Source organism: Amphiura filiformis, chromosome 4, assembly GCF_039555335.1.
Source record: "Amphiura filiformis chromosome 4, Afil_fr2py, whole genome shotgun sequence".
Classification (NCBI taxonomy): Eukaryota; Metazoa; Echinodermata; class Ophiuroidea; order Amphilepidida; family Amphiuridae; genus Amphiura; species Amphiura filiformis.
The window spans coordinates 18,980,797-19,124,975 of NC_092631.1; the positions used below are offsets into that span (position 1 = coordinate 18,980,797).

The 144,179-nt window shown below is 36.2% G+C and overlaps 4 protein-coding genes and 1 long non-coding RNA gene across 9 annotated transcripts; 1 reads left to right on the top strand and 4 right to left on the bottom strand.

Annotated features, from left to right (window-relative positions):
• The first annotated feature begins 11,777 nt into the window (after positions 1–11,777).
• On the top strand, positions 11,778–25,534 carry LOC140150645 (retinol dehydrogenase 8-like). 3 transcript variants are annotated; one of them, XM_072172708.1, is made up of 5 exons: positions 11,779–12,000; positions 17,700–17,973; positions 21,617–21,778; positions 22,982–23,075; positions 24,848–25,534. In XM_072172708.1, exons 2-5 carry the CDS (start codon positions 17,706–17,708, stop codon positions 25,182–25,184), a joined length of 861 nt encoding a protein of 286 aa, XP_072028809.1. In that variant the 5' UTR covers positions 11,779–12,000; positions 17,700–17,705; the 3' UTR covers positions 25,185–25,534. The 3 variants fall into 3 exon arrangements, with proteins under 3 accessions (XP_072028810.1, XP_072028809.1, XP_072028808.1); XM_072172707.1 differs by having other exon boundaries at positions 11,804–12,000; positions 21,617–21,796; XM_072172709.1 differs by lacking the exon at positions 21,617–21,778 and having other exon boundaries at positions 11,778–12,000.
• Positions 25,535–31,290: 5,756 nt separating this feature from the next.
• LOC140150026 (cytochrome P450 2J4-like) lies at positions 31,291–38,056 on the bottom strand. The gene is made up of 3 exons (XM_072172031.1): positions 37,701–38,056; positions 32,699–33,642; positions 31,291–31,407 (listed from the first exon to the last, which is right to left on the bottom strand). The coding sequence occupies exons 1-3, from the start codon at positions 38,050–38,052 to the stop codon at positions 31,291–31,293; spliced, it is 1,413 nt and encodes a 470-aa protein (XP_072028132.1). The 5' UTR covers positions 38,053–38,056.
• A 12,448-nt stretch (positions 38,057–50,504) lies between these two features.
• Positions 50,505–101,433, bottom strand: LOC140150646 (medium-chain acyl-CoA ligase ACSF2, mitochondrial-like). 3 transcript variants are annotated; one of them, XM_072172711.1, is made up of 19 exons: positions 101,350–101,433; positions 79,533–79,730; positions 78,744–78,872; positions 76,495–76,536; positions 75,659–75,771; positions 75,287–75,340; positions 74,348–74,471; positions 74,147–74,254; positions 72,756–72,901; positions 69,133–69,224; positions 68,615–68,688; positions 68,364–68,468; positions 67,090–67,238; positions 65,145–65,199; positions 64,386–64,472; positions 62,176–62,228; positions 61,760–61,817; positions 52,483–52,551; positions 50,507–51,793 (listed from the first exon to the last, which is right to left on the bottom strand). In XM_072172711.1, exons 2-19 carry the CDS (start codon positions 79,704–79,706, stop codon positions 51,737–51,739), a joined length of 1,689 nt encoding a protein of 562 aa, XP_072028812.1. In that variant the 5' UTR covers positions 79,707–79,730; positions 101,350–101,433; the 3' UTR covers positions 50,507–51,736. The 3 variants fall into 3 exon arrangements, with proteins under 3 accessions (XP_072028813.1, XP_072028812.1, XP_072028811.1); XM_072172710.1 differs by having other exon boundaries at positions 50,508–51,793; positions 101,342–101,417; XM_072172712.1 differs by lacking the exon at positions 75,287–75,340 and having other exon boundaries at positions 50,505–51,793; positions 101,342–101,417.
• A 4,322-nt stretch (positions 101,434–105,755) lies between these two features.
• LOC140149709 (uncharacterized) lies at positions 105,756–109,310 on the bottom strand. The gene is made up of 4 exons (XR_011858710.1): positions 109,246–109,310; positions 108,820–108,872; positions 108,002–108,059; positions 105,756–105,820 (listed from the first exon to the last, which is right to left on the bottom strand). It is a non-coding gene; the product is annotated as an uncharacterized lncRNA (long non-coding RNA).
• Positions 109,311–125,503: 16,193 nt separating this feature from the next.
• Positions 125,504–134,451, bottom strand: LOC140150027 (medium-chain acyl-CoA ligase ACSF2, mitochondrial-like). The gene is made up of 9 exons (XM_072172032.1): positions 134,278–134,451; positions 133,808–133,936; positions 130,556–130,609; positions 129,681–129,793; positions 129,026–129,079; positions 127,100–127,223; positions 126,549–126,656; positions 126,224–126,369; positions 125,504–125,618 (listed from the first exon to the last, which is right to left on the bottom strand). Exons 1-9 carry the CDS (start codon positions 134,449–134,451, stop codon positions 125,504–125,506), a joined length of 1,017 nt encoding a protein of 338 aa, XP_072028133.1.
• Between the last annotated feature and the right edge of the window lie 9,728 nt (positions 134,452–144,179).

Sequence of the window (144,179 nt, forward strand, 5' to 3'; positions counted from 1 at the left end):
TCTGGTTTGTGTGCATGCGACAACTCAATCACACCCTTGGGTTGGATTAGAACAAATGGTACCTCTCGCTTGTTTAGGCGCTTTCACGCGACTTTCGTTTCATCGCTTATTGACAGTAGCCTGCCTATTATAGCGTTAATACGCTGTCAGGTCAGTTACCGATTTAATGGCGGAAGCCCTTTGTCGCGAAAAAAAGGTGTCTCTCGATGAATAGCGTTTCGGAAACTCAAATAGGCACAAAGGAACAATAGGCATTACGTAATCTATTTCCTCTCCGTTCTATATTAGCTCCATGGTAGTGCCCATGGCAATATTGCATTACATTTCAAACCCAGAACTGAAGCTGGTAGACGCTCATTCTTATTCAGAGGGGCTAAGTCCTGGATTTCACTTAATCCTAAACTGAAATCACCTCTCCCGATTAGCACAGCAACTTTCAAAACAATATACAACTCATAATTTTACGATTCTTAAATTGTAAATCTTCAACTTGTTTTCATTTTTTTTATAAATCAAGATTTTTTTCTGTGCTATCATGCTTTATCATGCTATAATGCTTTATACTGTTTGTGCAATCAGTTTTGATATTGAATTTATTTGTTTTTGATATTAAATTAATTTTTAGTTTTATATTTGTTGTGCATTTTTTAAATATTATTTATTAGCTATGCTGGTACATAGGTTGATTTTTTAGTGTATTGAACTTTTCGGTAAATCCCATAAGCCTGTGCGAGTACACCTGAGAACTCGTCATTTTACGTCACGCCGACTTGCAATGCGCAGTAACGATGTTCGATAAACGCATCGCCGCAGATCGGCGTGACGTCAAATGACGAGGTCTCAGGTGTACTCGCAAAGGCTTATGGGATTTACCGAAAAAGTCAATTATCGTTTAATGCTTGTTGGGTCTCACACATGGACTTTTTATTGTTTATGTTTTATGTAGGCCTATGCAATATTAATGGTATTTTATACATGTTGTTAAAGTTATATTGTAATTTTGAATTATTTTGTTAAACATTGTGTATATGAATGTATGTATTATTTTATAAACCTTTTTGAATAATAATGTTGTGTTGATCCCTAGCCTCAAGGGGGAACACTAGAGATGCTTAATTGTGTTTCAACTGATTGATTGTCCCAGGTTAAAGAGGAAATAAAACAAACAAACAAACAAACAAACAAAATAGTAAGATATCTCCTCTGACGTCCACCTGATCTTGGAGGGAGATGCTTTTTCCTTCTAATCAAACCATGTCATTTTCTGATAGTAGGCAATTGTTTAGATAATCATACCGCAGGTTCAAGTGGATACCAGTAAATGCCCATTATATCCACTCTATACTTTTACAGGGTGCCCCAAAACACAGAACCATCATTGCGCCCCTTTTTCTCCTATTTCAATTTTCCAAACTGTAGTTACAAAATTCAAGACTTTACAAAAGTCTAAGCATTAAAAATTTGGAGTAGGTTATGAGTTCGCTCATAAATTTAATATGATATGTTTTTTTGATATTGGTTTATAAAAGTTTTAAGAGAAGGGGAGTTTTCCAAAAGTAACAATGCGTAACCGAGAATTAGTCTTAGTAAAAGTCTTAGGGTTTGATTGTCACAGCATACGAAAAACACCCCACAAACGCTTGTTTTGGCCCTAATTTCCAACATTTTTGCTAAATATAAAATTTGACTTTATTGCCATTTATAACTACAATGCTAGACAAAATAGGTTGGAATGAAAAATAAAATGTGCACCTTGTAATGGCCATATTTTCGATATTTCTAGAGTGATGAAATGGCACTTTCTTGAGTGTCAAGTCTAAACATTACCCTCACCCCCCAATATCTCCCCCTGCCCCACCAATCAATGTTGGGTACTACTAAGCGCACATGAACAAAATGTCAGGATTCAACATTGATCGGGGGGAACGGGGGCTCATTTGCAATACCGTACTAATTTCATTCCAACCCTTTTGTCCAGGGTTGTCTCTAAGGCTACCCGAAATTACATAATGACACATGTTTTATAGCTATAGTTTTTTTATTCTTTGTCCGATTTACATGAAAATGTACATCAAAATAAAAAAATAATTGTCTTTTCCTCAATGACAAAACCAAAATTGTTTTAGTGTCACTACTGTAAGGGAGCGGTCAATTTATGTACATGCAGTCTTTAATTTGAAGTTCATGCAATTCAACTAAAGTAGCTCATATAACGTCATATATTGCATTATAAGTGTTGTACGTCCAAGAAATGTTCATTTTACCCTTTACATGTAAAGGAAATATTATAAATGCAATTCATGAAAGTATAATCTTAGAAACAGAACATAAAAAACTGAAATAAATGTTTTTGAAGTTAAAAATATACAAAATACATAGAAAATTATTATTTCGTCTTCAGTAGATAGTTAACATGTGTAGTATATTTTACAGGTTTTATAGCTATATTGTTCTTATTGTAAGTCTGTAGAAAGGAAAATTAAAATCAAATGTTCAGTACAAAAACGAAGCATTTAATTTAATTTTTATTCATAGGCAAAAGCAAATTAAAACAAAACACATTAAAAAAATGCCGGGAATCGAACCCAAGCCCTTCCGTTAACTGCCAGTCGCCTTATCCACTGAGCTATTGAGGCGTTGTAATTCTACGTGCACTTTTGTAGTATATATTCTTTATAAATGAATAAAAAGTGTTTTAAACTAATCCACTTGTTTTATGCAATAATAATTGGCTTATTGAATAGAGAACCACGGTATTCAGACCATTTCTTCACAAATTAGATTCCAAAACTTGACATAAATAGAAAAATGCACGGTATGCAAGCCTGTAAACAGTATAGAGACATAGTATTAAAATCTTTATTGTGTCTGCATACCGTAAAACTCATACATTGATATGGTATAAATTATCGCAAACAAATCGAGTATCATTAAATAGCTCAATTGGTAGAGCGCGTACCAGTTAAACGAGCAGATTTGTCCGCGCGGGTTCGAATCCTGCATGGTCGCTTTTTTTAAATTTTGATCCCGATATTTTATTTTTCCTTAGTATTTATTTCTACAGAATAGATTTCAGATTTTTGTTGATCTAAATAATGTTTTACAAGTTTGTAGACTTATTTTTTGGCATTTAATGTGATCAATTGTGTTTCTAAAAAGAGAAAAAAAAAGGATATTAGGAATTTTAGTGACCAGTCCCTAAATATGACAGATCAGCTATTGTTACTTTTTGTGGTAAAGGATAATGAAAAGAGCTGCTTAGCCTCCAAATTGCAGGTCCATATCTTATTTACTTTTCATTTTATGGCCAAAAACCAAAATTAGATGATTTTTTTTCAACTTTTCAAATACAATGCTAGACAAAATAGGTTGGAATGAAAAATAAAATGTGCACCTTGTAATGGCCATATTTTCGATATTTCTAGAGTGATGAAATGGCACTTTCTTGAGTGTCAAGTCTAAACATTACCCTCACCCCCCAATACCTCCCCCTGCCCCACCAATCAATGTTGGGTACTACTAAGCGCACATGAACAAAATGTCAGGATTCAACATTGATCGGGGGAACGGGAAACTCATTTGCAATACCGTACTAATTTCATTCCATCCCTTTTGTCCAGGGTTGTCTCTATGGCTACCCGAAATTACATAATGACACATGTTTTATAGCTATAGTTTTTTTATTCTTTGTCCGATTTACATGAAAATGTACATCAAAATAAAAAAAATAATTGTCTTTTCCTCAATGACAAAACCAAAATTGTTTTAGTGTCACTACTGTAAGGGAGCGGTCAATTTATGTACATGCAGTCTTTAATTTGAAGTTCATGCAATTCAACTAAAGTAGCTCATATAACGTCATATATTGCATTATAAGTGTTGTACGTCCAAGAAATGTTCATTTTACCCTTTACATGTAAAGGAAATATTATAAATGCAATTCATGAAAGTATAATCTTAGAAACAGAACATAAAAAACTGAAATAAATGTTTTTTGAAGTTAAAAATATACAAAATACATAGAAAATTATTATTTCGTCTTCAGTAGATAGTTAACATGTGTAGTATATTTTACAGGTTTTATAGCTATATTGTTCTTATTGTAAGTCTGTAGAAAGGAAAATTAAAATCAAATGTTCAGTACAAAAACGAAGCATTTAATTTAATTTTTATTCATAGGCAAAAGCAAATTAAAACAAAACACATTAAAAAAATGCCGGGAATCGAACCCAAGCCCTTCCGTTAACTGCCAGTCGCCTTATCCACTGAGCTATTGAGGCGTTGTAATTCTACGTGCACTTTTGTAGTATATATTCTTTATAAATGAATAAAAAGTGTTTTAAACTAATCCACTTGTTTTATGCAATAATAATTGGCTTATTGAATAGAGAACCACGGTATTCAGACCATTTCTTCACAAATTAGATTCCAAAACTTGACATAAATAGAAAAATGCACGGTATGCAAGCCTGTAAACAGTATAGAGACATAGTATTAAAATCTTTATTGTGTCTGCATACCGTAAAACTCATACATTGATATGGTATAAATTATCGCAAACAAATCGAGTATCATTAAATAGCTCAATTGGTAGAGCGCGTACCAGTTAAACGAGCAGATTTGTCCGCGCGGGTTCGAATCCTGCATGGTCGCTTTTTTTAGATTTTGATCCCGATATTTTATTTTTCCTTAGTATTTATTTCTACAGAATAGATTTCAGATTTTTGTTGATCTAAATAATGTTTTACAAGTTTGTAGACTTATTTTTTTGGCATTTAATGTGATCAATTGTGTTTCTAAACAGGGCCAAAAAAAGGATATTAGGAATTTTAGTGACCAGTCCCTAAATATGACAGATCAGCTATTGTTACTTTTTGTGGTAAAGGATAATGAAAAGAGCTGCTTAGCCTCCAAATTGCAGGTCCATATCTTATTTACTTTTCATTTTATGGCCAAAAAACCAAAATTAGATGATTTTTTTTCAACTTTTCAAATACAATGCTAGACAAAATAGGTTGGAATGAAAAATAAAATGTGCACCTTGTAATGGCCATATTTTCGATATTTCTAGAGTGATGAAATGGCACTTTCTTGAGTGTCAAGTCTAAACATTACCCTCACCCACAATCCCTCCCCTGCCCCACCAATCAATGTTGGGTACTACTGAGCGCACATGAACAAAATGTCAGGATTCAACATTGATCGGGGGGAACTGGGGCTCATTTGCAATACCGTACCATTTTATTTCCAACCCTTTTGTCCAGGGTTGTCTCTTTGGCTACCCGAAATTACATAATGACACATGTTTTATAGCTATAGTTTTTTATTCTTTGTCCGATTTACATGAAAATGTACATCAAAATAAAAAAATAATTGTCTTTTCCTCAATGACAAAACCAAAATTGTTTTAGTGTCACTACTGTAAGGGAGCGGTCAATTTATGTACATGCAGTCTTTAATTTGAAGTTCATGCAATTCAACTAAAGTAGCTCATATAACGTCATATATTGCATTATAAGTGTTGTACGTCCAAGAAATGTTCATTTTACCCTTTACATGTAAAGGAAATATTATAAATGCAATTCATGAAAGTATAATCTTAGAAACAGAACATAAAAAACTGAAATAAATGTTTTTTGAAGTTAAAAATATACAAAATACATAGAAAATTATTATTTCGTCTTCAGTAGATAGTTAACATGTGTAGTATATTTTACAGGTTTTATAGCTATATTGTTCTTATTGTAAGTCTGTAGAAAGGAAAATTAAAATCAAATGTTCAGTACAAAAACGAAGCATTTAATTTAATTTTTATTCATAGGCAAAAGCAAATTAAAACAAAACACATTAAAAAAATGCCGGGAATCGAACCCAAGCCCTTCCGTTAACTGCCAGTCGCCTTATCCACTGAGCTATTGAGGCGTTGTAATTCTACGTGCACTTTTGTAGTATATATTCTTTATAAATGAATAAAAAGTGTTTTAAACTAATCCACTTGTTTTATGCAATAATAATTGGCTTATTGAATAGAGAACCACGGTATTCAGACCATTTCTTCACAAATTAGATTCCAAAACTTGACATAAATAGAAAAATGCACGGTATGCAAGCCTGTAAACAGTATAGAGACATAGTATTAAAATCTTTATTGTGTCTGCATACCGTAAAACTCATACATTGATATGGTATAAATTATCGCAAACAAATCGAGTATCATTAAATAGCTCAATTGGTAGAGCGCGTACCAGTTAAACGAGCAGATTTGTCCGCGCGGGTTCGAATCCTGCATGGTCGCTTTTTTTAAATTTTGATCCCGATATTTTATTTTTCCTTAGTATTTATTTCTACAGAATAGATTTCAGATTTTTGTTGATCTAAATAATGTTTTACAAGTTTGTAGACTTATTTTTTGGCATTTAATGTGATCAATTGTGTTTCTAAAAAAAAAAAAAAAAAGGATATTAGGAATTTTAGTGACCAGTCCCTAAATATGACAGATCAGCTATTGTTACTTTTTGTGGTAAAGGATAATGAAAAGAGCTGCTTAGCCTCCAAATTGCAGGTCCATATCTTATTTACTTTTCATTTTATGGCCAAAAACCAAAATTAGATGATTTTTTTTTCAACTTTTCAAATACAATGCTAGACAAAATAGGTTGGAATGAAAAATAAAATGTGCACCTTGTAATGGCCATATTTTCGATATTTCTAGAGTGATGAAATGGCACTTTCTTGAGTGTCAAGTCTAAACATTACCCTCACCCCCCCAATACCTCCCCCTGCCCCACCAATCAATGTTGGGTACTACTAAGCGCACATGAACAAAATGTCAGGATTCAACATTGATCGGGGGGAACGGGGGCTCATTTGCAATACCGTACTAATTTCATTCCAACCCTTTTGTCCAGGGTTGTCTCTAAGGCTACCCGAAATTACATAATGACACATGTTTTATAGCTATAGTTTTTTTATTCTTTGTCCGATTTACATGAAAATGTACATAAAAATAAAAAAAATAATTGTCTTTTCCTCAATGACAAAACCAAAATTGTTTTAGTGTCACTACTGTAAGGGAGCGGTCAATTTATGTACATGCAGTCTTTAATTTGAAGTTCATGCAATTCAACTAAAGTAGCTCATATAACGTCATATATTGCATTATAAGTGTTGTACGTCCAAGAAATGTTCATTTTACCCTTTACATGTAAAGGAAATATTATAAATGCAATTCATGAAAGTATAATCTTAGAAACAGAACATAAAAAACTGAAATAAATGTTTTTTGAAGTTAAAAAATATACAAAATACATAGAAAATTATTATTTCGTCTTCAGTAGATAGTTAACATGTGTAGTATATTTTACAGGTTTTATAGCTATATTGTTCTTATTGTAAGTCTGTAGAAAGGAAAATTAAAATCAAATGTTCAGTACAAAAACGAAGCATTTAATTTAATTTTTATTCATAGGCAAAAGCAAATTAAAACAAAACACATTAAAAAATGCCGGAATCGAACCCAAGCCCTTCCGTTAACTGCCAGTCGCCTTATCCACTGAGCTATTGAGGCGTTGTAATTCTACGTGCACTTTTGTAGTATATATTCTTTATAAATGAATAAAAAGTGTTTTAAACTAATCCACTTGTTTTATGCAATAATAATTGGCTTATTGAATAGAGAACCACGGTATTCAGACCATTTCTTCACAAATTAGATTCCAAAACTTGACATAAATAGAAAAATGCACGGTATGCAAGCCTGTAAACAGTATAGAGACATAGTATTAAAATCTTTATTGTGTCTGCATACCGTAAAACTCATACATTGATATGGTATAAATTATCGCAAACAAATCGAGTATCATTAAATAGCTCAATTGGTAGAGCGCGTACCAGTTAAACGAGCAGATTTGTCCGCGCGGGTTCGAATCCTGCATGGTCGCTTTTTTAAATTTTGATCCCGATATTTTATTTTTCCTTAGTATTTATTTCTACAGAATAGATTTCAGATTTTGTTGATCTAAATAATGTTTTACAAGTTTGTAGACTTATTTTTTGGCATTTAATGTGATCAATTGTGTTTCTAAACAGGGCCAAAAAAGGATATTAGGAATTTTAGTGACCAGTCCCTAAATATGACAGATCAGCTATTGTTACTTTTTGTGGTAAAGGATAATGAAAAGAGCTGCTTAGCCTCCAAATTGCAGGTCCATATCTTATTTACTTTTCATTTTAAAAAAAAAAAACCAAAATTAGATGATTTTTTTTCAACTTTTCAAATACAATGCTAGACAAAATAGGTTGGAATGAAAAATAAAATGTGCACCTTGTAATGGCCATATTTTCGATATTTCTAGAGTGATGAAATGGCACTTTCTTGAGTGTCAAGTCTAAACATTACCCTCACCCCCCCAATACCTCCCCTGCCCCACCAATCAATGTTGGGTACTACTAAGCGCACATGAACAAAATGTCAGGATTCAACATTGATCGGGGGAACGGGGCTCATTTGCAATACCGTACTAATTTCATTCCAACCCTTTTGTCCAGGGTTGTCTCTAAGGCTACCCGAAATTACATAATGACACATGTTTTATAGCTATAGTTTTTTTATTCTTTGTCCGATTTACATGAAAATGTACATAAAAATAAAAAAAATAATTGTCTTTTCCTCAATGACAAAACCAAAATTGTTTTAGTGTCACTACTGTAAGGGAGCGGTCAATTTATGTACATGCAGTCTTTAATTTGAAGTTCATGCAATTCAACTAAAGTAGCTCATATAACGTCATATATTGCATTATAAGTGTTGTACGTCCAAGAAATGTTCATTTTACCCTTTACATGTAAAGGAAATATTATAAATGCAATTCATGAAAGTATAATCTTAGAAACAGAACATAAAAAACTGAAATAAATGTTTTTTGAAGTTAAAAATATACAAAATACATAGAAAATTATTATTTCGTCTTCAGTAGATAGTTAACATGTGTAGTATATTTTACAGGTTTTATAGCTATATTGTTCTTATTGTAAGTCTGTAGAAAGGAAAATTAAAATCAAATGTTCAGTACAAAAACGAAGCATTTAATTTAATTTTTATTCATAGGCAAAAGCAAATTAAAACAAAACACATTAAAAAAATGCCGGGAATCGAACCCAAGCCCTTCCGTTAACTGCCAGTCGCCTTATCCACTGAGCTATTGAGGCGTTGTAATTCTACGTGCACTTTTGTAGTATATATTCTTTATAAATGAATAAAAAGTGTTTTAAACTAATCCACTTGTTTTATGCAATAATAATTGGCTTATTGAATAGAGAACCACGGTATTCAGACCATTTCTTCACAAATTAGATTCCAAAACTTGACATAAATAGAAAAATGCACGGTATGCAAGCCTGTAAACAGTATAGAGACATAGTATTAAAATCTTTATTGTGTCTGCATACCGTAAAACTCATACATTGATATGGTATAAATTATCGCAAACAAATCGAGTATCATTAAATAGCTCAATTGGTAGAGCGCGTACCAGTTAAACGAGCAGATTTGTCCGCGCGGGTTCGAATCCTGCATGGTCGCTTTTTTTAAATTTTGATCCCGATATTTTATTTTTCCTTAGTATTTATTTCTACAGAATAGATTTCAGATTTTTGTTGATCTAAATAATGTTTTACAAGTTTGTAGACTTATTTTTTTGGCATTTAATGTGATCAATTGTGTTTCTAAACAGGGCCAAAAAAGGATATTAGGAATTTTAGTGACCAGTCCCTAAATATGACAGATCAGCTATTGTTACTTTTTGTGGTAAAGGATAATGAAAAGAGCTGCTTAGCCTCCAAATTGCAGGTCCATATCTTATTTACTTTTCATTTTAAGGCCAAAAAACCAAAATTAGATGATTTTTTTTCAACTTTTCAAATACATGTCTCTAAGGCTACCCGAAATTACATAATGACACATGTTTTATAGCTATAGTTTTTTTATTCTTTGTCCGATTTACATGAAAATGTACATAAAAATAAAAAAAATAATTGTCTTTTCCTCAATGACAAAACCAAAATTGTTTTAGTGTCACTACTGTAAGGGAGCGGTCAATTTATGTACATGCAGTCTTTAATTTGAAGTTCATGCAATTCAACTAAAGTAGCTCATATAACGTCATATATTGCATTATAAGTGTTGTACGTCCAAGAAATGTTCATTTTACCCTTTACATGTAAAGGAAATATTATAAATGCAATTCATGAAAGTATAATCTTAGAAACAGAACATAAAAAACTGAAATAAATGTTTTTTGAAGTTAAAAAATATACAAAATACATAGAAAATTATTATTTCGTCTTCAGTAGATAGTTAACATGTGTAGTATATTTTACAGGTTTTATAGCTATATTGTTCTTATTGTAAGTCTGTAGAAAGGAAAATTAAAATCAAATGTTCAGTACAAAAACGAAGCATTTAATTTAATTTTTATTCATAGGCAAAAGCAAATTAAAACAAAACAAAATTTAAAAAATGCCGGGAATCGAACCCAAGCCCTTCCGTTAACTGCCAGTCGCCTTATCCACTAAGCTATTGAGGCGTTATAATTCTACGTGCACTTTTGTAGTATATAATCTTTATAAAAGAATAAAAAGTGTTTTAAACTAATCCACTTGTTTTATGCAATAATAATTGGCTTATTGAATAGAGAACCACGGTATTCAGACCATTTCTTCACAAATTAGATTCCAAAACTTGACATAAATAGAAAAATGCACGGTATGCAAGCCTGTAAACAGTATAGAGACATAGTATTAAAATCTTTATTGTGTCTGCATACCGTAAAACTCATACATTGATATGGTATAAATTATCGCAAACAAATCGAGTATCATTAAATAGCTCAATTGGTAGAGCGCGTACCAGTTAAACGAGCAGATTTGTCCGCGCGGGTTCGAATCCTGCATGGTCGCTTTTTTAAATTTTGATCCCGATATTTTATTTTTCCTTAGTATTTATTTCTACAGAATAGATTTCAGATTTTGTTGATCTAAATAATGTTTTACAAGTTTGTAGACTTATTTTTTTGGCATTTAATGTGATCAATTGTGTTTCTAAACAGGGCCAAAAAAAGGATATTAGGAATTTTAGTGACCAGTCCCTAAATATGACAGATCAGCTATTGTTACTTTTTGTGGTAAAGGATAATGAAAAGAGCTGCTTAGCCTCCAAATTGCAGGTCCATATCTTATTTACTTTTCATTTTATGGCCAAAAAACCAAAATTAGATGATTTTTTTTCAACTTTTCAAATACAATGCTAGACAAAATAGGTTGGAATGAAAAATAAAATGTGCACCTTGTAATGGCCATATTTTCGATATTTCTAGAGTGATGAAATGGCACTTTCTTGAGTGTCAAGTCTAAACATTACCCTCACCCCCCAATACCTCCCCCTGCCCCACCAATCAATGTTGGGTACTACTAAGCGCACATGAACAAAATGTCAGGATTCAACATTGATCGGGGGGAACGGGAGCTCATTTGCAATACCGTACTAATTTCATTCCAACCCTTTTGTCCAGGGTTGTAGGTAAAGCATAAGATTTAGCTATGTTTAATCATTTGGCAAAGTAGGATAATATTTTAAATGCCCCCCAAAAAAGTGCTGTATTTTCTACATCGGGAATACTCATAGTGCTGTATTTTTCTGCAATGGGAATAATCAGTGCTTATTATTGTTTTTACTTGACGTAATCCATGTTCATTAAAAAATCATATAGAGAAATGGTACAGATCACCAGTTTTACTTTGAACTTTGCCCTGAACTTGAAATATGGCAAAATCTTTTGTACTTGGTTTTATGAGTGTGATGTGGTATTCTTTGGAGCGCAAAATCCAATAAATAACACTGTGCTATACGTACGTATTCTGTATAGTGTGTGTGTGTGACATTGGCAGCCCAACGAAATAAGAAGGAACATTAATTGCTACAAGTTTTTGTGTGACGTAAATAAGGTAAAATATTCATTAAGTTATATTTGATCTCCAAAATGAGTAATATTTTAGTCATTATACGAGGTCATTTATGCATGAGGTCATTTACATAAAGGCATAAATTACTTAGACTTGTTCCCCGAAACTGTAATTTATAACACCTACAACATGGCCGTCAGATGTATCGGTGCCGATACACCTTAGCATAAAAGTTATATTGTGTTGGCATAGCAGTGAAATAAAATTATGTTGCAATTAGTGGCGAGTTAAAACACACTTTGACTGTACACGTTATTTAAGATGGCGCACTCGCGCTGCACAGGCTCGTTTTCTTAATAGTTAAGTTGTCAGACATGTTCATGAGAAATATTCAGAACACGGGTTTACCTGTGACTTGCTTTAGAGCAGGACAACCTGCGGCCCCCGAGCAGGGCCGGATTTACCATTCGGCCAGATGGGCCCGGACCGAGGGCCCCAAATTTTGGGTCCCCCGAAATTGCCCTGCGCATCCGAAAAACACCCATGTTTTGGGCCAAAATATGGTAAAATTACAACATTTTGTGCGCTTCGCGCGCACTAGCCTTTTATATTGTAAATGTTAATTTATTTATGTTCATTTTTGATTAAAATAGTCTCAAATTGAATTTTTTTCGCGCGCTTCGCTTAACAACGTTGACTTTGGAGGCCTCCAAATTTTGGCCTGACCCAGGGCCCCCAAAAGGTAAATCCGGCCCTGCCCTCGAGCCACGTCCCCCCCCGCTTGCGAATTTTGGAGATATTTGATTAGGAAAACTACTATTATTAAAAATTTGTAAAACGTGAAAGTAAAAAGAATAAGAAACTCTGTACATATAAACATGTACGTACGTTCTTATAATCAATGTCATCAATTTTCTATAGAACTGTGGCCCAGAACAGGCACATACCTGAATTTCACTGTAATCCATCGACATATTGACAAATAATAAGTCAATATTGTTGACGGGAATATGGTTATCCCCGGGATTTATATGTATACATTTTTTTCAAAGGTTCCATGGGTACTTGGTTCATGCGAAGAAATGTGAATAATTTCCTTTGTATTTTTGCAATGACCCGTCACTTCTGTATAGCTAAGAATTTAGCAAATATTACAGGTAGACAGGTAGATCTATTAAACTTACTAGCGGGATACCCGCTAGTGAGTAAATGGGAGCGTTCACTATGACAGAAAGAATTACTGAACAGGTAGAATAATTGAAAAGGTACATTTTATTTATATAAATCTGTCTCTTCTTACATTTCCTTTTTTTTTTTGCTGCTTAGCTTGTGATTTTCCGTTTCCATGTTATTTATTTATTTAACCCCATTCCCATTATTTTATAAATGTGTCATTTCTAACATTTCCCTTTTAGCTTCTCTTTTTTTATTTGCTGCTTGCGATTTCCCGTTTCCTTGTTTTTTATTTAATTCTGTTCTCATTATTTTAGCGTCTTTTTTTTCTTACATTTCCTGAATGGTTTCTTTCCTTCTTTGTTTTGTTCCCGTTTCATTTAGTTACTTTAAGGGCTGGGGTATGAACGTTTGGACAGTATTTATTTTGGGACATCAGAGCACATCAGACATATCGAATTGCATTCTGAATACGAAGAATGTCATTCTGATATCAAATAATTTTGATTTTTTGAAATTCGCAATTTAATACACATTTAATGGCAAATCATTAAAATTGATATTTTGATATTTAACAGTACTTGAAGTAAACTTTATAAATCTGATGATTTATACTTAAAGTGTATGTAGGTGGGATGAAAAGCCGACGATCAATTGAAAATTTTGACCTTTCGTATTGAAGATATGGATTTTTTCCCCAAAACACCAAAAAAAAAATTAGGTCTTTTTGGGAAAAAATCCATATCTTCAATATGAAAGGTCAAAATTTTCAATTGACCGTCGGCCTTTTCTCCCTGCTACATACACTTTAAGAATATATCATTAGATTTATATAATTTACTTCGAGGACTGTTAAATATCAAAATTTGAAAAATATCAAATTTTATAATTTGTCATAAAATTTGTATTATATTGTGATTTTCAAAAATGAAAATTATTTGATATCAGAAAGACATGTTTCGTATTCAGAATGCAATTCGATAGGTCTGAGGTGCTCTCATGTCCCACAAAAAATACTGTCGAAACACAATAAACGCTCATTTTAGATCCCTTAACCCGTTGGCCTATTACTCGTACCTCTTTTGTCATTTTATAATTTCCATTTTTCTTTTAGTACCGCTTCATGTTGTTTATACAACACACATTTTCCCCCGTATTTATTACGTCCTCTCATCATAGCGTGTATGCGGACGTGTTCATCCGTTATCATAATCCCGTGACCCGTCCATTTACCTTTTTGTCTTTTATTTTCTATTTATTTTTCCTTCTTTCTATATTATCATGTCCACTGGTCTCTGGCTCGCAAGTCGCGTGGCTCTGCGCCGTTTACGCACGCATTGGCGTATTGCGCATTACGCACGCGGCGCTGACGCGCTGCCTGCCAGCTGCAGTTTTTCATAACAAAAACCCCGTTTTTACCCACATTTTCACTGTTTTTGCAGCCAATTCTTGACCGATTTCAACCAAATAAAGTCCAGGCAATTTCCCGTATATTCCTCGATCTCCCGTATGAATTTGGCGACATTTGGCTCGAAACTGACGGAGCCTTTTACATAAACCACATACATACACCCCCCCCCCCCCCCATACAACAGTAGCCTATTTATAGTAAGATTTACAATAATACAAATAAGTAGTGTCTGATTCTTCATATTGTTGTTACCAACAAAAGTTTCACAATTATTAACCATTAAAATCCAAAATTATGTATTAGTTTATTAAGAGAAATAGTTTGCAAATGCATTTACGTTTAGTCAATGGAGGTTTCAGCTACTTGATTACAAGTTGATAATAAATCTTTAGTGAAATATATCAATGGTGATAGGTCCTATTGCCCTGATTACAAAATCATACAACAAAAACAATAACAGCAAGAACATACATTTTGTAAATCGAATTTGGGAGAAAGGAAGAAAGAAAAAAGAAAGAACGAAAGAAAGAAAGAAAGAAAGAAAGAAAGAAAGAAAGAAAGAAAGAAAGAAAGAAAGAAAGAAAGAAAGAAAGAAAGAAAGAAAGAAAGAAAGAAAGAAAGAAAGAAAGAAAGAAAGAAAGAAAGAAAGAAAGAAAGAAAGAAAGAAAGAAAGAAAGAAAGAAAAAGAAAAAAAAGAAATACAAGAAAGTAATAAATTGTAAGCGTACAATGACTCGAACCAAGGTTTTAAATCTCAAAAAGGTTTCATAGTCAATTAAGTCACGGAAGTACTTGCAAAATATGTTGATCTCAAAGCGATTATATGTAATTTTTAGTACTCCAAAACGTCTTTGATTCCTTAAAATACTCGGTTGCTTGGAAAAGACTTTGATTTGGTGACTGATAGAGGGCGGCATGCTTTCAACCATTTTAGGGATGGCACACAACTGGGCGCAGCACGTATACCAACTGCGCTTTGCGTATTGCGTGACTGACGTGCGCTTTTGTGAACATGACGCAGCCCCGATTTTGGACTTATTGACTCGCGCACTATCAAAAAAAGTAAACCACTGACCCGAAATTATTCGGATTAATTAGCCATAAAATGGCGATTTGCGACTCACTTTTCTATATTTTATTAGTAATATGCATGACTTTTACAACTGCGGTTGAGTAGATTAACATTTTACAGCCTGTCATACCATAACATCGAGGGTTGAGAGCCAGAAAGTCTCAACTCACAATCACCTGCTCCCACAAAATGAGCATAAAACAAAAGACATTATGGAAGTAATATTGATTTTTGAAAACCAAAGCAAGAAGCAAATATTATGCTCATTTTGTGAGAGCTTGTCATAGTGAGTTACGGCTTGCTGGTTCTGAACCCTCGACATAACTAATTAGCACACAGGAAACAAGAAGTAAACATTTGGAATCCTTGGTGTGGTAAAGAATATCGGACCACTTCTGCGTAATTATAGAGGGCCAGGGGATTCACCATATCATTGCATTCCGAAATGAGTCACGTGTCGGTAAATCATCGGTACCTTTAAGGGTAGACGAGGTGTTGTTGGTCGAAGCAACCAAAAAAAAATCAATTTTCATTATCTAGATCAATATTATTGACAAATAACACCTTGATGTTTTGCAAAATGTCATTCAACAAATACTATACTCTGTAAACTTGCTCAATTTATTGTTGTTATTGAGTTATGTACGTTTTACAAAAGTGTTGTTGTTTCAGCCCTCTTTACAACATAACGCAAGAACCACAGGACCTACAAAAGTATATCTGTGATATTTGAATTCTTCTACACGCTTGCTATGAAATGAGCAATGCAGTTTTTGCCAAAGTTCACTATCATTCGCAAGATGCTGTGAACTACTAAATCGCAACAGAAATAGTTAATAACCTTAAGGGCAGAGTAATGGGAGAGAACATGGACCTTTTCGAGCTTCATTATTTCTTAAGTGTATGTCCAAAGTATATAAATCTATACATTTTGGAAAGGAAATGAGTCAAGGAATCCCATGGTGACGTCAGATTTGTTCAAAAATCTCAAGTTTTTGAAAAAATCACAAAAATTCACTTTTTTACCCCAATTTTTTTGTGACAACTTAGAAAAAAATCCGTTCGGAGTAAAAAAAATTCAGTTAGCTTTTCATGAAGAAGAGACATGAACTTAGGGAAGGTTTTTTTATTTTTTTGAAATTCGTCTCTTTTTTCGAAATATTGAAAAAAAAAACATGTGAAAAAAAGCCATTTTGTCACTCTATTAAGCTAAAAATTGCACATAATGGTGTATATTTTTGTTTAAAACAAATATTTTGAAAAATGAAAAACTTCCCTAGACTTTGATGTACTCTAAAGGATAGTGTAAAAAGTTTACCCTTTGCTTGCATATTTTTCGAGTTATCTTGTCACAAAAATCGCGCAATATTGTAAAAAGTGAACTCTGAGAAATCGACGTTTTAGTAAAAAAATGTCAAAATAATGCACAAAACGTCCGTATATTTTAAAACGGTAAGACTTTCACGCTTGTAAAAGCTGTATCTGGTGCATGGTCTAAATATGCATCTTTTTGCACCAATGAATCTATAATGTCTGGTTTTAGTGCGCCAAAATCCAAAATAATTAAAAAATCTAAGTGGTATTTTGACTGCAAATTTTTGTTTTGTTTACACCACATTTTGCTGGCGTTAACAACATACCGAATGCGCCTTGACTGCGTTGGACATACGCGCAGAGTTGCGCCGCGTCACGCGACGCGAATCGCGCGCGTAATCACAATATTTCGCATTCGCGCATTTCTGACTCATTATTTCCCGCCAATTTACTAAGCTGTCTTGAGCCATGTGACTTTTTAGAGATGAAAAGAGTGAAATAAATCAAGCAAAAATACGAGTAAATATTAGCAAGTTGCATTTTATCAGTTTCAAGTGAACGAATACATCTTAGTGTTGATAAATATCAAAAAATCTCAAATTCGCTCGTGGACGAATGTGTCTTCCATTACTCTGGCCTTAAAGCTCCAATAGAGCTGTCCTTTGAAGGGATTATGTTTATGACTGCTCCCATTTGGAAGGTGGATGGAATGTAACGCACCTGCCGTAACTTCATTAAATACAATGTTCTTTTTTGTCCAATTCGCTATAGATCACGATGTCCGCCCAAATAGTGGTCATTACTGGATGCTCAAAAGGGATTGGTCAAGGTATTGCTTTGACCCTTGCTAAAGACCCACAGAGGCGATTTAAGGTGTATGCTACGATGAGAAACATCGCCACTAATCAGGAAGATACCAAAACAAAAGCGGGAAGTTATTATAATGATACGCTTTTCATACGGGAAATTGATGTGACCAAACAAGACACCATCGACAAGACAATAAAGGAAATTATTGAGGGAGAAGGTAGTATTGATGTACTGGGTAAGTTTTAGGAGAGCTCAACCATCACTCTACCATTAGGTGTGTGATTTTTTTGTGCCGGCCAGCCTATGGCCAAGCGGCATTCTATATTACTATACCTCATAAATATTTATTAGATATTCCAGACATCTTATTGGTTAATAACGCCAGCGTACGAGTACGGTATTTTGACTACTTCCCCGCGCATGTGCAACTACCACACGGTGTATCAACCCCACGCGTGACCGTTCCTTCAGACGTAGCATTATACTACACAACGGCGATTCTGCAGATGTATTTATCGTGAAAATGGCGTCTGCAGCAGTTATTTTGCCGAGATTACTGATGGATAATATCACTGTTTAAAACGCGAACGGTCTCTTTTTTTACATAATGAACCATTGTGACTGAACGCAATGACGTGTGACGCTGAAATTTGGTCCACATGTGTAAAACAAATAAGGCTACCCATATCTTTTTACAGGTTTGCATTTCGTCAAATATTTTTTGATTTATTAAAAAAAGTATTTAGGGGGGAACTTATAAGTTGTGGACCCTATATTTAAATCATATAATTATTTCTGAATTGCAAATGTTGCAGTTTTGCAGTTCTCTTACCACAAACACATCGACATGTTAGGGCATGAAGAATAATATGCAGTACATAATACAGTATGATCTAGATTGCATACCTGTGTTTGGGCAAACACGAATATCTATGCCCGTGTTTTCCACCCTAACAAACCTTAACCCACCATGACACTCATTAGGCAACCCTAGCTCCCCTTCACCACCTAAACCTACCCTGATACTATATACCTCTTAAACCACAATGACACCCCCGATCCACCATGACATCGCAGCGTAACACCTCTACTCAATGTCGATACACTTTGGGCAAGATTTTGACAATTTTTATGCTAATTAGCTAATTTGCATATAACTCAAAACAGAAGCGTCCAATGAAAAAATAAATATTTTTATGCTAATTAGCTAAATTTTACACATATTGCTCCCAGTAGCCCATGCCCTTTGACATCTGGAGTCGAGGCTATTACAGGAATATCTAAGGTTCATGGGTCATCATTGTACCAAGTATGAATCCTATGGGTGATGTAGCTGGGTTTTTTTTTACCGAGTAACGTCCGGCCCTATGTTTTACCGTTTGGGGCCTGGGGCCCATATTATGTGACATATGAGGCGCATATGATTATTAATATAACAATATGATGCTGAAGACCTATAAGTGTACCAAATCTGAGCCCTGTAGCTACTTTATTTGCTGAGAAACGGCCGGCCCTTTGATTTAACATTTAGGCCTATGGGGCCCCTAGCCTTGAACATCGGGGGCCAAAATAAATTAAAAGGCACATCTACATGTTAGGGTCCATACGTGTGCCACATATGATCCCAAGTGGATTTGTATATCCTTGTCAATCTGTTGCCCCTTATTTTAACATTTGGGCCCCTGGGGCCCATAATATATGACATATGTGGTTCATATCGTCGGACGCATCACATACTGGTCTATCTCGAAAAACACGCATTTCGAGAAAATCGCAATTGAAAATCTTCGTATTAAGTTAACCTTTCTATAATTTAATTATACTATGGATTTTAATGAAAGTGGTTTTAAATTAAAGCATATACTTAACACATTTATTTAAGTGGAATTTTGAATTATATTTATGTATGCAGTATTGCTTAAAACTACACTAAAGTTGTAGTTCTGTATGTGAAATAGTTAATTTCCCGATATCGTATTTAAAATTCGTTTCATACTGGTCTATCTTGGGGGCTATCTCGATTTCGCGAACAATGATGTGCCTTTAGACGCATCACATACTGGTCTATCTCGAGATAGACCAGTATGTAATGCACTTTCAATACGATATCGGGAAATTAACGATTTCACATACAGAACTACAACTTCAGTGTTGTTTTAAGCAATATTACATACGTAAATATAATTAAAGATTCCACTTAAATAAATCTGCTAAGTGTATGCTTTAATTTAAAACCACTTTCATGAAAATCCGTAGTCTAATTAAATTATAGAAAGGTAAACTTAATACGAAGATTTTCAATTGCGATTTTCTAGAAATGCGTGTTTTTTTTGAGATAGATCAGTATGTGAAAATACGTATTTTGAAAAAATCATAGATAGTTTAAATTAAACATTTTATAACTAATTATCTAGGAAAAATTGAGGTCTGTAATTTGTTGTATTTGAAGAGCTCCGTAAAAAAGAACTATATACCAATTTTCTCAAAAAAGTCAAAAATTCAAGATAGACCAGTATGTGATGCACCCGACGATATATACCTGTAAATATAGAGTACCCATGGAGCTATCAGTGTACCAACTTAGGGCCCTGTGGCTACTTTATTTGATGAGAAACTGCATGCTTTGTATTTTTACATTTGGGCTCTTGGGGCCCGTGAACTTTGACCTCTGGGGTCATGACTACCCCCATGAAGTATCTAGGGGCCATGGGCTATCCTTGTACTAAGTTTGTACTTAGTTCTCTTGAGAAGAAGGAAATGGAGAAGACTGAAGAGCATAAGCAGAATATCTATGCCCCGTTACACGGGCATAGATATGGAGAAGACTAAACACAACAAATACAATATCTATGCCCCGTTGAACGAGCATAGATAAATATGATTTACACACACTACACAAAAGTATCCTAATATCGTTGATCCCTATGTCCTATATAGATTACAAAGTGTTCTTTGCTGAAGTAACTAAAGGCTAAAAAATCGGATGGACGGTGTTATATGTGGTGACATCATGCGCCTACTCTAGAGCTTACAACGGTGGAAGATACGGAAATCCGTTTGAATATAATAATAATAATAATAATAATAATAATAATAATAATAATAATAATAATAATAATAATAATAATAATAATAATAATAATAATAATAATTAATGAAGGTGGAACCTGGAATCGCACCAAAGCATTGTCTTTTGTTTTCATTAAGTGGTAAATGCCGTTATGTCATGTATCATGGAGTAACCATGCACGTGACTTTATTATTGTAATTAAAATTCCCGAGTCCTCCACCCCTTGCCAGACGTCAGTCATCTTGGTCTTTATTTTCGCCCAATTACCACTTCGGTGCATTCTTCTTCCTTAACAATTTTCCTGATTCTTTCCAATAATAAAAATGAGTATTACAAACCCTAATCATTACCCTATAACTCTCAGATTCACCCTTTAAGAGCTGTGCAATAATTACGAGCCCTGGAGCGAGGGTAAAATAGGAGGGGCAAGACTTTTTTGGCTAGCCAAAGCCGAGAGGGGGGCAAGCAATTTTTGGTACACATTCATGGGGCGCCTTTTAAATATTACGCTCTAAAAGGCTTAAGAATACAGAACGGAAACGCTAAAATATAGAACGTTTCCTGCTCGCCGCGCTCGCAATATATCCCAAGGCAGGCTTACCAATCGGAAACACAAAAATTTGGCATGTGCAAAAGTGAGAGGGGCAAAGATTTTGTAGCATGCCGAGAGGGGGTAGCAATTTTTGGCTGACCGTGAGGGGGGAAAGCAATTTTTGGCAGGCCGTTTGAAATTTGTACCCGGGGCTCATAGTTATTGCACAACCCCTAAGCAAAGCCCTAATCCCAACCCGCATAACTATTTCTTTAGTTAACAATGCCGGAACAGTGATACCAGCTTGGTGGCAAACTGCACCTATGAAAACTTTCTATGATGTCATGGATGTCAACTACTTTGGATGCGTCAGAATGACTAAAGCTGTAGCACCAATCATGAAAACTCAACGGCTTGGCAAGATTATTCAGATATCAAGTATGTTGGGATTTAAAGGTATGAAAATAACCAAGAGCAAGGAAAGGAGCGCAACGGTACATGCTAAGCCATGCAGGCAAACCAGAATCCTGTCCATATCATGGGCGAGCTATTGGAATAGGAAGCAGTGCGTAGCTGGGATTTATTTAGTAAGAAGGTCATGTTGAGGCCGGGGGTGCACCCCCTAAAAATATGTGTCGGGGATGTGCGGCCACATTGACCCCATTTTCAAACCGCCTGTCACTGAATGACCCCCTTTTTATTTTGCTCATTTTGCTCTCATCCAATGACCCCCATTTTTAAAATGCTTTCTCACTGAATGACCCCCATTTTTAGAAATAGACGCTGTCACTTAATGACAACCAGGTTCCCAAATAAATGCTAGAGCACTAAATAAACGTAGAAGAAACAGCACTGCAACTGTTAAAGGGCGGGCACAAATAACCCATTTTCGTCAAGGGAGGTGCCCTTGCCTACCTCCTGGCCGCCATTTAACTGTTACGAACACTAACCAGTGTCCGTGTTGTTGGTAATGCACAATCACATGTAAAACATCATTTAAAATTACGGCTTTTCCTCACGGTACAATTTGAGTGAAATTAGTGACGGCATACATCGTTTGCCAAGTATTGCAGCCATATTCCAGTTGCATGGATGGCAGAGTTATAGGTATATGTACAATTGCATCTCATTGCATAGGTAACATAATGGAGCTATAATGATAATTCTGAAAACAAAAGTCCCTACAGATAGGGCCGGACTTGTCATTGGGCTAGATGGGCCTGGGCCCTGGACCCCAAATTTATTGATGCTTGGTAATAAACAAATCATATTTACCAAAAACATCTTAGATTTATTTATAATTCCTATGACAGTGAGGGTCAAATTTGGCACCATTTATGCATCACAGCTCTGTTTAAAGTCAACAGCTTCCGTTTTTTGCCCCATGGACCCCGCGCCAAAAGCCTTGCGCTGCATGCTTCACATCTCGCCTTCACTGGTGGTCTCAACATTTCCTCACGGTGAGCTTGTGCCTCACAATTTTGGCTTGGCCCATGGCCCCGAAATAGGTAAAGCCGGCCCTGTATCCGGTATGAAGAAGACAGTTATAGCCATATTGTTATTAATGCCTTAGGATGGTAACAGACAGTACATGTATTATGTTCGTGGTTATGATATTTCTGCTTTCTCACTTTCTTTCAGGTATACCGATTAATTCACAATACATTTCCTCCAAGTTTGCTTTAGAGGGATTCAGTGAATCAATTGCTCCACCACTGCGAAAATTCAACGTATGGTAAATCATTGTTTAAATTTACATTCCGTTATTCACGTAAGCGAATAAATGTTGTCGGAAAGTAGGACTACTATAAAAGATATTGGTATATAATATTCAAAGTACTTGTGTAAGCGGCTACTTATAGCCTGGCTAATCAATGTAGCTCTCAGCAAGCAAAGCAATTACTCCTCTTTTCGCCAAACGGTAAGAGTTCTAGAATGCTGTTAAAATTGGCCAAAATATGGTAACATTACAAAGTTTTGTAAAGTTTTTTACAAAGTTTTTAAATTCAATTTAATGCTTCCGACCCCAATGTGGACAGTGTACGTAAACCAAAACCTGTCCACTTGACATGCTTGAGTGCACAATCTGCACATGCCTTTCTCACGCGATCACGGTGACTTTCGGGGCCTCCAAATATTGGCCTGGCCCAGGGCCCCCAAAAGGTGCATCCGGCCCTGGAATACCTGATTCTTGACACTCAACATGTTTCTTCTTCTACATATAACATACCACAATGACGCCAATGGCAGACATGCATTGACATTAGCCAGTGTTTAAGGGAGGACAGTTTTTATGGTCTACTGAGCTCAGCAATGCTTTGCTGTCTTCGATAGCGCATTGTATCGGAGAGGTACCTGTCTTTTATCAAAGCCCAAACCCATTAAAGCCTGTAGCAAACTCTTTTAGGCTCCGCTCAATTGACAACCCTGCTCCGATACAACGCATTGACCAAAATATCGATCGAATCAATTTTACGACCATGCTTGAATTAACAACCCCTTGAAACCTAAAATAAACACTTTATGTAAACATAAACTTACACACATTATTTACCTTCTATTGAGCGTAGACACGACCAGAGACATGCTTATTTAATGACCACTTGAGTAGTTGATAAGTGGGTCGTTATGTACTTACTGAACACAAAGGAAATTGATTTTGGTTTTACCATCGACCGTGTTTATAATCCTGCTGCTCTGCTGAACGCTCCGATAGATATCAGCAAACTCGTATACTGTTCGCTTGTTCCTATCGAACGCTCTAGCGTACATGAACCATTATCGAAGACAGCAAAGCATTGCTGAGCTATATAAGTAGACCATAAAACTGTCCTCCCTAAAGGGTGTTCACGGATTTGGGTCTCAAAGGTCTTTAAGAGGGTCATTTCCGGTCTGAAATAGAAAAACATTCAAAACTACAATTCTGTGGTAAGTTACATACTACAGTACCGTCACTTACACATGAGTCAATTTCTCAATATTAGTCAATTTCTATATGATTTGGAGTCATTTGGGGTCAAAAGTCATTAAGGGGTCACTTCCGGTCCGAGAAAATTATTTCTAAATGCTTTTTCTGCCATAAGCAACATAGCAGAGTGTTTATATATTTAGGGCCAAAGGTCATTAAGAGGTCACTTACCGTACGTTCATATGTGAATAGTTGTTACCGAGTGTGTAGATGTTTTGAGGTCAAAGGTCATTAAACAGTAACCTACGGTCTAAAACCAAATACCGTCAACAATTTTTATTAGCCAGGAAAAGGCGTCACTTCCAGTCCGAAACGAAATACCATCAAAATGCATCTTCTGCCACAAACAACATAGCTGGGTGACGTAATATCCACTTTGACAGTGCCCTCTTCCTACCAAGAACAATAAAACAATTCACTTACATTATCATGTTAAAAAGAGATTCCACGAGGCCGATATTAGGCAAGAGTCGGTATTTTGTATAGAGCGAGCAATTTACTAATATCAGTCTTCAACCGGATCATTGCTTCTTACACAGGGTCTCCGTTATCGAATCAGGAGTAGTAGCGACACCCATGGCGGAGCAATTTGGCAGTGATGTTAATGCCTTATTTCATGCAATGGTTGACAGCTGGACAAATTGTCCCGAGGAGGATGCTACCATTACCAGGAAGATGCTGACAGAAAATCCAGATATCGTAGTTGGTACAGAGATGCAAAGTATTGACGACATCGCGAAGGTAGTAGAGGAAGTTATATTGTCACCCAAACCAGATTTTCGTTATCAAACATCCGAAAACGCGAAAGAGTTTGCACGACAAAAATTCGTTGATCCGTCGGGGAATGAGATAATGAACAGTTGGTTGGAGCAGTAACGTTGATCAGCTCATCAATAATACTAGAATGGTAGTTTCAATAATTTCTCAGATTAACCGGACACAAAGTGTTGAAAGTAGTCAAAATGAAAAACCGCTTTTTCTTATAGGGCATATAGTAGATGTGTATAGTATATTCCGGTGTATAGTAGATAATTGACAAACAAATATCTTTTTGAAGTGTTAAAGATTTATTAATAGGCCCACTACACGATAATAAGCTCTCTTCTGACGATATATCTCAATTTTCATGACATAAAGTGAGACTGTCGACAAAATCAAATCATGTGTCTTTAATACAATAATATGTATGTCATTTGCGTGAAGAATAGATTCTTATTTAAATTTTAGTTTTCACTGATCACATTGTCCCTTTTTAATTTCGAGGTAAAATGAGGTAAAACGAAGAAATTGCTTTTTTATTCCAGCGCCTACAATGCATGTATTAGCTCGCCAATCGTATTATTATTGAGCGCCGCTTCACGCAACTGAGACGTGTCAATAAGACGAATAGCGATATGCACACAGTTTATACGTCACTAATTCAATGATACACATCAGTTCTCATGCAAGAGACGTGTTTGTTTTAATATGAATTACTTTATCACCATCACATGAAAGGTTTCATTATAAGAAGCAAAGCAAAATGGACAAAAAGAAGTTGAAAGGTATACACAATACTTCGCGAATCTCGAAATGAGAAAGGTAAGTAATAGAACTATCGCTAACCTGATTGATACAGGTGGAAAAAATGTTAGTAATCAACGTATTTATGGGCTTTATATTTGGAGAAAAGATGATATCAATCTAGCTTGGGGACAATGGAGGCACAAATGGTGACGCACCAATCGACTGCTGGTTGTCAGTTAAAATATAGCATTGCAGCCAATTTGCTTTGTAATCCGAGGTTTAGGTACATCGTGTACTTCAATCGTAAATATCAGTACAAAATGATGTCCACTATATTTAGCACATTTTAAGATGTTCACTATATTTAGAACATTTTAAGATAACACAAAGGACCCAGCAAACACAAAACCATTTACAGAAAATGTTTAGATATCGGGTTATATAATAGGTATAAAAAAACTTTTAATAACATTAAAAAAAACATATTTGAACACTTAATGCAAAACACTGGAAACAGAAGTGTTGACAAAATATTTTGCAAAAAAGTTTGCTCAAAATATATAACCCGATATTTAGATGTTATTTTGAACGTTTAAAAACATTTTTGTGTTTGCCGTGAGGTTTAATTTTTGTCATATACACTAAGCCAAAAAAGAAAATTTTCACAAGGTCATATCTTACAAACATCACCATAAAATGAACAAAAATTGCACACAGGATTACTTCAATACTCTACTCTAAACACATGTCAGTAACCAAGCAGTTGTCCAACTGACACAACAGTAAAATGCACTGACACGGAACAGCGTCCGGGATCACATTCACAGGCGAATAATTGGATCCCAGCCAAAGAAATCTGTTGCGCTGTGAATGTGGTCCAGGAAGGTGTTGCATGTCAGTGCATTTTGCTGTTGTGTCAGTTGCACAACTGCATTGTTAGTGACATGTGTTTAGAGTAGAGTATTGAGGCAATCCTGTGTGTAATTTTGGTTAATTTTGATAGACAGGATTTTAAGATATGACCTTGTGAAAAATTATAAGTTTCTTTTTTGGCTTAGTGTACATATCAATACTTTCGTTCCCTTTTACACAAGGCTGTGTTTCCACTAGATTTATTCATAGAAAATAGTGTAAGAAACGGAGTCTTTTTATATTTTTATCTCCTGACATACAGGGAAAATTAAGAATAAATTGGGTGTCGAAACGAAAAGCATTAAACTGTGCCAAATATCTTCTGTTTGAATGAAAGTGTGTAAAATCAGTAAAACAGTACGGGAACGTTCAAGGGTATAGTAGGCATTGTTGGTCGAAGCAGCCAAAACTTGATTTCTATCTAATCAATATAATTTTGAAAAATAACTCTTTGATGTTTTGCAAAAGTTCATTCTACAAATCATATACTTTGAAAACTTGCTTGTTTTATTGTTGTTAATGGAGTTATGTACGTTTTACAAAAGTGTTTTTGTTCCAGCCCTCCTTACAACATAACCGAAACACCTACAAAGGTATATCTGTGATATTTGAATTCTTCTATACACTCGCTATGAATTGATCAATGCAATTTTTTTTTCCAAAGCTCACTACCATTTGCAAGATGCTGTGAACTAACAAATCGCAACAGTTTTAAAAAGTTGCTAACCTTATATGGTCAATTCCAGCGAAAGCGGACAAAATTCTCTCTATGTTAACTTTCCACTTAATAATAAAGGAAATCACGTTATTGATGGAGCATATCATGTCACGTCCAATGTGCTCTCTTTGTGCATATAGGCCTTTACTAGCAAGTCATACCAGGGGACAAGTTATGATGGCTTAAATGAATTGGCGTTACCCACGAATTCAAAGATAAAGCACCATATATGTCATTGAATGTCCTTCAATCAACATGAAATTATTACCGTTAGAAAGACGTTTGCATGATCTCTCATCATATGTAAAACGATTGAATTCCACCAAAGTTTGTGGACTCTAGAGGCCATTAAGTCAATTTGGCTAATAATTTTGTTACCCGCGTGTCAAAAATAAAATGATCGTTCTGAAAAATGTTAAGTGAATATGCCATAAATGACTATATCATGAAACGAAGTTTCGTTCTATAATTCTGAGGTCCAAGTGATTATGTTATGCAAATACGTTTTACCCATAAAATTCCATAAAATCAAATTTGACGTTACCCACGTATCAACTGTTACCCACGAGTCCAGCAAATATAATTGCCATAACTTAAATTAACATTTAATGACTTTGGACACTGAATTTAGTTTGACAAGCGCTTAAAATTGTAAATCGTAAAAATACGTTCACCGTTTTAAAAAAGAATCTACGACGGTTTAAACTTTTGTTACCCACGAATCCCGAATAGATGCTAACCTTGAAAAACAAGGAGATTGTTTATTTTAAGTTTAAATCAGCACATATTCAAGCTATGGGTATGCTATAATTTTTACAGTACTTACAGTTTATGCACCTAAGAAACGCAAACCCCAAACGGCACTATAGTACTTATAGCTTTACCCACGAATTCGGCGTTACCCACGAATCCAAGGATTTACTCGTAAATTATATGTTTCTTATGCATCTTAACATTTTGAAAACATGCGAAATAGGTTCCAAAACAGTCCTGTTTAATAGCGTCCTCTTGAAGGTATACTGTAGCTGTATCATGAAGTTTTGATTGATTATCCTAAATTACCATTTTTGGGTAAAAATGCAATTGGTTAGAGAAACGGAATCATTGAAACACAATGGAGGAATAACCGCATGATGGTTTCCAACCTTCTGTAATATTTTCTATTTTGCCGCTTATCAATACATACCTTCAAGTATGTGTTACCCACGAACATTTTGGTTACCCACGAATCCCTACTTAAATTATAGTTAACAATGTATTGATAGTGTTTTTAGTTCATAGGAACTGTCAAACACGAGTTAATAGAATATTGCTGCATGAAAATATGGAATGATTTTACTAAAATAATAATATAAAACTGTTTGCTCTGTCTATTTGAATTTGGCAACTTCATTATTTATTATTTTATACCCAAAATGCCATAATGATCCATTCTAAATATTCCATGTAGTCTGTATTTTGATTAAAAATCATTTTAGTGCAATTGCAGCCTGAATTATTCACATACGGAAAAGTATTTTTTATTTTTATTAAAAAAATTTATTAGGAATTGCTATTTTCCAGACGCTGTTACCCACGAATCCATTCGAGATCCTCATCCTGCGACTAGATACAAAATCTAACTTTATATTTAAATGAAGCATTTATTCTAATCTTTCGAAATAATACAGTAATGTTAAATGACAGCCACTTTTGAAAGAGTTCGAAGAATTGACACAATCTTAACTGTACACCTGGTTCTTTCTTAAAATTTGTAATAACCAAAATATTTCTTTGTAGATATATGTAATAAAATTCTATTTTACGTTCAAAGTCTTCACCGATTTCTAGTGTATATGAGTAACACATAAAATATTGAAAGATATTAAAGAAAGTGAAATTTTATGGCGTACAACAGGTGAAAAAGGCTTGAATTCGTGGGTAACATGCATATGCGCATTTAACACTTTATTTGGTCTAGCAAGAAAAGTTATTTTTCAATCCGATGGCACTTCCACCTGATGATTCACTAGATATGATCGTCTCGTCTAGAATTGAAAAGGAAAACATTTTCAAAATGGCCCCCAGAGAGAATTTTGGCCCGCTTTGGCTGGAATTGACCATATATGTAAATCATTTTTCAAGTTCCAAATTAAAATGTTCAAAGGGGTGTGGGAGCAAAGACTATTTAGCAGCCGAGGGGCGGGGAGGGCACGCATTTTTTGGCACGACGTTTGGAAATTTTACCCCGAGGGCTCACTCATAATTATTGCACAGCCCCTGTATAGGACATAATCATATCAAATGCTTCGTACTAAACAATAATAATTATTTATTTGTATTGAATTAAACAAAGTGACCTGTAAACCCCACAGAAACAAAATGAGATACGTTCAGATAAGCTCTGTCTCACTATCTATCTAATCAACCGGCGGTGATTTACAAACGTTTTGGCTATATGCAATGCTGTATAGACTTGTCAATGTACGTTTGGCCTAAAAATATAGAACATTAATGTCTTTTATTCTAAGAATCTCTTTAAAACCTCCCACACAAAATGAGATAAGTTCAGATAGATAAGCTCTGTTTTACTATCTAATCATATGTATTATATCAGCCTGTGGTGATTACAAACGTTTTGGCTATATTCAATTTTGTACAGACTTGTCAATGTACGTTTGGCCAAAAAATATAGAACAATAATGTCTTTTATTGTAAGAATCTCTTAAAAAACCTCCCACACAATATTTCAAAAAAGCGGAAAAGGGAAATGCTGATTTGCATAAAACATGCATGCCATTTTGGTTTTTATGCAAATGAGCAGTTTCTCCCTACTTCCTTCTACTCCTATCTTTATGTTGTTGAGGAGGTGTTAGATTGACGTTCCAATTTTGTCCAAGTTTGACATACCTGCGACATACCGTTTTTGATCAAATGTTGTTGGTGGTCAGTTCTTTGGCCACAGCGAAGAGGACAAAAGTTAAACTCCGATTTAAACACAAATGTCTCGCATTGCTCGTCATGTAAAACAAGTCAAAGACGCAATCGCTTGTACTGTCAAATATGCTCCGTTATTGATGAAATTGGGCAATAAAGATCAATTACCGTACAGGCTATACATATATGGACCATTACCTATTTTTGATGTTTCCTAGGTAACGAGACATCCTACATGGTTACAACTATTCCTTTTTTGACTTGTTTTTACAGGACGAGCAATTTGAGACAATTTGTTTTCATTGAAATAGGATTTTGCCGCTGTGTAGCCAAAACAAATGACCAACCCTCAAGATATGACCCTTTTGTTTTAATATCTTGAACGATATGTCGCAGGTAGGTCAAACTATACTTAACTGAATCCGTGACATGAGAGGAATAATCCGATTTGAGCAACTTTGAAATTTTACCACTGTATTGACCTTTGACCGGAGTATAAGTTGGTTTGGTAGAGTTCAACATTTTGAAATTTGACTGAGTAAAAATGGGGAAATGTTCCATAATGCTACCCCTACTTCTCAAGTTAGCAACTCCACTACCATCAATATTTAACTACATCAAATAACCAATTAGAGTACTTTGCTTTCTGGTGATGCTCTAGACTCTAGATGGTCCAAACAAGATACCCGAGTGTGTTTATGCCCCTGGTGTATGCCGACTTTTCACATGTTGTTCCTACTGATTTCTCTCAATATAGGGAGTTTATACAGAAAGAAATGTCAAAAAGTAAGGATTAGGTATAGTCGAAGCATGCTGATAATTATGTGAAAAACACCAATATTCAAGAGGTTATTAGTTGGTTAAATTAATCACGTTTAATAAATTCTGCTACAAAGGGCCCTGGACGATGTGCGATATAATTAAGGCCTTTCAGTGAAAGAGGTGGCGAATCAGTTGGTTTCTTGATTGTAAACTGGTGAAGCAGGTGAGTGAAGAAGATGTGAAGCTCCATCTTGGCAAGATGTTCTCCGGGACACATGCGAAGACCTGCGTAATCAATCAAAGTTACAAATCGTTATACTCATTTTTTTCCGTGACACATTAAAAAATGATTATCTATGAGGCAGACGTGTACATACCGACCGGGCGGCTCTAAATACCGGGACAAAAAGGCTCTAAATACCGGGACAAGATTATACCGGGACAACATTACCCGGACAATATAAGTGTGCTCTTTCATTTAATGGCATACAATTTGAAAAAAAAAAATATTGTAAGGATCACTTGAAGTTTTGACTTTTAAAACCTATATTTTGGTCCAAAATTGTGCGTGAATGGGATGTTTCAACAGATTGCCACATACGCTTTGCTATAAACATTGAATTGCGTCATCTGTTGACGTAATGAAAAAAAAGTATTTTTAGCGGGAAGTGTTAGCTTTAGTTCTGATTGGATGAAGGGAACACTTGAGGTTTTGACAAAAAACAATCCCAGATGCCCTATTTTCCACTGCACTATTCACCAGCCATATAGAAACTCACGCAGTTCTTATGATACTATGCACTCAACCGTGTAGCGTAAACACAGACAGTGTTCTCCATAAGGTACTGCTGCTTGAACGAAATTGTGTCGAGGTAGAAACTGTACATAGATGCGTTTATAACAGAATCGTTTTGTATTCAAACCTTTCCGTATGTATGTGAATATGATGTATGGTTAGCTGTATGTGCATGGGTTCGGTTCAGGTTTAGGGTTTGCTTCGATCGATACAGCGGATCTTATTTCATATTCGACCTAAAAATCATATTTTTGACATAGCGAAACTTCGACACAGCAAATTTTCGACATAGAGAGTCAGTGGCGTACCGTGGCCGCCCCAACCCCGGGGGGCTAAAGGAAATTAAATTTTGCCGCCCCTTCCTCAACAGCCCGAAAAGGTTGACCCAATTTTTGTCTCGGTCGTTTGAAAAGTGAAGAGCAAAAAAAAAAAAAAAGGGTTACAGGCGCAAGCGCCCTAAAAGCAGCACATTTTCATGTAGGGGCCTATAGTACCATTTTTTCAAAAAATTTCATGCTTTTTCAAATTTTTCCGCCCTTTTTCATTTACTAATTCTTTTTGCCGCCCCTTCGTTTTTGCCGCCCCTGTTTTTGCCGCCTCTTCTTCTTCCCCCGCCCCTTCATTTTGGCCGCCCCCTGCTTTTACCCCGGGAGGCTGGCGCCCCCAAAGCCCCCCCTCCCCAAATACGCGCATGAGAGTTATATCCGTAAAGCAATGTGAGGATTTACGCAATATACGAAAGACACCGCGCCCATATATTTATTTATTTTGATTATTTACCTGTCGAAAAGGAATCAATTCTTCCTTTGTTTGCAATACTCCGTCTTCATCCAAGAATCGTTCCGGGTTGAATTCATCCGGATTTGGCCACAATTCTGGATTGTAATGAATGGCCATTAAATTGGTCACGACTACGGTTCCTTTAGGAATCGCATATGGCCCTAGGGTGGTGTCTTCCCCACACACGTGTTGGACTCCAAATGAGACAACGGATCCCATTCTATGAGCTTCAAGAAGAGTTGCACATGTATAGGGCAAGTCCTTCTCATCTGCTAGTCTTGGTAAGCGATTTCTACCCACTACTGAATCTAGTTCTTGGTGAATGCGATCTTGAATCTTTGGAAAAGCCATCATATACAATATCGCCCAACGTAACGTAGACGCTACGGTGTCAGTACCAGCCGAAAAGAAGGCTCTTACAGTCGCTATGAGATTGCTGTCATTGAGGAAAGAATCGTGGTTTAATTTTTTATTCTTTTTCATCTCGTCAAGATACACATCGATGAAGTCATTCGGCTCATTTTCGACATGGACATTTTTATGATCGTTCACAATATCCTTTATGAATTGCAATGAGCTATTCAGGGTTCCTTTTACAGCGCTGTAAGCAGAAGGTTGTAGGTACTTTCCAAATGAAAAGGCCTGATACAGACCAAAGTTTTTGGTATTCCCACGTAGCAAAACCATCAGGCGCTTAAAGCTAGGGTCAGAATACTCAAATCGCTTTCCGAAGACGACTGAACAAATGACGTTGGCTGCTGCATTGTTAGTAAAATGGCCGGGATCAAAGGCTTTGCCTTCAAGGCTGCTGATCTCGTTTGCTAAACATTTGACTTCTTCAGAGATGTTTGCTTCAAAACTTCTCTTACCTACTCCAAAGCTGCGCAAAGTTTTCAGGGCAAATCGTCTCTGCTCTTTCCACGAATTTCCCGAAGACATAAAGCCTGTAAAATAATAAAAGAAAATGCAAACTATTGTCAGACTTTGTGAATACAGATTTGGTACGTCGGAAACGGTTAAAAACTGAAGCCAAAAGTTTAGTAAGCATCATATTGTAGGTTTGTATTACCCCATAAAATGTTTTAAGATGCAGTTGTGCAACTGCTTACTCAGGATAAATATTTTTTTCCTTTCCTATTTTAGCTCCCTGATATGCCTTGGGACTTCAAACAATAAAACATGTTTTGTTTTACATGAAAATAGAAAGGGAAAGTGTTGCTATACATAGGCCTGTCATATGTATGAAAGAACAACTCAAATTCATCCTCTGTGTCTATTGAGCATGTGAAAAATAGCATGTATGAGAGAATCAACCCAAGTCCATGATTTGAGTCTTGTAACACATTGATTGAAATCCAGTATGTATAAAAGTCCACTTGTAACACATTCATTGCTGGAGAGTGACTTTTGAAAAAAAATGGGTTTAATCAAGGAAAGTGTGTGGTTTATATTACATGGCAGAATGCTTATCAACATTATACATAACTGTGTGCTTTATTTTGTATTATCTTACTAGTGGTAATCTCATTGCAACATTATTGTCTTAGTATATGATTCAAAAAACATCCCAAGTCCAGAATTTAAAATGAACCCCACGAAGTCCCTGAAATGCTAATCGTCATACCTAATACAGTTTAACCCACCCATTTGCACGTACAACTTACCATATTGACCAGGTAAATCTAACTGAAGGAATTAAAGTGATACACAGGTTTTTCTCTCAAAATCACTTCCCATGGACTTGGGTGGGTTTTGGATTCATGTATTCAAATGTTTAAGGGTAACCGTAGTTACGTCCTTATTTTAAGGAATGGATGCATCTTGACATGGAAACAATATAAAGAGTTTGTTAATAATCTTGTATATACTGTGCATATGACTGATTTGATTTTAACTTATGAACCAATTAATACGAATTAAACCAACAAATGCTCACCCGATCGAAGTCAATAACCTATGGAAAAGGGTCAATGTGAAGGCTATTCTCAACATGTGTCGGTCTTATTGTGAAAATTCACGATACCCAGTAAAACTGTACTATAGCTGCAAGCATAAGATATTGATTAAATTATTTAAACAAAAGTAAAGCAATTTAATTATTTTCAGAAATAAATCTGTAATGATTTCAACATTAGATGTGGACAACCTTTTTAATCAAAATTAAGCTTTCTTTTCAGACCGTTTCCGACGCACCAAATCTGCATTCACTTTAACTAACACATATCGTAACAACCAAAAATCTCATTCTAACCAAATAATGTTATTTTATAGCCAAGATCTATGAGAATAATCATGGGTAATTTCACTATCCTGGCAAGTAAGATAACAGAGATGTGATGGTGGAGAGAGAACCTTTTGAACGTCCCAGCTCCTACATCAGTTTGTCGTTGTTATGTTCCAGGACTACATCTTGTACATCATCTATGTTGTGCCTCAGGGCCGCATCTTATACATCATTTATCTTCGTTGTGTTTCAGGACCATATATTATGACATCGACTGATCTAAGTTGTGTCCTGGGACCACATCTTATAGGTACCCTATCTATATTGTATCCCAGTGACATATCTCATACATCATTTAGGCACAACATTTTTTTTGGTCCTATAGCGCTATCGGTGCCCGAAGAGGTGCCGATGACACTTTTGTCGTACCCTGAATATTTGTACAGTGCATTTAAATGTTTAAATTTAAATGAAAAACAATAACTCCATGCAACTCTTAATTATTATGATTGATACAATGTATTATCTCCAGGGAGCGATGTTAAGATAGTTCCGATAGTTCTATAGGACCAAATTGAACGTGGTGCCTTAGCATTGCTGTGTCCCAGGAATAAATCTTATACATACTGTGTATACTGTACCACATCTTATGCATCATTTATCATTGTTGTGTCCCTGGACCACATCTGATAGATCATCCATCTTTGTGTGTCATGGGACCATATTTTAAGGGGGCAGGGGATAGATTGACAGCAAGAAACGTTTTTTGTTTTTGTCATAATTAAGATTTTTACACATTGCCACTCATTAGTATGTTCTCCTTTTATTACCAGCATAAACAACAACAACAACAACAACAAACAGGTATTTAGGACGCTATTCACAAGGTACCATAGCGTTTACAACAAATAAATGAATTACAAAGTTCTTAAAATACAAAAGTCTTAAGATTTCCCTTGAAAATGTCTGTAGATCCAGCAGTTCGCAGTTGTCTCGGCAAAGAGTTCCAGGCATTTGCGGCGACAACTTTGAAACTTCGATCACCCACAGTGACCAATTCAGACATCGGTATAACAAGCCGATTTGTGTCCATGGCTGATCAAAGGGGCCGGGATGGAACATACACAGTGAATTGTTCAGCGATGTACTTAGGAGCTAAGTTGTTAAATGCCTTGTATGCATACAAAAGGACTTTGAACAGAATTCTCTGCTCAACAGAGCAGTGCAGTTTATGAAGAAGGGGTTTAGCTTCGACTCGACGTCCAACCGCAAACACAAGACGTGCAGCATTATTTGGCAGTAAACGATCCTTATCCCTGGCAGATAGTAAAGTGAAGACAGCATTACAATAGTCCAGCCTTGAAATAACTAGAGCACGAACTGCATGGTGACATGTTTCTTTGTCAATGAATCTACGTATGTGCCAGAGATTTTTGATGTGGAACAGGATTGTCTTGCGAAGATTGTTGACGTGAGCTGTGAGGGATAAGTTTACGTCAAGAAAACAGCCAACTTTGGTGTTTTTAGTATCAACGAGTTTTAAGTTGTAGTTAGATCCAGTAATGAAAAACTCGGATTTTGAGTCATTGAGTTTAAGGTAATTTGCTGAAAGCCATCTCCTGATTTCAGCGATGCAGTTTGTTATATTAATGAGAGTGTTTTCCATATCTTTAGGAATGCGAGGATCAAAATATGCGTAAATCTGGCAATCATCAGCATAGATGTAATATCTTAATTCGTACGAGCGCACAATTTCCCCAACAGGGTTTGAATAACAAGTAAACAAAAGAGGGCCAAGCACTGACCCTTGTGGCACACCATAACTGAGAGTGACAGGTTCTGATAACGTGCCAGATATACACACCTTCGAAGCCCAACCTTTAAGATAAGACTCAAACCATGCTTTGGCAGTACCAGTGATTGCATAGCTCTTTTCAAGACGGTCCAGTAGTATTTTGTGGTCAACAGTATCAAAAGCTGCACTCATGTCGAGAAGTACAACAAAAACAACCCGTCTTGAGTCAATATCAGATGTAATGTCAGACAGTACTTTGATCATAGCAGTCTCCGTACTGTGTAGAGCGCGGTACGCTGACTGCAGTGGATCATGGATCAGTTAGATTGTTTGAGTTGAGATGCTCAACAAGTTGGGTAGCAACACACTTCTCTATAACTTTAGCAACATAACATAAACCATAACATCCACTAGCTTTGAAAATGTAATAGTAAGTAAAAATGTTGCATGTTGAATTCCCCAAGTCCGAAGCTCCCTCGATACGCTCCATTGTTTAGCTCCCCTCCAAAGCGTACTGGTATGGTCTTGTACTTCTACAGAATTGACCAAGGTATAAATTTAAATTGTGGTCATGGGACTCCTTGACCACAAGCTGCGGACGGAATTAGATATTTCCGATATATCACTTCTTCCAGGATAGATAGACCTGGTCGACCCTGGAGGTCACAAATGGACTGGCAAGAGCAACTGCTGGTGGCGAATGGTGTTGTGAATCGCAGGAAGCGATATCGCCGTTTGGACATCTCCATTGGATCAATACGTATCAGAAATTTTTCATATGTATTTCTAAATGTGTTATGTGTTGTCAAATAAATTATGTTATTCAAAAAGCGTTGGAGTTCGACAACGAACTCTAAGTATGTTGTTTTTCAATTTGCATTTTGAACGCGTTTTCAGCCTTATAGTTTCGTTGGCCTTATACGTTACGTGACGTGTGTCCTGTACCGCCTGGGCGTTTTGCATACCAATCATTTGTAACTTACCGCCATCGATACCGAGTTCTTTCCTTATGTGAGGCACTAGTTTGTCATTTAAACGGGGATTATTGAAACCCTCCTTCACATATTTGAAGGTGTTTAAAAAAACAACCAACTTCCATCCAATCTTAATGCTGAATACCGGCCCATACCTTTTGGCTAGTATACTGAGTAGTTGAGCTGGTCCTAGCCCGGTACGATATACCGATATGACAAGATTTGGTAAATATCCAAGAAGTGGCCAACCCCATGGTCCTGGTGGTAGATCCTTAAGGCTATATAACCACCAAAATAGGAGCAGAAATGCAGTTACACAGATAAGGACAGCTGAAGTATCAATGTTGGCTAGAAATGCCATGATCGAAAACAAATACAATAGAATTGTATTTGTCAGTAGTGCTATTCAAGCGAACGTACGGTATATGACCCCGTTGTATGCAATGGTAGATTTGGTACGATAAATAGGAAGGAAAAATAACCTGTGTACACAGTTAAACTTTGTACTCAATGATTATGTTTCAAATTAAAGGTAGGTGGTCAGATTTATACGGATTGTGTTTTGTACCTCATATTAATTACACCTGTACCAAAATAATCCAATTCCCAAGTTTTGAGGTAAATAGCATTAGCCATTTTGATATTAGAATTAAAATGTGTTTCACGATGGCCCATAGAACGGTATGTGTGGTATAATAATAATATAATGGCATCAATGCGCTTTACATTGAAAACATCTTAAAATGACAAAATTTATACATTACAAACCATACAGCAAGCCTGCAAAAAGCAAAATATCAAATAAACACAATTTTAAAAAGACCCTATTATACAACTACATATTATACAAGGTAAAAATTGACAAAATAGTATAAACAATCAATGTCTGATAAAAACAGTATACCACAATTGGGGATGAGGCTATCATTTTTTCATTCATAACATCTTATACGGAATATAATTTTGGCATAAAATTTCACTGCGGTTATGAGAAAAATATTGATGCCAAAATTTCAATTTTGATAGAAAAAGTGGGGGGATGAGGCTGTTGATCGGGTCACCCATATTTAAATGAAAAAAATTGAAGACTAACACAGATTTTACTGAAGCGTCTAAGTGCTATCCAATTTGAAGACATGTCGATATAAATAAATCAACTTATTATCAATATTAGGTCGACATGTTCAGAAAAATTACCACGCCAAGTTGACAAACCAAAAATTGCATGTCGACATGGCAAGATAAATTATCACACCAAATCGAGTCAGTAAAAGATAAATGTCAACATGACAACTTAAGGGCTGGGGTATGAACGTTTGGACAGTATTTATTTTGGGACATCAGAGCACATCAGACATATCGAATTGCATTCTGAATACGAAGAATGTCATTTTGAAATTCGCAATTTAATACACATTTTATGGCAAATCATTAAAAATTGATATTTTTGATATTTCACAGTACTTGAAGTAAACTTTATCAATCTGATAATTTATACTTAAAGTGTATGTAGGTGGGATGAAAAGCCGACGATCAATTGAAAATTTTGACCTTTCGTATTGAAGATATGGATTTTTCCCAAAACACCAAAAAAATTAGGTATTTTTGGGAAAAAATCCATATCTTCAATATGAAAGGTCAAAATTTTCAATTGACCGTCGGCTTTTCCTCCCTGCTACATACACTTTAAGAATATATCATTAGATTTATATAATTTACTTCGAGGACTGTTATATATCAAAATTTGAAAAATATCAAATTTTTATAATTTGTCATAAAATTTGTATTATATTGTGATTTTCAAAAATGTAAATTATTTGATATCAGAAAGACATGCATCGTATTCAGAATGCAATTCGATAGGTCTGAGGTGCTCTCGTGTCCCACAAAAAATACTGTCGAAACGCAATAAATGCTCATTTTAGATCCCTTAAGATAAATTATCATGCCAAGTTTACATGAAATTTGGCAATTGTCATACATTTCCAGCATGTTGTATGGGTCATACTCAGATTATTGTTCGATTTGCATCAGTAATCATCGTACTGAGTATTAGCTCTCATATGACACCAGTCATTATATTTTAATCTGTTTCATAATCATTTCATAATTAATGTCATTTGTAATAACTGCATTTTCATTTTCGCCAGTTTTGCAGAATAATATGTGACCATACACGGCGAATGAGCCGTAAATTCATCCCCGGTCAATTTTGTTTTATTTCGTGTTTAGAAAAGATATATCATAAGCTTTAAAATGGTATATTATTTGACTTCAAACGATATCCAGAAGCGGGGTTATGGTTTGTTGAACTTTGCTTCTTCAACAAAATTGTAGCTTTTTTTCGTTTCTACATGTGTCTCTTTTTTCCACATTGCTGGCAATAAATATCAAACGTTCATATTTGGCGGTCATTTCAAATCATCCCCAAGTCAACGAGATTCAAGAAAGTTCTCTCATTGTTAATTGTTGGTTATACATACAATGCCGGGCAACCCACCACTTGAACAGGATTTAGCCAAAGCAACCAAAGACCAGAGCTATTAAAAATTCTATAACCATCTAATGTAGAATAGGATTATTGATTAGTGTTTGACTATCAAAATGAGATAGATGTCGCGTCAGTACAGAAGTACCAATGAATACGACCTTCATGCACATTTTACACTGTAACCCAGTATACAATTTAGGAAATTTACGGCTCATTCGTGCTGTACGGTCACATATTGCTTAATTCCCTTCAAGTCCTAAAAATGTTGATGTTCAAAGACGTCCCATTTCCACCGAAGTTTATTGGCAAGTCTCAGACCCATGATCTAGTGTATATTCTTGCCCAAAACTAGCCATATGCATCATGTACTTTCGCTGTTCTCGGACGTTATTAACATAATGTCTTTACTGTAATTTAACAGGCCCACCTTGGACAGTGATTTGGCAGGGTCCCTAGTCTATTGTTTTTATGATAATGTTGTTAAATAAACCAAGTATATGTTATCATTTTCACACATGTATTTGAATGGGGCTTCAACTTCGTCAATACTGCTATTTTCTTCGGGGGGTTTGCCAAATTTTTTCAATCCTAAATACCAAATGCCAATTTGAATGACTTATCCTTCACTTTTAAGCAATTATAAACAATTTTGTTTTTTACAATCGCGCTGGGATCACTGAATGAGACTTTAAGGGTTAGGGTTAGGGCTAGATTCAGCTTAAAGAACATAATTTCATATTCGACATAACAATATTCAGCTGAATATTATTTTTGACATAGCAAACCTTCGACATAGAGGGTTATACACGTAAAACAATGTGAGGTTTTACGCTATAGGCCTATATGAAAGACAGCGCGCCGTTACACTAGACTTTTTTTTATTTATTTCGATCAAAATAGACTATTTACCTGTTGAAAAGGACTCAATTTATTTGCAATACTCCGTCTTAGCAACTCAAATACCATCAATAAACAGTAATACCCGTATTTAGAAACTAATAATGGTAACCTATTTGAGACTACTTGCTATCTGGTGATATTCTAGAGGGTCCAAATAAAGTACCCAATTTGTTTTTGAATACCTTCTTTTCACTATACTGATATCTCTATAAGTTATACAGTAAGAACTACGATCGTCCTACGAGGGTAACCAGTTTACAAGAAATATGGTGTCGCGTGGACGATCAAACTATATACGAGCGTAATCAGTTTACCCGGAGTAGGGCCGAGTGAACAACGAAAATACGAGGGTAACCAGTTTATTCAGAATTATGGTACCGAGTGGACGATCACACTGGAATAAGTAGCTGCATATGCGAACCAGTTTACCCGGGGTAGAATGTCGACTGAGCAATCAAACTACGAGCCCAGCAAACACAAAAACGTTTTTGAAACGTTTTAAATGGGTTTTGGTTTAGGTAAAAACGTGTTAATAACATTAAAATGTCGGGTTATATAAAGGTCACGAAATCGTTTTAAAACGTTTTGTATGAAAACACACTACAACAATATTTTTAAAATGTTTTCGAAATGTCATTGTAAACTATTTTTGCAAACATTTTTGGCCAAATATTGTGTCAACACTTAAATAACATTTTGTTAAAATATTTGCACCCAGCAAACACAGAAATGTTCTTAAAATGTTTTTACAAAACGTTTTAATAACATTTAAATGTCGGGTTATATAAAGGTCGTGAAAACATTTTTAAAACGTTATTGTAAATATTTTGGGCAAACATTTTTTTGCAAAATATTTTTTCAACCCCAAAATAACATTCTGTTTAGAATGATTTGTAATACCCTTTATATAACCCGACATTTAAATGTTTTCTGTAAAACATTTGTGTTTGCTGTGCAGTAAATTACCAACAAATGTTATTTAATGTTATGAAAACGTTTTATACCATTAATGTACCCTTTATATAACCCGACATTTTCTGACACCCATTTATAACCTTTTGCGAATCATGTCGAAAACGTTTTGTGTTTGCTGGGAGGGTATGGATGGCGGATACCCCCTAAAGACGCCTATAATATGCCTTATCTTAGACATGTCAAAGATGCAATCTTAAACGTCCAAGATGTAATCTTAAACGTCCAAGATGCAATCTTAGACATCCAAGATGTAATCTTGGCAGTCTTGTCCATAATTAGGCCTACTGAAAACTAATGGGTACCAATCATTTTGATAAGGAAAAATAACAACAGCCTTGGTCGATTTGCCTGTACATTTATATATAAATATAAGCTTTTTGATCACAATTTCTGAGATCATAATCTCAAATCAAACATAAGGCTTAGACCTCAGCTGAGTATACAATCTGAACTTTGAGATTTTATTTGATATCGACTTCTAAAGACGTCTACACTCGGTTTCAGAGTGGAACGGCAGTCCCTTGCTCAGATTGACGCGAGCGCCCTGTTAATGAGCGACATACGCGGAACTTTGTTTGCGCCGACCAACGTTTTGACGCGTAATCGGCCAATCAGATTACCGCGTCTGTTGTTATGATTGTCAGACGATTGAATCAGCCAATCAGAACCCCACTTCCGTGTATACGCTGTGCACGCTCTCAAATTTTATTTCTGTGACAAAAACTGTAGTCTGTAGTCAGTTCAGTTTATTGTCAACTATGTCGAAAGCAGAAATAATAGCATTCACTATGAAGAGCAATTCTTAATTTGATTGCATCTGTTTCGAGTTAGGAATTCTGTTGTGAACCGGACATCTATGAAGTAATGCTTGGTGATTAAAATTTAATGAATTTTAAAGAAAATAGCTTCGAATAGTACCACGTTCTTTGTGCATGTTTTTTTAACGATAAAAATTTCATATAATGGTTCGGTTCAAATCTTTAGTATTGTATAACAATGGGCTATTCCACTTGAAAACTATACACCCCTTCTCAATTGACTAGGCTCCGGGATTAGGATTTCTTTTCATAAATCATAGGACCTAGAGGCCATGATATAGGCCTATTAAACCTACACCCATATTCGGTATGCGGAAACCTTCACAGTCCGGGCGGCGCTTGCACTCGCATCGCAATAAAACAAGCAAAGTTCGCTAAACTGGCGCCTGCTTCAATTGCCAACCTTTATCGAGGGGCGAGTTTGAGGTTTCATGATCATTTATTACCTATACCATTTTCACCCCGATATGGCAGTGACGTCAACGCGTTGAAGCAGCTGTTTCGCTCGCGCATCTATGCGGCGTCTTTAAGCGCGTGCGTATGTACACCAGCGCTTTGATCGAACTCTATAGCGAGAGAGGCTGCGCCTAATAAAATTCGTACAGTACTGACGTGACGTCACTGCCACATCAGGGTGAAAATGGTATTGAACATCGCAAACCAACCAAATTTGTCATAGGTTTGAATAGCTAGTAGAAAAATCGTGAATATAGTGTCAGAAAGTCTCACACACATCTTAGTATAGCCTTGCCGTTAATGTGATACCGAATGCAGCGCAAGTTTTGGAATATATTCGAACATTGTGTGAGCAAATATTAGGCCTAAATCATGAAAATCACTTAATCGGAATAATACCAACCAACAACGGACATTGAGACAACACTACGTGAGAAGTTTTGGGTAAGTAGAGCTTTTCCTTGTTTTAAAAAACAAGGAAAAATCAATCCTTTTTATCACAACGCGATATATTAAAAAAGTACATTTTGAGAGGTCCTACGCTGGTTATTTTAATTCTAGTTTAAAATCTGTCTGCAGTCTGATTTGGTATCTATGGTTTCATCAAAGTCTTGGGAAATAATGTGGATGGTATTTTGGTTAAAAAAACGATACTGTTAAAAATATCGGTATTTATGCAAGCGACATTTCTAGTGTGTAAAATGCATTGAAAATTGTCGGCTAAAGAGTGCATAAATTAAAGTCGCGAAGAGTAATAGCAACAATAACTATCTACATTCCAAGCGGAAACGCTTTTCAAAAACATGCCACCTTTTTTCGGGCAATCGCTGAAACCAAAATATGAAATTCCAGGCCATCTGTAAAAAAGTGCGTGTGCGTGAACTTGGGTCACCGAAACAAATGTTTATATTGGTGTCAGGCCTTTCATAGTGATACAACAATTAGCCCCCAATAATAGCTCTCATTTTAACCGTTATTTGTTAAACTGCGATTTTTACTTTTTGAGGAATTAATGAAGCAAGTCGAAGCAAACTGATAGTTATGAGAAAAAGACCAATATTCAAGAGATCATTAGTTGTAGCTTACAAAAGTCGGTAAAATCAATCACGTGTAATAAATTCCGCCACAAACGGCCGTGGACGATGTGCGATATATTAAGGCCTTTCAGTGAAAGAGGGGCTGAATCGGCTGGTTTCTTGATTGTAAACTGGTGAGGCAGGTGAGTGAAGAAGATGTGAAGCTCCATCTTGGCAAGATGTTCTCCGGGACACATGCGAAGACCTGCGTAATCAATCAAAGGTACAAATCGTTATACTCATTCTTTTTCCGTGACACATAAATGATTATCTATGAGGCAGATGTGTATCATCAAAATTGTTATGACCCCCACCCTATTTTCTTTCCAAGTAATTTATGACCCCCCGCCCCCCCACCGTATATTTGGGAACCCCTCCCCCTGTTCTCTACAACTGCTGCTTGAACGAAATTTTGTGCTAGGGTGAATCGATGTATATAGAAACTGTGCATAGATGCGTTTAAACTGAATCGTTTAAACCTTTCCATATGTATGTGAATATGAAATAAGGTTAGCTGTAGGGTATGGGTTCGGTTCATGTTTAGGGTTACCTTCGATATAAATCTTATTTCATATTCGACATGAAAAAAATCTTTTGACATAGCGAACCTTCGACACAGCAAAATGTCGACATAGAGAGCTATACCCGTAAAGCAATGTGAGCATTTACGCTATATACGAATGACACGGCGCCTATATTTATTTCGATAGACTATTTACCTGTCGAAAAAGGAATCAATTCTTCATTTGTTTGCAATACTCCCTCTTCATCCAAGAATCGCTCCGGGTTGAATTCATCCGGATTTGGCCACAATTCTGGATTGTAATGAATGGCCATTAAATTGGCCACGACTACGGTTCCTTTAGGAATGGCATACGGCCCAAGGATAGTGTCTTCCCCACACACGTGTGGGACTCCAAATGAGACAACGGATCCCATTCTTTGAGCTTCAAGAAGAGTTGCACATGTATAGGGCAAGTCCTTCTCATCTGCTAGTCCTTCTCATCTGCTGCGTTGTGAGTCAAATGGCCGGGATCAAAGGCTTTGCCTTCGAGGTTGCTGATCTCATTTGCTAAACATCTGACTTCTTCAGAGATGTTTGCTTCAAAATGTCTTTTACCTACTCCAAAGCTGCGCAAAGTTGTCAGGGCAAATCGTCTCTGCTCTTTCCACGAATTTCCCGAAGACATAAAGCCTGTGAAAAAAATAAAAGAAAATGCAAAACTATTGTCAGCCTTTGTCTTTGTGATGCCACGGCTCGGCCTGGGACAACGCAGACTAGCAATAAAGGCACAAGGATCCAGCAAACACAAAACGTTTTACAGAAAAAGTTTAAATGTCAGTTATATAAAGGGTATAATACGTTTTAATAACATTCAAAAAACATCGCTTTATCTTTGTTACCTCCTATGACCACTTCTGATATATTTGTCCAACATACAAAACGTTGGGATCCCTATTTTCGGGGTCCCCGTTTTTGAGATTGACCTAGGGTAATAGGTAATCTCGAAAACGGGGAACCCCTCAAAGTTCGTTTGTAGCATTTTGAAGGGGTCCACGTTTTCGAGATTACCCTAGTTCAATCGAACTGATACTACACTGTATGTTGTTTTTCAATTTGCATTTTGAACGGGTTTTCAGCCTTATAGTTTCGTTGGCATTATACGTCACGTGACGCATGTCCTGTACCGCCTGGGCATTTCGCATACTAATCATTAGTAACTTACCTCCATCAAAACCGAGTTATTTCCTTATGTGAGGAACTAGTTTGTCATTTAAACGGGGATTATTGAAACCCTGCTTCACACATTTGAAGGTGTTTAAAAAAAAACCAACTTCCATCCAATCCTAATACTGAATACCGGCCCGTACCTGTTGGCCAATATACCGAGTAGTTGAGCTGATCCTAGCCCGGTACGATATCCCGATATGACAAGATTTGGTAAATATCCAAGAAGTGGCCAACCCCATGGCAAGGGGTGACACTAACTTCACGGTTGTTCTATTATCAACGCAAACCTATGACAAATCCCGCTGGTTTGCTAGTTAGAAAATGAGGCCAGTTATCGATCGGATATGAATAATTAATTTCGATCCCTTTTAGGGTTGGAAAATAACGACGCCGTTAGTTTTGCGAACTCTGCCTGTTCAATGCGAGTAGCAAGCTTGAAAGCGCGCCAGCTAGCAGAGCTGGGAGTAATCCGGTGATGGCGCACTAGTATTTCCCATCAGGCACCAGTGACTTGTTTTTTACAGAAAGTCTACTAATTTGATATTGGAATAACCTCTCGCAATAGTAATGTCGAAATTAGGTATTGGTGTCAATAATACGACGGTAGTGAATCACTTGAATTTGATACGATATTCAGCCAGCGATTTAGCGATGAAAAAACCTTTGACCACTGACCTGACCTGAAGCACGTGAGGCGCCATATTCGTTTGTTTTTATTTCCTCGTGTGATAATAAATATAATTCAAATTTATAGTTGTCGGCCGTGAACGTAGTTTATTACTGGCCTAAGAAGTTTGTTTTTAAAAACAAGTAAATAATCATCACTCACCGTTCTATTTGATCTTGTGGATTTCCCAACACGTAATAAATTGAAACGCCACTACCGGATTGCTCTCAGGTAGTAAAGCGGGCGCACTTTCAACCTTCGAAGCTTGCCATTCACTACCGCTGGTAATATTAATTAAGTGATGTCACTGATGTGCAGCGTTTCTGGAATAGCACTTGTATCGTGCATGTATAATTTGAATGTAGCTTGCTGTATTTAATATGTGCATGCATATTACAGGAGTTTAGGCCCATTGAAAAAACAGGGTCACGATTTTACCGAAAATAGGTACCCATATCTAAGGATTGTCAGGAAAGTAAGAACCCATATCTAAGGATTTGTACTTGAAAATAGTAAAAGCAACATGTTTTTCCCCCGGGGGAAAAATAGCACGGAAAATCTTAAAGAGAGACCTATGTCTAAGGATTTGTCGTGGAAAACCTTGTACGTGAGTACCCCCGAGATAACAGTTAAGGTCCGGAAACGCTTATGATATGGAAATTTTATTCTGAACAAAAATTCTTTAATCACTAATGACGGTTTCGCCTACCATGGTCAATAATGAGTAAAATATCGGTTTAGTTTAAAAAAAAGTTTTCTTACTGTAGGCCTACATCTACAAATCTGATATATTTAATCATTATTTGGGATCCAAATAATTTGAATGTCCAACAGGGGGTGGTCACAATATTTTTGGCAGGCTGAGAGTGGAAAGCGATTTATTTACTTACTTATTTATTTATTTATTTATTTATTTATTTATTTATTTATTTATTTATTTATTTATTATAATTATTGAGGCTTGTTCAAGTAACTCACCTCTAACATTTCACGCACTCACTTGCACCGGCTCAACAAATCAATCAATCAGTTAATTAACCAATCAATCAATTCACAAACAATAAATATGAATAAATTATATGATCTTCAATTTCAATCAATAGACATATCAAACCATCAAACAGTGAATTTTGAAACAGTGAAGAGCCCTTTTTTCTAAAGAGTGTGAGTGAGTGATTAAACAAAATAAATACATGCATAATTATTTACATAAATAAACAAATAAAGAAAGAAAGAAATAAAAAAATAAATAAATAAGAAAAATGTGAACAAATGGTATCGTTGAATTGCATTCACAAAAATAAACATTGCTGACAGGAGGACTCGAACCAACGATCTTTGTATCGCCAGTCTGATGCTCTACCACTGAGCTACGACGTCGTCCAGTGGTGAGGATCTAGTTTTTAGCTTATACAGTTTTCGTCTGTGACAATGCCGCCTCGTGAAATAAATATAAGTTGTTTTTTTTTCAATTATCTTTTTTTTTTTTCAATAGAGCCGTAACATTTTGTTTAAACATTTCAATTTTTATTTTCTTTAGAGCAGAGACAAATATTTCCCCTTTTCTACAATTTGAGCCCAAAATAAGAATCTACTTCTTTTATTACTGATTTAATGTTACACGTCTCACAACAGATATTTAGCTGGTTTAGTGGTCTTGCACTGTGCTTTTTAACCGGGAGGTACCGAGATCGATTCCCACCTCTGCCTGTAATTTTTTTCAAGCCTGGGAAATAATAAGTTTATTTGGCTTCACAACGCTAAATTATTCATGACTTGCCCAACCTGGTGGTGTAAAGTGCTCCCCATAACATATGAATATTAAGCAATAGCACAATGGCTAATTTAAATAAGAATGCGTCACATGCAAATGAGGGATTGCCCTCTCCAGGAATTCTCGCTATTCGCAATAAGGGCGCCGCCAGCGGTTTGCGATGTAATCGTGATGTATCATGGGAAAAGGTCGACATCAAGTCCGCGCAATACGAATATTACCATGCTATTACATAGGAACACGTGACAATATTTTTTTAGTTTGTCAAAATAAAAGTGTTACACACAAATCGAGATTTTACATAATAATGAGATTAGAAATTTGCACATTTAATTTTTTCTCTATCGATTTGCGTGTAATACCGTTATATTGACAAACTAAAAATGTCGACCTTTATCCCATGACTTGGATACATGATACACGATTTTCCCATGATACATCACGATTACATCGCAAACCGCTGGCGGCGCCCTTATTGCGAATAGCGAGAATTGCTTCATGCCCATGGTCCTGGTGGTAGATCCTTAAGGCTACGTAGCCACCAAAATAGGAGCAAAAATGCAGTTGCACAGATAAGGACAGCTGAAGTATCAATGATGGCTAGATATGCCATGATCGAAAACAAATACAATAGAAGCCAATTTCCAGTAGTGATATTCAAGCGAACGTACGGTATATGACCCCGTTTCAATACAATGGTAGATTAGTACGATGAATAGGAAGACCTATGTACCCAAAGAGCTTTCAATAGTCATAGAGTAGCAATAGATTATGTAATGCTTTGTTCGTTTGATGCCGATTAGAGATTGCGACATGCTATTCATAAAAGTGGTACCATTGTTTCGAACAAAGGGGTTCCGCCATTAAATTGCCGATCCGGCATCATATTAACGCTCTACACAACAGGCGAGTATCACAAGTGACCACAATACAGTCATGTGTAAGGCCAGTCATGTGTAAAGTGCTACCATTGTTCTCACGTATCACAAATGTGTGCTTGTGTGGGTCTGAAATCTATAAAGGAGGGTTTAGCTGTCGATGCAATCAACTTTACCACCAAACCTGACTTTAGGCGCTTCATTAAATAATTTAAATAACGAAACAATTTCCAACGGTTTTTGACAATTTAAAAATGCAAATTACCTTTATTTTAATTAAAATTGATGAAAATTACCCGGTTTACCCGGAGTAGAATGCCGACTGAGCGATGCCGGCTGAGGATGGCGGATGCCTTCTAAAGACGCCAATAATACGCCTTATCTTGGACATCCAAGGTGCAATCTTAAACGTCCAAGATACAGTCTTAGACGTCCAAGATGCAATCTTAGACGCCCAAGATGTAATATTGGACATGGGTCTCATGTTGGGTTTTGAGGCAGTCTTGTCCATAATTAGGCCTACTGAAAACTGATGAATACCAATCATTTTGATAAGAAAAATATATACGAAATTTTGATCTGGGTCTTACTACAGCTTTGGCCGGTTTGTCTGTACATTTAGATAATAATGTTAGCTTTTGATCACAATTTCTGATAATACAGTTTTAAAGGGTTCTCTGCAGAACCTAAAAGGGTGGTTCTTTACAGAACCAAAAAGCTGTTAGAAACTTTTTGGTTCCTATTAGAACCATATATAAAGGGTTCTTTCGAGAGGGTTCCGTATACAGGACAAAAAGGTTCTAAGCCGAACTTTTTTCTAAGAGTAATACCAGTTTTATTACTATAGAATTGATTCTACCCAGAACCTTTAAAATGATTTTTTGTCAAGAAATCATATTAAAGGGTTCTCTATATAAGCTAAAAAGGTTCTCAAACCCTTCAAATTGTTCAGCTTTGTTGGTTCTACAAACCTTTTTGGTTCTATTCTGAAAGAAAAAAAATTTAAAGGGTTCTCTACAGAACCTAAAAAGGGTGGTTCCTTACAGAACCAAAAAAAAGCTGTTAGAACCTTTTTGGTTCCTATTAGGACCATGTGTCGGGAAAGGGTTCTTTCGAGAACCATTTTGGGAGATCGAGAGGGTTTGAATTTTTTTCTAAGAGTGTATTACCAATTTCCTATTAATAGTTATAATACCAGGTTACTGTATTAAAATTTTATCATATTAATAGTACGGACATGCCTACATGCCGCGAAGGATACTGACAAATTTAAATTCAGATCATAGATATTATATACCACTATGCAATAGTTTCCTTTTATTTACCGAATTGTAATAGTTATTTTCCTGCTATTATTCTGTAAATGAGCTTCACTTAAAATATTTTCATACGCGCTGCCGCTGTTTCCCTAAAAATCATAGTTCACTCAAAAACAACATTCATAAAGGAAATGACGCCTTGCCGCAGCAGCTAAGGGCTACTAATTTTTAATACAAAAGCATAAATGCTTGCACCTAAAAAATTGATTTTAATTCAAACAATTGTATATCTTACAGTGTACACAAGCATTAAACTTTAAAATATTTTTATCTCCTTTAGCTCTCATATGATAATCTATTATGTTGTATAATAAAGATCATTTTTTGCTTGCATCTATCACTGAACAATGAACAACCAGTTACACAGACGCGTTTTGTCCAAAGTTTGTTACGAACCTGTGACGAAACCTTACACCATATAATCAACTAAGAATCTGGTGCGATTTTGTCATGAAATGGTCAAATTTAACATGGACAAATCTCAAATAACAAATGGTTTTAATAAAAAGTCCACTTGAACTTCAGCTGTTGTCAAAAGGTTTAAATGACATTTAAATATCATGTTATAAAATATAAGATCATAAAAACGATAAGGGTAATATATAAAATGGTTATAAAAGTTTTTATATGAAAAATACTACAACATTTTTACAATCAAAATGTTATTGTAAAATATTTTTGTCAACAGTTTTGTAAAATATTTTATTTTGTCAACCCTATTAGAATGTTTTGCAGTAAGGTTTCAAATGTTTTTGAAAGTTATAAAAAAACGTTTTATACCCTTTCTATAACCCGACAAACGTGTTGTGTTTGTAGATGCTGTAGATTTAATCATACAAAATAAATGGTGACAAATGACTTTAGCAAGTAAAAGCCTCAATAAAAGTGCATCATTCCGGGGAACTACTCCAATGAAATTCCATAACGATGATAAGTGAATATTACGGAGTCACGTCACTTCAGGATTCACGTTTGAGCTGCTCAATGGCCCAGTCTCGAAGTTTTTTGCGATGAAACTAGAAAGTATAAATTTGAGAGAAGTTTATTAAATACATGATACTCCTCCACGTTATCATCGACTCATCATCATTATTATCATCAATAGCACTAGCCACATACATTATTCATCCTCAAAATAACCATCAGTGGAAGCGGAGGCAACAGCAGCACTATGGCACCAGCACCACCAACATTCCAGATTTAAGTCTCAATTTTCAAAAACTTTCTTTCATTTAAAACGAGCGTATTGATGTTAAAAGAAATTACTTTATTTAAAGGGAGTCTCCGGCAATCATAACATTATGCCTTATATGTTAGGAAAATATTTATCAAGCACGAATCACGTGGTTTTATTTAAAACAAACTCATACTGACCATAAAAACGAATAAAAACAGTCGGCTCACAACACGCGATATTCAAAATTCCCGCGCCGAAATTGTCTAAGTACAAATGGTTATGTGTGCTCAATTGTCATCAGCCTTCATTGTATACTGGGACGCCATTGCACTCGACAATTTCGGCGCACGGAAATTTTGAATATCGCGTGTCGAGAGACGAATGTTTATAATCATTTTTATGGTAACTATGTTTTAGATAAAACCACGTGATTAGTGCTTGATAATAATGTTTTTCTTACATATAAGGCATAATGTTGTGATTGCCGGAGATTTCCTTTAAAGAGTGTAACTAACTGGTAATGCTTACCTTCCCCGTTAGTGTCGTAGGAATTTCTGAGATGATAAAAACATACCGAGGTACCAATTCTTCAAATACCTTAATAGAATTAAAAGAAGAAATTTGCATGATCTTATAACATTGTAAATATTCCTAGCGCGTTGTGGTAAGGGCCACATGTGCCAGTGGTGGGCAAAGCATTACAATAATAAACAGTCTCTGTAGTAAATTCTATTTTGTGCGTGTGTTATGATTAAATGACCCTCCGAGGGCAGAAGTAGTACAAGTTTCACACTCTACAATCAACGAAATATGTCTTGGAACGCTTGCGTGTAAATAACCGAAAACTCTCACCCCCTCTCCCCCCGTTCAATGTTGAGAAATGCCAATGTCTTCAGCGGTTTCCCAATGTGTTCCAACATTGATTGATGGGGAGAGGGGAAGGGTAAATCATTGCTGTAGATGTCATGCTTGTTTCCAGGCAAAATATACGTCATTTCCATGATCATATAAAATTCTGCACGGGATTTCGACAGAGTGTACCAAGCGTTCCAAGGACTTTTTTCGTAGATTGTCTCTGCCGAATGCAAAATATTTCATCTAAATTTCGTTTTTGTCTCATAACTCAAAAACGGAATGTCGTATGAGCTTTACATTACACACGATTTGAGAGTGGATTATATGCTTTGGAATCATAACAAAATTGTTGATAAAGAAATTGGTTTATTTAGAAAGTGGTCACTTTAATCACCCCCTATGCTAAAATACACACATTTCGCAATTATAGCTCTAAAATGCTCTAAAATGTCGTCTTTGTCCCATAACTCAAAAACAGAATGTTGTATGAGCTTCATATTGCACAGGATTTGGAAGCAGACCATGTACTTAGGAATCATAATACAATTGTTGATAAAGAAATTGGTTGGTTCAGGGAGTGGACACTGAAACACCCCATACCCTAGCATACACGCATTTAATGAAATTTTTATACTATATCTCAAAACCGAGAAATCGTATCACGGCTCTAAGCTGCATGATTCCGAGTTGTTTAATTTATTTTTAAAATTAATATTTAAAGTTCACCTTCATAGCACTTGTCAGATAGGTGAACGAGCGTTAGAAAACAGAAAAATGAGTTTTAATTAAAAACTAAAACCGCATGTACGTTAAGATTGTAAGGAAGTAAATAATAAACTACGACTATCTTCAGTAGATAGCATTAACTTGTTTTTGACATGATGTAACAACTATCTTCAGCAGATTTGTGCTTCATATTTTTGTGTTTTTTTTGTGTGTATAATGTGGGGGTGTGTGCGTGCGAGGTGTTGGGCGTGGGATGTATGTGGGGTAGGGTGGAGGAGGTTTGTAGGACTATTATAAGATCACATTTAAATCGGAAAGTATTTCATTTGGGGGCTTTTGGGAAAGAAAGAAAGAAAGAATTAAATTAATTAATCAAACATAGAGAAAGAAAGGAAGGAAGAAAGACAGAAAAAATAAATCAAAATGTATACTTCATGTATTTATGATAAACAAATATTTTTACCGGGTTCACTGTCGCAAATAATAAATGAAACAGAAAAGTAATACCGCCTGGGAATCGAACCCAGGACCTCATGTTTACAAGACCTATGCCTTAACCACTTGGCTACGTGAGCTTCGTGATTAAGCTGCTTGCAATTTGAACCTATAAGCGGTCACTTCAACCCTTTTCCACGTTCATGTTTTATTTATTTCAAATGTCTTTCGTTCGTTCATTCATTCATTCATTCATTCATTCATTCATTCATTTTTATTTCCTTCTTTCTTTCTTTTTTCTTTTTTCTTTCTTTTTTCTTTCTTTCTTTCTTTCTTTCTTTCTTTCTTTCTTTCTTTCTTTCTTTCGTTATTTTTAATACAAAGAAAGAAAAAAAGAAGCATAGAAAATAATGAATGCATAATTTAGCAATGATTCACGCAATTAAAACACGAATAGGGGGTGTAAAGTGTAAACCCATAATGGTAATCTGTAATGGTAAACTGCTACATTGAATAACGTGCATACTGAGCAGTTTTCCCTACATTGATATTAATATATACGTATAGATATTTATTTCAATTCAAAATGGCAAACTGTTAACAAATGTCATAAATGCGATCAATTTGTCATTCCTTTTGTATTCAAACATTCTCAATTGGTATAGCCAAGGTAAACGAACGTCAGGCTTCATGAGATGCGGCCTAAAAACCATAAAATGTCGATTTTGGACCATTTTGTCATTATGGTAAACTGATGCACTTTGCCATTTCCACTATACAGGTTTACACTTTCCCCGATACTTGACTACTACAAAAGACCAAAACTGGTTACTTCGATTGCGAAATGACAGCGTGGTGCAACGGCTTAGACCTTCGACTCATAATCTTTTGACTAATGATTGATGTGAATGGTTCGAGTCCCCGTGGTGGTCGATTTTTTCTTTAAGTGTATTTAATTGTTGTTTTTTTTTTTTTTTCTCACCGCAAAAGCGTATTTTATTATAAATAATATTCAAAAATGAGTTGTTTCAAATTGTTACATCATAATCATTCTGATTCGTTCGGATAGGCCTATACTCAGCAAACGCAAGTTTTACAGAAAACATTTACATGTTAGGTTATATTATAAAGGGTACAGAACGTTTTAATAAAATTCAAAAACATTTTAGAAAACATGCTGCAAACATTGTAATATTTCTTTAAAAATTATATTTGTAGTGTTTTTGAATTAGGAGACAAAAACGAGATTTGACTCAGTATCATACAGTAGAGAGTCATAATTACAAAATGTGTGTAATTTAGCAAAGGAGGTGTTTTCAGTGACCATTCCTAAATATTCCAACTTCTTTATCAACAATTTTATTATGATTCAAAGGAATATTATATACTTCCAAATCGTGTGCAATATGAAGCTCATACAACATTTTGTTTTCAAGTTATGGGACAAAAATGACATTTTAGAGCAGTTTAGAGCCATAATTACGAAACGTGTGTAGTTTAGCATAGGGGATGGTTTCAGTGACCACTCCCTAAATAAACCAATTTCTTATTCAACAATTTTGTTATGATTCCAAAGCCAAATATCCACTCTCAAATCGTGTGCAATATGAAGCTCATACGACATTCCGTTTTTGAGTTATGACACAAAAACGAAATTTATATGAAATAGTTTGCATTCGGTAGAGACAATCAACGAAATATGTCTTGGAACGCTTGCGTGTAAATAACCGAAAACTCTCACCCCCTCTCCCCCGTTCAATGTTGAGAAATGCCAATGTCTTCAGCGGTTTCCCAATGTGTTCCAACATTGATTGATGGGGAGAGGGGAAGGGTAAATCATTGCTGTAGATGTCATGCTTGTTTCCAGGCAAAATATACGTCATTTCCATGATCATATAAAATTCTGCACGGGATTTCGACAGAGTGTACCAAGCGTTCCAAGGACTTTTTTCGTAGATTGTCTCTGCCGAATGCAAAATATTTCATCTAAATTTCGTTTTTGTCTCATAACCAAAAAACGGAATGTCGTATGAGCTTTACATTACACACGATTTGAGAGTGGATTATATGCTTTGGAATCATAACAAAATTGTTGATAAAGAAATTGGTTTATTTAGAAAGTGGTCACTTTAATCACCCCTATGCTAAAATACACACATTTCGCAATTATAGCTCTAAAATGCTCTAAAATGTCGTCTTTGTCCCATAACTCAAAAACAGAATGTTGTATGAGCTTCATATTGCACAGGATTTGGAAGCAGACCATGTACTTAGGAATCATAATACAATTGTTGATAAAGAAATTGGTTGGTTCAGGGAGTGGACACTGAAACACCCCATACCCTAGCATACACGCATTTAATGAAATTTTATACTATATCTCAAAACCGAGAAATCGTATCACGGCTCTAAGCTGCATGATTCCGAGTTGTTTAATTTATTTTTAAAATTAATATTTAAAGTTCACCTTCATAGCACTTGTCAGATAGGTGAACGAGCGTTAGAAAACAGAAAAATGAGTTTTAATTAAAAACTAAAACCGCATGTACGTTAAGATTGTAAGGAAGTAAATAATAAACTACGACTATCTTCAGTAGATAGCATTAACTTGTTTTTGACATGATGTAACAACTATCTTCAGCAGATTTGTGCTTCATATTTTTTGTGTGTGGGGTGTGTGTATAATGTGGGGGTGTGTGCGTGCGAGGTGTTGGGCGTGGGATGTATGTGGGGTAGGGTGGAGGAGGTTTGTAGGACTATTATAAGATCACATTTAAATCGGAAAGTATTTCATTTGGGGGCTTTTGGGAAAGAAAGAAAGAAAGAATTAAATTAATTAATCAAACATAGAGAAAGAAAGGAAGGAAGAAAGACAGAAAAAATAAATCAAAAATGTATACTTCATGTATTTATGATAAACAAATATTTTTACCGGGTTCACTGTCGCAAATAATAAATGAAACAGAAAAAGTCATACCGCCTGGGAATCGAACCCAGGACCTCATGTTTACAAGACCTATGCCTTAACCACTTGGCTACGTGAGCTTCGTGATTAAGCTGCTTGCAATTTGAACCTATAAGCGGTCACTTCAACCCTTTTCCACGTTCATGTTTTTATTTATTTCAAATGTCTTTCGTTCGTTCATTCATTCATTCATTCATTCATTCATTCATTCATTTTTTCTTTCTTTCTTTTTTTTTTTTTTTCTTTTTTTTTCTTTCTTTCTTTCTTTCTTTCTTTCTTTCTTTCTTTCTTTCTTTCTTTCTTTCTTTCTTTCGTTATTTTTAATACAAAGAAAGAAAAAAGAAGCATAGAAAATAATGAATGCATAATTTAGCAATGATTCACGCAATTAAAACACGAATAGGGGTGTAAAGTGTAAACCCATAATGGTAATCTGTAATGGTAAACTGCTACATTGAATAACGTGCATACTGAGCAGTTTTCCCTACATTGATATTAATATATACGTATAGATATTTATTTCAATTCAAAATGGCAAACTGTTAACAAATGTCATAAATGCGATCAATTTGTCATTCCTTTTGTATTCAAACATTCTCAATTGGTATAGCCAAGGTAAACGAACGTCAGGCTTCATGCGATGCGGCCTAAAAACCATAAAATGTCGATTTTGGTCCATTTTGTCATTATGGTAAACTGATGCACTTTGCCATTTCCACTATACAGGTTTACACTTTCCCCGATACTTGACTACTACAAAAGACCAAAACTGGTTACTTCGATTGCGAAATGACAGCGTGGTGCAACGGCTTAGACCTTCGACTCATAATCTTTTGACTAATGATTGATGTGAATGGTTCGAGTCCCCGTGGTGGTCGATTTTTTCTTTAAGTGTATTTAATTGTTGTTTTTTTTTTTTCTCTCACCGCAAAAGCGTATTTTATGATAAATAATATTCAAAAATGAGTTGTTTCAAATTGTTACATCATAATCATTCTGATTCGTTCGGATAGGCCTATACTCAGCAAACGCAAGTTTTACAGAAAACATTTACATGTTAGGTTATATTATAAAGGGTACAGAACGTTTTAATAAAATTCAAAAACATTTTAGAAAACATGCTGCAAACATTGTAATATTTCTTTAACAATTATATTTGTAGTGTTTTTGAATTAGGAGACAAAAACGAGATTTGACTCAGTATCATACAGTAGAGAGTCATAATTACGAAATGTGTGTAATTTAGCAAAGGAGGTGTTTTCAGTGACCATTCCTAAATATTCCAACTTCTTTATCAACAATTTTATTATGATTCAAAGGAATATTATATACTTCCAAATCGTGTGCAATATGAAGCTCATACAACATTTTGTTTTCAAGTTATGGGACAAAAATGACATTTTAGAGCAGTTTAGAGCCATAATTACGAAACGTGTGTAGTTTAGCATAGGGGATGGTTTCAGTGACCACTCCCTAAATAAACCAATTTCTTATTCAACAATTTTGTTATGATTCCAAAGCCAAATATCCACTCTCAAATCGTGTGCAATATGAAGCTCATACGACATTCCGTTTTGAGTTATGACACAAAAACGAAATTTATATGAAATATTTTGCATTTGGTAGAGACATGTCTCTGCCGAATGCAAAATATTTCATCTAAATTTCGTTTTTGTCTCATAACCAAAAAACGGAATGTCGTATGAGCTTTACATTACACACGATTTGAGAGTGATTATATGCTTTTGGAATCATAACAAAATTGTTGATAAAGAAATTGGTTTATTTAGAAAGTGGTCACTTTAATCACCCCTATGCTAAAATACACACATTTCGCAATTATAGCTCTAAAATGCTCTAAAATGTCGTCTTTGTCCCATAACTCAAAAACAGAATGTTGTATGAGCTTCATATTGCACAGGATTTGGAAGCAGACCATGTACTTAGGAATCATAATACAATTGTTGATAAAGAAATTGGTTGGTTCAGGGAGTGGACACTGAAACACCCCATACCCTAGCATACACGCATTTAATGAAATTTTTATACTATATCTCAAAACCGAGAAATCGTATCACGGCTCTAAGCTGCATGATTCCGAGTTGTTTAATTTATTTTTAAAATTAATATTTAAAGTTCACCTTCATAGCACTTGTCAGATAGGTGAACGAGCGTTAGAAAACAGAAAAATGAGTTTTAATTAAATCTCAAACCGCATGTACGTTAAGATTGTAAGGAAGTAAATAATAAACTACGACTATCTTCAGTAGATAGCATTAACTTGTTTTTGACATGATGTAACAACTATCTTCAGCAGATTTGTGCTTCATATTTTTTTTTGTGTGTGGGGTGTGTGTATAATGTGGGGGTGTGTGCGTGCGAGGTGTTGGGCGTGGGATGTATGTGGGGTAGGGTGGAGGAGGTTTGTAGGACTATTATAAGATCACATTTAAATCGGAAAGTATTTCATTTGGGGGCTTTTGGGAAAGAAAGAAAGAAAGAATTAAATTAATTAATCAAACATAGAGAAAGAAAGGAAGGAAGAAAGACAGAAAAAATAAATCAAAAATGTATACTTCATGTATTTATGATAAACAAATATTTTTACCGGGTTCACTGTCGCAAATAATAAATGAAACAGAAAAAGTAATACCGCCTGGGAATCGAACCCAGGACCTCATGTTTACAAGACCTATGCCTTAACCACTTGGCTACGTGAGCTTCGTGATTAAGCTGCTTGCAATTTGAACCTATAAGCGGTCACTTCAACCCTTTTCCACGTTCATGTTTTTATTTATTTCAAATGTCTTTCGTTCGTTCATTCATTCATTCATTCATTCATTCATTCATTCATTTTTATTTCCTTCTTTCTTTCTTTTTTTCTTTTTTTCCTTTTTCTTTCTTTCTTTCTTTCTTTCTTTCTTTCTTTCTTTCTTTCTTTCTTTCTTTCGTTATTTTTAATACAAAGAAAGAAAAAAAAGCATAGAAAATAATGAATGCATAATTTAGCAATGATTCACGCAATTAAAACACGAATAGGGGTGTAAAGTGTAAACCCATAATGGTAATCTGTAATGGTAAACTGCTACATTGAATAACGTGCATACTGAGCAGTTTTCCCTACATTGATATTAATATATACGTATAGATATTTATTTCAATTCAAAATGGCAAACTGTTAACAAATGTCATAAATGCGATCAATTTGTCATTCCTTTTGTATTCAAACATTCTCAATTGGTATAGCCAAGGTAAACGAACGTCAGGCTTCATGCGATGCGGCCTAAAAACCATAAAATGTCGATTTTGGTCCATTTTGTCATTATGGTAAACTGATGCACTTTGCCATTTCCACTATACAGGTTTACACTTTCCCCGATACTTGACTACTACAAAAGACCAAAACTGGTTACTTCGATTGCGAAATGACAGCGTGGTGCAACGGCTTAGACCTTCGACTCATAATCTTTTGACTAATGATTGATGTGAATGGTTCGAGTCCCCGTGGTGGTCGATTTTTCTTTAAGTGTATTTAATTGTTGTTTTTTTTTTTTTCTCACCGCAAAAGCGTATTTTATGATAAATAATATTCAAAAATGAGTTGTTTCAAATTGTTACATCATAATCATTCTGATTCGTTCGGATAGGCCTATACTCAGCAAACGCAAGTTTTACAGAAAACATTTACATGTTAGGTTATATTATAAAGGGTACAGAACGTTTTAATAAAATTCAAAAACATTTTAGAAAACATGCTGCAAACATTGTAATATTTCTTTAAAAATTATATTTGTAGTGTTTTTTGAATTAGGAGACAAAAACGAGATTTGACTCAGTATCATACAGTAGAGAGTCATAATTACGAAATGTGTGTAATTTAGCAAAGGAGGTGTTTTCAGTGACCATTCCCTAAATATTCCAACTTCTTTATCAACAATTTTATTATGATTCAAAGGAATATTATATACTTCCAAATCGTGTGCAATATGAAGCTCATACAACATTTTGTTTTCAAGTTATGGGACAAAAATGACATTTTAGAGCAGTTTAGAGCCATAATTACGAAACGTGTGTAGTTTAGCATAGGGGATGGTTTCAGTGACCACTCCCTAAATAAACCAATTTCTTATTCAACAATTTTGTTATGATTCCAAAGCCAAATATCCACTCTCAAATCGTGTGCAATATGAAGCCATACGACATTCCGTTTTTGAGTTATGACACAAAAACGAAATTTATATGAAATATTTTGCATTCGGTAGAGACAATCAACGAAATATGTCTTGGAACGCTTGCGTGTAAATAACCGAAAACTCTCACCCCCTCTCCCCCGTTCAATGTTGAGAAATGCCAATGTCTTCAGCGGTTTCCCAATGTGTTCCAACATTGATTGATGGGGAGAGGGAAGGTAAATCATTGCTGTAGATGTCATGCTTGTTTCCAGGCAAAATATACGTCATTTCCATGATCATATAAAATTCTGCACGGGATTTCGACAGAGTGTACCAAGCGTTCCAAGGACTTTTTTCGTAGATTGTAGGAGGCCGGGGTAGGAGGTAACACCACAAATACATGAAACCATGTAACTATTGTGGCCAAAAAACCCAATTTGAACAAGAACTACTCCCAATTTCATTTTTGCTTTCCCACTATAATAGGGAAAGCGTTTTGTATAACCATGATAAAGAAGGAGACATTACGGGCCCAGTAAAAGAAAGAAAAATTACACCGATCAGAAGGATTTTCATAACTATACGGAAAAAATATGAAAGTTCAAGCAAAATGAATAAATAAATAAATAGATAAATAAATATATACAGTTACCTTTCCTTGGCAATAGTCAATCAAATCTTGAGAACTCGTATCAGTCGATGACGTCATCCTATACAGACAACCAGGAAGGTATTAGTAACAATTCTACTTCGTGAAAATGATTCGTATAATGCTAGTAGAAATTAAGACAAACTGGATTTATCCTGATGAATTATATATATAATATTTGCTAAAATTCGTCGCAACTATAAACTTTTGTAATATAATATTGCAATTTAGCCTACCGTAGGAAACCCAAGCCTACCGTACTGTACCTAAAGCCTACCGAATTGTACCTAACTATAATGTTGACTAAATGAACAGATAAGCATTATCTTGAAGACCCTGCTACTTCATTGCAAAGAGGTAATGAAATCTGCCCATCCAATTATGAATTGGCCTATTTCTAATCGCAGAATTTTACTCACTTGACACAGGCACAAACTTCATCCAATGTCCGTTTGTCTGGCACACCAAAAACCTATTACAAAATAGCAACAATTATAAGTTTATCTAATACTGTTAGAAAATTAATTTGGATTGGAAGCTGGAATCAGTTTCTAACGCTACCAGAAACAGTCTCTGTGAAATTTGATGTCTGTATTACATTCTCTTTTGATCTTAAACCCAAAACAAATGAGTTTCATTTTGAAGAATTAAGTGGATTAACCCACTTTAAACACATTAAGATTGCAAAATAAGAACGTCTTTCAGCAGAATATATTTTCACAGGGACAATGAGAAAATACGGGCTTTTGTGATGGAATCACTGCAAGAGTCCTGAAGGAGTGCAGTGCAGAACTTGTAAGACCATTCAGCCTGCCTGCTGCAGTTTGAGGTTTGCTTCTCATCCCTATTCGCAAGAGAGTTTCGAAGTCTAATCCATCTATGTACAGCCCCATCTCTCTGCTCTGCATCATCAGCAAGGTCATGGAGTTATTGTACCTCCTTGGAAACCAACTGATATCAGATAGACAGCACAGCTGACATCCTCACCATTCTGACTCCAGGTTGATCCAACTCCCTGGAGAGAACCAACGAAGTGCGTCTGATTACCATGGGCATCAAAGGAGCATTTGACAAGGTCTTTCATAATGGCCTTAATTGCTCGAAACTCATGGCAAACGGCAAGTTGCTCACCTGGATTATGAGCTACCTGACAGATCGTTCAATCAAAGTTGTCTTATCTGACCAGTTATCAAGTACTCCCTCCTTCAATACATTAGTTCCTCAGGGGTCAATGTTGTGCCCACGTTTGTTCTTCATTGATGACCTGGTTGATAAGTGTGCAAACCAGCTATACCTATACGCAGATGATTCCACCTTGTTTTGAGAGATTACATCTAGAGACAACCCTGAAGCCGTTACGGCTAGCCTAAACAGACACCTGGAGAAAATGAGGATCTGGGCAGACAGATGGAAGGTGACCTTCGAGCCATCGAAATGTAAGGCAATGACAGTTAGATCTTCTGTTTTATACCACCAAACTGGCTGAGAAGGAGGAGTTGGAGATCACCGTTGATAGCAAGCTGACCTGGACAGGGCACATTTCTTACATCTCATCCAGAGCAGAACAGAAGCTGGGTGCTCTGTGGATAGTTGCAAATAAACTTGATGTGAGAGGCAGAGCAACGGTGTACAAGGCTCAATTTCGCAGTGTGATGGACTACGCCTCATTGTCTTGCATGAGTGCCAGCGCCACCACTCTAGGATTACTAGACTCTATCCAGATGAAGTCCCTTCGAATCATAGGTGTGAGCGAAGAGAAAGCAAGTACAGAGCTGAACGTCACAACTATCCATCAAAGACGTCAAGTTATTGCAACAACAGTCATCTACAAAATGCACACCAGCTCGTGCCCACCAGATATGAAGGCACTGCTACCAAAGCCATTTGTAGTCAGAAGCAGCGTTCGAAATAGGGCCGTTCAGCCGGCTATTGGCCTGTAACTTTTTGGCCTGGCCGGTAACTTTTCTGACTAGCATCTTGTTGCCTGCCCGGCTGGCCGGTAACATTTTAAGGTCAAGCCCGGCTGGCCTGTAACTTTTTGAGGCATATTTCGAACACTGGTCAGAAGAGCTACCCACCTACTGCCTAGCCTTGCCATGCTTTCACAGTACCAGTTTCTAGAACCATATCCACTGGCAGGACCTTCATCCACACTGCAGTTCACGTTTGGAATAGCCTACCAGGTGGAGTAGTCGGATATGTATCTGACAACGGCGCACCATACTTCAAGAGCAGAGTGCATAAGCATCTTATTTCACATGTATGATGCTTTACTGTACCCCTTCACTATTGTTGTTGATGTGAACCACTGCTGTGAAGCTACCGTGAACCACTGATCGGACCATGTGGTTGTCATTTATAGTGCCTAGGTATATGTGCTCTTGCTTTGTATCACTCCTCATTAGGCTATTGTTCACTCTAGCATTTTATAAAAAAAAAACTTACCAATATCATATGCACTTACCACTGCTCTAGAAACAAACCGTGCTGATCTAATGTGCACTTACTACTGACTAGACACGCCACGATGTTGCTCTAAAATACACCTATCACTCTCATAGAGAAGCCTCTCTAAAATACACTTACCACTGTCTTAAACAAGTCATCGTGGTGCTCTAAAAACACTTACCACTGCCTTAGACACATCGCTGTGCTGATCTAATACATCCTCCAATTCTTTGGGGAATAAGGTACATCCTTCCTTAGAGATAACGTCCTGCAGAAGAGTCCAAGATGAAAGAACGAAAAGAAAGGAAGATAGAGAGAAAAAAGAAAGAAAGAAAGAAAGAAAGAAAGAAAGAAAGAAAAAGAAAGAAAGAAAGAAAGAAAGAAAGAAAGAAAGAAAGAAAGAAAGAAAGAAAGAAAGAAAGAAAAAGAAAGAAAGAAAGAAAAAGAAAGAAAGAAAGAAAGAAAGAAAGAAAGAAAGAAAGGAAGAAAGAAAGAAAGAAAGAGGATAAATAAATAAATAAATATATAAATAAATAAATAAATAAATAAATAAATAAATAAATAAATAAATAAATAAATAAATAAATAAATAAATAAAATGCGCTTCTACAAAAACTTATTTTTAAAACAATATATGAGTAACAGATATTTGAATACCGTAAAAACTCGATAGTTAGCATATGTGCTTACTATCGCGCGCTTATAAAACATGCAAACATAAAGAGCCCGTTCTACACTAGTGTAAAGGGTTTTGAGCAAATCATCGATACACATAGTTATAAAAACAAGTAAACCTGCAAATGTGTGTCTCAACCCCATTAGCTCAGTTGGTAAAGCGCCGGACTTTGGTTCTATTACATGTTTTCTCGATAGTAAGCGCATATGCTAACTATCGAGTTTTTATGGTATTAATTTATGTTAAAGAAGTCAGCCTTGGTACCTGCTTTCTTCCAAAACAACGTAAAAATCCATCATTATCCATTATTCCGAGGTCTCTGTATATTAAAATACAATATAGAAAACGTACATTAAAATGAATCCGATTTCTTACCATTTGTACCTGTCAGCAAATTCAGTAATCACCAGTGGGAATTTATAATAAGAATTCTTTCAAATGCGATGACAATTGAACAAAGCAATGAAAATTGAAAAAGTTCTCATTTATATGAAACTTTCTTATCCAAATAAATGTTGTTGACACATTAATTAGTATTTCCCATTCTTTTGGATGAGAAAGTTTCATAGAAAAGTTTCATCACCCATACCCATTCTCCAGGCTTTTTGCTTTATACGGACATCAGTCTTGGAATTCTCCAACCAATGTCCGTATTTAAAAGATGAGAACGGGTATGGATTCACATGTATGTACGCTCTACACGATTAACGCTATGTTGCGCGAGATACGCACCTAACGACCATCACCAAACTTATAAGGCGAACCAATATAAAATATACATTTTTGGATTCCTTTATGGCCAAATGAATAATAATTAACATACTTTTCAACATGATTGGGACATTTTTTTCAATTTTTACCCTGTTTAACCTTAATTGACCCCTACCAAAATTGCCAGAACTTTGAACATGTTGAAGAGGGCAGTCCAAGCCAAATTTTTCAGCATCCTTCAGGCAAGTTAAGAACACTTTCAAACCTTATTGATTTGGTCACGGAACATTATCGCTGCTCCTCTGCTAAATTATATAACATTATGCAAATGAACCTCAATGCACACCCAGTGTGTAAGCACCACCACCATGATATCATAATATACCACGACTCTATCACGGTCAAAGCGTGAAGAACTACTCTCCGGGAGAAATCAATCTGAATATCGCATAAACGATGAAGCAAAATGAGTCGGAAGTCGGGAATATTGATTTTGAGATATAATCCATGATGCAGTCATGTCTACAGTAGAATTCACCACGACCTTTGCACCCCCATTAAAAGCTATAATTAAACCAAGATAACACTCATTGAAAACAGCTCAACTGATTAAATCCAATCTTCTCTGGTTAAATCCACACTACACATGTTTCTGTTTTACCTGTGCGATTAATGTTAATGAGCAATGAGCTGGTATTATAGTTTCAGTTGGGTAAACGATTATAAAGCAAACGCAATGTAACAATACTGTGTGGGCCTTTGTTTACGAAATGAGACAATAGTCTGCTTATTGTTAACCAGCATTCTTGAAAATGAGAAGCACAATGGTTGCAGACTTAACACGGTTTGGAAATAATTTCTTCATAATTTTTGGTGTTATCTGTTGTTTACATATTCTTCCTAAAACACAAAAGTGCGAATATTTCCAAACACATAAATTAGCTAAAAATGTAGGACATGTTACAACACTATATTTTCAAGAATTTCAGAGAATACTTTAAATATTGGCCGGTTATTTTTCACACAGTGACGTTAACTAGGCAATTGCCTATACTTCTAACATACATTATTTTTTAGAGGTCACGCGTCAATGGTGAGAGCACTGTGTATTGTGTATAAGAAAACGGACAGTAACTGCAGTATGCAATAATAATATTCAACTTTTTTTGTAAATTGTTCTGAGCAACACTAAAACAGCCATATCTCTGGAACCATATGTCTAATTATGATGGGGTTTTCAGCAAAATAAAGCTATGTAAATGGCTCATATAATAAGATTGAAAACTGAATTTTGAATTTGATCGACATCAGACTTTTTTTGCTTGATCGCATTTATTTTTTATTTTCTCAATAATGATCATACCTCATCCAACATGCTCTCTCTCCCTCTCTCATTCTCTCACTACCCCTTAACCATGTTAACCATGTAAACCTTCCCTCCCACTCACACACACTCGCTACATATCTCTTAATACCACTGAGACCAAACTTGATTTACCCGGTTCTATACCAGCCGTTTCGATCCCTACTCTTTCGCGTAGCTTCTTCATCAGACCAGTAATATTTAAAGACATATGGACTTCTCACGTAGATCTCTCCAATTGTGTTAGTTGGCACGGTCTGTTCATTTTCATCCACTATCTGGATCTGTTGTGCGTTAATGAAAATTAAAACATTCAGCATTTTGAGTTAATTTTAAGTAAATCAATTACATGTCAAAAATATTTGGCAGTCCAGTCAGTCGTCAGCACGGTCGTTAATGAGCTCAATCGGCTAGTTGGGAAATGAGGATCTCGAATAATATCATGATTTCTCGCTCGTAATCCGTGTACAATAATTTTTCAAAATGATGGCAAAATGCGAATTTTACCGAATTGCAGACCTTTCTCGTGGCATTTTGTGCGTCACCTATCAATCAACATTCGGGTTGCCCGCGCCCTAACGCAAATACCGCACCGGCGCGCGGTTAACTTTGCGTGACGCTCGCGCTATGCAAGTGGTGTGCAGTGTGATACGCGTTTCAGTTCGTCACGGCATAAAAAGTAAACAAAAAGTTTTAAAAACCTGAATATTTTCAAAGTTCATTTCATCTTCGCCGATAACTATCTACTTCCCGGTTGATTTACGTTAATTTGTACAACAATTTCGTGGCATTTGTGTACAAAACCGTTTTATCTTTCATATTTGTGATATTTTAGATTGTGCTATTTAAATAGCTTGTGCCTGATAATAAGGAAATCAAGGAAATGTAATTATTCTGTACGTAGAACGCAGTTCCGATACGGTGAAAATGGCTTATACTGATCTCTTTATTTGCATAATTATTCGACTCCGAATGGTCAATAAATTCGCATGTTGTCACCGTCGTCAAATTTGGGCAAGCGATACGAGCCGGAACATTTTTCATCAGCGGTCCATATCCCTTCAAGAAAGCTAGATCCGCCCGTGCGCTGTTTGTCTTTACTCAAAGCGTTATTTAAATCCAACAATGTTTAACTAGCTCCACCGGGAGATCCACATGGTAATCATAAGCATTGAATGCTTGCTATTGTGTCCTCTAGAATGCAGCATCCAATATTACAGTTTTGTTTTCTCTGTATTGATGCAGTTCAAAATCGCAAAATCCTTGGGGATCCTACCCCTTGCCACTCGTCAAGAAACAAAAACATCTTTGAAATATTTTCAGCAGAGTTTCCGATTCTTTCCCCAGCCCCAACCATGAATGCCCCCACATTAACATATATAGAAATAATGTAAGTAAAATATACACACCTCGGTGTGAGGGACTGCATAGATGGCGCCAGATGAAAGATTCTTCGGATTGTCTAGCGGGCATTGTATAGCTATCATATTCATTTCTGTGCATGCGTACACGAGCTTGATTTTGTTGAATGAATAAAAAGCAAAATTCATTTTATAATAATTCATATGAATCATATCGGATTACAAGTAGCATGAGTTTACTATGTCAAAAATACCAAAATATTTGCCGTAACATGATATGATAATAGTTTATAACTTACCATGATGTGTTTGGACAGTTTTTCCTTGGCTGGTATCATGATACTGTCTGGTATAACACTGCCTCCAGTCATGACTGGAAATTAAGTCCAATAAGACATAAGAACTAGATTGTTATTGTTTTGTTTGTTTTTGGTTCCAGAAGAAGAAGAAGAAGAAGAAGAAAACACCCTTTTCCTCACGCTTTACAGAATAACTCAAAGAATCAATATTTCCATTATTAGACCTAAAGATAATTATTAGAACAAAAACGACTATTATTTATAATTGCATCCAATATGAATCAACCTGAAATCAAATGAAGCCATTATTATTCTTAGCTATGGATTGGTCATAATACTGTGTTGAACCTGAAGTTTCATATACCATGTGTACTAGCGACTCCAGATGATAATAAACTTTGCCAAAATTACTAATGACACCTCTATGCATGTATAGGTCCAATTATAATTGATGGTATATGCACTGTGTAATTTCCATGTAAATATATATTATTATCAATGATCACTCGGCAACTTACTGCACTTCATGGAAGACCAGTCATATTTATCCAAGTCAGGGTGATTGAGTAAGTCGTAAATATGATGTATCAACATGACAGCTTCTGTGCATCTGACAAAACGTTAAGTATAAATAACACACTATCATGTGACTATGGACCACATAGGCATCACCCCAGTGGCATAATTCAATAACCTCAATTAAACAATCATAGTGCAAAATTTGAACTCAAGTTGCAGAGTATGAGTTGTTGTACTTGAAATTTCAAAGATCATGCAATGAATGTACCAATGTATTGGGGTTAAAGAACTGTGCCCTGATAGATGAGCATGTGTGGATCCTAGTGATAAGAGCATATAGAACAGGACCAGCCTGTATAATCCGTGACCAAATCATAGAACAAAAGTTTGAGAGTCATTTTGGGATCTTTGATTGATTCTGAATAAATTTAGCTTGGGCTCACCTCCTGAAACTTCCGGGCATTCCGGGGAGAGGTCAATCAAGGTCACATGGGGGTCAGATTTTCAGAATGCTCCAATTATGTCAAGTAATATATCAAATTAGTTTGTTATGTGTCAGACCTTTCAGGAGGGCGCTATGACGAAAAATGTTCATAGGTCAACAACCTTTTTGAATTCTGACCATAGTTAACAACGTCCGATTTGGGTAATTTTGGTGTCTAATTATATGTTTTCTTGCATGAGAAATACAACTACGCAACTTAAAAAACTGTACAAGGAACCGATGACCTCCTTATTACAATATGGATGCTTTTGGCAGCCATGTTGCAAAAGAGGGTCATCGGTTCCTTGTATAGTTATAGGCTGGTCCTGTACTAAGTACAGGCTGTAACGTTAACCATCACATGTTAAAGTATAAGGCCTATAATTCAAGACCGTATTAAAAAGACTAGTTTGCGTATGACGTCCTGTCAACCAGACCAAAAATGTCGTTCTGCGCAGGTCAGCAACCAACCACGCCGCGCCGTTGCTCTGACGTAAGACACAAAGTATTCTTTTTAATTCGTTCTTCAATTATATTCAGTGATCCCAGTGAAGGTATTTTTGCTATGAAAATTTTGGCAAAAATGAGAAAAACAGCAGTATTGACAAAGTTGAAGCCCTATTCAAATATATGTCGTTAATTTCTCTACTTAATTATAAAAATTACAGATTCACGTCTCATTTTGTCTTTACCGGCTTTCGGTTTAACCACTATGTTAATCACTGTGTTTATGTTAGCACATCTATGACACTAACAAAGGTACCAAATCTGAATTTTGATGATTTTTACGATCCTCCAGATGAGCAAATAGCTGAATCGGTATTTAAGGAAAAAATTAATTCTACAACTTAAATCTGAATCCAGATTAGCGGGTTAAGCAAAATCAGGCCATTTTTGTCCAACTATACACCCCCTTTTGATATCCTTGACACGCCCTTGCGTTGTTGTTTTGAAGTAAAAATTAAAAGCAAAGGCAAAATGTTTCCTGTATTAAACTAGAATATCTAGGCAAACAGAGGCTCTTGGTTTCTTTTAATAATATACAGTAAGCCAAAAAATTAAGGTACCAGTTGTCTTCACCCCTATATATCCTAAATAAAGACACGTATGTCGCAACTAAAACAAGCTGCCAATACCTGTATTCTTTAGCTCTGATTTAAGACTTTACTTGTTGAATTTGGTTGAGAATAAAACAAACAGTGATCTAAAACCTAATGAAGAAACGAAATCAAAAGTTGCAGTTTTGTGTTCTAATCAATGAAAGCACGACGCTAGTTTAACGTGCAAATCAATGGAAGCACGGCGCCAGTTCTCTTGTTCACGAACGCGTTGTGTACAAATCACTCGGGCATTCGATGGAGCAAACTGTAACTTTTAAATTGGCATCTTTCTTGGGTTTTTGGATAGTCATGTCTTTATTTCTTGAACAATTGCAACGAATGAGGTCTTCAATTCGAACTAAAAGATGCAGCTATTGGCTGTCGGTTCCAATAATGACACATCTGTCTTTGTTTCAGATATACAGGGGATGAACATAACTTGTACCTTAATTTTTTGGCTTACTGTAGGTTCAAAATTTATTGTCCGATTACCTAAAGGCACATTCTCCGATAAACTGTTCAAAATGCCAAATATGTGTCGCCCATAGTTTCAAGTCGTATTCAGACTTGTTTTTTCAGAAAGAAATAACTTAATATAACTTATACTTAGGAGTTGCTTTTTAAAACGTGTGAGGCTAGAGGTTGTAACATGCCTAGAAAGTATAAAACAATAAAGCTGATTATGCATGTCCATTGTTTTCCTTCATGTCGCCAGCCAAGGTGTGTTCAGTATAACGTGTCCCTGCTCTCTAAACATGCGCGCACATAATGGATTATAGGTACTTTTCATTAGCTGGTATCATGCCCTAATTATAAAGTATAAATCATCACAACACGGATTATTAAATTTTTCCAACAGGTCTTTCAGACTATGTCGCCAATATTGTTCACAGATACGTTACCATATTTCTAATGGATAACAATCTGTGAAAATAATTGGCTAGATGAATGTTCTCATATGTGATGGATCAAGCAGGCTCCATAGTTATATTATATATATGGAACAAAAAATCAGGTATATTAATGGCAAAAAGTCCTGACGTTACGTTCATGCCTTCACAGATACGTTACCTAAATTCTACTCCCCTCGGAAAAAACGATGTGATAAATTAAGCCAAATACCATACCAGACTTTAGTACATTGGGTGATGACTGATCAAGTATGGGTATTAAGTCGGTCAGTTTTACACTTGCACGATTAAGACAAAGATGGGAAAGGGTTTCACAGATACGTTACCACTGATACGTTACCCCCAATACGTACAAGTAATATTGCTCAAAAATGAAATATTGTTGAAAAATCACCCATGCATTGTTTTGTGTTCTTAAACTATTAGAGTTTACGATTCTGAATGAATTTTATGAATTCTTTGTGGTTGGCATTTTGTCATTCCTGAGACCAAACTTGGACGCTTTAACGGAGAATGGGCCTAAAGGGTCTGGAAAACAAGACACAAGATTCGCGTAATTTTGAACTTAAACCATCAGCATGATCATGAAAGCTTAACATATAGACCAGGCCGAGACGGTAGGCAACTTTTTTTTTTTTTAAGTCTGTGGGCCAGAAAAAATTAAAGACTTGATTAACACACACTAAACAAAGGCGAGGTGCAGGATTCGGAGCCCGTCTAAAAGAGCCCAGAAAATGTGGCATTTTTGAAGCGAACTTAAAGTTATTAACGGGTAAAAATAACTTTCCATCCGATTGTCAGTATTATTGTTTCATGCAAAGTTTGTAACTTAACTGCTGGTTTTTCGTAGGTCAAAATTCCTGTTCCAAATTGTTGACAAGATCATTTACAGTAAGAAACAAATCGAACATATTTGCGATTATGCAAATATTATGTAACATTTCCAGTTTCAGGCTAAGTCATGCCAATTTTGCAGGTATATTTTGTCCAGTAAATCTAGGCTAAAATTATGCTAAAGCCATCCTAAATTCATGCTAAGCATTTTGGTAAGGGTTAATATAAAGCTAAGAGTTTGTTTTTTGTGCCCGTGAAAGATAAGAAATTAAAAGAAATTTTCTTGTACTCACTTCTCTTCGTGAACTGCTTTCAGCGTCAGCTCTGCATTGAACATTGGACACGTAAACACTGTAGTTTGCCCAGTCAGTACCGGGTGCAGCAGTCCATACTCTTGACTAATACAAGCGGCAGTCATGATTACGGCAACTTTTGGTATCTGAAACATCACAAGACCAAACAAATGGTACTGGAAACCAGTAGCGTAGCCAGCGGGGTGGCAGGGGGGGCAGAATGCCCCCCCCCCCTGACAATAAAATGAAAGAAAAAGTGCCCCTCTGACAAAAAATGAAAGAGGAAATCAGGAGGGCAAAGGAAAAGAAAAAGGGCAAGGTGCCCCTTTTCTAGCAAAATTCGGGGCCAAAATAGTGTAAAATACAAAAATTTTCCGCGCTACGTGCGCACATTGTAACAATAAAGCCCTTTTTAGCCGGATAATGGGCAAAATAGTGTAAAATACCATTTTTTCGCGAAAACCATCATCACCATAAAGGCCCTTTTCGGGAAGCTCGAAGACATACAGTCTCTATGTATTGTATGATGCAACTGCAATTTTTTCATCTGTGCCCCAAAAATTTTATTTTGCCCCCCCCCCCCCTGACCAAGAAAGCTGGCTACGCCCCTGCTGGAAACCTAGCCTGAGTATTTCCAATAGCCCGCAAAACTCAAATAACGCTAATCTGAACTGAATGCTTAGAGCATTATAGATACAGCCAGTCGTATTTGCATATCAATACCGAGGAAAGTAATTCGATGAAAGAAGATAATCTTCTCTGGTTCGATGCACCCAATGTGAATCAATGGGTGCTTCATATTACCTTTAGATTATTTGTCTCAGCATAGCGCCATCATGATTGCAATTGCGTTCACACGTAGTCTTGGTTCAGACTCTATACGGCTATCACGAACATACTAGGAACGACGAGCGTTAGGACCAACACAAACTGGCTGTGCAGGAGGCTAATTTGGATGTGAACGGGACTATGACGTTCTACCGCAAAATGCAGAAATCCGTAACCCGTATGGCGTTTGCCGTGAACACCTCTTCGCAATCTCTCTAATATCATCAAATTTACGTATTAATTGAATTGCAAATTTATTATACAATTTGCAATTCCGAATTTGTAATATGTTATCAAAAACAACATTGTGAAAGGATTTCACGACGGAAAAAATATTCAACGACGGAAACGTTTACAATGTAATCACATAGTTGAACAAAATAGACCATTTTGCTGCACAGCAGTCTCATGTTGTTCCGCCTTTGCATTCAAGGGTATAGGAAGACCAATCGCTATGTAGAAGGTCACTTCGAGTCTATAAGTTGTTATGGCAGCCCGGAGGTGGTCACGTGCGAATTTATAAAAGCGCATTTGTAGTCACAGTACACTGATAAATAACTTACCCAATCAGCTTCAAAACCTGTTTCTCTCCTAATGATACCACTTGCTCGATTCCAGTTGAGCAAAGCACCCTGAGAATGCATAGTAGCCTTTGGGGATCCTGTACTGCCCTGTATGAATACAAAAGGAGTTTTATGCCATTAACATAATGATAATGAAATATAAAAAATACAGACTAAAGCAGGTAATAATTATTGTCTTACCGATGTAAAAATGACGCAAAAATCATCTTCGTTGTCAATATCCCATGCCATAGCAGTAATATGTTCGACAGCCTCCGTAGATGACCCTCCTAATTCAATCACATTGCCTACGGTCAGAATACCCCTAAATAAGAACAAATAGTCAGCAAAATACAAGACTATATATAAAAGCATACATTTTAAATCGTGTTTTGGGTTGATTAATTATGTTTAAGCAATAAAATAAGACATCATAAGTACAGTTTAAGCAGTTCATTTTCATTTTTTATTTTATTTTTATTTTTGGTTGGGTGTTTTTTGACTATACTATACGTAAGTGGCATTTACGGTAGTTTTGGATTCTACGCTCGCACACTCTTTAAAGGGCATATCTATCGCAAAAACAAGTTAAACTCCATTCGAAGAGGATAATTATTACATTACAAATTAACACTCGTTGCAATTTTGTATGCGTATTTCTCCTGAAAAAAGAGAAATTGTGCTGGTAAAGTTCGGGCTCGTACGGGTCTTTCCCCTAAACGTCACTTATGATATGGTTATTTAATTATTACATTTTGAAAAGCGCTAATAAAAGCACTTTCAGTCAATATAATATACTGATCTAGAAGGTTTCCGTTTTGTAAAACACACAACTGCTTATCCTAAAAACAGATAAAAAAAACTGCCCGTATAATATTTTTAAACACAGACAAAATATAACATGAACGTGAATTAAGAAGTAAAAATGTGCTTAGTAAATATTGGATTATGATATCTCACTAACAGCATGTGTGCTGTTTTTGGTTGGCAAAATAAAGTGCACGTTTCACTAGATTAATAAATGTATTATTATAATAACGGGCTTGGTCCAAACAGCCATTTTTTAGCATTTAGAAAATTGGTGCAAAGAGGTGCATTTATACAATTCATTTTGATTATTTAACATTTTAAAATACATACTTGTAGTTTGCGAACGTTTCTTCTGCTGCGATTACAATCTTTAAATCTGGAAGACTTGAACAGAGTGAAAGAAACAATATATTTTTAGAAAAGTGTGTATGATGTTGACGTTTTCATGGTGGTTTTAGATTGCAGTTATTCATATCAAAATGGTGTGAGGCCGTTGGGCCGTTGTGTGTTATTTATTTTAGGAATTTTTTTTTATATTCTTTTTCAGTCCGAATGGATCCCAATTCCATATGTTTGCTGACATATTGCGGGATGCTTAGTCCCATTAACCCCCCCCCCCCTCCATCCCAGGGGCGATAGTATACATGTAGTGTCCTTTGAAATTTGAAATTTCTGTAATGTATTTAGCTATAATAGGCCTACCTGCTACTGTTCAGTTTCCCTGGCTCTGAAATTGGCAACTCTGGCACAAACTTGCACAACACTTCATAAACTTCGACTGGTGTCCTGGTTAAAACGACGGCCTTGCAACCAAGCTTCAAGAACACAAAAAACAATTAGGTATATTAATATAACCGCACGATGCCCATACTTTCATTGATATTTTCATGAAATAGTAGGTCTATACACTGGTTAGAGTCAACTGTGTGATTTAGTTTTCGTTTGGATTTTGCAAGTTTTTATTCCATTGAATGTTCTTTGCAGCTTACGTAAGACCTGGTCAACCCTTGTGTGTCTCACATTCATTCAGTAAAGAATAGTTACTGTGTCAATGGATGCAACATAGAAGAAGTCAATGTATCTGAACTTAATTACAATAGTTTAACGTTAAATATTTGCCAACAAAGCATAAATATATCCCCCGCGAAGAATCCATATTTGCCATATATAGAATTGGCCTTTAAGAGGTATGGTGGACACAATATAGGATGGCGCTGCACGAAGTGGGTAAAGTCTTTTGAATTTGGCAGTTTTTGGCCATATTGAATACTGCCCTCCTTTTGTGTACGCCATGCTTCGAAAAGGCTAATATATACCCCCGCGAAGAATCCGGTGAAATTGCAACGGATTTTTGCAATTTACACAACGCCTTCGTTTTGGCGGTTCTTAGATCAACCCGGGTTGGGTTTTAACATACGCACGGTCATTAATAGCCGGAACCTGTGGCCCTCACTGACTTGGAGAACCCAAAAATAGTTCAAGCAGGGAGGAAATCTTAGAAGGCCTTGAACAAGGCTGCCCATGCAGGTACTACCTACCATTTTCAGCTGCAGTTCGAAGTGAGATGGTATAACCCGCACCTATTCATGGGATAGAGAAAGAACGTTCAATGAATGCCGCAGACAAGAAGTAGGTCGATCGTGATTACGAAATTGTTAACTTGACTTATTTTGATTAGATAATCTGATGTGCTCTCATGTCCTACAAAAATACTGTGCAAACGTTGTTAACCGATTCCTCACAGGCTTAAATAAATGGTCCCAAAACACATTCAAGATATTTTCATATCAAAACGTGGCCCTAAGAGCATAAGTGTCAATCAAGGGTCAACACAGGTGTCAAATTTGTGTGTCAATCAAGGTTCAACACAGGTGTCAAATTTGACAGACAAAAGTAGCAAACCGTTCTTAAGTAATAAACCGTTCTTAAGTAATAAGTAATAAGTAATTAAGCTGTCGGCGGTCACCATCTTATGCGGTTTGCAATTTTTTTTCTTCAAAATCGCGCAGCGTGCACGTACTGCCTTTACCGACCATAAAGTCTACAAATGACAGAAATACTTAAAATTTCACCTAAGTGATGATCTTTGATTGACCCTTACGCGCTTAGGGCCACTTTTTATTTTATTTTGGAAACATCTTGAATATACAGGGTGAGTCAAAAAAAGTGCAATAGAGAATAGAATCCATTTTTATTTAAGAACCGATTTGAACTTTGTAAGTTTTAATACATTTTATAAATGATATATCCATTAGTGACCTTGTGTGAAAAAACCAAGGAATTAGCATTTAACATTTTGTTTTTATGACACATTTTATAGCGATACCCAATTTTAATGTTTGTCCAAGAAACATCTAAAATTTGAATGTCAGCCCACTCTGTGTAAGGTAGATTTGGAACAACTGCTATTTTCTTAACCTCATTGGCATTGAAATAAAATGGAGCACCCAAATTGTTATTGTCCTTGGTCTTGTTTAAGGAAAAGAAACATTATTTGTTGTTATTTTCATTTCTCATTGATTTTAAAGATGTTTATTCTCTATCAAAAATATACACGGATTTTTCAAATGTCGCAATGAAATGCGCGCAAATTGAAGTGGAGTGCATTATAAAATATCCAGTAAGTTAGACATATTGGGATTAAAAAAACTGGAGTTGGAGTCGAGTGAGGTATGAAGGACTTAAAGTAATGTTAGAAAGTTTGTTTGAACAGAAAAAGAAATTAAAATAACGCAAAAATCAACCTTATTTAAGTTAAAGTCAGTTTCAGAGCTGAATGCCTTTATCGTGCATTGTGTGCTCTCATTCAAAATACATGGTACCTCGTGGATAAGTAATGAAATTGGGTGTATGATTGTAAATGTGATTGACTTCATTTTTTCACAACAGGTGACTATTGAGTGTGGAATTTATAGACACTTTCAATAATTGGAAAGTTCAACGTGGTTCTTACATAAGTATCGATTATTTGCTCTATTGCACTTTTTTTGACTCACCCTGTAGTTTGCGAGTTTGCGACCAGTGGCTTAGCGTGGGTCATCATATTGGGGGCGGGGGCACCAACCATGATTAGGGACACCGGGTCTGATTGGGATGGGGTCACAAGCCATTTTTCGGCACTTTCTAAATTTTCAGATCGATTGGGGTTCGCGTGACCCCGTGTGTGTTTGTGCTCAATGGCTCGCCAATGTGAAAATTAGTATATTGCACTCAGGTCTTGTGATAAGCTATGTGCGTCATTACGGTCAGTCAAAAGATGTTAAAACTTGAAAGAGAGAAAGTGACAGATTCTTTCCAGAGATATACCAAATCATTTGATTCTAGTATGGCGTCATTTAGCAAGAAAATAATATTGTACAATTCAAATAATACAAAAGTAATTTAAAATGTATATATGTGACTAGAAGCTCTGCTGCAATTTGACATGTTTGAAGTCATGGGCTCTGCCTTGCAAACGGTTGATTGCGAATTCGAGCCCCAGAGTTGTTATCGTGTTGTGCTCTTGGGCAAGGCACTTTACCTTACTTATCTCTCACTACCCAGGGGTCAATTGGGGAGCTGTTATGAATATTGTCCATTGAGCGCCGCCAAAAGGTATTAGCATGCTTTGGGCATTGTCCCGGGCATTGTATAGCAGGTGACATATTCTTACGACAGCGGATTAATGTAAAGCGCTTTGATACATGTGAACATGAGAAAGGCGCTGTGTAAATACCAACATTGAATATTTGTTGTGTGATATCTTGCCAAATATAACCAGTGTTCGTGGAATATCAATTCTGCTTACCAAAATTAACCCAATCTGTGCACATGCGTGGTAAGTCAACATATATTCCTTATGACTTACACCCATGACTGCAATTCTGTCTCCTTTTTGTAATCCCAGTTTCAGAAGACCTGCTGCAAACTGATGGGTCTGTTAAAAAATAAAATTATCAAATATTATTCTCTTAAAATTGAAATATTCCTCAAAAGCTCCAGTTGACATGGTTAGCTTTCGGCAAATGAATTTGAGCACGGCACAAAGAAACAACTCGTTATGTAATAGTATTGCTGTCCATTTTTTATTAATTATTAATTAGGTTATTATGCATTTAATCGATCTAATTTGCAAAATATAGTAGACTAGGATCACCCATCTTTCGCTGTTCGTAAATGCATAGAGTTTGGTCGTGATTGCTCGCAAGTGTTACATGAAATCTTTGCAAAGTGTTGACCAGGTCTTACGTAAGTCCCCTCCCCGTAAAGAACAAAATTCCCCCGTACAACCACACAGGCACTAAAAATAGGGCTACTATATAAATGACCCCTCCTTCACCATTGCCTGGTAGGACTACCCCTTGTAGGACTACATAGTGAAAAAAGAAATAACACCAGCATAGGATTTCGCAGCAAAACTTGTTTCCCAATAGGACTACATCTCCCCCTGCAGGAATACATATATTGTAGATGAATATACGCTGTAGTCCGTTGGATATTTTCGTGTATATATCTTGTGTATAGTTCGATCTTTTCTAGTGCCCTTTTGGCTTTGTGGGGCCCTACAGTAATTACAAGAAAACAATTGCACATATACCTGATCTCTGAATTTACTGAAAGTATATCTCTCTTTATCTGCGTAGAAGACATACATTTCGTTGTCTGGATATTCCTGTGCAGTTTTGTTTAACATTTGACCGATAGTGTAGGGAAAAAGCGGGATGTCACCGGTCCCATGGCTGTAGCTTAGCTGGCGGGTTACGACAGACATGGTTTTCCTAGGACCGGGTTCGTGCTACAATTTAAGAAAAAGAAGAAACAACAGCACATTATTACACATTCCTCATCTCAGCCCTTTACATTTGTGCAGGTGGTAGAGTTAAAATAAAGGGCTTAAGGCAAAAGTCAGTGAGGCAAGATATATCCCACAGGCTCTCAAAGCTTCTCAATATCCTCACAGTAAAATTTTAAGAAATTCAATACGCTGGTGAAGTTATGTAATAAATCGGATTAACTACCATACCAATAGGTGAAAACAATTTTGAATATATCGCGCTGCACTACAAGCAGGTTGCACTAATCACCGTGTATGTCTGAAATCATAGATTGAATACACTACCGGTGTTTTCAAAGATACTAATCTTACAGGAGCGACCCATAGCAAAAAGAAAAGTTTCCCGGTGACCACCCGATGACCATTCGGTGGTCATCAGAAACCTTTCGGGTACCTTTTCCAGAGTTATCCGAAAGTGCCCGCTAGCGGATACCTTGCGGTTACCTAATTAAATTAAGTTTTCGGGTAGACATCCGGAAGTCTCCCAAAAACTCAAATATTTCAAATGAGTTACCTAGAAGGTTCCCAGACACTTAGATTCTTTGCAGGTGTTACCCTGTGGTTATCCGCTTTTAATTTGACCTTGAAAATAGCATAACGCATCTTAAGAATGCATTGTGGGTGGGTATATGGTCAAAGGTCACTGAATGATTTCAAAATGGAGTAGCTAGCTGTTGGCAGTTGGAATGTATTTGTGCAGAATAGTCAAGTTATTTGTGGTCCAAAATGTATGGATTTACAGAGTTGTATTTCTCCAAAAACTACAATTCAAATAATAAGCTAAATTGCCCAGTAAATTTGTGCATAGGCCTACTCATGAATTTGTATTTCTGCATTCCCCAAAAGGTCAACAGGAAGTATCCAAAGCGGTCACCGGGTTTATCGTCACCAAAAGTTATCCGCTGGGTCCCCGAAAAGTTATCGGGTAGTTATCCGCTAGTTCCCCCCCCCCCCAAAAAAAAATTATTGGGTAGATACCCGCTAGTTTCCCCAAAGAGTCATCGGGTAGTCATCTGGTACCTATTACCTGAAAGGTATCCACTATGGTTTCCCAAAAATTTATCGTGTATTCACCCGCTACCTATCGGGAAGTTACCCGCAAAGGTCTCATTTTTTGATATGGGGAGTAATCAGCATGATATGGTTCAATGCAGAGGTACCGCGTGAACGTACCAGTGCAGCGCGGTATATTCAAAAAATGTTTTTACCCATTGCTATGGGAGTTAATCCGATTATTACTGTTTGGAACCAGGCCAATTTACACTGATTTCAATGGGGCTAATTAGGTATTCATGCGGCCATATCTCGGGCCCTCATGATCCGATTCCCACCAAATTTGGACTGTGGATGTTTTTCATCATGTTCTACTGAAATATGGTCATGAAAATGCTGAAATGCAAAAAAAAATGTGTGAGAGAGAGAGAAGGGTGAGGGAGTGATAAAGCGTAGGCCTAGGAAAGAATAAGGATATACAGAGAAAGGAAAAGAAAGGAATGATAATTAAATGTAATAATTATTATACACTGCAAAAACAGTGTTTAGAAATTAAACAATTTTAAAAACACAATTTTTGCCTTCACTTTGTAAACACGTTTAGAAGCTAAACATCATGTGTCAAATTTCTGAACATTGGTCAGTGATGGTGTTCAATTTCTAAACATCTGACATCCATATTCTAAACATAACGTTTCAGAACACTTTCTTGCCTTCACTTCACTGTTTTTGCAGTGAGTGTATAGACTGAACACATAACAGCTCTAGGCAGCCATTAGATAATGTCAATGCCTTTATGCGTTTCGTAATTGATCCGCCCAGTCAGATGTATTTCACACCTGCCAAACACAAGTCACCCAATTTTGAAAACTGGACGTTGAATGTATTGATTGGCAACATTTTCCAATATGATCAGCGCTCAAATCGGACACAATAGAACAATTTTATACATCATTCAGTGCGCTGGTATTAGGCACAAAGGCACACTTTAGCCGTGGGTGTACAGCAGTGTTGTAGGTCTCGAGACCAGCTAAGCCAGGTCTTGGTCTCGGTCTCGGTCTCGAGACCTGTTGGTCTCGTTCTTGGTCTCGGTCTCGGCCCTCCTGGTCTCGAGGTCTTGGTCCGAGACCGGGTTCGAGACCAGTAAAATAGCACGCACTATTCTAGTCATTTAGCAGCCCTTAATTCTGCTCAAACAGTTTTCATGAATTGAATCATTAGAGGTTAACTAAATCGTCAATTGTCATTCCAATATTTACCTCAAGACTTATACTCAAATATTTAGGCCTATAATTAGGTCCAATTATTAATTGCTCACACTCAAACTCCAGAATCTTATAGATTATATTTACAGTTATCACATGATACAGTCATGTCTACAGTAGAATTCATCTCGACCTTTGCAGGACTTAACCCCATTAAAAGCTATTAAACCAAGATAACACTCATTGAAACAGCTCAACTGATTAAATCGGATCTTCTCTGGCTGTGCACATGTGACTGTTTTCATGTGCGATATCGCAATAAAGTTTGTATTAAATATAGCTTCAGTTGGGTAACCGATTATAAAGGAAACGAAAGGAAACAATGGTATGTGTACTTTTGTTCACGAAATGAGACAATGGCGTGCTTTTTGTAAACCAGCATTCTTGAAAATGAGCAACATAATGATTGTTGACTTAACACGGTTTGGAAATAATTTCTTCATATTTTTGGTGTTATCTGTCGTTTACATATCCTTCCTAAAACACAAAAGTACGACCCTCTCCAAACACCTAAATTAGCTAAAAATTTAGGACATGTTACAAAACTATATTGTCTAGAATTTTAGAAGAGTACTTTTAATATTGGCCGGTTATTTTTCACACAGCGACGTTAACTAGGCAATGTACTATTACCTATAACATTAACTAAAACACCAAAGTACGAATATTTCCAAACATCTAAATTAGCAAAAAATTTAGGACATGTTAAAAAACTATATTTTCTAGAACTTTAGAAGAGTACTTTTAATATTGGCCGGTTATTTTTCACACAGCGACGTTAACTAGTCATATCCCCATTCTTTTAACGTAGGGCTATTTGTAGAGGTCACGCGTCAATGGGAAAGAGCACTGTGTATTGTGTATAGGAAAACGGACAGTAACTGCAGTATGATTCATTATCAACATAGGTGTCAGAAGCGGGGGATGGAGGACATGTCCCCCTAAATATTAGCAACTCAGTGTATTTCCGAAGAAACCATCAAAAAAACTGCTGAATTAGTCTCAAATATGGTATTTGAGACTATTAAGACAGTTTTTTATTATATCTTCGGAAATACACTGAGTTGGAACTTGTAATTTCAATATGTTTATGAGAAAAATAGGGCCTTTCACTTGAAATCAATATATTACATGATCATGATGATTATCATTATTAAATAAAAACACTGTAGACTACCAATATCACGCTGTATAAATGTCGATAGTTCCATTAGGAATTAGTCACATTTACAAAAAAACATTTACATGTTCTTTTTGCATGAGTGCTTCAAAGGGATGACATTTTATGTTATACGTAAGTTAAGGGATGCGAGCGAAATTCGGCTGCACTCTGCGCTTTGGTCCCACTATTCTTTTTAATTCTTGCTGCACTGTCTGGCTGCAACAGTTACAAGGTTGGCTGCAACATAGGTGGTCAATGTATTTTGAAAGTTGCAACCAGAGTGCGGCCATAGGGTGTTAGGTCGCATGAGGATTATATCTGCTTGGATAAACAATGTGGTTTGCTGTACAATAAACCATTATTCCTATTGTCATACCTTAACATACTGGTATGCTATTTTTATATGTTTTGTATTCTTCAGTTATATTCAACGTTATCAGAAAACGTAGGCAATACAGAATATCATCATACAACATAGTTAAAAATGCAAACCTACAAAATATAACAATATTTACAAATACAATATAAGATTATTAATACAATTATATAAATATGGTAAATATGATTATAACCAAGGTCAATACCATTAGAACTTGACAATATAGATTAATCAACCAATGTAGGCCTAATGCAAATAGGCCCAATAAGTGACAATTGATTATTATAATGAATAAGCGAGATGTAATTTTTATAATGTCATACTACAGAAACATGATAGAACTGAAATAAGCATGCAATGAAAAAATATCAAAAAGTTATTTACAGTGTAACAAAAATAATACTAAACAAACAGGGTTCTGTTTAATATGAAGTATACTTTGCACAACGAATCTAGGAATCTAGGAAATAGTCATCATAATGTTTATAGTCTCTTGATTTCCTTTTGTCCACTTTGTAGTAATAAGGATTTGTGGTTTCTCTGGGCTATTTACTATTACACAATAAGCCTTTTATGCCTTAGATCCAATTCACTGGGTCTTGGATATGGGTCGCAAGGTAAGTGATAACAGAAAACTATTACTAGCGCAGCCGGCCGCAGGTAGCGGGGCCAACCTTGATTTGGCCTCGCCTGGCCCCGCAAAGATTAGAGTGCAGCTGGCAGAGTGCAGCCGGCTGCGCTATATATAATAATGCAGCCAGTTTGTGGTCTTGTGCCTAAGGTCCGCCCAGCTATTTGAACATCAAACCAATAATGTCATTTACCATAGAAATTCATAACGTCCCTGACAACAGAGTACAATAGGTGTTCAAGCTCCAAAATTGGGACTAAATATCATTATGATAATATACTTGTTCCCGGGTATGCTCAAGACATGAAACAGGCAGTTATTTCCTGATCTCAATCGAATGTAATAACATCAAAAATCCTAAAACATGAACTTGTTCTGAATGTTCATGTCACCGAGACCAAATTATCATGAAACAATGTTATTTTTGTCGTCAAATATGCTTAATTTTAGCGGAAATGTTATCAATCAAAATTTGCAATGATGATACATGTAAATCAAGAAAAGTCAGCGATAGATTTTCACTAAAATATCCACTAAAAGCGATAAGTGAAGACATTTTACCAATGCAAAAGTTGACCAAATACTCGTCTAAACGAGACATCAACATAAAATCGACTTTTATGACATTTTATACTATAAAAATTGTGACTTAATTAAAGGACAAAAAATTCGCATGTCTTACCTGATGTACAGGATCGACCCAGGAGTGTTAGCCTCCAGCTAAACCCCAATGTGATTGCGAGCCTACCTTAGGACCTGCATAAACAAGTCACATGGATGGGCTCAAAAATGTTATTTATTTCTGTCACCTAAGAATGAAAACTGATGATGCATTCAAACCCATTGTGTTGCGTTAACAATAGGCTACTACACCAGCCAATCATCATTATGTACTTAACGCTCTGCATGCTAGCCACAGGCTTCGACATAAATAGGCCCAATTTTGAGATATTTTCACAAACTATCAATTTTGAGATATTTTCACAAACTATCAAGAGCTATCTCAAGAACCACTGTACCAATACTATACTTATTTGTACTTATTTTAATGCATTTTACATTCTGATTGTAAATATGGTCATGAAAATGTACAATTCTTAAATTTTTGGAATTGTTTAACAAGATTTGAAACTTGTCATCTGCAGTCGACATCCCTGTGGAGAGGGTTAAGCCAAACATCTTTAACCAGTGGTGTGTGAAATTGTGTACTAAGCCAAATACTAGTCACGTTCAGACGGTCATAGGATTCTCGAGGATCGGCATGCTCGAGAATTGCGATTCCCAAGTCAACCCCCGAGTGCGTGTCCACATGTTACTCAATTGCATCCTGGACGGAATCCGTGAGTTTTGCAATGTCTGATGCATGTCGTCAGCTTTGGAATTGCAACCGGTAGCTTTCTGTGACCCTACTAGTGGCGCACCGAATTGAGCCGTATTAAGGTCATAAGTTATGCCCAGCACTCGAGAATTGCAAAATGTATCGTTCACACGGCAGTAAAACTCGAGGATCACTCGGGGAAAATCGTGAAATCCCCTAAATTTCTTGGAGATAAATTTGGGGATAAATTTTTGGGCAAACTTAGGGATTGGAATCCTCGAGAGCGTTCACATGGCAGAGTATCCCAAGTTTTGCTTGAGAACCGCGTTGCATGGTTGCATAAGGCTGCGTTCACATAGCGAAGTATACTATTCGGGTATACGGTGCACGTTTTGCAGGTGCACGCGTATAGCTTCAATCGAGCAAGGCAATTTCATAGTACCGGGTCACATAAGGCTACGATCGCATAGAAGTATACTATTCGGGTATACGATGCTGGTTTTGCAGGTGCACGCGCATAACTGAAATCGAGCAAGGTAATTTCATAGTACCGGGTCACATAAGAGCTATTCGAAAAGGCCGTATACCTGCGTATAGTATCATGAGTATAGTATAGTGGGAATGGTGCGTGTTCGATTTTAGTGCAACGTATACCGTCCTAATTTTAAAAACCTAAACCATATGTGGGTAAATTCATTTTTTTAATAGATGCACTGTCTAATTCTGCACATTATAACACCTCATTGAATGCAATGTGACCTCAAGAAATAAAGTTACAAGCATTTGATAAGACGAAGAAAATGGGTAAACTGACATACTCGCTATTCACTATACGAAATACGCTCATTCGATCAGGCTGAGTTCACATAGTATACTCCTATATGAACTCAGCCTGATCGAATGAGCGTATTTCGTATAGCGAATACCGTATACCGTATACTTCTATGTGAACTCAGCCTAAGCAGCAAGCCCTCCGTGTGGACGGGCCTAGTACTATGTGATCAGTTGTCCTTCATCGGTTTATCTCTATTATTTGTAGGTGACAATTCTATGAATGGACTGTGTATTCATTCCTATTCAGTCAGATGGATGATGAATGGGGTTTATTTGTTGACTTTCTTGGGATTAAATATATGTGTCCTAGTGCAGGAGCTAAGGTAGGCTCGCAGTGACATGCCAAAATGCTTCACGTTAGTGCATAAACCCAAGGCTGACATCCTACGTACAATACATCTATATTAAAGGGCAGATCTATTGCAAAAACATGTTTATCTCTATTCGAAGAGAATAATAATTACATTACAAGTTGACACTCAAGTTCAGCCTCGTACGTGTTCTTCCCCCGTTTGAAGCGTACGTGTTCTTCCCCCGTTTGGCTGATGACGTAAGTAAATGAAGCGGACACTATATCATACTCTCATCATACAATGACAATCAATTTGACAAGTTTGACATTAGCAACAATGACTGAGTTTTACTATTATTTACCATAATAATGCTGCATAACAATAGATGCAAACTATTGTTCTCATTTGGCGAACAAAGCGTCAGTATTGTTACTATGCGTTTGCTTGGTAATATTACATCCAACTGAAACTAGCATTGCAATATCGCACTGGGAAATCAGATACATGAGTTTGTGGACTTAACACAGTTTATATGCTATTCTCAGCTTAAATTATTTTTTTTATTTTCTAGCCCAAATATTTCTCATGATATTGATATACATATGAATTGTAATATCACAATTTACTAATAAATTTATATAAAAAAAGAAGCGGCTGATTTTATCCATATGTTTAAAAACCATTAAATTTGTAATACTTAATTCAGATTTTTTTTTCTGTGAACAACAACAGTATACGTTATGTGCATTGAGAGCGTTTATAGTCCCTTCTCGCAGAGCAGGCACAGTCATTTCATGACGTCAATTTTTTTCTAGGCCAAATCTGTCTCGTTCGAAGGAACTCATCGCTTAAGTTGGTTTTTGAGGAATATCAATTTTAAACGTCTTATTTTCTACAAAAAAGAGTCCTTTTCATTGTCCTCATAATATTACCTTGCCAATGATATGATGTTGTCCGGGCAATATCAGTGGCGTACCGTGGCCGCTCCTACCCCGGGGGGGCTGAAGTAAATTCAATTTTGCCGCCCTTTCCTCAACAGCCCGAAAAGGTTGACACATTTTTTCACAATTTTTTATAATTTTTATTTTTTGCCGCCCTTTTTTCTTTACTAATTATTTTTGCCGCCCCTTCCTTTTGGCCGCCCTCTGTTTTTGCCGCCCCTTCTTCTCTCGCCGCCCCTTCGTTTTGGCCGCCCCTGCTTTTACCCTGGGGCTCGCGCCCCAGGGTAACCCCCCCATGGGCACAAATCGCGGCGGCAGGGGGACATGCCCACTCCACATTTTGGGATGGGGGCACAATACAGGTTTTGGCAAATACTTCCCTCATTTACCCCAAGACAGAGAAATTGAAAACACTCGGACGCAAAATTTGCATGCATGTTGGGAATCAGACACGACAACCATTTATTGACTTTTGTTTAAGACCCGCACCAGTACCTACAACAAATAAACAAACAAACAAACAAACAAACAAATTCTCAGCCGTATTATAGCCAAATATATAATAGGAGATTCTCTAATCGAGCGAATTACCCAACCCAAGACTCTAGCGAAACAACGACCAAAGGCGCAGAAAATCTCGTTTTAGCAAAACCAAATGTGATCCAAACTTGACTCTGGTGGCCGCAACCTGAGGCTAAATTCTGAGCGTTTGACCCCGAACCCGTGGATCATTCATCAAATATCATGGCTGGAAACTCAACAATAAATTATGGTACTGGTGCATACAGATCCCACGCTCCCAAGTGGAATTCCTGAGACTCTTCAACAGGTGATCTACCTGAAGTTCGAAGGATCAAGTCTTAATGTTAGCATTCTATGACATATACATATATCATAATAAATAAATACAGAAAAGATAATTCAAAACCCAGCATTATTTTCTTTTGCTTACTGTGTGAAGTCTTTGACCTTATAAAAGACTACTTTACTGTTTTTGATGACACCGGACCTGTGCCTGCATGTAACAATACGATTGTCAATTCCTGTACATATATATAGTTTTGACGACTTACTTTCCCTCTTGAACTATCATTCTAAAAAGTTTGATACAGAACAATTATATAAATTTTATGTAGCAACATATTGAACACATGATCTAATTAAACAGTGTACATTGTAACTATGAAGATCTGAGAAAGGGAAATTAATTGCAAGTCACATGTAATTTTAATGATCGGCGTCAACTCTTTATTCCTCCTCCTTATCTACAGGGACCATAATTCTTGATTTTTCTTTTAAACTTACAGACAGTTAAATGCTTTAATTAGCTATTATTTAACACACTACCATGTAGTAGATAAAATATATCTGTATTTATACAGGTCATTATCTCATTACTGTCACACATAATTATATTTTACTTCCTTCTCACATGTCCACACAGGGCGCGGTGGGTGGGAAGATTTTTGTTGTTGTCGTGTCCAATACAAAACCAACAGTGAATAAATCACCACCTAATCACGCCCGAAACCTGCGAAGGCGGCAAATCCCATTGGTTCCCGGGTCGAGCCAAACAATACAAATTTATCTGCATGACAATGATTGACATCTGACCCGGTAAACAATAACATGGATTGGTCCATTTCTCAGCAAGGGTAAATTGAGTTTAACTTGTTGCACTGTGTTAAACTTTATTACCCCAAGACAGAGAAATTGAAAACACTCGGACGCAAAATTTGCATGCATGTTGGCAATCAGACACGACAACCATTTATTGACTTTTGTTTAAGACCCGCACCAGTACCTACAACAAATAAACAAACAAACAAACAAACAAATTCTCAGCCGTATTATAGCCAAATATATAATAGGAGATTCTCTAATCGAGCGAATTACCCAACCCAAGACTCTAGCGAAACAACGACCAAAGGCGCAGAAAATCTCGTTTTAGCAAAACCAAATGTGATCCAAACTTGACTCTGGTGGCCGCCACCCGAGGCTAAATTCTGAGCGTTTGACCCCGAACCCGTGGATCATTCATCAAATATCATGGCTGGAAACTCAACAATAAATTATGGTACTGGTGCATACAGATCCCACGCTCCCAAGTGGAATTCCTGAGACTCTTCAACAGGTGATCTACCTGAAGTTACAAGGGATCAAGTCTTAATGTTTAAACCAGAAACTACATGGTGATATATCTGCCTATGTTTGATAATGCTACTGATAACTAAATGGAACCTCAATGAAGGATTTTATTGTTGGCACATTGAAATATAAATCATAGTTTGGCTCTGTGCCACTAATTGCTGATTAGCATAAAACAGCACTATAATTTCTTTGCTGGATATTGACTGTAATCCATATAATTCTCCACAATAACACTACTAATTATGCTGGCTCTATATGCTGCAAGATACATTGTATCGTCACAATAGGATATTGAAAGAAATCAACGCGATAACTAGCTGGCTGCGCAACCTCACAAAAAAACTAAAAAAATGAGGGCATAGTACTTGGCCCCAGAGTCTAGCTACCCCATGCCAACCTGGAGTTGATTCCTACTTCCCTTTAACACAGACTTAATCAAACAAATACCAGCACGATTGACTAAATGTTATTAATTTCAAATGTGCAACAGAATATATGTGTTGTTGAGATATAAACCGCACCTGACGTGATGTACTCAACCACTTCTACCCTCGTATAGTCATACTATTACGTAACGCAACGCACATCAATATAATATCAGAGGGCTCACCACTGTATAAATTGTTTCTTGTACAATTTTACTTACAATGTAATCAATTTTAGAAATCCAGATATTAGTGATATTCCAAGTCCCATGAGATTCATTTGTCCAATGGAAATTTCCCATGTTGTCCCCTAAAGTTTTCGTCCAACTCTGCGAAATTGTATAAAATTTTTGTATATGTTGTCCACTACCAATGCGAAGTTGGATGAATTTACGACTCTTTAAGTTAATTCTTCTTTCTTCAAATATATGAAGATGTTGATTTGAGCTTTTTGATGATCAACATCACAATGGTTAACTTTCTTTCATACTTTTAGTTACCAATTGAAAAATCTTTTCGTCTATCTCGGGCAGAAATCGAGTTATTCTGTTGTGTAGTGAAAATAGACCTTGTGATCCGAGTAGGGCACCCATTGCACTGTCCAGTACACTTACGCACAACCGCACATACGGAACCCAGTGATTGGGTTGTTTAATTCCATTTTGCGTCAGAAATATTGGACCAATGTGGCTAACAGCATTCTGCCTGATGTCTTGCTTTATTTTATTCTATTTCAGCACTCTCGATGTACATGCAACCCTTTGTTCCTGAGTTGCCTTACCAAAGCGCCGGTCATGGCTAAATCATGCACAACCCATCTTCCAAATTTCCACTACTCGACATCGAAGGAATGCTCAAATTAATATTTCCCATGCAAAGTTCAACTGTGGTTGATCAAACGATGCTATTATATACACCAAGAGAAGCCCTAAAGTATTAACTTTTTCGTTAGCTGGACTCGAACTTCAGAACTTATTTGGTTCAATAGACTTCTGACAGTACAATTTGTGTAAAAGATGCATGCTCTCCTTGTATTGCTCGTGCGTAAGTTCAGTTTCGCAGATGACACAAAATCTTCAATATGCTTCGCTGTGCATGTCAAAGTCTACTGTCGCCTCACACACAGTCTAGCAGTCACTAGCAATTATATGGGTGTCCAGGTGTACATGTACATACAGGTCAGGCTTGTTTCTTACCACCAGCATCAAAGTGTCATTGGTATCGCCTGCAATATAAATAAAAGAAAGAAAAGAAAGAAATGGGAACCAACCTGCCAGCACATCTATACTAATTACCCTGTGTAACTTGAATAAACCTCCTCGATTTTGTTTGTGATCCAACACAAGTAATCAGGAGACAGATGAATATTTAATTTGTATTAATTTCTTTCCCTGACCATTTTTATGAACCATCGTGTTATGTGGATAAGCATGACAAATTATTTGTGCGATCTATTCTCATATAAATTTAACCCTTTCAAAATATGACATTTACTAATTACTAATTCCAGAAACTGAAGCAATCTTTGCCTTAATTACCCTTAATCCACAATAAAAATGCTTTGACACAATATATACTTGTCATTGTATCACAAATGCAAGGGATGAGGGAACACATTTTCCCAATTTTCACACAATCCGGCTTTTACTTACTTGACCTCAAGAATTTTTTATCCCCGTTTTTCATGAAATCCTTCTCTACATTAATTAGTTCTTTGACCCTGCTTAACGATTTTTCCTAATTAGATATCTTTATATTGGTTTCATGACCATCCAATTTATTTTACTTTACTTTAAATTGACCCCCTTGTGGCCAACAGGGCGATTACCAATGTATTTGCGGCACTCATAACTACTCCTCCTTAAATCACCATCCAAATATTTGATGACCTGAGAATTACCACAAGATTATTAAACTATCCAAGATCCTTCTTCACCAAGTTTTATGATCTAAAATCTTCTGTTGAACTTCTGAACTTCACATTACTAATACCATCAAGTTCTATAAAGACTCGAAGAGCTCGTCCACATTCCCGTTGAGCCTGTGATCAAAGCCTAACAAGGGATGCAAGGGATGTGCGTTCATATCAATTTCTCCCTATACTTAAAAAAGGTATGCAACTATGATCAAAATCCCTTACACAGACCGTAAACACACATGATAAACCCTGGTCTTTCATTATTATTATTATTTTTTTTTCCCATTTTTAATCCAAATCCAATTTTCAATCCAAATCCAATCCAAAGAAAAGAGCATTGCAATTATTTATTTATTTATTTCTCCATTTTCAATCCACATCCAATTTTCAATCCAAAACCAAATTCAATCCAAAGAAAAGAGCATTGCAATTATTTATTTATTTATTTATTTTTTTTTAAATTTTTTTTCCAATTTTAAATCCAAATTCAATCCAAATCCAAAGAAAAGAATATTACAATTCCAGTCCAATCAAATTTCAAATCCAAAATTCAATCCAAATTCAATGCAAAGAAAAGAGCGTTGCAATGTTATTTATTTATTTATTTTTCAATTTTCAATCCACATCCAATTTTTAAATCCAAATTCAATCCAAATCCAAAGAAAAGAACATTACAATTCCAGTCCAATCAAATTTCCAATCCAAATCCAAAAACCAATTTTAAATCCAAATTCAATCCTAAGAAAAGAGCATTGCATATTTTTTTTTTTTTTTTTTATTTATTTTTTTTTTTTTTTTTTTTTTTTTTTTTTTTTTTTTTTTTTTTTTTCAATTTTAAATTCACATCCAATTTTTAAATCCAACTTCAATCCAATTCCAAAGAAAAGAACATTACAATTCCAGTCCAATCAAATTTCCAATCCAAATCCAAAATCCAAGTATTCAATAACAATTCTCGTCTAGGGACATATCGGGGCTATCCTTGTTTATCGATACATTTTGTCTACAACCCGTGACTAAATTAGACCTACACTATATGACCACTTTATGGATGAAACTAGGTTACCTTATAAGTAAGGCATTATGCCACAATCAAATCAAATTCAACCAAACAAACAGAACTAATGCATTACCGACTCTGTAATGTAAATTATATACGTTTTATGCAGAGTTAGCTTAGACATAATCGTCCATTATGAAGGTAAATATCCAAGGGTAAATATACTCATGATACCCTTCCTTTCAATAAGCCACAAAAACCTGGCCTGCTAATGTTATACTAACAATTATCACCCACAATATGCTTGCATTAACATAAAAAGGTGAAATCACACCTAGAAATTGTCTAAAATTTTACCACAAACGCCCAATACGCTAAATTCGCCAGGGGGTGACGGGCTGTCTTTACCCCATTTTGACGAACGAGGGAGACGGGAAATTGCACAAGGATTTTTCCAGATTTTTTATGGCTAAAATAAATTGCCTTTGTGAACTATTTTGCTACAAGTGGCGTTAAATATTATCATCTGCACACCGTATATTTTGCTAATTTTTAATTAAAACTATTATCATTATTAGGGATTTCCCAACCCAATCACGTAATCGTTGACCGACATTATCATCGTCTTACATCTTCCCTTTTGTTATTCTATTTTTATTGATTTTGTTATTTACAAGTAGGAACATAAAATTGACCATCTGTAAATTCTCTACTTGATCCCTTGAATGATAACCACATTAATTTCAAGAAAACTGACAATTTTTCTTGGCACTGCTTGAACTGAATTCGGCACCAAATTAAAATACGACTGTCAACTTTACCCTAACAACATATCCGATGCTGAAAAAAACCCTACTTAAATGAACCGACGCAATCAAAAACGATAGTTTAATTTGCTTAAATTTTGCCATCCCGAATTCCGAGCTGCCAAACTGATTCGACAATTGCTGTAACTTTGGTAATATTTGTCCAATTTCGCCGGGTAAAAACTATGGCTCAATTCGTCGGCTGTATTCCATAGTGGCGTATAGTGATTTTTGGTCATTTTTTTGAAAATTGGCACATATGTCTTTAATGATGTTCTCTTTCATTTTTCTAAGTCTCATCAGTCATAATTAGCTAATTAATTAGTAATTGATTAATTAAATGTGGCGTATAGTTACAAAGTGACATTTTTCGTATTCCATAGTGGCGTATCGACCATACGCCACTTTTTATACACATTTTATAATTATGAAATATCGGCAAAAATGAAAAACATCGTATGTCATAGTGGCGTACGCGTATCGGACCTATACGCCACTATGGAATACGATGTTTTTCATTTTGCCGATATTTCATAATTATAAAATGTATAAAAAGTGGCGTATGAGTCGATACGCCACTATGGAATACGAAAAGGTTAGGGTATTGCGTTTTGTTCGTTTTCCATAGTGACGTATAGTTTTATTGTCAGTTTGCCAGCAAAAGTATGTATTTATTTCTTTTGAAAAATATATAACAATAAAATCTATTTAGTTTACTACAGAAATGTCACATCATTTACAAAATATAATGAATGTCTGATTTACACAACTCAATTTTAAATTGGCATTTCTTCAAACCCGATTTTCTCGAAAAGTTGTTTATTCGCGGCGCCCCACTATACGCCACTATGGAATACGGACGACGAATTGTATACGATGACACCGGAAAAAATCGCCATTGATTTGCAATGGGAAGTCATTGTTTGCCAATCGGGATATGGATTGATTCGCCCTTGTCAAATTCTCAAGGACCCTGACGTCATAATGAGCGTGTCTTTTATTACGCCTTGCCTTATTTAGATAATGGCTACATTGTGCATTGTAAAACCCTGCCCCGTTTTGGCCATAACAATTACACCTCATGAATTATTCATAGAACCACACTTGGTAAACAAATATTAATATTAAATGCGTAAAGCCACAGGAATTGCAAAGTTTTGGAGCACTTTTCGTGTGCAAGAAAACACCATTAAATATTATTTAGATGTCTTTAAATACAATTTCGACTCCCGCATTATACATAAATTAAATAAATTTATTCTCACCCGGATATCTTGAAGATGACTGCTTTGCGTGCATGTTGTACCATTCAGTGGGATTCGTCTACTGTAATTTTCCACGACGATTGTATAGAATACTGACTTCGGCTAGCTCACAAAACGTGCACAAAATGTTGATATTACTGCATGTATCAATATTTTTTACATCCAAGTTTTAGCACTGCACAGATGACTGGAGTGACCTCCGCGGTTATGCCGACAATTACACTTTTGTATCACGTATTCCAGCGCCGAACTCGCCACCAATTATACATAGCGCCGCATTAAATTCGGAACCTGGATCATGATTATATTGTTTAGTCCAGTCAAAGTGGGTTTTGACTCATCACTAATTGCAACAGAATTTTTTTCACTCCTATGAATGTCAGAGATGTCCCTGAACAGCATACAAAAGTATACTAAAATATACTTGGTGGAAAGGTCGTTTTGACGGGAAAAGGTCATACAGGGTCAAATTTCAAAATTGCTCAAAAATATTAAAAACTATACCAAATTATTCCTCTAGTCATAAGGATTCAGAAAAAAATATAGTTTGCCATACCTGTGATGTACGGTTCTTGAGTTATAGCCGAAAAGTTCAAAGGTCAAATGTTGGGTTCAACAGAGGTCAAAAACTAAAAATTGTCTGATTTAAACCAAAATGGTCTCAAATTGTTCGGCTTGCAAACATAATTCATTTAAAGAATATTTGCACTGTTAAGGTTGTTTAATTATATGCGTAACATCGAAAACTAGGTCGGGGTCAATAGAGTTCAATGGTCAATGACCTCTTTTACTCTGCTACCTAGGTAACGAAGCATCCAAGATATGGCAAACTATTCTTATTTTGGAGTGTTTTTAAAGGACGAACACATTGAGACCGTTTTTAAGGAAATCGGAGCATTTTTTCGAAATTGACCCACGTGGAGTCCAAAATTTGACCTTTGACCTTTTTGCTTATAACTTGAGAATGGTACATCACAGATATTACAAACTATACTTTTTCTGAATCCTTAAGAGTAGAGGAATGCTTTGGTATAGTTTTTAACAAGATTAAAGCAATTTTGAAATTTGACCCCTGTATGACCTTTTCCCGCCAAAAACTACCTTTCCACCAAGTATATTTTGGTATATTTTTGGTATGATGTTCAGGGGACATCTCTTAAATGTATAAAAGTGAAAAAAATTCTGTTGCAATTAGTGGTGAGTGACACCACTAATTTGTTTAGAATGACTGGACTAGTTGTGCAGTAAGCAGAAACAAGGTAGAAAAATTAGCGTGTCCTTGTTATTGATGCAGTAAACGTGTACATTTTAAGCTTCCCAAAGCTTGATTTTTTATCATCAATCAGTCAGTTGTTTATGTCTTATGAAGTTGCTGTTGATTTCTAAGAATCCATAACCAAAGATTTTTGTTGTTGTCGTGTCCAATACAAAACCAACAGTGAATAAATCACCACCTAATCACGCCCGAAACCCGCGAAGGCGGCAAATCCCATTGGTTCCCGGGTCGAGCCAAACAATACAAATTTATCTGCATGACAATGATTGACATCTGACCCGGTAAACAATAACATGGATTGGTCCATTTCTCAGCAAGGGTAAATTGAGTTTAACTTGTTGCACTGTGTTAAACTTTATTAAGGGATGGGGTATGAACGTTTGGACAGTATTTATTGTGGGACATTAGAGCACATCAGACATATCGAATTGTATTCTGAATACGAAAAATGTCCTTCTCGGATATCAAATAATGAAATACACATTTTATGGCAAATGATTAAAAATTGATATTTTTGATATTTAACAGTACTCGAAATAAACTTTATAAATCTGATGATTTATACTTAAAGTGTATGTATGGGATGAATTTGACCTTTCGTATTAAAGATATGGATTTTTTTCCCAAAACATCAACAAAAAAAATTAGGTCTTTTTTGGAAAAAAATCCATATCTTCAATATGAAAGGTCAAAATTTCAATTGATCGTCGGCTTTTCCTCCCAGCTACATACACTTTAAGAATATATCATTAAATTTAAACAATTTACTTCGAGGACTGTTATATATCAAAAATGTGAAAAATATCAAATTTTAATAACTTGTCATAAAATTAGTATTATATCGTGAATTTCAAAAAATGAAAATTATTTGATATCAGAAAGACATTCTTCGTAGTCAGAATGTAATTCGATATGTCTGATGTGCTCTCATGTCCCACAAAAAATACTGTCGCACCGCTCAAAACGATTCCAGATCCCTTAAGTACTGGGCTCACTGTAACAATACGCGGATAAAAATACAGGCAATATTCCTTTTTATAAATACTAATAGTATGAAATCGAATTTTTTATTTACCGGCTTGGATGGAAAATACCGGGGAATACCGACATAGGACCCTATACCACAGAGATGTCATTCAAAAACCCTGGCTCCATGAAAAAATGCCTGAAATATTGTGTAAATTTAAATACAAAGTTCCAAAATGGGCTGAAGATAATTAAAAGTGCGGACATTTTGACTTTACAAAAGAAGGAATTCAGGCATCAGAAGGAAAAGTGGCATCTCTGGTTACTAGGATACGCCGGTATACTTGTAAACATTGAAATTACTAGTAAATACTGGTTTGGCAATACTTTATATTTTAGAAATATAGTTGTTTTTTTTCAGATTTTCATAATTTGTTATCAAATAATTTCAATACATTTTAGAAAATGCCACTCATCCAAAACAGGTATAATCAAATTAATATTTCTTTAATCTGTGAGTGATGTGTGTCTGTGACAAGAAGTTACACAGTAAAAGCAGGATCTTTGGTAAAAGTCAAAACATATTACTTCACTCTATAATACCAAATAAAAATATTACCCTTCCCATCTAATTTTACTGCTGGTTTTCTACTCAGGAGTCGAGTAGGCCTAATATAACATTGGTGAGTGATACAGTATAAGATTTTTAAATGTCCAAAGTGAAATATAATACGGTATACAATTTTTATTGGACGTTGCTACATCTATCGGCATAAGATGCATTAAGGGGAAGGGTTAAGTCCACTTTTTACATCAAAGCCAAATTCTACGCAAAAACAGGTCTATATTTCCCAAAATCCAAACGCCTGGATGCCATTAATTATACCGCTGCCCACCCCGTAAATTATTTTCCCTAATTTGAGGGCAAAAATAAATTAAATTGCCCACCCAGTAAATTATCCTTATTTACCTCCCTGACCGGTTGTCCCTGTAAACTTTGCCTACCCTAATATGTACCCCTGATATATCTGGTACGCCAGCGAGAAAGGAAAAAAGAGGGCTTTCGGGATACTAAAAGACTGAAGTTAATAGCTCGGTCACACTACGACGGACTGGGTTAACGAACATCACCGTATACAAAAATATTTTATCCGTTGGAAAAATCACCAGTCCGGCAGGAGATTCGGTGGGATATGTGGTCCGATTCCCGTTCGTCTCTCTATGCGTTGTGGGCGCTAATAATCCTGCAGGCGTCTTATATACGATCGTTCAACGTCCGACAAATGACCGGATTTGGGGGTCCGATTCTCGTTCGTCTCTCTATGCGTTGTGGCCGCTAATAATCCTGCAGGCGTCTTATATCCGATCGTTCAACTTCCGATAAATGACCGGCGAATCCGTCCCATGTGGCACCAGCAGGGACGTCGACCCTATCAGAAAAGTGGAGGAAGAGAGGGTGTTTGAGAGGGTTTGAGGCCCCTCAGAGGCAGTGGCGTAGCAAGCACGTTTTCAGAGGGTGGACAAAGTGGGGAAAGACAACTTTTAAGGGGAAAAAACTTTGACGAAAATGGTCAAGAATGGGCTAAAAAGTACAAAAAGGGCTACACATCTTACATATCAGGGCAACCAGCGTCCGGGGGGGGGGGGGGGGGGCAATAGAGGTGAGAAACCTTTGGACAATGAAGGCCCAATTGAAGCCATTTGTGGATCAATTTTAGCGCTATTATTGGATACTATTTTAGTTTGAAAAAGCCGCAAATTGGTGAAACGAAAGCCTAATTGAAGAAATTGAAAAGTTTTCACCATTATTGTAAACAATTGTTATAACACGTGGATGTCCAAGGCAGAAGCAAAAAGACAGACTTGTCCATTTTTCAAAATGAAGGTCCAATTGAAGCCATTTGCATGGGGACTGTATTTACATTATTAGACCTGTTGTGTTAAAAGTTAGTTTTAAAAATGGAAAATTTGGAATTTTTTTTTTGGTACATCATTTTTACACTATTATTGCCTTAAACAATAAGAACGCCCGAATCTTAAATACTGACTTTGGTGACAAAATGTCACGGGCCCTGCATATGGACTGGCCGGCAGTAATTTTCACAGGCTTGTCAATCACTAAAACTCGTAGGAATTTGATATCGCGTCCTCTACCCTTCAGAAAATGCCCCTCCCTCAATACTACTGACATGCATGGGCCTACTAAATTACGTGCAATTTAACTTTTTCTCTTCTCTTCTCTCTTCAATTTTGCTCACTTTCTTTTCTTTTTTTCTCTCCTTTCCCCTTTTTTCTACTTGTCAGTCACTAAAGTACTGGGGGAATTTGATATTGCGTCCCACACCCTTCAGAAAGTGCCCCCCCCCCCCATGATCGATGCACATGTTCGCCATAAGCCTACATCCGGCACAAGCGCCTGCGAAACCTCCCAAACACCTGCGGTTTATAAACGAAAGAATAACGAACAAACCCAGGGTATATATACAGGACAGTACGAACGGACAACTTCCGAACATGTGTATTCGGCACACTCCGTTTCAAGTTTTGTGCATGCACAAAACTTGAAACGGAGTGTCGACGGACTAAACAAACATCACCTAACACGAAACGCATTTGGCGGATAATAGCAGGACATATGAAGAACATAAAACGAACATTGACGAACACTAACGGATCGTGCTAAAATACCATCCGTTTCTTGTACGGAAGACCGATCCGGTGTAGTGTGACACTAAGACGGTCTGGGTCAACGTACATCACCGAATACAAAAATATGCTATCCGGTGGCGAAATCACCAGTTCGGAGGGTGAACGCTTCACAGGAACGTATTTGCAACAAACACGGGCCGAGTGCAACGAACAAAGAACGAACATGAACGAAAGGAGAAGCGAACAAACTCCGGCAATATGCAGCACCATACGAACACACATGGGATAAATACCGAACATGTGTATTCGGTACACTCCGTTTCAAGTTTTGTGCATGCACAAAACTTGCCGACGGATTCTAACGAACATCACCTAACACGAAACGCATTTGGTGGATGATAGCAGGACATAAAAAGAACATAAAACGATCATTGACGAACAACAACGGATTCACTAAAATACCGTCCGTTTCTTGTACGGAAGACATATTCGGTGTAGTGTGACAGGCGCTTAAAGGATTGAAGAAAGTGAACAAAACGCAGATATACTGTCGGTCACATTAACAACCAGCTGTTTTGTAAATATAAGAGGGCCAAAAATAATTAAATTACTTAAAAATAATTAATTGATTAATATGAATGAATGAATGAATATTAATTAATTAATTAATTAATTTTTTTTTTATTTATATATTTATTTATCTTTGGGTCTCTCCTGTATTAAAAAGGTTAATAAAGGAAATACAAATAAACACAGTGTGGAATCTACATTTCCATCGTTTCTTTTCAAACAAAACATAACTCTACCCACATTTTGTCCTGTTTGAGCAACAGCATTAATTAATTGATTATTCACTAAATTATTACTTATTATTCTTTCTTTCTACATTCAAAGTTAATACAAATCATGGAAAGGGAATATTTTATTTACCTCTTTATAGCAAGTGCTATCACATAAGGAAATACCCTATTTATTTTTTTTTTAAAGTTATTCTTGCTTATAATACCCAAGTATAATATAATATACCTGTCCATACCTTCGTGGCAATTTGAGATTTGTCCATTAGTTTAGTCAGTTTAGTAAGTAACATATTAGTATATGCTGATACCTTTTCATTGTTCAGAAAAAAATGGATTTTTACCTTTTAATGGAGTATACATGTACATGACTCTGGTCATAAATCAGATTTCTTTTTATGGCCATTATATGTATCATGTTTCCTTATGAAAGGATACTCAATGCCAACTACCATTGAATCCATCCAATGTCAATATACTACAATGAATTAAGATGTACTTACACACGTACAGCTATATTATATTCAAAGCCAACTTCAAACTTGTAGTTCTACAGCGAACAGTTATATTACCCAGGCGTATAATCATGCATGCAGGTTTGATGTGTAATCTCACAAGAAGAAAAATCGTCGTGTCAAATTCTAGTCAGTGAACCTCAAATTGAGCACGCTTTGTTCAAAGCTAGACATTGAGAGTTTAAGGGAGTGTTCAAAAATACTTTGGTTGGGGACTGGAAAATATGTGGGGGTCAAAAAGTAGGAGTTCTGAATAGGGGAGAGTTAAAAGAGTTTTGTGTGTATGAACGGGGGTTGTAAAAAGGGGTGTTTTTTGGCACCTTTTAGGGAAGGGGTGTAAAAACTTTAGCAACATTATAATAGTCCTGAAGCTCCGTAAATAAGTTAATCAGGATTGTCAATAGATATGATTTGTAAATTTTCTTTTTATCAAATCCAAGTGAATATTGGGTAAAATGATGTTAAAAATACCTATGATGACGTTTCGTAACACTTTCTCAAATCGACTGAGAGCAATTCTCCAAATCCTCGTCTGCTTCCTATTGGAGCTTCGGACGTTAAGCTCCAATAGGGAGGGTAAAATTGGGATGGGGGGTTGTATTTTTAGGCGAGCCGAAAGGGGGGGGGGGTATTTTTGGCACGACTAGGGGGGCAAGCAATTTTTGGCACACATTGATATCTGGTCCTGCTCCTTTTATAATATTTTACTTTGATCGTCGGCTTTTGTAAATAACAGAATGTAGATTGGGTCTGAATAAGTATCGTAGTCCTCTCGGTGGGTTTTTTCATGATATAATTAGTTTGAAATTCATGTAACAACCCAAAATTTACATCTGAATTCAGGGTTCAAGGCTGTTTTCGGAATAGCCGTAGACTCAAAAAAAAGTGCACGAGTGGCGACTATGGTTTTATACTTCCCGAATTGATGATTGCGTCTACGCCTAATAATATACTTCTTTGTATATGTTGACTGTATCAAGGTATAAGCTGGTATACAAAGAATTGGTTACATGTCAATGACCTTTTGGTTAGTATGACTTCAGGGATAGACCCTTTGTGCGCTTTTCTATTATGCAGAATCTTTACCTGCAGACATGTGCCCGTGGCATGTGCCAATATTGCGTAACGTTAGAGGTTAATACATTCTTTGACATCGAGTAGGCTTTGTGGTTCTGTGGCCGAGTGGTTTAAGGCGTTGTGATTTCTTCGTTGCTGGTCTGAGCGTCGCTTGTTCGAAACCGTGCGTCTATCATTTTTCTTATGTTGCTTAGAAAAACTAATTTACAATTTCTTTTTGTATTAGTTATTTATTTATTTATTTATTGTTTGTTTGTTTGTTTGTTTGTTTGTTTGTTTGTTTGTTTGTTTGTTTGTTTGTTTGTTTGTTTCTTTCTTTCTTTCTTTCTTTGTTTATTTATTTATTATATTTATTTATTTTTCGATTGATTATTTGATGATTGAGTGAGCAGATTTATCGATTGCTACTTTAGCTGTGGGGCTTCTATTTGATTTTGAATGACATCGTACATTACTATTGATATTTTCCGTTAAGCATTATCAAGAATTAATATCACAGTTTTAGTGCAGATAGGAAGTTGATTTAGTGGTACTATCCGTTGCTTCAGAACCGAAAGGTGCCGGGTTCGATTCCCACATATGCCTAATTTTGTAAAGACTTGGAAAATTACTGCAGTAAGTTTATTTGGCACGCGATCTCAGTTATTCATTTTCTGATGGCTGTGCCTCTTACAGACACCCTCCCTCTGAAATCCAAACTACGGTTCGCTCTTTACACCTCCCTTAAATTAAACGCTCTAAAAAGGATTAGGAAATTAGTACAGAAACACTGTGGTCGCAACATGTATATACTGTGTGTCATAAGTCTGTTCCTCCCCCCATAAGAAAACCATTTTAACATGCTTTAAATTAAACTTACACAATTAATTTGAAATTAATTTGTTACTGGTTATTGTTTTAGATTAATTACAATGTCACTTAGCAATTTATTTGAAGTTGTTGTCTCTTGGTCGATAACCTCCGAAGGTATGCACACCTCGGTTATTGTTGTTTTTCTTTTGAAATCCGAGGTTTGCAGACCTTTGAATTTGTCAATACATACAAAATTAGCTCTAAAAATTTAGAACAACGGCCGACATATTTTTTCTTTGCAATGCGCCTTTGGATTCATTGCAGCTAGTAGTCCAAAGGCAAATAAACAGAGGGGGTACTTCCATATTGTTGCTACACTCCATGGGATGTCGGAATATAGGCGGAACGGACTTTCGACACACGGTATAGATTACATGCATTTTAAGTCGCTGGTAACCAGTATTTTAAAAAAGAGTGTTGCTTTGAATTGACGTGATGGGGTATTATCTTTGCTGACCACGCCTTTGTTTCATAACCATTAAGGTATAGAACATTTTTTGTTTTTGCTATAGCCCCCGAATGAAATGTATTTAATTATGTTTATAGTCACTCAGGAAACATTGTGTGTGAATTTTACATCCGAACTAAGTGCTATTCTTTAATGGGCATTTTAGTGTCTAAAATGGCCCAAAATGAGGGTTTTTCAATATTGCCGTCCATTTCTAATCGTCACCCCCATATACTTTACATGTAAAATAAAAAGGCCCATAAAAATTGAATAGCACTTAGTTTGGATGTAAAACTCACACAAAATACGTTTTGAGTGATTACAAAGATAATTAGATACTTTTCATTCGTTTTTTAAATGTATTGCTTGTACAATGAAATATAGACATCCTTTCACAATAAAATGTCCATCTGAAACAAAGGTGACCAGCAGATCGTTCTACGGTTTCACGATTTCAATTACCGCCCAAGATAAATACAGTCCGAGAAAGCATTGAGACAAATAGCATGCATGTGAAATATGCCAAAGGTAATGACCGAGATGAATTGAACATACAAACTTAACCAGGCATGTATAGGTGTGTATTAATGACCTTCGCAATATGTTTTTATGTTCTAGATTAGGCACGAGGTAGTTATGTTAAACATGAAAATATATGAAATCATAGTACAAATAACCTAGGTCTTCATTCAATCGTCTATACTAATTGTGTTCTCTTGAGAGCAAATAGAGGTATATACTAGTATCTTGGTCCTGTAAAGACAGAGAGAAGGAAAAGAAAGCTTAAACTTGAAGTGCAAGATTTGAAAATGCGATGTTGGTCACTTAAAACACTTACATGTACTAGTTTCTGATACATACCCATTCTTGCTTACACTCCCAAACTTTGATTTTAATTGAAATAATTATATCTCTAACAATGTACACAAACATTTAAATTCTCGTTATGATGATCTATTATGTTGTATAATCAAGATCATGTGTGAATTATCTTGTTAGCTTTTTGGTTTGCATGCATCTATCACTGAACAGTGAACCTATGACGCAACGTCAAACCCCACAATAAAAAAAACTGTTTGAAAATTAGTTCGCTGGCAAACCACTAAAGATAACTAAACACCAAAGACTTCTAACGTTGTTTTAGCTGTGCTCAAATAGTATAGGGTCATAACAACGTTGTAGCAACGTTCAAAACATTTTTTTAAATATTTTGCCGACACTTAAATAACATCATGTAAGAATATTTTGCAACAAGTTTTCAAAATGTGGGTTTTTTTTAATGTTATGAAAAAAACTATTCATACCCTTTCTATTACCCAACAAACGATTTGTGCTTGCTGGGACAATAACACTCATTTTTCACATGTTATTTAATCATACAGATAATAATAAGTTTGGACAAATAACAGTTATAAGTTAAAGCCTCCTTACGGGTCACCACCACACTGAATTCGTAACGATGATAATATTACTGATTCACGTCACTTTAAGATTAAAGTTTCAGTTGCTCAATGGCCCAGTCTCGAAGTTGTTTGCGATGAAACTAGAAAGAACAGATACATATGAGAATAGTGTACTAAATGCATGATCACTTCCTCCTCTTCTCCCTCTTCCTCTTCCACGTCTCATCATCATCATGACCAACATCAGTATTAAACCAAACACACAACGTTTTACAGAAAACGGTTCAATGTCAGGTTACATTAAGGGTATAAACACGTTTCATTAACATTCAGAAAACATATTTGATACGTGAGGCAAAACATTTTAACAAAATGTTATTTAACTGTTGACAAAATATTTTGAAAAATGTTTGTCCAAAATGTTTCACAATCACGTTTTAAAACGGAGGTAGCAGCAGAACCACCTCAGTACCAGCCCTACCATAATATCGCAGTATCAGTACTACCAAGTTTCAAATGAATCGTATTACCACTGCTTTTAAAAACTCTCTATTAAAACATTTGAAACGACCATATAATGATAATGCAAAATTTGTCACCCAAAATGGTAATGTTTACCTTCCCCGTTGGTGTCGTAGGAATTTCTGAGATGATAAAAACATACCGAGGTACCAATTCGTCAAATACCTTAATAGAATTAAAAGACGAAATTTGTATGATGGAATATATAACAATGTAAACGTTTCTAACAAGTTGTTGATGGGTCAAAACCACTTAAAACGTGCAATTCGGTTTTCAAAAAATTGGTAAAATAAAATGTTATTCTAACCATGTTTACACATACATTTAAAATAGACTTGGTGATTTATTAAAGCATTATTTAGGGGTGGTGCAATAATTATGTGTACCCTGGGGTGAATTCTCAAAATGGTCTGCCAAAATCGCTTGCCCCCCTTTGGCCGTGCCAAAAAACCCCTCGCCCCCCCTTTCGCCGTGCCAAAAAAACCTTTGCCCCCCCCCCTTTTGACGTGCCAAAAAATCTTTGCCCCCCTTACACATGCAAGATTTTTGGGAACCCGAATTTAAAACCTTAAATTGTCTTATCATATAATGCGAGATAATGCGAGCGCAGCGAGCAGGAAATTTTGCATATTTGAACGTGTTCCTAACGTTTTCCTACGCCTTTTTAGGGCGTAATATAAAATGGTACCCAAAATATCTGCGCCCAAAATTGCTTGCCCCCCCCCTTTCGACCTGCCAAAATCGCTTGATTTTGACCTGCCAAAAATGCTTGCCCCCTTTTGGCCTGCCAAAAATCTTTGCCCCCCCTATAATTCACCCCGGGGGTACATTATTGCACCACCCCTTACAATTATTGCACCACCCTTACAATATTGTTTCATGCGAGCCAGCCGAAGCCGACCTACACTCGTCAGAATATGTTTACACATATAAATTCAAAGAACTTTGACCCAGACAAATTGAGCACGTAATGTTGTGAACTCTTTTTTATTTATGGCACTTACTGGTAAAATAGAGAAATTTACTGCTGTAAAGCGGGCTTCAGACTCCGAGTATTGTACGTACAATATTGTATGTACAATATGTACGTTATTTAATCTATTGCCATTCTATTTCCAGTAATGTTTAAGTTCTAACGAATGTGTGATGACGAAAAATCGATAACATGTTACATACAATATCTAGCAGAAATATATTATCGATTTTACGTCATCAAACATTCGTTAGAACTTAAACATTACTGGAAATAGAATGGCAATAGATTAAATAACGTACATATTGTACATACAATATTGTACGTACAATAAAAAGTCTGTATACTGCTTAATATACTATGATTGGTAAAACTCAGCAGTGTTTTTGTCAGGGGCGAGCGCATTGCTAATGATCGATTATTTGAAATGGATGTTTGAACTTGCTTCTTCCAATTAACCCAAAAGACTTATTTCACCCTTACCATTGGTATCCTGGAGTAAGTGTGGATACTTTTGAGAATCTTATGCATAGTTTCTTGTTTAATGTTTTCGACATATACCACTAAATTATTTCCATAAAGGGTCCTCATATTATGCCACTGTTAAGAATGGTGCGTTAGTTACAAATCGTTAACATACTCAAAAACTCAAAAAAAAGTTGTACATTGCTAGCCGTGCGAGGGGGCGCTAGACAGAAATCACATGCAGGTGGGGTCTGATGTGATTTTCTTAAATGTAATCATGGTCGTACAAATACTGGTAACGTATGTTTTAGTATCGGATGTTTCATTTAAACTTCTAAAATTCCCACATGTTCCGTTAATGGTAGCAGTGCAACAAAATTATTTCATTTTATCAGTGTATCATGTGGTAATGTTTACTACCTGCCAGGTATATATTCTACCGTTTGATTTTCAGAAAAATGGTAACGTATGTTACTTTCCATAACCATACGGTCATAGATTATGGTACATTGTCTTGCTTTTCTCAAACATGGATACCCACATTACGTTTTCAACCATAAATTTTATTTCCACGCTAATAATTTGACATTGTAAAGGCAAAACATGATACCTAGATTGATAAAAAGGTTATCAAGGGATAACATATCACTCTAACGTAGGTTACAAATTTCAATTGCAAATAAATCATCTTTTACAATCTGGATGGTTGTTTGTATTTCTACTGGTGTATTCATTATAGACCAGTAAACAACAGTTGGAGCGAACATGCCATGCACTCTGGTAAATTTGTCCCATAGTGAAATCAATGTATCAAATAAATAAATAAATAAATAAATAAATAAATAAATAAATAAATAAATAAATAAATAAATAAATAAATAAATAAATAAATAAATAAATACAGTTACCTTTCCTTGGCAATAGTCAATCAAATCTTGAGAACTTGTATCAGTCGATGACGTCATCCTATACAGACAACCATGAAGGTATTAGTAACAAATCTGCGTTTATAAAAATGATTAGTACAATACTAGGCTAGTAGAAGTTAAGGCAAACTGGTTTTATCCTGATGAATGATATGCATAACATTTGCTCAATTTCGTCGCAACTAGATGATACTTGTGAACCTAAGTCTACCGTTACGGTACTGTACTTAAAGCCATATTTGCTGAGGAGGACGCCCTCACTGAATTTTTCAAATTCTTTTTTACACGATTAAATTGTACTTTATTAAACCAATATACCCTGCAAAAATCAAGACTCTAGGTGCTGTAGTTTTGTCAACATCCGAGATTTTGAATAAAACGCCGGAATCCGCGCTTTATTATTACGATGGAATTATTAGTCGAACGCATACACGATATTCATAACACACAGTACGTACGGCATGCGGGACGGTGATATACACAACAAAAGGTCGTACTATAACATGACCGAAGGAGTGGTACGTATTGGCGACATGTGCGCTGGTAGTAAATTCCAATTTTCTTTGCTTTGCCGTAGTTGTTCGGCTCAAAAAATAAGGGATATATCTGACAGTAAAAGCTAACATTTTATGGCAAAGAAATGCTAATCTATTTTGTTTGAAAATGTTATAATATGGCTTTAAGTAAAACACTTTAAAGTAAAATACTTAAAAGTACTTAAGTTGTGTAATGAAATCTGCCCACCCGATATCGTCTTGACCTAACAGATGGACATGTCAAAGCAATAGAAATTTACTCACTTAACACACGCACAAACCTCGTCTAATTTCCGTTTGTCAGGCACACCAAAAACCTAAAGTAATGACAAAATAGCAACAATTATAAGTTTATATAACAAGAAGTTGGAAATTGCAATCTCTCTAATTATATTCATCTGACGTTTTTCATTGGCAACTGACGTTGCCTTTTCCGTTGCAAACTGCTGCAAAAACACTAAATTTCTCGACGGATTTAATTTCGTTAATTTCGGGTGGTGATTCGCGAAATTGTCAATTTTACATAGAAAGTCACAGTAAAACTTCCAGTATCGCGAAATTAAATGCCGGCAATAACCGCTTCAGCGGTTGTGACCGGCGCATGTCGAAATATTAAAAGCACAAGTAAGCCTATATGTGTGGTAACACCACTGCCCTCGACACCACCATGGTGTTCTAAAATACACTTACCACTGCCTTAGACACATCACTGTGTTGGTCCAATACGGTCTCCAATTCGTTGGGGAAGAGAGTACATCCTTCCTTAGAGATAACGTCCTGTAGTAGAGTAAAGAAAGAAAGAAAGAAAGAAAGAAAGAAAGAAAGAAAGAAAGAAAGAAAGAAAGAAAGAAAGAAAGAAAGAAAGAAAGAAAGAAAGAAAGAAAGAAAGAAAGAAAGAAAGAAAGAAAGAAAGAAAGAAAGAAAGAAAGAAAGAAAGAAAGAAAGAAAGAAGAAAAAAAAAGAAAGAAAGAAAGAAAGAAAGAAAGAAAGAAAGAAAGAAAGAAAGAAAGAAAGAAAGAAAGAATGGAAGAAAGAAAGAAAGAAAGAAAGAAAGAAAAAGAAAGAAAGAAAGAAAGAAAGAAAGAAAGAAAGAAAGAAAGAAAGAAAGAAAGAAAGAAAAAAGGAAAAAAAGAAAAAAGAAAAAAGAAAAAAAAAAAAAAAAAAAAAAAAAGAAAGAAAAAAAAAAAAAAAGAAAAAAAAAAAAAAAAAAAGAAAAAAAAAAAAGAAAAAAAAGAAAAAGAAAGAAAGAAAGAAAGAGAAAGAAAGAAAGAAAGAAAGAAAGAAAGAAAAGAAAAAGAAAAAGAAAGAAAGAAAGAAAGAAAGAAAGAGAGAAAGAAAGAACGAAAGAAAGAAATTACATAAATAAAAACACAGTAAATAAATAAATGCGCCTGTTCAACAACTTGAAAAGTTACATACAGGGTGTCCCAAAAAAAAAGAGGCCCCTCATTGCGCCATAGTTTTCGCCTATTTCGCCTAAAGTTGTGTAAAGAAACATGTAACTGTTAGCTTTAATAAACCGAAACAATTATTTCAATCGGCTCATAACTTTTGAGGATATGCCCTTTTAAAGAAACTAGAGGTATACCCGTATGGCCGTATGCATTAATGAATTTATTTATTTATTTAACTGACCATTTCTTTCTTCAGTTAAAGGGTTAATATAGCCTAATACAATCACCAGCATAAAGTGGTATAGGTCTAATCCTGGGGACTTTTATTTATCATAGCCTGATTCCTCAGATTTATTTTACCAAGTTAATAAGCTCAATCCAGCTGATAGTGTACTGTTTCACCCCATTGACCCCTTATGACCTTTGACCCTGGATGACCTATTGGATGACCTTTGACCTCAGATGACATCACTTATTTACCGGTAATTAACTACATCAATTAATAAATATATTTTTATTGTTTTACTGACTACACTTTGTTTCTTCCTTCATTTAATGGGTTAATATAAAACCCACAGTGGAAGACATTGGCTTGATAGCAAGAGTTGGTATATTGTGCAAGGCCTATACATGTATCAGCATGATCAGAACATATCATCAGAGCTATTTATAGATTAACAGAGAGGGCATTCAGGGTGCAATATACCATACTGTGGATTTTGGATAAAACAAACAAAATATCACATTTTCGCCGATTTTGAGCCCAATCCTTTACCGATCTCGACCAAATGTGACCTCCGCATTCCCTCGCATCAAGGAGTCCACCCTCCGAGTTACAGCCCAATCGGACCAAGTTTAAAATTTGACCTTTGACCTTCGACCTCCGATTTCGACCGAAGGTAGCTTACGACACTCCCCGTATTTTTCTGCATCCCCCGTGCGAATTTGGCGAGGCTGGGATCAAAACTGACGGAGCCTTTAACACACACACATACATACACGCATACAACATAAGGCAAATTATAGTAAGATGTATCCGTTTTTCACTCTGTCCACGGAGGAGGTTTGGCTACTTCAAAGATTGAAAAGTGCATATACCATGCATGAATATAAAACATTCCTCGATGATAACTTTATAAAATAACAACTTTATTTTAGGGAATGGGCTTTACCGATGGGCTTATGGGTTATGGATTTTGTTAAGTGACATTAATTTGGGCGAAATTGATGTGGGATTGGACTTCTTTTGCTATACTTGCAATTACTTATGTTTTTCTCGGTTATTTTATGCCTTTTTGTTTTATTATGTTTCTTACTTTATTACTTTATTGTTTCTTGCTTTCTTTTTATTGACAACATAAGTCATTTCTCTTTTTGGAATATAAGGTAGTTTAGTTCGTCTTTGGTTCTTTTGAAGTGAGTTTACTGTGCTCCTCTACCTGGTTGCCTCCTTGACGAATACAGGTTTCAGCCCTAGTCCTCATTGCATCAATTGCGTTGCGTACCAACCTTGTGCGCCGGATACTTGCGAATATAGCAGTAATACGTTTGCAAAGATCTTGGAAATGAAGAAATAAAGTGGTGTGAGGTATGGTGATCTTGCAGGCCCCTCCACAGCATGACGTATCCCAACCACTCTATTTGCTATACGTGGACAGAGTGAAAAACGGGTACTTGTCTTTAAAAGAGCATATCTTCAAAAGTTTTGAGCCGATTGAAATAATTGTTTTGGTTTATTAATGCTAACAATAAAAGGTTTCTTTACACACCAAAATATATTTGATCAACTTTTCAGAAATAGGCGAGGGCGCAATGAGGGGCCTCTTTTTTTGGGGACACCCTGTATAATACTCAATGCACGAATAGCACTGCTGGTTGCTATCAAAAATATTTGAATTATTCATTTATTCAAGAGTAGTCAGCCTTGATACCTTTTGTCTTCCAAAACAACGGAAAAATCCATCCTTATCCATTATTCCGAGGTCTCTGTATATTAAAATACAATAATAGAAAACGTACATTAAAATGCACCGGTTTGAATATCAGTAATCTTGGTAACGTCGGTTCTTTTGAGCGCTGAACATATCAAGTAACAAACAATCATCGGTTTGTTATCGATGACAAAATGTTGACATTATATGAACACGAGTAGGCAGACATAAAACAGCAGACGGTCACATTTTTGCGAAATTCGCCATCTTGAATAAATGCAAATTAATCATGATTCGCTGATGTAAATCACCGTCAAAACGCTCGTACATCATCTTACGCAAAAGCTTTACGTCAAAAATAGCTTTAAAACGTTCGACGGAATAAAAGGTATGTTTGTACAGTTGAAATTAAATTTAATCTTGTTGAAAAAGTTTAATTTGATCAATAAGCAATTGTAACCTTATAAAGTTCGGTTGCTCTAAAAGTCAAAGTGCTCTCTCTCTCTCTCTCTCTCTCTCTCTCTCTCTCTCTCTCTCTCTCTCTCTCTCTCTCTCTCTCTCTCTCTCTCTCTCTCTCTCTCTCTCTCCTCTCAGTCTCTCTGTCTGTCTTTCTCTCTCTCTCCATCTCACTCGCTACATATCTCTAATACCCCTATGACAAAACTTAACTTACCCGCTTCTGAACCAGCCGTTTGGATTCATACTCTTCCGTGTAGCTTCTTCATCAGACCAGTAATATTTGAAACTATAGGGACTCCTCACATATATCTCTCCAAGTGTATTTGTAGGCACGATCCGTTCGTTTTCATCTACTAACTTGATCTGTTGAGTGTTATTGAAAATTAAAAAATTCAGCATTTTCGGTTATTTGATAATTAACCCTAACTATCGAACCATATTTGGTAAACACGGACTACGAAGGGGAGTGCCCCCCATATTCAATTGAATATATGAATACAAAATCCACCCAAGTCCATACTTTGACCAAATTGAGTTAAGCATGGGAAAGTGTTGCTATACATAGGCCTGTCATATGTATGAAAGAACAACTCAAATTCATCCTCTGTGTCTATTGAACATGTGAAAAATAGCATGTATGAAAGAATCAACCCAAGTCCATAATTTGAGTCTTGTAACACATTGATTGAAATCCAGTATGTATAAAAGTCCACTTATAACACATTCATTGACTTTTGAAAATAAAATGGGTTTAATCAAGGAAAGTGTGTGGTTTATATTACATGGCAGAATGCTTATCAACATTATACATAACTGTGTGCTTTATTTTGTATTATCTTACTAGTGGTAATCTCATTCCAACATTATTGTCTTAGTATATGATTAAAAAACCACCGAAGTCCAGAATTTAAAATGAACCCCACGAAGTCCCTGAAATGCTAATCGTCATAACTAATACAGTTTAACCCACCCATTTGCACGTACAACTTACCCTTTTGACCAGGTAAATCTAACTGAAGGAATTAAAATGATACACAGGTTTTTTTCTCAAAATCACTTCCCATGGACTTGTGTGGGTTTTGGATTCATGTATTCAATTATAAACGTCATATACCGTTATATTTGGTACTTATGTATAGCTATGTGTGCCCTCTATCCAGTGATACCAAAATCAGTAGGGCCTACAAACATTCCCCACATAACGTTCCCCATATGACGTCATAATGTGTGGGGCCCGTGCAAATTTGGAAAATTCTGGCTAAGTACAAAAAGTATAGGCAAAATTAATTTTTTGCTCAAAATTCTCCAAAATAGCGAAACGAAAATCATTGGGGCCTCAACAGCCACAACTCCCCCTCTATGGTCATCTTTGATGGCCGGTCCTACCCCCGGGTAAGGTGCTGGGGTAAAAATTATATCACTAACATTGTATCACTAGCTTAGGTCGTTTGGGCGTAAATGCGTGCGTTTTTTTTATCTTGGGGTGCCCCCCCACACACACACACACTCTCTTCGTAGTTCTATGGTTACGGCAATTACATGGCAAAATATTTGACAGAAATTTAGAGCTTGTGCCCGATATAAAGGTAAAAAAAGGTAGGAAACCATGAAAAATATAATTAGTCTGCAAAATTATTCGACTCCGAATGGCGATTAGCTTCGCATTTGTCACGGTCGTCATATTTGGGCAAACAAAGCCACGAGCAGGAATACTCATCACCGATCCATCGCTCTTCGAAAAACCTAGATCAGTCAGCTGCGCTGTTTGCCTTTGCTGAACGCTGCATTTTTTGCAGCCCCAGGTCTATACACCCCAGAACTTTTACCTAATAGCTCAATGGTAATCATAATCACGGGGTTTTTGTTATTATATCATCAGAATACTCATCATCCTGTATTACCAATTTGGTTTATTCGTATGCATACGGTGCAGTTCAAATCACATGGCTGAGGAATATTTGTGGACATTCCGTATCGTGGGTCCCACACCCATACCCCTCAACAAATAAATCATGGGAATATTTTAAGCAGTTTCCGATTCTTTCCCACTTCACTCTTCCCCAGCCACAATGCCCCCGCATTAATACGCTGATGCCCCTGTCCCCATCTAAGAATAACAGAGAAATAATATAATAACAAAATTAAGTAAAAAGGAAAAATACCTACCTCAGTGTGGGGTATTGCACAAAGAGCGCCAGATGATATGTTCTTCGGATTATCTATCGGGCATTGTGCAAAAGTTATACACATTTCTGTGGATCCGTAAGAGAGCTTGATTTTTTAATAAAGCAAAAGCAAAATAATTCAATATGAATTATATCTGATGATTAAAACTAGTTTGCTATTTCATCTCTTTAACATGATAACGTCATGTGTGTGTAAAACTCTGTGAAGGGTGTGGTTTTAATATTCGAATACTAAATAGTAGTAATGATAATCATGATAATTATGATAATATGATTCTATATGCACAAAATAGCAGCCCGTAGGCTGGATTAACATGGGTGTTTCCATATATGCTGTTTAGGATAACATAATGCAAAAAAAACAAATTAAATATGAGGAAAGATATGACTTGAGAAAAACAGATCTTAGCATAAACAATTTTTCCGACACCAAAGGTCATGACAACAAAGACCAGAATGTCCGTCCTTAATAATACTTACCATGATGTGTTTGGACAGCTTTTTCCTGGCTGGTATCATGATGCTGTCTGGTATAACACTGCCCCCAGTCATGACTGGAAATTAAGTCCAATAAGACCTTTTAAGAACTAGATTGTTATTGTTATGTTTATTTCTTTGTTTTTGTTCCAGAAGTAGAATGATTAGTAGTATTAGTAGTATATTTTATTCACACACAAATCGTGGCCCTGAGGCCAAATTACAAGTGGTTTACAATATTAAAAACAATTAAACATTAAAAGATACAGTATATAAATATTAACAAGGAAAAATACAGCAACTGCTGTTGATAGAAAATAAAATATTGCACTTATTCAAGACATCATTCAACAACATACACACCATTAAAAGGCTAAAATTGGCTCAATATTACATATTTTAAAAAAGTCAGAATATGCAAAACAGTTCAGGGCACTTAGTTATTCAATAAATTGATAAAGTATGGAATAGCGCTGTTTTTGAAACGATCGGTCCTTGCATAAAGTTGAGAGATATGATTTGCATTGCGAAGGACCCTGCCATGACTCTCCAGTCTGGTAGGAGGATGAGATCTTTTGTTCGGATAGAAGTAGAAAGCCCTTCGGCCAACTTACGACAATGGTCCTCCTCCTATCAGCTAGAGAGTCTAGCTGGCACAGATTAAGAGCGTTGTCATAACCATCATACAATTTGCCCAGAACTATTTTGCAAGCTCTTTTTGCAGCTGCTCCAAAGTATAATCTTGAGTTGTGGTGAGTGAGGAATGCCAAACTACATCGGCGTATTCAAGTAATGGTCTAACATATCCTTTATAAACTGAACATAATTCCTGGGTATTAAAACCAAACCTTTTTAAAATCCTAAGCATATGGTCGAATCCAACGAAAAGTGTACACGGCATGTTCAGGGCCATAACTTAAAAGTATTAATCAATTGGCATTCGTTTTTTGTATTGTGTTTATTCGCCTTGATCATACGCTTCGCGCCATATATAACAAGACCCCTTCTGTGAAAAACTTAAACACAGAGAGCCCAAAACATGCTATTTTTACCCATTTTTTCAAAATAGTTCTTAAAGTATTTTTAAAACATCTAAGTCAGTTATGAAAAGAAGTCATTGGATTGAATCTAAATTGATTTCCTGAAAGGTGTGTATTCAAAGATTGCCTGTTCAATTTTTCACATATTTGTACATAATTATGAATTTTTTGTGATAATTTTTTGAGTGGTATTTTTTACATTACCTACGAATACAATTTTTCATAGCACTAGATATATCTTTAAAAATGGAATTCACTAATAAATGCGCAATTGATACAAGCTTTGATATGTCTAATACTGAAATGCATTGCATTCGGACATCTTTATTATTGTGTATAGCTGCCAGAAATTCTAAATGGCACAAAGGTAGGTTTGGTAAAAAATATGCATTACCTCCGAATACATGTTAAAAGCTGTGTCATTTCCACAAAGTGAGAGAATAGTAAACAATAGTTAAGCAATAGGTGCAGGGTAATACACTCTTTATTTCTACCAAGTTTCAATAGCCTGCGTTTAAATATTTCTGAGATGTCAACAATAAAAACCAGTATTCGTAGGTAAATTTCGGTAACCGAATGTTACCTACGAATACAATTTGACATCATGACAGTATTGTGAAACACCGCCATTCATGCCAATGCCCATATTGGTACATAACGAAGGCCTGTATGTTTGCTATCAAATCAATTGTCAATGAAAGTTGCGAATTCACATACATGCCCACCATACAAAAGTGAATACGGCTTAATTGTTGAAAAATATGTACTGAAATAGACGACGGTCTGCTCATTTGAAAGAAAAATCAGATTCAAAGAAGATTAGAAGGGATAAATACTTGAATTTGTCAGCTGTCATGTGTGCTTCACTTTAAATGTTTACCGACCTTCAGGTTTCTGATTAATTTGTGTCCAAATTGATTTATTCGAAGGTAACTTTTGACGTTTTCGCTAAGGTTACCTCCGAATACCATGGAAAAAACGACAGTTCTCATTGTCTCATGATCTGGACAACACAGTGATGGACCCTGGTATAAAGCTAATTGTAGTTGCCCTCAAACGAAAGGCCACAAGACGTAACTGACTCCAAGATGGACTTCACAAGTCTGCAATAACGGTTTTAAGCGATTTGTGTGCAATTAAGCAAATTAAAGTCACTTTAGTGCCTTTGTTTCTTACTTCAATCATCTTTCAACCGCTGTGAACCGACATTATTAATACATGATAGGGTCTAAAGTATCAATAAACGCACATAAAGAAAATAATACATTCAAAGTGCTTTATAAAATGAAGTTTTGATTGCGATATCCAACAAAAGTCTAATTCTTACCTACAAATACTGAAATGTTACTTACGAATACAGCATAATACATGACATGTGTAATGAAGTGTCCCTACCAATGGAAATTAATTGTCAAAACTTTAAGCGGTACCCCAGGACACTATTATTACCCATATACGGATTCATTCAACAATTATTTATTATGTAAAATTGCTGATTAACTACTTGTATATCAAAATGAAGTGGTCAAAATCTTGCTAAAAGCATAAAAAAAAATTTGATTTAAGGTAATAGCATTTATTCATTTGGACATACCATCTGAAAGAGATCTAAAAACTACCATTTTATTAATTCATTACCATAATAGCAAAATTTAAACCTCTAAACTCAATATAGATATTGTTAAATAGCTCATGTTACCTACGAATACCCGGGTTTCTTCACCTTTTCATTGCATAAAGCGTTAGGTGTATGCGTATAATTCCTAATATTCTTGAAAACATATATCCTACTCGTTCTTATGCAATGTGTAAATTGCTTCATACTCATTTGATAAATAAAATACAGAAACTGACCTAAACTTCATTTTCAAAAATAAACTAGCATAAATTGACTAAGATCATATTGATCGCGTTATAAAAATAAAAACAAATATTTTCTGGTTGAGCTAGCATTTTCCTGACACCCTGTGGTCTACATTACACACAAAAAAGCGTTAATGGGAATATTCCATTTGTTTTAGGTTGATTAGTATTGCGATAGTGAAAGCATCCTAGTGGTATTCGTAGGTAACATTGGGTTTTGATATCACATTTACTATCACACGTCCTGGATTTATTTTTCAAGATTAGTAATGGCACTTTTGGTTCCTATAAGGCCAATATGTCATCAATCAATGGGCAAAAGGAAAAGATTGTGGAGACATGTTTATTTCGGACTTTTATTTTTGGCCCGTGGACACTTTTGGTTGGATTCGACCATATACAACCGACGATTGGTTTTGGACACAATTTCAGCAATGTTTCTATCCCATTTGAGGTTGTCCTGCATCCAAATACCCAATGATATTAGGAATGAACCAAAATCGTTTCTGCAGAATAACTATAGAAGTATTCTATAGAATAACTCAAAGAATCCGTTGTTATCTTTTCAGACTCAAAGATGATTATTATTATCTTGGTCTACAAATAATAACTATTATTATCTTATACGAGTGGATATTCATACGTAGTGGTAGATAAAATGAATTAAAGTTTTAACTTCAACACTACACTATTTTTCGCTCACCTGGAACGTTTTCACTTGTCCGACTAGCGTCTTCAGCAGATGGTGATGGTGTGATGATACACAGTGACATCGCCCCGATATCTTCATGGTAGAAATCGCCATGGTAGGTTGAATCCACAGCCACCCATGCCCATTTTATTCGGACCTTATGAGATGCATAATTAGCGAAGTGACCTGACTAAGGCTACTGACAAGACGGGGTAATTGATTTCTCGCTGTGTGAGCAAGCTTGTATACGACATTGCGGTCAATGGTTATGGTCTCCACTTGAGTGAGTGCCGCTATAGCCTGCTGCGCGCTGTAGTCCATACAGGACCAACGCAATATAAAATTAAGAGTTTTGGTCAAATTTTGAGTTCAAAGCGCACGGCCAATTTTCAAAGCGCACGCTAACGACTATCATATCTGTTCAACACGTATTTTCAAGTGTATGAGACCACATCTGGTTTCGTGAGAAAATTCATTTACGGGAGATATTCATCATTTTCTAACCCAGTATTCGAAGATTTTCGTCTGATATCAAAATCGTGCATAGCAATTCACGTTTATCGATCCCGTGTATTCATTTTAATGTCTCTGCTGCACCAAATAATTATTAGCCAGGCGATGTCGGTGTGTGATATATTGTCTACAATCGGGATATTTCTCACTGATGACGTCATATGATTGACAGAATGACGTCATAGGATGTATACCCACCGCGCGTATGGAAAAGATATGTGGATGATACCTTCGTGGTCATAAAAACTGTGCACATCGAAAAATTCACCGATCACATCAACAACATAGATCCTAACATCAAATTTACGCGGGAGGAAGAGGAAGACGGTTAAAGCTGGCAACCCTGGCGCCTACTGGCAGCACTTGTGTAGGGCTCTGTCTACTTGTGCCCATCATACCATCTTTGGGGCGCCTGGCACTGTAATTTTTGCACCACACAATTCGTGAACCTGCACTGACTGTATTGAGCTGTTTTGCCAGTTTATGGAATTTGTAATTTTTGTATAATTTCATCGAAATGTGATCTTGATTTCTACTTTATGTACACTGCTAGTACTATTACTACTACTAGTCACTACATATTGAACCAGTACTTAACATTACTGATCTACTTGACTGGATTATTGATCACTTTATCACACTCTTGGTGAGTTTTCTTCAACTTTATATTTGAACCTAATAACTTCAACAAGGAACCATGCTACTCAAGCACCTGTTAATTACCCTGATACTCTCAGGTGTGAGATGTCAACAATGTACTTTGCTGAACTCAAAGTCTTCTTCAATGAGCTACATACTATAACATGACAAATTTGTTAAGAAACCGGTTTTATTGTATCCAAATAGTACAATAACTTTCCAAATAGGGTTACTTAGTTGTGGAGATATCCAGTCCAACCCAGGCCCTGATAATATCAATGAGGCAAATGTTCAAACCTCTGCGTCTAGTACTAACTCTGTCATACAAAAAATAAAATACACACGTGACGAGCTTCTTCAGTACAACAAACAAAATCAATGACTGCCAAATGACACTTGGTCAACAATTAAAGATCTTAAGATAATCTTCCCCCCTGTAACCCGGGGATGTCGAGCTGGCGCACAAATTAAACGTCGTCACAACCAAGGGAACCTTAATACTACTCATATTGTCAAAAGGTCAATGGAACATGCTGAACTGGTGCAAGATGTGAACATAACTAGTCTACCTGCTCAAACGCAGGATCAAACGCAACCTAAAACTATTAAACAAGATTCAAATATCTTTAGTGGGGACATTGAAACAAATCCTGGCCCCACCAAATCCCGTACCGAGTGCAATAACTGTAGCAGAAAAATTCAAAATAATCATCGGAGATCGCACTGCTCAGTTTGTAGCAAACCGCTCCATCTCAAATGTTCTGGCCTTGAAAAGAGAGAGTACGGGTCCCAAAATCGTCCTGTACCCCAAGGAAGATGTAACAACTGTCTACCTCAGATGCCCACAAATGGAATGACTGCAACTGATGCATCTAGTCAGAGCAATACTACGACAACTCAAGACTTGCAATCGGACTATAAATGTTCTGAAGTTGACAATAATGATCACACTAAAATTTTTGATACTCTAAAAGGTCTTCGTTTTATGTGTCTAAACATAAACTCACTGAATATTAAGGTTGATGAACTCTCGATAATTACATATGACTGTAAACCTGACATACTTGGTTTGAATTAAACCAAACTTAATGATTATATCTCTGATAATGAACTTCAAATAAGTGGTTATGATCTCATTCGTAATGATAGAAACAGAAATGGGGGTGGAGTTGCTGCTTATATCAGGTCAAGTTTGCAATATTCCATCATTGATGTCAATGTTCCCATTGAAGGAATGTGGTTTAAGGTGACCCTCCCTTTACCAGACCTATTATGGTTGGCATTGTGTACAGGCCTCCGGACTGTGACCAATTTTGAGCTCCTTGATAGTGCTTTCCAAGAAATTCACTCTTCTAACAACAGAAATAATCATGCTGAGCTGATTTGCCTTGGTGATTTTAATTGTAACTCGCATGCCAAAACATCTGCTGAGAAGTCTAAGTGGTCCAGGCTCCAGAACACAATGTCGAATCATAATATGAACCTAATCACTAAAGATCCTACAAGAATAACAAATCACAGTCAAACATATATTGACCACATCTGGACAAGTAGACCAGAAATGTACCATCAAAATGGTGTTGTCCCATGTTTTCTCAGTGACCATTCTATAATTTATGCTGCCAGAAAAGCTGGTAGAGTCAAACGTGATGCTCGTTATATCGAGGCTAGATCTTTCAGGCGTTTTGATGAGACCGAGTTTCTGAATGACCTCATTGATGTTCCTTGGCAAGCTGTTAGTTGCGCAAGCTGTCCTGACTTTGCTTTGGATATTTTTCTTGGTCTACTTCGCCCTGTTTGTGAGACACATGCTCCCATCAAAAGAATTAAGATCAATCAAAATCAACCCAATTGGATTACCAATGAGTACTTGGAATTTCGTAGAAAATGCCTGTCTGCTCGTACTAAAGCAGAGAAATCTAAACATCCTGATGACTGGAAGCAGGCACGGTTTTTGCGTAATAAACTCAATAATATGGCTGATATCTTAAAGAGAAACTATTTTTGTAATACAATATCCAGCAACCAGAATAATCCTCGTAAGCTGTGGAAAACCATCAAAACCCTGCTTCCTGGGAACACAGAGTCAACTATCTCCTCTATGCTTGACGGAGATAACACTGTCAGTGATAAAATGGAAATTGCCAGTGTCATGAATAAGTTCTTTTCTACCATTGGGCAGAAATTGGATGATAATTTTGGTACCAACACAAATGTTTTACCTTTACCAACCAGGACAAATAATTGTGTGGCTAGTTTTAATTTTAGTATTATTACGGAAGAAAGTATTTCAAAGATTCTTAGATCACTTCCCACTGAAAAGGCCACTGGTCTTGATGGTGTCAATACTAAATTTCTGAAAGCTGGTGCTAGTGCTCTTGTTACACCTCTTGCTCATATTTTTAATCTCAGCCTTCAGACAGGTGTTGTTCCTGCAGTTTGGAAACAAAGTAGAGTGAGTCCTATCTATAAAGATGGGCCCCGTAATGTCTCCAGCAACTATAGGCCCATCTCTGTTATTCCGGTGATCATGAAGATCTTTGAAAGACTTGTCTACGATCAATTTTATGTTTTTTTGTCACAAAATAACATTTTATGTCCTGAACAGGGTGGTTTCAGACCCAAACACTCAACACTCACCACTCTTGTTGATGTAACAGATTACATTTTAAATCACATTGATCGTGGTAGTTATGTGGGGGCCATTTTTTTAGACCTGAAAAAGGCCTTTGACACGGTCAATCACCCGATCTTGCTCTCGTGGCTTCAGAGTGTTGGTGTTTGTGGACTGGAACTACGCTGGTTCTCCTCATACTTGGGTGAAAGAAAACAGGCTACCAAAATAGGTAATTCACTTTCTGAACTCGCACCTGTGACATTTGGGGTACCCCAGGGGTCAATCCTGGGGCCTCTTTTATTTACAATATATATCAACAATCTCCCTACAGTTGTCAAGAATTGCAAAATAAACCTTTATGCTGATGATACTGCCATTTTCTTTGCCAGTAGAAACATTGATGAAGTAAATAATGTATTGAATTCTGATATGCAAAGTGTTGCTAAATGGCTTCACCAACATGGGCTCACATTGAATGTTAATAAAACCAAAACTATGCTGTTTGGATCTGCTCGTAAACTTGCATCCTCTGGTCCTCTTACTGTTCATATCAAAGATCAGCCCCTTGAATGTGTCCCACATTTTAAGTATCTTGGCATTATTTTTGATCAGCGGTTAACTTGGGAACACCAAATTGATAAAATCTGCATGTCACTCTATAAATATATTGGTCTGTTTTACCGTATCAGAAAGTTTTTAGCTGTTGACACCTTGAAGTTGTTGTATACATCCGTTGTTTTACCTAAAGTTGATTATTGTGATCTAATTTGGTCAAATGCAGGCTTAACTCTCCTGAACAGGTTGGATCGCCATCAAAAACGTCTCGGTAGAGCAATCATTGGTGTCCCAATGCGCACTCCAACTCATTTTGTCTTTGATTCCCTAAAGTGGGAAACTTTTTCTGATCGTCGTAAATATCATATCTGTCTCAATGTTTTTAAATGTCTTGGGGGGCTGGTACCCCCAACCTGTGCAATATTTTCACCAAGTGTATTGATGCTTATAGCAATCATACTCTCAGATCATCGACCGCTGGGAATCTGGTTATAAATAAGATGCGCACTGAGACTGGCAAGAGAACTTTCCTGTTCAGGGGGGCTAAGGCCTGGAATGATCTTTCCCGAAACATCAAAAATCCGCTTCCTGTCAATGCAAATGTCTTCAAGAACATATATACTAACTTGCAATAATATCTCTTTTATGTAGCACATTGTAAATGTAATTATCATATGTTATTTAAATTTCTTGTACCTAGTATGTGTATAATTTATATGGTACTAATTTTATGTCTTTTATGTATATTTTTAAATACTTTTAAATTCATGTTTGTTGTTTATCTGTGTTGTATCCTGGGCAGCAAGGGAGAACAGTGCTGGTCACTGATTGCATGTCCCAGGTTAAAGAAGAAATAAATAAATAAATAAATTCCTTTCCTGGATACCTTAGTTTGTCGCCAACCGGATGGAACTCTCAAGGTTAAAGTTTATAGAAAACCAACGCACACAGAGCAATATTTAAACTTCTCCTCACATCATCCACTTGAACATTAACTCAGTGTCGTAAGAACTCTACTACACCGAGCGGAATCTGTTGTCACAGATCCGACTGATAAAGAGGAGGAGATAGCTCATGTTAAGAACGCATTGAGGAACTGCGGCTATAAAGACTGGACGTTCTTTCGCGGCCAACCAAAGGAAAAGGACAGTACTTCTCAGAACAAAGACTCGGAGACTGCTAATAAAGGTTTTGTCACCTTACCTTATATAGAAGGTCTCTCTGAGAAATTACGCAGAGCTTTCAGGACCGCGGGAGTATCCACCTCCTTCAAACCACAGAATACGCTTAGGAGTGCACTAGTTGCCCCTAAAGACAAGACAGAACCCTTTAAACAGTCTGGGATCGTATTATGAAATAACCTGCGCTGACTGTGACGCTAGTTACATTGGTGAATCCGCCAGGAAGCTTGAGAAAAGGCTCAGCGAACACAAGTCTACTGCTGGCAGCTCCAAATCAGCGGTCAGGGAACATGTTGTATGCTCCAAAGGTCATCAGATTGATTGGGAAAACGTCAAGGTGCTCGAACGAGGACAAAAAGAATATTCCCGGAGAGTTCTTGAAGCCATCCACATAAGGACTCAAAACCCGAGACTAAATCGTGATCAAGGACTTGAAATAGATCCTATCTGGGATAACCTGCTGATGCCCAGGGGGGGGGCTACATCGTAACATCCTATGACGTCATTCTGTCAATCATACGACGTCATCAGTGAGAAATATCCCGATTGTAGACAAGATATCATCACAGCATCACCATCTGCTGAAGACGCTAGTCGGACTAGTGAAAACGTTCCAGGTGAGCGAAAAATAGTGTAGTGTTGAAGTTAAAACTTTAATTCATATTATTATCTTGTTTCACAAGCAAAAAATAACTATTATTTCCAATTGTAACAAAATGAAGCAAATCTTGAAAGAATGATTAATAATTTATATGCAGTTCAAAATGAGAGGGTGGTGTAGAATTGTCACCCTTGGGTATTTATGATTTCCAAGTTCAAAGTTTATACAAGTGTCAAATTTCCAAACTGCCGATTTGTTTTAAACCATGTTTAAACCCACACCAAATAATACTCTTATCATTAGGATTCAGAACTCATTACTGGTTGACATACGATAGAGCGCCCGATAAATAACTTAGAAAATATTCTTGATGTCCTTTAACATTTTGCCATGGTTAGCTATGGATACTAGTATATTCTGTAGATATAGTTCATTGATTGAGGACAGTGACCATTGTTGAGGAGTTAAGAAGATAAATTAATGCCAGAAGCTATTGTCAGTCAGTCATCCGATCACAGATTGACCTCGATCTTCTTTTCACAGCGCTTGCCGTGGTCATGGAGATTGCTGGAAATAGGTCTTTTAAAGATTTGTTTTTTGTGTCTTTGAAAGACAAATTGGTTGAGAGAACTACATGTTTCAGCTGGTAAAGGATCATTACATCTACCTATCATGAACTTATTTGAAAAACTGTGAATTTAAATGGTAACATCTTCAGGTTTAATACTGTAAAAATATTACCGGTGAATTAATTCCATCAGATCCTATGTGAACATAGCGTTATCGTCATTATGATAATTATCAACGAATACTCTGCAACTTACTACACTTCATAGAAGACCAGTCATATTTATCCACGTCAGGGTGATTGAGTAAGTCGTAAATATGATGTATCAACATGACAGCTTCAGTACATCTGTCAAAACATATATATCATACGAGTGTAAAGTACAGGCTGTAACGTTAACAAACAATTGCCCCCCCTGCCCCGCCCGGCAGCTACGCCACTGAGCTCACAGTCATGTGTGCTTGGCTGGTCAATATTTTCTGACTGGACATGCTGGAAGTGGGCCAAACTTTTCCATGTCCATAGGCCCCCAGTGGATGATTAAAGCACTTCCCAACACGCCACTGTGTTGACTTGCGGTTAGCACAGCTGTGTGAGTGAACATGACACCACTGCTCGCACACTGTATACACGTGCATGGTTAAATTTGAATTTGGACCGATATATTTACAATAAAAAAACATTCAAAATGCTAGTCGATTTCACATTTTATGTTATCTACAGAAGGTGTGAATTATCCTTTATGCATACATCACTTTTGTTCTGAAATCGACCAAGTAATAATGACACACACACAATTCTTAAACAACATCTTTTGCACATAATTCAATGGGATTTGAAAAGTAAAGTGGCAGTTGAAACTCTAGTGATAACACTTTTGCAGTGCATGATGGGGCTTCCTTAAATCATCCTCTGATAGGCCCCAAGGCTCTTGCTAAGCTCCCTGTACTCACTTCTCTTCGTGAACTGCCTTCAGTGCAAGCTCTGCATCAAACATTGGACCTGCAAATACTGTAGTTTGCCCAGTCATTACTGGGTGCAGCATTCCATATTCTTGACTAATAAAAGCAGTGCACATGAGTACGGCAACTTTGGGTATCTGAAACATTATAAAACCAAATGATGGATACTGAAACCGTATATCTGTCACGTACGCTTCACACAGAAAATAAAGATGCCGCATTGACACGACCACTGAATCCGAAATGCCCGGGTACTATAGAAAGTCTTGATGCACCCATTAACGAGTCCGTTCGACGCTTCTGAATAAAAACTTACCCAATCAACTTCAAAACCTGTTCCTCTCCTGTAAACACATCGTGTTCTATTCGAGTTGAGCAAAGCACCCTGGGAATGTACAGTAGCCTTTGGCAATCCTGTACTACCCTGCATGAATACCAAAAGAGTTTATAACATGAACATAAGGATACTGAAATTTGAATATACCAGACTTTAAAAAAATTAGTGACCCAGCAACACAACAAAGTTTTTAAAACGTTATAAACGTGTTATAAACGCGTTATGGTTTTGGGCAAACTGTTCTAATAACATTTAAATGACGGATTATATAAAGGTCATAAAAATGTTTTCTAAACGTTTTTTAGATGAAACAAAACTACTACAGCAACATTTTAAAAAATGTTGTCAAAATGTGGTTTGGCAAACTTTTTAGCAAAATGTTTTGTCAACACTTTCTATCATTATGTTAGAATGTTTTGCATTAAAAAGTTTTCTAACTTTTATTTAAACGTTTTATAACCTTTATATAACCCAACTTTTAAACGTTTTTTGAAAAACGTTTTTGAGTTTGCTGGGAATTATTATCTTACCGATGTAAAAATGACGCAAAAATCATCTTCGTTGTCAATATCCCATGCTACAGCAGTAATATGTTCGACAGCCTCTGCAGATGACCCTCCTAATTCAACCACATTGGCTACAGTCATAATACCTCTAAATAAAATCAAATCGTGGGAAGAATGTAAAACTATCGTAACCAAGCAAACACACAACGTTTTACAAAAATATTTTAATGTTGGGTTATATAAATGGTATCAAAACGCTTTAATAACATCGAGAAAACATTTTTGAAAACGTGATGCAAAACATTCTAACATAACTGTTGACAAAATATGTTGCAAAAATGTTTGTCCAAGATATTTTACAATAACGTTTTTAAGACCGATTCATTATCTGTTTATAAACCGACATTTAAAGGGGGGTAACCCTATCAGTTTAGGATATGGATTGTCTTCAAACTTACATACAATTTCAAATATTGTCCCCTTTATGCATCTATGGGAGAAAACGAGAACATTTTCAGCGTAAAAGTGAATAATTAGCACAATTAGCAAGCCAATACGTTGGTACGCATGCATTGCATTGTGGTCCGGCATCCAGAAACAACACTCCCGTCGAGTGCTTCGCCATACCACTACGCCCATCATTCTTGTGACAAAATATCTCATTCTTTTTATTTTAATTTGACCCTGATACATTTCCTTTTAATTTTGTATATTATCATCACGTACATTTTACACTTATCTTTTATTTTAGGGTTTGTTTTAATTAATGAAAAAAGTGTGTTTTTTTTATAATATTTCTAAATTTGTATTACGATGTGGTAATTTCACTAACAATAATATAATTAATTAATTAATTAATTTTATAGGGGGACATTTTTCTCATATTTTTTTTTCATATTCCTCGTATCATACTTAATATTATAAGGTGTTGTTTTGTATTTATTTCATCCCTTATGTATTTCTTTATTTTAGTTTTAAGCGTTTATTATTATAGCGCCCTCATTTTTTTTTTACCTATTTCCGTTCGTGCGAATTGGCAGGGAGTAATACGGCTCTTGTTCACGGAATCATTTTTTCCTACCCAGAATGTCGAAGGTGGTTACCAGTATAGCCTGTTTGTTTCTTGATTTCTCCGAAAATACATCAAATTGGATCGCCAAATTTCAGGATGGTAATGAGAAAAATATAATCTATTAAATGATACCAAAAACTCATCAACAATGAGAAAAATCGGGGGGATGATGCTGTCGATCGGGTCACGGACCTTTAAATGATATTTAAAAACGTTTTGAATAAACGTTTTAAGAACATTTTTGTGTTTGCTGTGAAGTGAGATTTTTTGGCGAAGTTGAGATTTTGATGTGAAATGCTCATGCAAGCACGCATTTTGAATCATTTTTTAAGTTGATTTATTATTTTATTACGTTTTACCTATTGAAATAGTTCAGTTTGTTACCTGCAAGACTAACGTAACGTAAGTGGTACTACGGTAGTAGTGGCTCAAGACAATGGCTCAAGACCATGAAGACCGATGTAGACGGAGGACACTTGTAGTCGCCTGCTCCGCAGCCGAAGGATGATGACTACGGTAGCTTTTATTCTACGCTTGTACACTCGTTAACATTTTAATTTGAATGGAAGACTATCATAAGTGCAGCACTTACGACAATCTCTACAAACAAACTGAACTTTTATTTAATAAATTAAAACATTTTGAGCATTATTAATAAAAGCAATTTTTATTCCTAAATATTTACTGATCCAGTTTCCAGTTTTTAAAAGACGATTCTGTATATTCTGCCGGCGAAATGTATTATTAACGTGCACTGTTTGTTTGTTTTTGTTTTGTTTTGTTTTGTTTTGTTTTGTCCAAACAACCATTTTGGTTTAGGAAAATTTGATGCAAACACGTTCAATTTATACTATTCATTTGTCTATTAAAATACATACTTGCAGTTTGAGAACGTTTCTTCTGCTCCAATTACAATCTTTAAATCTGGAAGACTAGAAAGTGAGAGAAACATTATTGGGTTATTGCAATTAAAATCCACGTTCATTCATTCATTCATTCATTCATTCATTCATTCATTAATGCATCCATTCATTCATTCATTCATGCATTCATTCATTCATTCATTCATTCATTCATTCATTCATTCATTCATTCATTCATTCATTCATTCATTCATTCATTCATTTATTCGTTTATTTCCATATATAAAAATATACAACAACATCACAAAATAATCATATCATTATATAAAGTACACAAGAAACACACACAAAATATATATGGCGGAACAGGCAGGAAGGCCAATAAGCCCTAAGAATTGCCTTTCCCTGACCAAAAAACAAAACAAAGATTATGAAATCAACAAACATAAATAAAAAAGACTAACAGATATGACAAATTATTTCAAACAAAGAATAGTTTGCTATAGTTTTGAAGTTTTCTACTGCGTTACGAATTTTTGCGACTGCAAGTGGGAAGATCTTTTAGTTCCAAACTATGATCATAGTTTTGATCAACAATTAAAACAAGACTTGACAGCTAACTTGTGTCCCTTTAAAAATGTAAGTTTGTAATGTAATTAGCCTTGTTTACCTGCTACTGTTCAGTTTTCCTGGCTCTGAATTTGGCAGTTCTGGCAACAACTTACACACCTCCTCATAACCATTGACTGGAGTCCTGTTTAAAACGAGGGCCTTGCAACCAAGCTTCAAGAAAACAGTCAAGTATTTTATTTTTAACTTAATAATAAAACTGACGTAAAATTGAGTGTATTTCACGTCTGCTGATTTTAATTAGAGATGAATCATTTAATGCCATATTATAACATTTGCTGTTCAGGACGCCCTCACTGATTTTTTAAAATTCATTTTTTTACACGATTATATTGTACTTTATTAAACCAATATACCCTGCAAATGTCAAGACTCTAGGTGCTGTAGTTTTGTCAAAATCCGAGATTTTAAATAAAGCGCCGGAACCGGCGTCTTATTATTACGATGGAATTATTAGTCGAACACATACACGATGTTCATAACACACAGTACGTACACGGCGTGCGGGACGGTGATCTACACAACAAAGGGTCGTACCATAACATGACCGAAGGAGTGGTACGTATTGGCGACATACGCGCTGGTAGTAAATTCCAATTTTCTTTGTTTTGCCGTAGTTGTTCGGCTCAAAAATAAAAGGGATATATCTGACAGTAAAACTAACATTTTATGGCAAAGAAATGCTAATCTATTTTGTATGATAATGTTATAATATGGCTTTAAAGTGAATGGGATGGTAGGCGCCATATTGTTTTACAGTTTTTGCTTCTATATTAGAGAGCAAACAGCGATAGGTCACACTGCCCTCTGACCTGCTTTAATGATATTTTCCCCTGTCGCCCCGATGTCGCCACTTCTTGCATTATTCCTTTATTTGATCCATTCTGGGGTAAGTGCCATGCAGGTACTACCTACCATTTTCAGCTGTTGTCCAATGAGATTGGTTATAGGAGGAGGCACAAGCCGCACCTATTATAGAGAATTCATGGATAGAGAAAGAAATTTGAATGAATGCCACAGACAAGAAGTAGGGCCTACATTACGAGATATATTGTTTTATATTATTTCATTAAGATTTAGACTGAGAGTTAGCACCACCCTTTTACATCCCCCAGGACTTGACGAAATGAACTTTGTATAGATCCATGGCCCTTGTTAGATGGTCTTAAAACACATACAGATGTTCTCAATACCTTCAGTATTCAAATGTGGGCATAAACCATTTGAATTTCTCAATTAGATATTGCTTCGACATCCTCTGTGAGTATAGACGTACATGTGATGTAAGGGTCGATCAAAAGTCAACACATTTTGAAAGTTGCTCAATACCAACGTATGCCTCTCATTGCTAGAATTGAGAAAAGGTATAATTTGACCCACCTGCTACAAACCTTTTATTTCTTTTAATAGTTATAAGCAAACATTCAAAAATTTCTCAGATTTCAACGAAAACTGGTCACAAACTGTTGGTTCATATCATTCGGTTCGCATCGTTTAATCGTTTTAATCGTTGAATCGTACTTAATGGTACTTAATTCATTGTGTTAAAAATAATCTTATGGCCGCTCAAACAAGTGAGGACTTTCTTCTGGTGAGACATTTATTATTGACTGCACGTACACTGTATCAACACTGTTTTGTGAACTGGGCAGTTAGTTTCCAAATAAAATCATACGGAGGTAAATCATTGGAGAAGCTTGAGGAAAATTTTTGATCACCTTTTTAGGACCCAAACTTTTTGGCCCCCCCCCCCCCATATATATTTTTCCAATCCCCAATCAAAGTATGTATGGACACTCCAGAGGTTATTTTAACGTTTGTGCAGTGAGATTAAATATCCGTGCAGTGAGAATTAAAAATCCGTGCTTAAAATATTTTTATGCCATTCGACAAACTCAATAGGGATGCTTTAAATATAGCATCTACCGTGGTCATTTTGATATGAAATGTCACAAGTTTTGCGCTGACCGCGCTTAACACTTCATTACCCCTTTTCTCATGTTTCTAGAAAACACTTAATTCTCACAGGGCCGCATGCATAGACATAGTTTGCTAACCGCTAGTATCATCAACCCCCCCCCTCTCACGCCTTACTCACGATAGCCATGATAGTGTTTACAATCAGAACAACTTTCCATTTGTCAACGTGCGTGGTAAATGGAGTTGGGTGCGGCAACTCCTGGCAATCGAAACAAAAAGGCATATAGGTAACGATTCCTTGGGGGAGGAGGGATGAATCTACCAAAACAATTGATAAGGGACGCACCATTAGATTCTCAGGGTGGGGGTAGGAAGTTTTTCAAAAACAAAAAAATCACCCACTACATGACCAAAAAAAAAAAAAATCCCCACCAACACTCAAAAACACCGGTGAAAAAAAAAACTTCGCCGCCTTTGGTGGCGAAAAAAAATTCTTCCCCCAACCACAACTTCATACACCACCCCCCCCCCCACCCCCGAGTATCAAATGGTGCGTCCCTAAGGGGGCATGGTACATACAAACATCCCCCATGTTGATGACGTAACGCCAGTATGTGGGTTTCTGTCCAAGTAAACCTCATTTGGCCATTTTTATCCTAAAAAGTGCCTATTTTTGCGCTCTTCATTCTACATTTGCACCATATTTCACCATTTTCGCTTCAATATTATAGCAAAATGCTCGCGCGGTTCGGTTCGTGCGCATTTGTATATACAATAAACTTATATTATTTTTTCGGCATGATTTTTCGGCGTTTTCGAATTAGATATCAAAATCAAATAACATTAAAATGCTTAGGAAACTCATTTCAGAGATAAAATTTGGTCAAAAGTACCCAAAATGTGTACTAATAGTTCTTTACTAGTTTGTTAGTAATTTGGTATTGTTTCTGACTAATCTGGCGCAGCCTGATGAACATGATGAAGTGTTGAGCTTTGGCTACTTCATTGAGAAATATCACCCATTACCAAAAACTACTCAAATTAACCTAAAATTGTGAAAATGATAATAAAATCATAATTGCCTTCAATGTTTTTCTCGTTTCACAATGAGTTAAACCAAATTATGATCATATGCAATTTGTTACACTCGCCAAAAAAGAAGTAAATATCGTTTAATATGATCAACTTGGAAATCTCGAAGGCGTTATTAAACGACTTCAAGAAAACTCTTTCCAAGTTAATCATGAAAACTTAATATGGATGCTTTGAAAAGGCCTTTAAAAACCTCGTGAGCTTGAGACTCTACTCCTTGCCCCACCAAGGGGCTTTGACCCTGGATTTCACCAGGGGATCTAAGCCGGATCCCTGGACCCCACCCGTTTGAGCTCACAACATTGATAACTTAGTGATAACATTGTGAAAATAGTCCTAATCCCTACAAGTGAGAAAAGCGTTTGACTGCAGTAATTTCCCCATTTAAATTAATATGTTAGAACTTCGGCAAAGTTGCATTTTTTCCAAACTTTCCCGGAAAAATTGTATTCAGACCTATTTTGCACGTTAGTTTGCAGATGAAGTATTGCTATATAATGAGTGTCAAGAGTGCCAAGTGCCCAATCAGGTAACTTAAGTCAAAAATGAGTCACTAAAATGCATATTTTTTTTTAAATCTCCAAAACTGGAGAGGGGCCCTCCACCCTCCCCGCAAGCTCGTCACAGCCGGTGGGTCATCGAGATTTTACATTCGTCAACGTGCAGTGACATTTGTCTGCTAAAATAGGCTGTGGAACACTTCCTAATTCTCGCTATTCGCAATAAGGGCGCCGCCAGCAGATTTTGCGATGTAATCGTGATGTATCATGGGAAAAGGTCGACATCCAAGTCCGCGCAATACGAATATTACCATGCTATTACATAGGAACACGTGACAATATTTTTTAGTTTGTCAAAATAAAGGTGTTGCACGCGAATCGATACTCAATAATACTTAATAATGTGATTTGAAATGTGCACAATTAATTTTTTCTCTATCGATTTGCGTGTAATACCGTTATATTGACAAACTAAAAATATTGTCACGTGTTCCTATGTAATAGCATGGTAATATTCGTATTGCGCGGACTTGATGTCGACCTTTTCCCATGATACATCACGATTACATCGCAAACGCAAACGCTGGCGGCGCCCTTATTGCGAATAGCGAGAATTAAGTGTATGCTTATTGTGTGGAGCGTCAATTTTGCTTACCAAAATAAGTCCAGTCTGCGCACATGCGTGGTAAGTCAGCATGTACTCCTTGTGACCTAAACCCAAAACTGCAATTCTGTCTCCTTTCTGTAATCCTAGATTAAGAAGTCCTGATGCAAACTGATGGGTCTGTTAAAAAAAGAAATGTCAAATATGATTGTCTTAATTTAAAAGTTAAATGGTCAAATGTCATATTTTGAGCTCTACTACAGGAATCAACATCATAAATATGGTAACAATTTCTTGAAATGTTCATGTATTTCGTCTTCGGAAAACCCACCAAGTTATTTGATAGTTTGAATAACTTAGATGCTTCGTTACTTAGGTAACATGTTGAAAGAGATCAATCGCCAATAAGCTCTATTGACTGTTGAATTCAAAAACCCTCCAAGATTGTTATTGTTTCCTTTGGTTTGGTGGGTCTCCTATATAATTATAGTAATTACAAGAAAAAAATATTGCACACACACCTGATCTCTGAATTCGCTGAAAGTATATCGCTCTTTATCTGCGTAGAAGACGTACATTTCATTATCTGGATATTCCTGCGCAGTTTTGTTTAACATTTGCCCGATAGTGTACGGGAGTAACGGGATGTTGCCGGTCCCATGGCTGTAGCTTAACTGACGGCTTGTGACAGACATTGTTCTCCTCGGACGGGGTTTCTGCTACAATTTGAAGAAGAAGAAACAACAGCACATTATCATACGTTCCACATCTATTTGGAGTAACCCCTACATTTTGTTTGTGCAGGTAGTAGAGTACGAATGAAGGTGCTAAGTAGAGATGTTGCGATTCTCATGCGCCCGGCCGTGAACTTACGCCCATCTAACTATTCAAAATCGCTCACTTTGACGGAGCGAGGTCGCTTATTACTAAGTACTGAGATTGGTTTTGGTTTTAGTGACGTGGTTTCCATTTATATTCTGCCTAAACTCTTTTCTGACGACATTACCAATACCTTTTTCCGTTCCCATTGTTAGAAATTTAAAACTTTTAGAAAGCTCAAAAAGTGAGTACCATTTTACTGGATTTGCCTACCAAAAAGTCATCAATTTTAGAAAGCAGTTTGGGTTTTCATTTCAGTTTGTTACATAATCGTGCGACCGCAGCATCAATTGAATACCTGAGTGGAAGAATGGCCCAACTCCATCAAAACTGTTTTTGAGATATTAAGAAAAAACTTAATATTTGGAAAAGTTTTATAGACAGAATGTTTTCATCTTCAGGGGACCTTTAATACATGAACATACAATATTACATACATTCGAAATTATATATGATGTTTTCATGGCAACGGTACAGGTCTTAATACGAGCTGGAGTTGGACCCTTCTTCCACTAATATACTGCAAGTGCCAGTTCCGTAAGCAGATGTGTTATAAATAGCTACAGAAATTAGGTAATTATCCATTAATTGTGACGTGTCATGTCAAAAGGAGACACTTTTGGGCAGGATCGTAAATGGAGAAATAGCCAAAAATCTGCCCGGGTGTGATTTTTTCACAATTTGGGTTTGTTGTGAATTTGTGATGTTATTAATGTTTAAAATATTGTCTGATAGTTTCAGACCGGAATATAACTGGCATCTTGTATTTTTTGAGACATTTGTCAAGGTAATTCCTACTCTCAACATTGTCAATAATATTTTTAAAGGCCGATATCTCAATTTCCAATTTTATAATACCATAACTTACGAAATCAATATCTTCGCTTAGGAATGTCCGATTTCATTAGGGAAAACGGCGTTGTGGAGCAAAATAGCTCTATAGATATGTAAAAATCTCAAAATTGATTACCTGCCCAAAAGTGTCTCCTTTTGACATGACACGTCACAATTGCACAAGTAGAAGCATGTAATATGTTAGCAAGAAAGTTTATTGTAGTGAAAAGCAGATTTCATAGATGAACAAATTTCCTCTTTAATCCAATATGTTGTGGAAGAAGGGCCCAACTCCATGGAGTTGGGCATTTCTTCCATGAAACAGTGATTAAGTGTACGTGGAAGATTATTTAGAGAGTGAATTTTGGCTCATCTTTCACACACAAGGAAGAACAGTCTGATGGCAATAAAATGCTGGGTCTAACTTATTTTTATAAACAAATGGAGTTGGGCTCTTCTTCCACTCAGGTATTCAATTGGTTTGAAGTTACCTTGATCAAAGTATACAAAAGAAGAATTTACATTTCGCAGTGAAATATTCACGAGCGGATAAATCGTACAAGTCAATCTACATTTCAAAGCGTGGTGTACATGTTCAAATAATCTTCCGAGATGATTACAAAACAATATATCATATACACTCCAGTAATGTTATACACACATATTCATATGCATATAGTATGCTGGAGTATCATTTGAATTGAAGCTATATGATTTATTTAAGAAATAAAGGGTAATAAAATAATGCATTATCCTTTACACGCAAATAATATGTCCGAGACAGTAAAAACGTAAATAAATATTATTTAAACGTTTTTACTGCCGAGGACACATTATTTGCGTGTAAAGATAATGCTGCACCTTTATTTTTATTCTTTACCACAAAATAGTGCGATTAAAAAAATATCACTTCTTTTGCCCAAATATATGAAGTTGTGTCCCGCAAGTTGGAGCGCTTACGCGTATCCAACGCGTTAACTGATAGCGAGTTATGTTATAATTTTTTGATGGTTATAATTGCAGAAATATTGAACGCGTAACCAAGCGTAATGCTTTGCGTAGAATGCGTAACGGTCCTAATATACTGCATCACGCTTTGCTGTGCGCTGTGATGCGAGAAGAACATAAAGTTCGTTGCCCTGGCAACTTTATTGTTAATTATTGGTCTTTCACGTGTTGCATTTCAACAAATCAAAGTGCGCGATTTTAAATAATGGATCGTGAAGGTAATATAATTAACAATAGAGACAGTCTTCCTTAATTTGTACCCAAATAAGGCAGGTGGGGGTGCTGTGAAACAAACAAATTAACCTCAACAACTCAAATGTACAATATGAGCGTGCAGAGCGCCCTCGTTCGGCTGAAAAAATTCTTGAAACTACAGCCTCTCTGAGCCTAGTTTACAAATGACCAACTTTGGAGGAGTATTACATAATGCTCCGTCATCATCACCCCAACCTGCATTTTGCATTTTTTGAAATTGGGATATCTTGTTGGCACATGTTTTTGTGATACAGTAAAAAGTTCGAGGGAAATAGGGTCAAATTGTTGACCTCCACAATGAGGCTAAGTCAATTTTCAAGAAATCATTAAAATATGAAGATCAAGAGATCCCAAGCTATTTCTTTTTTCATTAATTGACAGAGAATTATCTCTTCTTTGTTGAGATGCTATCCTGAGAGTCAGGTAACGTTGGCGCGCCGAAATCCAGGCATGTAAAAATGTCCGAAAATAGGGAATTTTGACTTTTGACCTCTATTAAGTCTGTGCGCCATCACATTCCCAAAAGGTTTTTGCTGGAAAATGAAACTTACCGTGGGTTTAATTTCAAACTTGTTCGGACTTGGGATCTCGATGGCGCAGCTTCGTATGATGATTTGAAGTTTGCACGAGGGCGCTTTTCATCAAAACATTGGATTTGATGTTTTTATGCGCATTCAAGATCCCAACTTTCTTTCGTGGTTTTTGTGATGTAACCATATGGGACTAAAAATTGCAAAATGTTGGTTAGGATGATGATGGCGCAAGATGTTATGCACCTCCAAAGTTTATCATTTGCAAACTAGGCTCAGAGAGGCCGAAATTTCAAGAAATGTTTCAGTTGAACGAGGCCGCTGTGCGCGCTCATATTGTACATGTGAGTTGTTAGTGTTAATGTACCCATGGAGCTATTAAAGATGGAGAGGCAATAGATTATGTAACGCATTGTAAACTTGTGCCGATTTGAAATCTGACAAGCTATTCATCGAAAGGTACCTTTTGTTTGGGACAAAGGGCTTCCGCCATTAAATCGGTAAGCTGACCCGACAGTGTATTAACGCTTTACCTAGCAGACTACTGTCAATAAGTGATCAAGTGAAAGTCGCGTGAAAGCGCCTACTATAACGAAAAGTACCTTTTGTTGTCATACCACTCAACGTACAGTTCGTTGTCACCCTACTGAATTTAGGTGCTTCATTTAAATAAATTGAATGCGCTTGCTGAATGATTACACATCAAGGCTGCCATGTCTGCATGTCTATAGTACTGTATAATGGCAATAGCTGGTCGAATCCAACGAAAAGTGTACACGGCATGTTCAGGGCCATAACTTAAAAGTATTAATCAATTGGCATTCGTTTTTGTATTGTGTTTATTCGCCTTGATCATACGCTTCGCGCCATATATAACAAGACCCCTTCTGTGAAAAACTTAGACACAGAGAGCCCAAAACATGCTATTTTTACCCATTTTTTCAAAATAGTTCTTAAAGTATTTTTAAAAACATCTAAGTCAGTTATGAAAAGAAGTCATTGGATTGAATCTAAATTGATTTCCTGAAAGGTGTGTATTCAAAGATTGCCTGTTCAATTTTTCACATATTTGTACATAATTATGAATTTTTTGTGATAATTTTTTGAGTGGTATTTTTTACATTACCTACGAATACAATTTTTCATAGCACTAGATATATCTTTAAAAATGGAATTCACTAATAAATGCGCAATTGATACAAGCTTTGATATGTCTAATACTGAAATGCATTGCATTCGGACATCTTTATTATTGTGTATAGCTGCCAGAAATTCTAAATGGCACAAAGGTAGGTTTGGTAAAAAATATGCATTATCTCCGAATAGATGTTAAAAGCTGTGTCATTTCCACAAAGTGAGAGAATAGTAAACAATAGTTAAGCAATAGGTGCAGGGTAATACACTCTTTATTTCTACCAAGTTTCAATAGCCTGCGTTTAAATATTTCTGAGATGTCAACAATAAAAGCAAGTATTCGTAGGTAAATTTCGGTAACCGAATGTTACCTACGAATACAATTGACATCATGACAGTATTGTGAAGCACCGCCATTCATGCCAATGCCCATATTGGTACATAACGAAGGCCTGTATGTTTGCTATCAATCATATGTCAATGAAAGTTGCGAATTCACATACATGCCCACCATACAAAAGTGAATACGGCTTAATTGTTGAAAAATATGTACTGAAATAGACGACGGTCTGCTCATTTGAAAGAAAAATCAGATTCAAAGAAGATTAGAAGGGGATAAATACTTGGATTTGTCAGCTGTCATGTGTGCTTCACTTTAAATGTTTACCGACCTTCAGGTTTCTGATTAATTTGTGTCCAAATTGATTTATTCGAAGGTAACTTTTGACGTTTTCGCTAAGGTTACCTCCGAATACCATGGAAAAAACGACAGTTCTCATTGTCTCATGATCTGGACAACACAGTGATGGACCCTGGTATAAAGCTAATTGTAGTTGCCCTCAAACGAAAGGCCACAAGACGTAACTGACTCCAAGATGGACTTCACAAGTCTGCAATAACGGTTTTAAGCGATTTGTGTGCAATTAAGCAAATTAAAGTCACTTTAGTGCCTTTGTTTCTTACTTCAATCATCTTTCAACCGCTGTGAACCGACATTATTAATACATGATAGGGTCTAAAGTATCAATAAACGCACATAAAGAAAATAATACATTCAAAGTGCTTTATAAAATGAAGTTTTGATTGCGATATCCAACAAAAGTCTAATTCTTACCTACAAATACTGAAATGTTACTTACGAATACAGCATAATACATGACATGTGTAATGAAGTGTCCCTACCAATGGAAATTAATTGTCAAAAACTTTAAGCGGTACCCCAGGACACTATTATTACCCATATACGGATTCATTCAACAATTATTTATTATGTAAAATTGCTGATTAACTACTTGTATATCAAAATGAAGTGGTCAAAATCTTGCTAAAAGCATCAAAAAAATTTGATTTAAGGTAATAGCATTTATTCATTTGGACATACTATCTGAAAGAGATCTAAAAACTACCATTTTATTAATTCATTACCATAATAGCAAAATTTAAACCTCTAAACTCAATATAGATATTGTTAAATAGCTCATGTTACCTACGAATACCCGGGTTTCTTCACCTTTTCATTGCATAAAGCGTTAGGTGTATGCGTATAATTCCTAATATTCTTGAAAACATATATCCTACTCGTTCTTATGCAATGTGTAAATTGCTTCATACTCATTTGATAAATAAAATACAGAAACTGACCTAAACTTCATTTTCAAAATAAACTAGCATAAATTGACTAAGATCATATTGATCGCGTTATAAAAATAAAAACAAATATTTTCTGGTTGAGCTAGCATTTTCCTGACACCCTGTGGTCTACATTACACGAAAAAAGCGTTAATGGGAATATTCCATTTGTTTTAGGTTGATTAGTATTGCGATAGTGAAAGCATCCTAGTGGTATTCGTAGGTAACATTGGGTTTTGATATCACATTTACTATCACACGTCCTGGATTTATTTTTCAAGATTAGTAATGGCACTTTTGGTTCCTATAAGGCCAATATGTCATCAATCAATGGGCAAAAGGAAAAGATTGTGGAGACATGTTTATTTCGGACTTTTATTTTTGGCCCGTGGACACTTTTGGTTGGATTCGACCAGCTACGTATACATGTAACATATAATAAGTATACCGGTATAGGGCTATATAAAAGTTGTTTCACAAATTGACATTTTATTTTAGTTTAAGAAGCAGAATGTCATAAACAGTGGCGTACTGAAGGGGGGGGGGGGCAGCTCTTCTGTGAGAGGTCTTGGGAGGGGATGAGGGAGGTGGAGGTGGAGGAGGGGATATGAAGAATGAGAGGGGGGCTGAGAGAAAGCGGAAGAAAAACGTTGGTAAAGAGAGTGATAAATACACAAGATGGATAAAGGAGGCCATCACCATCAGAAAACAAGGCACCACAATGAACCGAGACGAGGGCCAGTACAACCTAAGTCACATCTTTGACGACCTGTTGATGGAAAAATCGTCTGGCAAGCAGCGATCACCAACAGCTGTTCAACGATCATCACATCAACAGTAGCATTGAGAAAGATAGCTGATAGCTGTCGAAACGTCTGCACGTAAGTGTGTTTTACTTTGACTAGTACAGGGTGAGTCATAAAAAGTGCAATAGAGAAAATAATCCATTTTAATTAAGAACCGAATTGAACCTTTTAGGTTTTAAAACATGTTATACATGATTTATCCATTAGTGACCTTGTGTGAAAAAGACAAGGAATTAGCATTTACCGTTTTGTTTTTATAACACATTTTATAGCGATACCCAATTTTAATGTTTGTCCAAGAGACATCTAAAATTTGAATGTCAGCCCACTCTGTGTAAGGTAGATTTTGAACAACTGCCATTTTCTTAACCTCATTGGCATTGAAATAAAACGGAGCACCCAAAGTGTTATTGTCCTTGGTCTTGTTTAAGGTGAAGAAACATTATTTATTGTTATTTTCATTTTACCTTTACTTTAAAGATGTTTATTCTCTATCAAAAACATACACATTTGTAGGCGGATTTTTTAAAATGTTGAAATAAAATGCGCGCAAATTGAAGTGGATTGAATTGTAAAATATCCAGTAAGTTGAACATATTGGGATTAAAAACTGTCGAGTGAGGTATGTTGGACTTAAGGGAATGTTAGAAAGTTTGTTTGAACAGAATAAAGAAATTAAAATAACGCAAAAATCAACCTCATTTAAGTTAAAGTCAGTTTCAGAGCTGGTGCCTTTATCGTGCATTGTGTGCTCTCATTCAAAATGCATGGTACCTCGTGTACAAATAATGAAATTGGGTATCGCAGCAAAAGGACTCATACAAATTAAACGGTAGTTGTGATTCACTCTATTTTTTCACAGAAGGTGGGTATTGAGTGTGGTTCTTTCATAAATATCGATTCTTTGCTCTATTGCACTTTTTTTGACTCACCCTGTATATGAAAAAATATACAGTTTTATAGAACAGTCCTGATGAATTTGTTTAAGAGTATACTAAACTTGTATTCATGTCAGTGTTGTGAGTCGGTAAATTACCGGTTAATTTACATGGTAAATTACCAATAATTTACCGCCATCTTAATTTACCGTAGTAAAATAGGGTTTTTTTCTTAAAACTTCAAATAATATTGTTTTTGTTTGTTTGTTTTATATTAGATGACAATTACAATTTCATGCAAAAGAGTTATGCAAATACTTTGAAATGTACGTTCGGCACGTAAGGCCTACGTAAGGCCTACGCTTCATGACCTACCCTGCCTGGCAAAGCTAGTCTTATCGACATAAGTTTCCGTGACACGGAACATGCGGCCGATACAAACGGAAACTACTCTGTCCCTTAATCAAACGTATATTATCAACATGTGCTCGTGAAATTATGTGAATTACGTAGGCCTATTTCAACATTGTAACATTCACGGCTCGTTTTACATAGTGGATTGTATTGGGTATACTCGATTATTAACCTGTCTTAATTAAAATGTGTTTTAAATGCAGATAGGCCGTGTTTGCGATCTTTCTATCTGTAGTAAATAATATTTGACAGGAATTCTTTTACGCAGTCGGGGTGTTGTGCCGTTTTAGGTTTCACTCCAGGTATGCACTTTATAGATGCTATAAAGACCTTATAAAGTCACGTAAACTTCAAAGATTACACGCAATAAATAGACAAAATTATATTTATTTTATAAGGATATGATATACACTGTACAAAGTTGATTATTCAACCCATTTAACCCAACATAGAATATTACGAGACGTCATCATGCTATCGCGTCAAGCCCTTTCTGTCCGATATATTAACGCCCTCTAGCCAGGTCAGACCATCATTTTAATGACAATATGCTATTAACATAAGAATGGGACACATGCAAGTTACTGAGTGCCACATCCTGATTTAATAATCCTTGCCGCTGCTAACCGATCTCAATGGTGCACACCGACATCACCCGGTTAATAATTACATTATACACCAGAGACACTGAAATGAATACCCGGGATAGATACACGTGAATGTGCTATGCACAATTTGATATTCAGGCGATAAATCTTTGGATACCGGGGTAGAAAATTTATTTAGTCTACAGAAGCCAGACTTTGTTCCTTGCACTTGAATATATGTGTTGAACGGATATGATAGTCTTCAGCTTACGTCTTGAGAAAGAAGCTTGCGTCTTGAACTCAAAAACTTACAAAAATTCTGATTTTATATGTGCCGAACTATAGCGCAGCGTAGGCTAGCTCCACTCACTCGTGGCCAAAGCAGATGACCATTGACCTCATCATGGCGTATACATGCTCAATCACAGATAGGTCGATTACCAGGTTATTGTCAGTAGCCTTAGTCGGATGTCCCTCGGCTCATTATGCGTCTCAAAGGTCGGAACAAAATGGCCATGCGTGGCTGTGGATTCAACCTACCATGGCGATTTCTGCCATGAAAATATCGGGGCGATGACACTGTGTGGTGAGCTCTCATGAGGACCACACACACCTGCATATGTGTATGATTTGTGACTTAAGAGAGAGTACTGGACCACAAGTCGCGGACGAAATTAGAAATGTGCGTGCTGCACACTTGAATCGTTAGTTCGTTACGTAGCTTCATTTGCCCTTCCTACAATCCAACTTCCCTTCTAATACCCGCACTTATTTAATTATCCTTATCATAAACAACCTAAGGTATACTTACAAATGTGTAGCTGTTATTCAAAAGCTGCAACAGTAAATTGGGTCACATATAATTTTCAATGTCTAGCCTCCAACAAAAGTAGGCTAAATATAATGCTCACTGACCGGAAAAATTGACACTACGATTTTTTCCGTATTGTGTTCTTTGATCTTTTCACATTAAATCATGCATAGTCATTCTTCACTAATAGAGCGTTTGCTAAAGTCGTGTTCACACAGTCGGACTTAAATCACTTATTACCGGACTTAAATTACGTCGGTAATAGTATCGGATATAAGTGGCAGTGTGAACGAGCGTCGGATATAACTTTATCGGACATAATGTGCCTTAAATCCGATGATTTAAAGCCGAAGATGAGCAGGGCACACCAACATCGCCCGGTTAATAATTATATTATACAGCAGAGACACTTAAATGAATACTCGGATTTCCCTCGGCTCATTATGCGTCTCAAATGTCGGAACAAAATGACCATGCGTGGCTGTGGATTCAACCTACCATGGCGATGTCTGCCATGAAGATATCGGGGCGATGACACTGTGCAGGGTTAAGACCGATCATAACGTTGCGTTTGGTAATAGTAATTACGTGTACACAGCACTATTGGGCTGCCGGGTATAACTGTGTACCTTTCACCTTTGTGCATGATTCAGCGTGA

Bases quoted from the DNA above. Each gene is read 5' to 3' on its own strand.
- LOC140150027 (XM_072172032.1), bottom strand. From the start codon at position 134,451: ATGTCTGTCACAAGCCGTCAGTTAAGCTACAGCCATGGGACCGGCAAC. The intron at 129,794-130,555 runs GTAGGTAGTACC...GTTTTCTTGAAG, and splicing joins TTGGACAACAGCTGAAAATG to CTTGGTTGCAAGGCCCTCGT. The intron at 126,370-126,548 runs GTAAGTTTTTAT...ATAATGTTTCAG, and splicing joins CAGGTTTTGAAGTTGATTGG to ATACCCAAAGTTGCCGTACT.
- LOC140150026 (XM_072172031.1), bottom strand. From the start codon at position 38,052: ATGGCATTTCTAGCCAACATTGATACTTCAGCTGTCCTTATCTGTGTA. The intron at 33,643-37,700 runs GTAAGTTACAAA...ATTATTTTACAG, and splicing joins AGAACTCGGTATCGATGGCG to GCTTTATGTCTTCGGGAAAT. The intron at 31,408-32,698 runs GTAAATAATCAA...TTGATTACGCAG, and splicing joins AATTGATTCCTTTTCGACAG to GTCTTCGCATGTGTCCCGGA.
- LOC140150646 (XM_072172711.1), bottom strand. From the start codon at position 79,706: ATGTCTGTCGTAACCCGCCAGCTAAGCTACAGCCATGGGACCGGTGAC. The intron at 68,469-68,614 runs GTAAGTTATAAA...AACAAAATCAAG, and splicing joins AACTGTCCAAACACATCATG to CTCGTGTACGCATGCACAGA. The intron at 65,200-67,089 runs GTAAATCAAGTT...TTTAATATACAG, and splicing joins AACGGCTGGTATAGAACCGG to AGACCTCGGAATAATGGATA.
- LOC140150645 (XM_072172707.1), top strand. From the start codon at position 17,706: ATGTCCGCCCAAATAGTGGTCATTACTGGATGCTCAAAAGGGATTGGT. The intron at 17,974-21,616 runs GTAAGTTTTAGG...CTATTTCTTTAG, and splicing joins AGGTAGTATTGATGTACTGG to TTAACAATGCCGGAACAGTG. The intron at 23,076-24,847 runs GTAAATCATTGT...CTTCTTACACAG, and splicing joins CTGCGAAAATTCAACGTATG to GGTCTCCGTTATCGAATCAG.